At 38.7% G+C, this 144,179-nt stretch overlaps 3 protein-coding genes across 3 annotated transcripts; 2 read left to right on the forward strand and 1 right to left on the reverse strand.

Moving 5' to 3' along the window:
• The first annotated feature begins 30,385 nt into the window (after window positions 1–30,385).
• LOC142164805 (uncharacterized) lies at window positions 30,386–31,015 on the forward strand. Its single transcript, XM_075223495.1, has one exon. It carries the CDS (start codon window positions 30,386–30,388, stop codon window positions 31,013–31,015), a length of 630 nt encoding a protein of 209 aa, XP_075079596.1.
• Window positions 31,016–71,692: 40,677 nt separating this feature from the next.
• Window positions 71,693–74,255, forward strand: LOC107808709 (CBS domain-containing protein CBSX5). Its single transcript, XM_016633247.2, has 2 exons — window positions 71,693–72,125; window positions 73,152–74,255. Exons 1-2 carry the CDS (start codon window positions 71,794–71,796, stop codon window positions 74,008–74,010), a joined length of 1,191 nt encoding a protein of 396 aa, XP_016488733.1. The 5' UTR covers window positions 71,693–71,793; the 3' UTR covers window positions 74,011–74,255.
• A 4,295-nt stretch (window positions 74,256–78,550) lies between these two features.
• On the reverse strand, window positions 78,551–90,708 carry LOC107808710 (plant intracellular Ras-group-related LRR protein 6). Its single transcript, XM_016633248.2, has 21 exons — window positions 90,551–90,708; window positions 88,267–88,330; window positions 88,024–88,160; window positions 87,826–87,912; window positions 87,673–87,748; window positions 85,124–85,198; window positions 84,955–85,024; window positions 84,783–84,860; window positions 84,600–84,660; window positions 84,390–84,468; window positions 84,090–84,180; window positions 83,701–83,761; window positions 83,534–83,601; window positions 83,387–83,457; window positions 82,575–82,712; window positions 81,993–82,097; window positions 80,688–80,812; window positions 80,510–80,606; window positions 80,355–80,429; window positions 79,522–79,577; window positions 78,551–78,900 (listed from the first exon to the last, which is right to left on the reverse strand). Exons 1-21 carry the CDS (start codon window positions 90,613–90,615, stop codon window positions 78,825–78,827), a joined length of 1,755 nt encoding a protein of 584 aa, XP_016488734.1. The 5' UTR covers window positions 90,616–90,708; the 3' UTR covers window positions 78,551–78,824.
• Between the last annotated feature and the right edge of the window lie 53,471 nt (window positions 90,709–144,179).

Raw genomic sequence — 144,179 nt, forward strand, 5'->3', positions numbered from 1 at the left:
CGATCAAATCGCCAAAATAGCTTCATTAACATCAAATTAAACCTCAAAATCAAAGAATTATCTCAAACTTCTTAAAACATCCGTTTTAGCAATTTAGGTCCGAATCACGTCAAATGACATCCGTTTCTCAGCAAATTTCACAAAACATCTTAAATCATATATAAGACTTGTAACAAGCGCCAGACCCAAAATACGGGCCTGATACCATCATGTTCTAATCCAATTTCATTTCAAATTCCTTTAAACAATTTCAGAAAATAATTTTCTTTAAAAATTCATTTCTCGGGCTTGGGACCTCGGAATTCGATTCTGGGCTACGCCCAAGTCCCATATTTTTCTACGGACACTCCGGGACCGTCATATCATGGGTCCGGGTCCATTTACCCAAAATGTTGACCGAAGTCAAATTAATTCATTTTACAGTCAAAACTTATCATTTTCACAGATTTTCACAGATTTTCACATTTAAGCATTCCGGTCAAGCGCCCGGACTACGCACACAACTCGAGGTGACGCTAAATGAGGTTTTCAAGGCCTCAGAACACAGAATTCAAGTTAAAAGCAAGTTCACACCCAAAAACAAAATTATCCTAAAATCAAACCAAAACCATAGTCATTGTATAACTTTTTTTTGGGTATCAATATTGATGACCCATATAACTGTGCAACTAGTTTTATCTATTTAGAATGATTAGTTAGATTTAAACATTCATTGAAACGTCAAAATAGGGAGAAATTTAAAAATATCCAGATTTACAAGTGGTCATTTAAAAATAGCCATAGTTTTAAAAGTAATCGGAATTTAGCCATTTTTCATGTAAAGATAAATCTGAACAAAAATACTGTTCAAAATCTGGAAAATACTCCAGCATAATATGCTGGAACTCCAGTATATTATACTGGACTTCCAACATAATATACCGGAGTTCCAGTATAATATACCGGTCCAACATAATATGCTAGAAGTTCATACACAAGTGCTCCAATCTCCAATATATTATGCTGGAACTTTCTGTGTTAGAGTTCCAGCATAATATGTTGGAAGTTCATACACAAGTGCACCGATCTTCAGTATATTATGCTGGAACTCTCCGTGTTACAACAAAATAGTGGCTATTTTTCAATGACTTTACAAATACTGACTATTTTTGAATGACCAGTCTGAAAACTAGTTAGCCCTTGCTATTTTTACGTCAAAATAGGTATATCCCAAATCAACTCACCAGGGATGTTGCAATAACTTGGGCCATATTATTGGCCCAACTCAACCTGTAGGAGAATTAATTTTTTAAAAATAGTGAAATTTCAGGATTAGTCTGATTTATAATTGCTAATTAAAAATTATCTATAATTTTAAAATTAATCAAAATTTAGCCACTTTTTATGTAGTGATAAAATCTGGACAAAAATACCTTTAATTAAAATCCGAAAAAAATCTTCGAACTTTTTACATATAAAATTCCAGCATATGTGCTAGAATTCATAAAATACTGGAATTTCAATATAATATGCTGGAGTTTTATATGAAGGTGTTCCATAATTCAATATATGATGCTGGACTTTTTTGTGGTTCAGCTAACAATTTATTTGTCCAGATTTTAGCTTCGCATTAATAATGGCTTTTTTCAATTATTTTACAAACACCGACTAATTTTCAACTATTAGTTCAAAAAGCAACCAGCCCACACTATTTTGACCAAAAAAAAAAATAGTAAGGAAAAGATCTGCAAAAGCTCTTCAATTTAGGATTTATTTGAGTTGAACAGATTAGACAATGAACATTTCTCAACTCACCTTAAAACTCTCATAAAACTTTGAATTGTCAAATTGGGTCATAAAACTCTCATATTTCATTTTTAACACTTCCATGTTTGATCCAACTATTTGACTTCGTAGCCACTTTTTTGTTTTAAATAATTCATCCAATTCTCAAGAGTTAATCCGACGCATAATGTGATAAAAGAATTAGATAAAAATAACATGGTTTACACACTCCATTAAACGGCGTAGTTTTAGTATATACCATCACTACGTTATCCTAACTGAGTTATATATAAATAATAATTGGGTACACAGTCAAATATTTATAAATATTTAGTGAATTTATTGATACAAATATACAGTTTCGGCAAAAACAACTGGATTCACGGGAACTCATAAGGTTAAGGCTAGATCCGTCGATGACTATATGCGTTTTTTTTTTATTTCATATTTTTTCCTCGTAATTAAAAACTCTCCTTTATGAGCTTGCTCATATTGCATGTCTAGATAAATGAGGAGGATTCCAGTAGGCTGACAACTAGCGTAAACTGTTAATTCATGGTGAATCCTTATAAAAGTTACTATGATAGTGAATGTTGGCCGTCAGTGGCGAATCTAGAGTGTGATTACTGAGTTCTCGGGAACACAGTAACTTTTGTATAGATGCTGTATTTTTATTAAGAAATTCACAAATATATATAAAGATCTAATTGTGAACCCAATTATTATTGTATATTAATTTAAAATTACGATAGGAACCAAAAAAATTTAAATCTTGGATTTGCCTCTGTTGGCCGCTAAAGTTCAACGTATCCAAAATTTTTGATCTGCCTATTAGTATTTGCTGCTAGTTACACTACTAAAAAAAATAAAATTAGCTATGAACTTCGCCGTTAACCTGTCGCTAAATTGCTCGTAGCTTGTTTACCTTGAAAATGGTAATTGCAATTATATTTGATTTTGTGGTTCTAAAAATACGTGATTTATCTTAGTGCTAGTTGTTAAGCGAGAGTTAGGGGAATGAGATAAGAGCTCAAGAACAATATGTTGTGCAAACCGAATAGCCGTAAATCGGGGTCTCGAGCTGGCCTACGCTGGGCCTCGAGGTCAAGCTAAAGTGCCTAACTGGGAATGGTCGACGAAGAACCAACAATTCTGAGGGCCTTGATGATGGCTTTTTATGATCAATGATGTGTAATAAATGAAGAACAATCAATGAAACACAATAAATGTAAGCAATAAATCAAAGGAAAGACAATGAAGAATGTTTTAGTTAGAGAGAAGAGAATGTTTTTGTTCTTGTATTGAATATCATATGTGCAATAAATGATAATGGTCCCCTTTATATAAGAGGGGGAATCCCAACATGGTACATGTATAATTATTACAAAGAAACGTAGCTGGTACAACTACTTAATGGTCCGTTACAGCTTGTACTATTCTTGCAGGCGTTGTCAGCTTTGACCACGTGCCTTGAGAATTTTTCGCTTGTCCATGATAGCCACCGATTTGCGCTGCCCCGGGATCGAGCATAGGGAACTTCCGGGGTCGAATCTCGAGTTGTGCCTCGAGCCTCCTGGAGACATGCTATGGAATGTCATAATGATCATAAAGTCGGATTCTCCGATTTTAGCCGTATACATAGCTAATAGAATTTTTTGATAATTTATCGATAGTAAATTGCTAAGTAGGAATAATAATAGATTTTGCTATTTAGCTACAGAATTTATCCGTCGTTAATTTTTATTTTTTATTAGTATTTGCTTTATAGTAGAAGATTGAAAAGAGAGAGTAGATAAGCTTGTACGCATTTCTATGTACCTAATTCGACAATGGAAGTACACAAGATAGGTACGTACTTTAATCTTCTGCCATCATTCACTATATTGGCATCCCATACTGTCTGAAACTTTGCCCTGCTTATCTCTCTCACATGTGAAACGTACGGCATTTATTTTCTTGGACAGACATAAAGACAATGACAGCTTAACCACCATCACCAAAATAATTAAGGTAATTAACCACATGATTAGCCATCTTAATTAGCTGCAGCCGCCAACCTAGTTCACTTATCTCTTTTTTCTTCTTTAGTATAGCTTTTTGGCCAAGCTTCTTTTCAAACCCTGAAGCGCTTTTCTTTTTGTCAAAAATATTTTTTCGAAAATTAAGGTGTTGGGTTAAGTTTTTAGATGGAAAAGTATTTTTGAATAGAAACAGAAGAAATTTTTGAAAAGTAGATTTTTTTTTTACCAAAAGCACTTTTTCGAATAACATTTTTGAGAAAAATACACTTAAAAACACTTTTAAAAGCTTAGAGAATATTAATTACTGCTCAAAAATATTTTTTTAAAATTAATTAGTCAAACACAAACTAGTTCTCACCAATTAATTGAACGATTCACTCATCCTTCCTTTTCCCCTAAAAAAGTTGTTAACAAACTGGCTAGTTAAAATATAGCACGTAACGAACATGCATATGTACATAGAGGCGGAGCTAAGAATTGGAATTTATGGGTTTTAAACTTACCACCAAATCCATAGTCGTTTTAATTGTTGTGTTCGCAATTAAATGTGTATGTATGTATGTATAAATTGGGTTTTGTAATATAATTACTGGATCTATGCAAAATCTTTTGGATTCATCTGAACTCGTAATTAATACTCTCCATCCGCCCCCGTTCCTAATGTATAACATCTTTTCTAGATCGGTAAATTATGAAGTAAGAATTTCCTTGTGCAATATCTTGTATTTTTTTGCCTGCAACGCCGAGTAACATGGATTATACGAAAACTGAATGCCTCCCCCACCCAACCAAGAGGTTGTGAGTTCGAGTCTTCCCAAGAGCAAGGTGGAAAGTTCTTGGAGGGAAGAATGCCGGGGTCTATTTGGAAATAGCCTTTCTACCCTAGGGTAGGGGTAAGGTCTGCGTACACACTACCCTCCCCAGACCCCACTAAGTGGGATTATACTGAGTTGTTGTTGTTGTTGTTGTTGTTGTTATATACACACACACACTAGGGGAAAAGATACATGTCTTAAAAGGGACAACCCTTCGTCGAAAATTATACTGTATATTTAGGTAAAATATTAGGTTTAAAAATAGTGGTGAGTAAAATACACGAGCCTTGTCTACGAAGCAGAGCGTTAGAGTGAGCGAGCGGAGGCCTCAATTTAGTGGCTTCCCTCACCCTCCTCTCTCTTTTCCACTTAAGCTTTCCTGGTTTGTGGGATTAATTGGTTGGATACCCGAGACCCATAATCTTTCCTAGGAATAGCTTCTACGACGATAGGCATAAAGGCATGATTTGTTCTACAAATCTCGCTGCACTGACCATAGTAAACTCCTTCTCGTTGTACTAAATTAGTAGGGGGTGCACATGGACCGGGTCAGGGGCGGAGCTACGATGTTATTTGCGGGTTCAGCCGAATCCAGTATCTTTTGTTCAAACTCTGTATTTATATTAAAAATCCAATAAATTTGTACAAATTATTAATTTAGAACCCGGTAACTTGAAAGGATTATAATCCCGAACCCATAAGGTTCAAATCTCAGCTCCGCCTCTGGACCCCTGTTGGTTCGGTTTTTATCAAAACCAAACCAAACCAACTATATCGGTTTGGATATTTGGTGTTTTCAGGTTTTTTGTTATATGAATATTATTTCAATCTTACTTTGTTAAATATTTTTATAAGTAAATATATGTTTAGTAAAAATTAACAAATATATAATCTATTAAAATATTCTTATGGAAGAATTTTTTTAGTAATACATGATAGTTATTTTTTAGTCGTATCTGACAATAATTTTACGTTGATGTACACTTTCAAGGTTAACTAAATTTAATAATTAATCATAAAAATAAATATGAACCTATATAATGATATGTTCTATTTAATTTTAAATTATCGTAATACCATTTCAAATTCAAAAAAGATATAGGAATTTAATAGATCTTGACATATGAATATGGAAGAACGAAGGAGATTAACACATTTCACTAACACTTGATAAGAAATTGATCATACAACCCATTATTTATAGTTAATAAATATAGAGCACTTCATATTTAACTAAATATTACATCCCATAAGAGAATCGTAAATATTTTTTTAAAGAAAATTCTATAAAAAGTCTAAAAAGTATATATAAAACTTATAAATTTATCATATCGGTTTGGTACGGTTTTTTTTACGCAATACCAAACCTAATCAGGTTTTTTCATCGGTTTGGTTTGGCTTTTCAATTTGGTGCGGTTTTTCGGTTCTATTTTTATTATAACATCCTTAAGTCTAGATGTATATACTATATATTTATCGAGAATTTTTTTTACTTTTTTTAAATTTGAACACCCTTAAATAAATTCCTAAGCTTCTTGCCACTGATATTCAGTTCTTCTGTAACATATGTCTACGTAGTAAAAAAAAAAATGGCTTTTGTTTTATTCTTTGAACTGTCCCTACCCATTTTCAAATTCAGCTACATTTTTTAAAAAAAAAAAGAAGATAATATTGGAAACGTTGTTTTCTACCGTTTCTGCATTCGAAAAGACAAACTAAAAATGATGTTTTTCCATACTAAGAACAGTATGAACTGTACATATGCATGCATGTTGCTGCCCGCTAGATCCAATAAGAATCAAGACATGCAAATTGAGAATATATATAAAGTTGGGAATAAAAAAGATGATGTGATGACCCGAAAGGTGTTTAAAAATAAAATTTCACGTTCCGAGGTCTTAAAAGCCTCTCTTAGCATCACCTCGATTTGCGTGCGCAGTCCGGACGCGTAGCCGGAAAGCCTAAATGTGAAAATCTGTGAAAAATAATAAATTTTAACTATAAAATGAATTAATTTGACTCCGATCAACATTTTGGGTAAACGGACCCAAACCCGTGATTTGACGGTCCCGGAGGGTCCGTAGGAAAATATGAGACTTGGGCATATGCCCGGAATCGAATTCCGAGATCCCAAGCCCGAGAAATGATTTTTAAAGGAAATTGTTTTCTGAAATGGTTTAAAGGTTTTGGAAATGAATTTTGATTAGAACGTGTTGGTATTGGGCCCGTATTTTGATTCCGGCGTTCGGTACAGGTCTTATATGTGATTTAAGGCTCTGTGAAGTTTGGTAAGAAACGGAATCCGTTTGACATGATTCGGACCGTAAATGCAAAGTTTGATGCTTTAAGAATTTTTGAAATATTTCATCGATTTTGAGGTTTAATTCGTTGTTATTGAGGTTATTTTGGCGATTTGATCTCACGGATAAGTTCGTATGATGTTATTGAGTTAGTACGTATGTTTGGTTTTGAGCCCCGAGGGCTCGGGTGTGTTTCAGAAGGTTTTTGGAACTCAAAAAGTTGCAGGTTTTTGCTGTTCAGTGCCCAGGGATTTTACTCTTCGCGTTCGCGTGGTCCTTCTCGCGTAAGGCAAATCTCCCAGGTGCCAGATTTCTTCTTCGCGAACGCGAGGCTGAGGGGGGAATACCCTTCGCGAACGCATCCATGCACTCGCGAACGCGTAAGGTTAAAGGCCTGGGGAGGGGTCACCATTTTGTGCATCGCGAATACAGCCACTGGCCCGCGAACGCGTAGGCTTGAGGAGCCAAAGCTCCGCGAACGCGAGCCATCTTCCACGAACGCGAAGGTCTGTCAGAACTAACTCATTGCGAACGCGATGACCAATTTCACCCAATTATTTTAAGTTTCAAAAACAGAATGCCATACGGGATTTTCATTATTTTTCACAAACTTCATCTTCTCCACACCTCTTGGGCGATTTTTGAAGAACTTTACCATAGCTTCATAGGTATGTAATCCTAAGCTCGTTTTCTTTCATTTTTATCAACACCCACTAGATTTCTAGGCCTAAAACATGTGATTAAGGGTAGAAAATTAGGGATTTGGGTAGAGTTAAGGCTTTTTGATTATTTGGGAATTTGACCTCGTTTTGGGGTCGGATTTCAAAACAAATTATATATTTAGGCTCGTGGGTGAATGGGTGATCGGGTTTTGGTCCGAACCTCGTATTTTGACCAAGCGGACCCTAGGTCGATTTTTGGATTTTTGAGAAGAATGATTAGAAAGCTATAATTAAGTATTAGAATTGGATTGTTTAGCATTTATTGATGTTATTAAGTCGATTATGTCTAGATACAATTGATTTGGAGCTGAATTCGAATGGAAAGGCGGTGTTTGAGGATTAAGTTGGCCGTGGAAGTTCTAGGTAAGTGTTTGGTATAACCTTAGCTTGAGGGATTAGGAGTTGAGTCCTATTTGCTATGTTGTAATTGTTGAGTACGACGTATAGGCACGGTGACGAGTATCTATACGTTGGTGTCTAGCATGCCCGTTAATCTTTATATTGTGATTATCATGACTTCGTTGTATCTTTCATGCCTTAGTGGTGGTTTCTATTTGCGGTATAAAGTTTGTAGAAGGAATTGTGATCTATGAACCTTGAGGAGCGTTCTCTCGAGTTGTATAACAAATTGTGAAAGTATAAGTGATAATTGAACCTCCAGAGCATTGGCTCGAGTTGTGAAGTGAATAGTGAAGCAGAAGTGAGAAAGAGAAGAGAATTGTGTTGTCACCCTTGCCGGGATATTGTTGATTTATTTGTTATCTCCCTTGCCGGGATGTTGATGTTATTGATGTTGTTCCCTTGTCAGGATTAAATTGTTGAATTGTTGTTCCTTTGCTAGAATTTTTATTGCAACTTCATTTGTTCCCTTGCTCTATTATTTGTGATTGTTGTTTGGGTGAGGAAGAGAGTTAAAACACGAAGGGTGATGCCGTGCATTGTTTGTTTTGTGAGGAAAGAGTGTAAAGCACGAATGATGATACCGTGTATGATTGTGAGGAAAGAGTGTAAAGCACGAAGGGTGATGCCGTGTCGCACAATGTACCATTCCGTGCCGATTATATTGATTATATAGTGAGAAAAAAGAGTAAAAACATGAAGGGTGATGCCGTGTATATTTTATTATATGATTGCTTTGGTGAGGACGAGAGTAAAAGCACGAAGGGTGATGCCGTACATTTGTTGAGTTCTGATTCTTTGTTGATATCCGGGTTATATTGTTCCTTTCATTACTTGATGTCTTTCTATTCGAAATTGTTATCTCCCCCATAGCATGCTTCCCCTCCCATATTGACTGGTTATTTTTGTATTTCTTTCCGCTGTATATGTATTTGAACTGCACATGTTTATTTGGTAGTCTGGTCCTAGCCTCGTCACTACTTCGCCGAAGTTAGGCTAGACACTTACCAGCACATGGGGTCGGTTGTGCTGATACTACACTCTGCACTATGTGTAGATCCCCGAGCATTTTTTGGACCGTAGGGTGGAAGCTACCTTTAGTCCACCCGGAGATCCAAGGTAGACCTGCAGGCGTCCGCAGGCCCTGGCGTCTCCCTCTATCCCTATTTCCTGTTTCATCTTTCTTCTATTCAGAAACAGTATACTGTTATTTCTTCAGACTATGTATGTAGCAATCTTAGACAGTCTGTGACACTGTGACACCAGGTTTTAGTTGGTTAAGGCTTAAGTATTTGTAACAAATACAATTTTCATATATTTTATTTTTGTTGTTTTCCGCTTAAATTTGAATTTTCGCTGTTATCACGTTATCGCCTTATATTTGTTATAAAGAAATAATCGGTTAATGAAGTAATTAGATCAAAGGTTTGGCTTGCCTAGCTCACATTAATAGGCGCCATCACGATTCCTAAAAGTGGGAATTCTGGGTCGTGACAGATGATGTGACACATCTCATAAGCCATGAAAGTACCGTATCTTTTTTCTCCTTTTTTTTTTTTTTTTTTGATTTTTTCCCCTCATTTGATGTCTACAAAATGAGAAAATTCAACACAACCTATTTATGTCATTCGTTATTATCATTTATTTCTTTACACCCGTGTTTCCACCTTTATCAAGTCCTTTTCCCACTACTTTTTTCGCTTCTTTTTATTCTTCTTTGTTTTTTTAATCTTTTTCGTTACACGTTTAGATCTCCTTAATGACTTTTAGTATTCAATCATGTTTCTAATTATACAAACGTTACAATTCTTAATTTCTGTTTTCAATTATGTATTGAATCTCTCTCTATATATAAAGTATAAAGTAGTGAACGAGAAAACTGATGTGGTAGCTCTCCTAATCTAGGATATGATTTATCTTTTTTCTCGATTTTTTAAGAGTTTTCTCTCATTTTAGTACTATATTTAATTATTTAAACCAAAAAATTAATGTTTTAATTGTAGTTCCATGATAATGATAAATAGAGGAATAGAAAAAATGACAGTTACAAAACTAAGATCATCCGTTTCAAAGTCAGCCTTTTATTCTTTTAATTACACCATACTCTTTTCTTTAACCGTTACAAAAATAATTGCTCACCTTTATAGCTAATTTCAATGGAGATTCAATATGCATAATAATTCAAGAATGTTTTGGCTTATAAAAAGGTCCAACTCTTATGTTAGATCTTACGTTTGTTTACTAATTTTATACGATGAGAAGCATGATATTAGCCAACTCAATTGTTTATGAGTTTTAGCATTTTAATATGCTTTCCTAATTTTTTTTTTTTTATTTTTTATGTTATTGTATTACTCAGTTATTAATTTGGTTTATTCATATGCATTGAACTTCAGGGTGGTAACATGGTACTTAACTGGTTGGATTATTTTTTTTGGGTATGTAAATGTGTGAGTTCTTACTAATAAGAAAAAATGTATTTAGGTTCATAAGTAATGTCTTTTAGGATTTCTTTATTATTGTTTCTTCTTCTATTACGTCTGATTCTTGTAGGTTGGCTAGCAACAGAGATTAAAAGATCACGAGACACGGAGTTCAAAATGTAAGATTATCAGATTATGCAAAAAATAAGATTGTTTAGAGAGTACTATTTCCCTGATAATTCATTGAATGCTCTTGAGATGCAGATATGTTATTATTTGAATAAAAATATGTGGATGTCAATAAAATTATAATGAAATCAATCTTGAGGACCGCGCTTCGCGCGGTCAAATTAACTAGTGAATGAATAACTAGATGAAGAGCCGTGTAAATTTGGGCGACTTTAAATTGTAAAAAGGAAAAAAAATAGGATTATAGTTATATATGTAGACACGGGCGGACCCAGGATTCCACATCGTGGGGCACCATGACATTCAATATAAATTTATTATTGCTCATAAAGATTAATACGATGGCCTATACTAATACCAACTATCTTTTGAAGTTATTTGCAAGTATACGTAAAATCTTTGACGTAATTTTCAGGTGCCAATAACCCTGGGCTATCACACTGCAGTGTAAACATTTATACATTAGTAGTGAATTTTAACTTATAATATATATATCTTATGATATTTATTAGGTTAGTTTTTATTTTTATCAAGTTAATTAACGGTTAATATCATAAAGATTTACTTGTTATCAACTTATAATGATGTGATCGTATAAATATTTTTTTTTCGTCGCACTATAAAATTTAAACTCACTAAAGTATCATGATAATAATCCTTGTAGTTAAGAATGGTACTTTCACCCTGAGCTGTCATCACAATCTGCTTCAACAGCGTATAGTCATATACAGGCTTAATTACCAATGGAATCTTTTCTTTGTTTAATTGGTATAACATCTATTTTAACTTAAGACATTGAGTTAGTTTGGCACGATGGAGTCAATTTAAAAATATTTTTTTATTTGATTTGTAAATGAAAAATATTTTCTACACACACACACACACACACACATATATATATATATATATATATATATATATATATATATATATATATATATATATATATTATATATTCACATGCTAAACACTGATGAAATACTTTGAGTACTAAATATAAATAATTAATTATATAAAAAAACAGAAAGATGAAAGCAAAACAAGCAATGTCAATAATGTCGTGTGAGACGCATGTAGCCTATATCTTGGGTTGGATGCAGAATGTACAAACACAAATTTGTAAAGCTTAAAAAAAGAAGGGAATTATCACAGATATATAATAAAAGGATTTAAATTATATCTACCGTCAGGCGTCAGTATTATAAATTTTTATACGAGATGTGTATATTTAATCTATTGATTTTAGTAGGTAATCGTATTATTTATTATAAGTTACCAATGAATGTTTAATAAACAGAGTTATGCACAATTAACTTTTAAAATGACTTAATTGTATAATTTTTTTACACCATTAATGTATAAAACTTAAATTCATTGTTTAGTTTTCCTAGCTGATCTACATAAATTATATATATACTAGTGACTATTTAAGTTAATTCTTCTAACAAAATAAAATATGAAGCTTCCAAGATTAAAATATATCGTATATGCTTACGTCTTCAGAGCAAAAGCATGTTCGCAGATGCCTCATATTTGTTTGTACATAGAGAGAAAAAGAGAGATGCTCTGTGCATGGATCGGATCGGATCGGATTTCGTACATTTTGGATTCGGATTTAGGATTTCGGATTCTAGAAAATGCAATCCGAATCCGATCCGAATTATATCGGATTGGATTGGATTTTAAAGATTGGATCGGATCGGATTTCGAATATTATTATGCCTCAAGGTTACAAACTAATATGTATATTTTCTTTGTAAAAGAGGCGAGATATTAAGAAAAATTCATGTTTATGCGATTATGAGAGTACTACGGTACCAATATAGCTAAATCTAGCAATTGTAAAGATAATAACTTGGAAGAAGATGTAAAGGAAGTACTGACTATCCGAAATTAAAGTGTAGTATTTACACATTACCTAATAATTTCGGATTTCGGATCGGATCGGATTAAAATAAACCAATCCGAATCCGATCCGAAATCCGAAATTTTAATAAACACAATCCGAAATTTTAATAAACACAATCCGAAATCCGAAATCCAAAATTGAATGGATCGGTTCGGATTTCGGATATCCGATCCGAATGAACAGCCCTACTGTGCATGCCTAATATGTTGCCAGTATAGAGATGGATTCATAATTTAAAGTTTATGAGTTTTTATATCGACAAGTAAAATTTAATGATAATTGAATTCACAATCAAATATATATATATATATATATATATATATATATATATATATATATATATATATATATATATATATATATATTATACATTTAATATATATATATATATGCCATAATTTTTTTTTTTTACATTGTCCGTGAAATTTGACCTCTTATACCATGTTACTTGCTAGGAGTATTTATTTTAAGTTACAATCATTGTTGTTGGATAAAGTTAATTGTAGTTACTTTTAAATAATCTGATTGTGTGAATAATCGATAATGTATATAGAAGTTAAACTCATAATCATAAAGCACAAAAGTCAAATTAAATTAAGCAAACTGCTGATTTTTTGGATTATAAAAGCTTTAAAATTCTTTCTCATGTTAACTATCATCACGAAAGTAAATGTTTATGAGTTCGGAATTGTAATTTTTTTAAGTTATTGGGTTCTAAATTGATAATTTGTATATATTCCACACATTTTTTAAGACTAATACAAGATTTGAACAAAATCTACTGGTTTCGGCCGAATTCACATTCCACACTCTACCTCCGCCCGTGAATGTTGGTTAATTCCAGTATATGAATAAATTTCCTAGTATAAAAAGTTACTGTTATAAATTTGTTGTACGTACTCTTTTGAAAATGCCTCTTTAACACATGATTTCTTATCAACTTGTAGTAGATATGAGACAATATTGTTTAAAATATTAAGTAATCATTGTTTGAGTGCATTTTCAATAATTGATATGAAGAAAATAAACTAATTATAAGTGGTCCTCCTGATCTATATGAATAAACTACGTCTAACGAGGAGACCTAATTAAGCAGATCTAACAGCTAACTAATTCATACTCATTAATTAATGTAATAACTTAAACAACATAAGTGCTTTACTAATAATATATATAGCTCTGACTTCTTGACCTATCATATCAACATGAGCTATTGCAAGTATGTACAAACTTTGGAATTTCATCTAATCACGCCTCAATGTTTTTTCCAAAATTGCAAGTAGTTCTTGCAAACGTGATCGCTTTTGTTGAAGGATTGAATCAACAAGCTGATACTTAACTATAGTTAACTGTTATAGTAATAACTAACTAGGTTGGTTAGTTTATTAATAAAGGTAGTTAGTTGTTAGTTAGAGGTACACACTTGGATTAAAAGTCAATTATGTGTTCTGAGGCCTTAAAAATCTCCTTTTATCTCACATCGATAGCGCAGTCCGGGCATAAATTCGTAAAGCTTTTATGTAAAATTTGAGGGAAATGCTAATTTTGCCAAAAAAATTAAATTTAAGTTGACTTCGGTCAATATTTTGGGTAAACAAACCCGGACCCGTGATTCGACGGTCCAGTAGGGTCTGTAGAAAAATATGGGACTTGGGCGTATGCCCGGAATTGAATTCCGAGGTCCCAAGCCCGAGAAATGAATTTTTGAAGAAAATTGTTTCATTGAAATTATAAGAGTTTTTGAAAATTTAAAGATGTTTGAATTTGATGGTATTCGGCCCGTATTTTGGTTCCAGAGCACGGTACAGGTCTTATATGGTATTTAAGTTGTGCCTGTAAAATTTGGTAAGAAACGGAATTCATATAACGTGAATCGGACCCTCGGTTGTGAAATTTGAAACTTAAGAGTTCTTGAGATTTTTCTTTGATTTTGATGCTAAACTTATAGTTTTAGGTGTTATTTTGGTGATTTGATCACACGAACATGTCTGTATGATGTTTTTAGGTTAGTATGCATGTTTGGTTTGGAGCCTCGAGGGTTCGGGTGAGTTTCGGATGGGGTTCGGGATGTTTGAGACTTAGAATTTTTGTTGTCATAGCTGCTACTGGTGCTCAGATTAATTGTGCATCGCGTTCGCGTTACCCCAGTCACGAACTATTGATACCCAATTTTTCCCTATATATTTTTAATATGCATAGATACTTTCAAAAAAGCATATATATGCATATATAAGCATGCACAAGTTTTTTTTTATAATTTTCCTATAATTTTAAAGATTTTAAATTGATTTATTTCCTTCCCTTTTACTCATAAAATCCCCAATAATTATCCCTCAAATTATTTCTGTGGTGATTTAGTCATATAAATTCTATATTTATGCCAAAATATTATTGAAATATTTTTAGTGCATTTTTATAATTGCATTTTGCATTTTTAAAGCTAAATTGCATATAATTACGATATTAGCCTCATTAATGTATCATTACATTTATATGCATAAAATTGATCTTATATATTTTTAAAATGTTAAATATCTATTTTAAATTATTTTAGTACACAAAACTATTTTTCAGAAATTATCTGTTATTTATTATAAATTATATAGGAATAAATTAGCTATTTAAAATATAGCCAGATTATATTTCAATCATAGCCTCAATTAAACCCAATACCCAGCCCAATTCCTAATCAAATTACCCGACCCAGGCCCTAAATGAAATTACCCGACCCAAGACCCGTCAAATCCTGGGCGTTGATCTTCTCGTTCGTTCCTTCCTTTTTTTAATTGTAAACGACCCCTAACCTTAACCATTTTTCATAGACCGACGCCTCTGTATTCTCTCATCTCCTCTCCTCTCTAAGTAACGCAACCGAACCCTAGCCTTTCAAACCCCCAACCTCTCTTCTCCGGTCTTCTCCGGTGATCTCTTATTGACTCCTAAGCCTCCAATGGCTTCTCCAATACCATGCTTGCCTTCTCTAAGGTCTTCAAGGGCCCTGGGCCATGTCGACTTGCATCTAGGGTTCATCACTCATCTGTTCTTGGCTACTCCAGTGTGTTTTCGAGCAAAATCATGTTGTATTTGTTACGATTCTTGGGATTCTAGACAGGTTCTTTCATCTCTATATGGATTTCTTCTGAACCCCTATTTTCTTCCTATATCTCTTAGATCTGTACAGATCTAGGACGATTCGAGTTTGTTTCATTAATGTTTTACACTGTCCTCGGAACTCTTTTACCAGAATCGTTGATTTCAAGTGTTTTTGCCTTCTTCTAAAAATTAGGGTTTCAGAACTTCTTTTAAAATTTTGTTTAAACTGATTCTTTATGTCTAAACTTCTATCTCTAACATATTTCGACTGATTCTTTGATTTTACTACCTCTTCAACTCTACTATGTTAAAATCCCTAATTTTCTAGATTTTCTTCGTTTGGTTCTGTGTGTTAGCATGACTGATCGTTGCTTGTTTGAGTTTCTGTGACTAACTTGCTTCGAATATGTTCCTACTGAGTTTTTAGCCTAACTCTTATATCACCTCTATGTGTTTTGTTCATCTTGACTAGTCAATACTGGCCTTTTTGCTTGCTATGTTTGGTTACTTCTACCTCACTCTATTTATATGCTAAAACTCTCTCTTTGATTGACTCTCAGCTCCCTGTTTCTTGGCTTGATTTGAAAACTTCCCTTTAGACCTTCGATTCTCCTGTTTAAACTTGGTTTATTTGCTTATTCATGGGAACCCCTGTTACTCTCCTTAAATCAGTAATTTCGAGTCCTTGATTCACTGATTTACTATATGCTGATTTTTGATTATTTCCGTATTCTACAACTTTATTTTATTTTCTTACCTTATTTGGTTAACCGAGTATTTTACTGATTCTTTACTAGTTGTTTCCTTAATTGAACCCTTATTTACTTACCCCTAATTGTATATTTTGTACCTGATGCCCTACTTGATTTCTTTCCTTAAACATTTTCTGCCTATTACCGTTGGTTGATTACTCCTTAATTAAATGAGTACTTTCATTGATTTGATTCTGATTAGTATTTGGTTCCATAATTACTATACTACTGTGATTCTTGCCTTATTTTACCTAATTTTCGAACTACTATATATACACACACACTCTCATTAACAAAAAAAAAAGAAAACTGATTGGTTCAAAACTCTCTCTCACACAAAAACTCTCTTCTGCTCTCTTTTCTCTGGTTACTTGCTATTGTTCTAAGTCAGCCGGCTGCAAGCGAAGGCTGATTACTCTACTCTCTTGCTCCTCACTTTGTGTTTACTACCTTCTTTACTGGTATGTTCTAATTTCAATTCAAGTTCCAAAAAAACAATATGGTCCTTTTATTACTTCAACTCATCCTATTTCTAGTTTGCTTTTACTTATGATTTTGCTGTGAAACTTGTAGTTAATATGTTTACATGATTAGCATGTTATGTACTCCCCTTCCTTAGGATCAGTATGAGCATGTTACCCCTTCTATGTAGTCTGTCTCCATGTAATCTTGCTCTATCTGGATTCTGATATGAATCTCCTTGTAAAGTAGTCTGCACTCCTAAACTTGTATGATCATGGGATTGATTTTAAATCATGTTGATCCTATACTAAACCCCTTAAGTATTGTTGATTCTGTGACGATGTCTAGTCAGTGTTTCTAAGCATATATGTACCAATTCCAAAGACTTCTGTCTGCTTTGTGTTTACTATTATGTGCTTCACCTGTCCCCAATTCCCATTTACCCCTGTGCGAAGGCTTGTGGTGCTAAACCTGTCTTGGTTCTTTGTTCTATGTGTGATAGTGAACCTGTTTTGGTTTTGAGGTTGGTCTATCGCTTGTTGATTGCCCTACTCTTTTCAAAACTGTCTCATTGAATAACTCCTCTATTGCTTTACTAATTATTTCAAGCAAATCTCTTTTTAAACACTGTTTTCCCACTAAAACCTTTCCAACCGTGTCAAGCACTCTCATTCTACTCCTAAGTCATTAGGTTCTGCCCCCTCCAGTGTGTGTACTGCCTTGGGATCCTCTTGAGAACCCTCTGAACTCTGGCACACTGAGGTTGTCCCTTCCACACTGCTCTTACTCAATTTGGGTACCAAGTCTAGGTGTGAGCACTGCCCAGGATTCTTGAGATGCTTAGGGAACTCTGACGCACCTAGACAATGACATTGTCTATGGAATTTGGGCATTTGAGGCTATCAGAGGCTTTGGAAATCTGGGCCTATTTGTAGGCTCCCTATAGGATAACTTCTTATTTTTCTTATCTACTTATGTAATTCATTCAAATGGTCTGTAATAATTTGTAAACGAATATTGGGGTAACTAGTGAAAAAGGGTGGGTAATTACATATTTGTGGGGCCATATGGGTAGAAATCATGCCTATAGGACTTTATATTGTTGATATGTTTGCCTTACCATGTTAGAAATCATGTCTATAGGTCTCAAGTGGTTCCATAATAGAAATCATATTTATAGGTCTTAAAATCAACTTCATAATTAAGCATTGGGTATGAATTCTTTAGCATTTATTGATATTGATAAGTTAATATTGACTAGATACAATTGAATTGGAAGTGGAATCAAAAGGAAAAGCAGTGTTTGAGGCTTGATTTTGGACGTGGAAGTTCGAGGTAAGTGTTTGGTCTAACCTTAGCTTGAGGGAATAAGTGTTGTGCCTTATATGCTATGTGCTAGTGTAATATACGATGTATAGGTGTGGTGACGAGTATCTATACGTTGGTGTCAAGCATGCTCGTGAGTCTTAAATTGTGATCGTTATGTTTCTTAATAATTACTACAAATGCCTAAATTGTTGATTATCCATGTTGAGCAAGACTTATGATTATCTTCTTGGTATTTGTTTATTGTTGAACATTGGCTCCAGTTGAGGTTCATTTGTGAAGTTAATTGTTGGTACAAGTTTGGTTATAGCTGATTCCCTTGTCGGGACGTATTTAACTCTTATTGTTGACTCCCTTGCCGGGATGTATTTATTCTTATTGTTGATTCCCTTGCCGGGATGTTGTTGTTGCTATTGCTTGGGTGAGGAAAGAGTGATAAAGCACGAAGGGTGATGTCATGTACATTCATACTTATGCATATGGTGAGGAAAGAGTGATAAAAAACGAAGGGTGATGTCGTGTACATTTACATTGATACTAATGCATATGGTGAGGAAGACAGATAAAGCACGAATGGTGATGCCGTGTACATTTCTAATATTTATATGGTGAGGAAGAGAGATAAAGCACGAAGGGTGATGTCGTACGCATTTTCATTATTGATTGCATTGATGAGGATTGAGAGTAAAAGCACGAAGGGTGATGTCGTGCACTTACTACCTGTTTATTATGATTTCTTGTTGTTATCGGTTCAACTGCCTTAATTGTTTTTTTTGTTATTACTGTGATTCTTTATGTTGGTATTTCCCCTATAGCATGTTACCCTTCCCCTGTTACTTTTGAATTGCTTATATTACTGTTATTATGCTAGATATTGTTTAACTGCATGTTATGTTGTTTGTTGTGTCCTAGCCTCATCACTACTTCGCCGAGGTTAGTCTCGACACTTACTCAGTACATGGGGTCGGTTGTACTGATACTATACTCTACACTCTTTTGTGCAGATCTCGGTACTGGAGCATACGGACCTTAGTTAGGGGTTGCTGCCTTCAGTCCATCGGAGACCCTAGGTAGTCCTACAGGCGTCTGCATGCCTTGACGTCCCCTTCCTATCTTGTTTCTTTATGTTCTTTTCTATTTCAGAGACAGACATGTATTTTCTTTGTTCAGACCCTATGTGTAGTTTTCTTAGATAGTCCGTGAGATTGTGACACAAGTTCTGGGTAGTTTATTGTTATGGATTCGTATTGGTATTAGCTTAATTGTTAAATTTCGTTCTTCTACATTATTATTCCACTGTTTATAATATGTTAACTTGAAATTGTTAATAGATTAAAAATAAAAAGGGTAAATTAATCGGAATAGTTGACTTGCCTAGCTTTCACTAGTAGGCGCCATCACAATCCCGACGGTGGAAAATCCGGGTAGTGACAAGTTGGTACCAGAGCTCTAGGTTGCTTAGGTCTCACAATTCACGAACAAGCTTGATAGAGTCTAATGGATCAGTACGGAGACGTCTATGCTTATCCCAGAGGCTACAAAGTTAGGAACAATTTCACTTCTATTCATCTTTGTCGTGCGATTTGGTTTCTCAATGCTAATTGAACTTCAACTCTGTTCTTTCGCAGATGGCGAGAACACGCGTAGTGGCAGCTTCTACGAGGGGCAGAGGACGAGGCCGAGGTCGTGCTAGGGGTAGAGGCAGGGGCAGAGCTCAGCCTAGGGTAGCAGCACTAGTGGCGGAGCCTCAGGTAGAGTTTGATGATGATGTTCCGTCTCAGACAGTTCCGGTGGGCCCAGCTCAGGCCCTAGAGGGGTTCATTGCTACCCCAATACTCCAGGATACTCTGGTCCGTATAGTGGGCCTTATGGAGAGTGTCACCCAGCCATGCTTACTTCCTGTAGCACCAGCCATCTCTTAGGTTGGGGGAGGAGCACAGACTCCTGCTACCCGCACTCCAGAGCAGATGGCTCCCCAGTTTCAGACTCTAGCAGCTCAGCCAGTTGAAGCAGTTCAGCCAGTTGTAGTAGCTCAGATCGGTGATGGAGCAGCTATGTCTACCGATGTTTATGGAGATTGGATAGGTTCACCAAGCTGTTCACTACTACTTATGGTGTTACATCTTCAGAGGAACCCCAGGATTATTTAGACAGCTGTCATGAGGTTCTTCGGAACATGGGGATAGTGGAGACAAATGGGGTCGACTTTGCTGCTTTCCGTGTGTCAGGTTCCGCCAAGATATGGTGGAGAGATTATTGTTTGGCTAGATCAGCTGGATCACCAGCTCTCATTTGGGACCAGTTCTCACAGCTATTTCTCGAGAAGTTTCTTCCCATCAATCAGAGAAAGGGGTACCGCAGGCAGTTCGAGCGTCTCCAGCAGTGTTTTATGACTGTTACCCAATACGAGACGAGGTTTATTGATTTAGCTCATCATGCTCTTCTGATACTCCCCACCGAGAGAGAGAGGTTGATGAGGTTTATTGAGGGACTCGCTCAGCCTATTAGATTGCATATGGCTAAGGAGACAGTAGCGAGATTTCTTTCTAGGATGCGGCCAATGTGGCCGGGCGGGTTGAGATGGTTTTAGCTTAGGGGAGCGGTCAGGGGTCTGATAAGAGACCTCGTCATTCTGGTAGATTCAGTGGTGCCTCGTCTGGAGGCAGAGATTCTTTTGGTAGAGGCCATTCTCCTAGGCCATTTCAGTCAGCACTTCAGGCTTCTCACGGTGCTCCAAGTGGCCATGGTTCTCATATGCAGTATTCTGATCAGTTGCCCTACAATGCACCACCAGCTCCTATCAGTGCACCTCCACTCCAGAGTTTTAGGGTGGTTATCCAGGCCGTCAGGATCAGTTTTAGGGTTACCAGTCTCAGCAGTCGAAGTCTTGCTATACTTGCGGCGATACGAGGCACATTTCTAGATTTTGCCCTCAAGCCTCGAGCAGTTCTCAGCACCAGGATTCTCGTGCAATGGTTCCAGAACCGGGTGTTCCACCACCCGCTCAGCCAGCTAAAGGTATGGGTAGAGGTGCTAGAGGTGGAGGTCAGGTAGACAGAGGTGGAGGCCAGCCAATAGGAGGCTGTCCTAGGGATGCAGTTTAGATTGGTGGGGCCTAGCCCCGATGTTATACTATTTCAGCCAGACCTGAGGCTGAGTACTCTGATGTAGTTATCACAGGTACGGTTTCAGTGTGCAGTAGAGATGCCTCAGTTCTATTTGATCCAGGGTCCACATATTCTTATGTATCATCTTATTTTATCCCTTATCTGGTTGTGCCTCGTGATTTTTTGAGAGCTCTTGTATATATGTCTACACTAGTAGGTGATTCTATTATGGTAAATCATGTTTATCGCACTTGCGTGGTCGTTATTGGGGGTCTTGAGACCTATGTAGATCTCCTATTTTTCGATATGGTGGATTTCGATGTCATTCTGGGGATGGATTGATTATTCCCTTATCATGATATATTGGACTGTCATGCCAAGACCGTGACCTTAGCATTATCGGGGTTGCCTCGTTTGGAGGGGAGAGGGACTCCTAGTTATTCTACCAGCAGGGTTATCTCATATATGAAGGCTTGACGTATAGTTGATAAGGGATGTTTGGCCTATTTGGCGTATGTTCGTGATTCTAGTATTGAGGTTCCTTCTATGGATTATGTGCCTATTGTTCGTGAGTTTCCAGAGGTATTTCCTTCAAACCTGTCGGGGATGCCATTCGACAGGGACATTGACTTTTGCATTGATTTGGATCCAGGCACTCAGTCCATTTCTATTCTGCCATATTGCATGGCCCTGCCAGAGTTGAAAGAATTGAAAGAACAATTGCAGGATTTGTTGGATAAAGGCTTTATTAGACCGAGTGTCTCACCTTGGGGTGCGCTGGTGTTGTTTGTTAAGAAGAAGGATGGGTTGATGAGGATGTGTATAGATTATTAGCAGTTGAACAAAGTCACCGTCAAGAACAAGTATCCATTGTCAAGGATTGATGATTTGTTTTATCGGCTTCAGGGTGCCAAGGTATTTTTGAAGATTGATTTGAGATCTGGCTATCATCAGTTGAGGATTAGGGCATCCGATGTCCCTAATACAACTTTTTGCACTCGGTATGGGCATTATGAGACATTATTGATGTCATTCGGGTTGACAAATGCCCTAGTAACTTTCATGGATTTGATGAACCAAGTGTTTAAGACTTATTTGGATTCCTTCGTAATTATCTTCATTGATGATATTTTGATCTATTCCTGCAGCCGGGAGGAGCATGAGCAACATCTTCGAGTCGTTTTTTCGACTCTGAGGGATAGTCAGTTGTATGCAAAGTTTTCGAAGTGTGAGTTTTGGTTGAGTTAAGTAGCATTTTTGGGTCACGTTGTATCAGCAGAGGGTATTCAGATATATCCTAAAAAGATTACGGTAGTCAAGGACTGGCCTAAACCTATATCAGCCACAAAAATCCGGAGTTTCTTGGGTTGACGGGCTATTACCATCGATTTGTGGAGGGGGTTTTGTCCATTGCAGCCCCGATGACCAAGTTGACCCAGAAGGGTTCCCAGTTCAGGTGGTCGGACGAGTGTGAGGCGAGCTTTCAGAAGCTCAAGACGGCTTTGACTACGGCGCCAATGTTGGTTTTGCCCACAGGTTCAAGGCTATATACAGTATATTGTGATGCATCTCGTATTGGATTTAGTGCGGTGTTCATGCAGAATGGCAAGGTTATTGCATATGTTTCGCAGCAGTTGAAGATTTACGAGAAGAATTATCCAGTTCATGATTTAGAGCTACAAACTATTGTTCACACGCTGAAGATTTGGAGGCATTATTTATATGGAGTGTCATGTGAGGTGTTCACAGATCACAAGAGTTTGTAATACTTGTTCAAGCAGAAGGAGCTAAATTTGAGGCAGAGGAGGTGGTTAGAGCTGTTGAAAGACTATGATATCACCATCTTGTATCATCCAAGCAAGACCAATGTTGTGGCCGATGCTTTGAGTAGGAAGTCAGCCAATATGGGCAGTCTTGCGTATATTCCGGTCGGTGAGAGGCCGCTTGCTTTGGAGGTTTAGGCTTTAGCCAATCAGGTCGTGAGGTTGGATATTTCTAAGCCTAGCCGTGTTCTAGCTTGCACAGTCACTCGTTCTTCATTATTTGAGCGTATCCGAAATCGATAATGACGATCCTTATTTGCTTGTCCTTAGAGACACAGTGCGACACGGAGGTGCCAAACAAGTTACAGTTGGAGATGATGGAGTTTTGAGGATGCAGGGTCGTATTTGTGTGCCTAATGTGGATGGACTTTATGAGTTGATTCTAGATGAGGCTAGAGTTCCTGGTACTCTATTCATCTGGGCACCACTAAGATGTATCAGGACTTGCGGCAACATTATAGGTGGAGAAGAATGAAGAAGGACATGGTTGCCTATGTAGCTCGATGTTTGAATTGTCAGCAGGTAAAGTACGAGCATCAGAGACCAGGTGGTTCCAGAAGATTGAGATTCCTGAGTGGAGGTGGGAGTGTATCACTATGGACTTCGTTGTTGGATGCCCACTAACTCAGAGGAAGTTCGATACAGTGTGGGTTATTGTGGATAGGCTGACCAAGTTAGCGCATTTCATTCTTATGGCGGTTTCCTATTCTTCCGAGAGGTTAGCTAAGATCTATATCCGGGAGATTGTTCGTCTCCATGGTGTGCCTGTGTCTATCATTTCTGATCGAGGTACGCAGTTTACCTCGCACTTCTGAAGAGCAGTTCAGCATGAGTTGGGCACATGGGTCGAGTTGAGCACAACATTTCATACTCAGATGGACATGCAACCTGAGCGTACTATTCAGATTTTGGATGATATGCTCCGAGCTTATGTTATTGACTTTGGAGGCTCGTGGGATCAGTTTTTGCCTTTAGCGGAGTTTGCCTACAACAACAGCTACCAGTCGAGCATCCATATGGCTCCTTATGAGGCTTTATATGGTAAGTGGTGTCGGTCGTTGGTTGGGTGGTTTGAACCGGGAGAGGCTCGGTTGTTGGGTACGGATCTAGTGTAGGATGCCTTGGACAAGGTCAGGATAATTTAGAATAGACTTCGTACAGCTCAGTCTATGCAAAAGAGTTACACCGACCGTAAGGTTCGTGATGTGGCATTCATGGTTGGCAAACGAGTGTTGCTTTTGGTGTCACCTATAAAGGGCGTGATGAAATTTGGAAAGAAGGTCAAGCTTAGCCCTAGGTTCATTGGCCCGTTTGAGATTCTTGATCGAGTGGGATAGGTGGCCTACAGACTTACATTGTCGCCGAGTTTATCAGTCGTGCATCCAGTGTTTCATGTGTCCATACTTCGAAATATCACGACGATCCATCCCATGTGTTAGACTTCAGCACTGTCCAGTTGGACAATGACTTTTCATATGAGGAGGAGCCGGTAGCAATTCTAGATCGGCAGGTTTGTCAGTTGAGATCGAAGAGTTTCCCTTCTGTTCGTGTTCAGTGGAGAGGTCAGCCTACTGAGGCATCGACCTGGGAGTCTGAGTCCGATATGTGGAGACGTTATCCCCATTTTTTCTCCGACTTAGGTACTTCCTTCTTATGTCCGTTCAAGGATGAACAGTTGTTTTAGAGGTGGAGAATGTGATGACCCGAAAGATCATCACTTATTTTAGAAATAAAATCTGTGTTCTGAGGCCTTAAAACCTCCTTTTTTGTCTCCTCTCAATTTGCATGCGCAGTCCGGGCGTGTATCCGAAAAGCCATTATGTGAAAATCTGTGAAAAATGATAAAATTTGATTTTAAAATAAATTTAGGTTGACTTCGATCAATATTTTGGGTAAACGGACCCGGACCCATATTTTGATGGTCTCGAAGGGTCCGTAGGAAAATATGAGACTTGAGGGTATGCCCGGAATCGAATTCCGAGGTCCTAAGCCTGAGAAATGAATTTTTAAAGAAAATTATTTTCTGGAATATATATGAGTTTTTGGAAATTTGAATGGTTTTGAAATTGATGGTATCAGGCTCATATCTTGGTTCCGGAGCGCAGTACAGGTCTTATATGGCGTTTAGATTGAGCCTGTAAAATTTGGTAAAAAACGGACTTGAAATGACATGAATCGGACCTTTGGTTGTGAAATTTGAAACTTAAGTGTTCTTGAGATTTTTCTTTGATTTTGATGATAAGTTTGTTGTTAAAGGTGTTAATGAGGCCCAGAGTTCTCGGTACTCTATTCATCCGGGCACCGCTAAGATGTATCAGGACTTGCGGCAGCATTATAGGTGGAGAAGAATGAAGAAGGACATGGTTGCCTATGTAGCTCGATGTTTGAATTGTCAGCAGGTAAAGTACGAGCATCAGAGACCGGTTTGTTTCAAAAGATTGAGATTCCTGAGTGGAAGTGGGAGCGTATCACTATGGACTTCGTTGTTGGACACCTGCGGACTCAGAGGAAGTTCGATACAGTGTGGGATATTGTGGATAGGCTGACCAAGTCAGCGCATTTCATTCCTGTGGCGGTTTCCTATTCTTCTGATAGGTTGGCAGAGATTTATATTCGGGAGATCGTTCTTCTTCATGGTGTGCCCGTGTCTATCATTTCTAATCGGGGTACGCAGTTTACCTCGCATTTTTGGAGGGCATTATAGTGTGAGTTGGGCGCGGGTCGAGTTGAGCGCAACATTTCATCCTCAGACGGACGAACAGTTCGAGGGTACTATTCAGATTTTGGAGGATATGCTTCGAGCATGTGTCATTGACTTTGGAGGTTCTTGGGATCAGTTCTTGCTATTAGCTGAGTTTGCCTACAACAACAGCTACCAGTCGAGCATTCAGATGGCTCCCTATGAGGCACTATATGGTAGGCGGTGTCGGTCCTCGGGTGGGTAGTTTGAGCAGGGAGAGGTTCGGTTGTTGGGTACATATTTAGTTCAGAATGCCTTGGATAAGGTTAAGATTATTCAGGATAGGCTTCATACAGCTCAGTCCAGGCAGAAGAGTTATGTCGACCTCAAGGTTCGTGATGTGGCATTTATGGTCGGAGAGCGAGTGTTGTTTCGAGTGTCACCAATGAAGCGCGTGATGAGATTTTGGAAACAGCGCAAGCTAAGCCCTAGATTCATTGGCCCTTTTGAGATTCTTGATCGAGTGGGAGGGGTAGCTTACAGACTTGCGTTGCCGCCGAGTTTATCAGCCGTGCACCCGGTTATCATGTGTCCATACTTTGGACGTATCACGACGATCCATTCCACGTGTTAGACTTCAGCACTGTCCAGTTGGACAAGGAATTGACCTGTGAGGAGGAGCCGATAGTTATTCTAAACCAGCAGGTTCATTAGTTGAGATCAAAGAATTTCTCTTCAGTTCGTGTGCAGTGGAGAGGTCAGCCTGCCGAGGCAACTACCTAGGAGTTCGAGTTCGATATACGGAGCCGATATCCCCATCATTTTCCCGACTCAAGTACTTCTTTTCTATGTCCGTTCGAGGATGAACGATTGTTTTAGAGGTGGAGGATGTGTTCTGAGACCTTAAAACCTCCTTTTATTTCACATCAATTTGTGTGCGCAGTTCGGGCATAAATTCGTAAAGCTTTTATGTAAAATTTGAGGGAAATGCTAATTTTGCCAAAAAAAATTAAATTTAAGTTGACTTTGGTCAATATTTTGGGTAAACAAACCCGAACCCGTGATTCGATGGTCCCATAGGGTCCGTAGAAAAATATGGGATTTGGGCGTATGCCCGAAATTGAATTTTGAGGTCCCAAGCCCGAGAAATGAATATTTGAAGAAAATTGTTTAACTGGAATTATAAGAGTTTTTGAAAATTTGAAGATGTTTGAATTTGATGGTAACGGACCCATATTTTGGTTTTGGAGCCCGGTACAGGTCTTATATGGTATTTATGTTGTGCCTGTAAAATTTGGTAAGAAACGGAATTCATATGACGTGAATCGGACCTTCGGTTGTGAAATTTGAAACTTAAGAGTTTTTGAGATTTTTCTTTGATTTTGAAGCTAAACTTGTAGTTCTAGGTGTTATTTTGGTGATTTGATCACACGAGCAAGTCTGTATGATGTTTTTAGGTTAGTATGCATGTTTGATTTGGAGCCCCTAGGGCTCGGGTGAGTTTCAGATGGGGTTCGAGATATTTGAGACTTAGAATTTCTGTTGTCATAGCTGTTAATGGTGCTCAGATTAATTGTGCATCGCATTCGCGTTACCCCAGTCGCATAGTTGAGGGGTCATTTTGTTCTTCGCGAACGCGGAGCTTAGGATGAGAACGCGAAGCTCTGGTCGGTTACCCTTCGCGAACACGTTCTAGCCCACCCGAACGCATAAGGTTAGTGGACTTGGGGAGGGGAGATCGATTTGTTCTATGTGAACGCGGACCATCCAGTGCGTACGCAAAGGCCATTTAGGCCTGACCCATCGCGAACGCGGCAGGCCCATCGCGAACGCGATGAAGGCCTGCCCAATCTTTTTAAAACAGTAGCAAAATGGGAATTTAGCCTACAACTTCCAATTTTCAAAACTAGAGAGCATTGAGGCGATTTTTAAGAGGCAAGTTCTTCCCCAAACTATTGGTATATGATTCTAAACCTTCTTCTTTCGATTTCTCTTTGCATTTCATCAATCTTCATCCAAAAATCTAGGGGTTTTATGGTAGAAATTGGGAATTTGGGTAGAGTTAGGGCTTTTTGAATAATTGTAATTTAGACCTCATTTTGGGGTCAAATTTCAAAACTAATTGAATATTCGGGCTTGTGGGTGAACGGGTGATCGAGTTTTGGTCCGAACCTCGAGTTTTGACCAAGCGGGCCCGGGGTCTATTTTTGACTTTTGGGGGAAAATAATAGAAAACCTACAATTAAGCATTGGATATGAATTCTTTAGCATTTATTGATGTTGCTAAGTTAATATTGACTAGATACAATTGAATTGGAAGTGGAATCAAAAGGAAAAACAGTGTTTGAGGCTTCAGTTTGGCTGTGAAAGTTCGAGGTAAGTGTTTGGTTTAACCTTAGCTTTAGGGAATAGGTGTTGTGCCTTATTTGATATGTGCTAGTGTAGTGTACGACATATAGGTTTGGTGATGAGTATTTATACGTTGGTGTCAAGCATGCGCGTGAGTCCTAAATTGTGATCGTTGTATTTCTTAATAATTACTACAAATTCCTAAATTGTTGATTGTCCATGTTGATCAAGACTTATGATTATCTTCTTGGTATTTGTTTATTCTTGAGCATTAGCTCCAGTTGAGGTTCATTTGTGAAGTTAATTGTTGGTACAAGTTTGGTTATAGCTGATTCCCTTGCCGGGACGTATTTAATTTTTATTGTTGATTCCCTTACCGGGATGTATTTATTCTTATTGTTGATTCCCTTGCCGAGATGTTGTTGTTGTTATTGCTTGGATGAGGAAAGAGTGATAAAGCATGAAGGGTGATGTCGTGCACATTCATACTTATGCATATGGTAAGGAAAGAGAGATAAAGCACGAAAGGTGATTTGTACATTTACATTGATACTGATGCATATGGTGAGGAAGACAGATAATGCACGAAGAGGGATGCACATTTCTAATATTTATATGGTGAGGAAGAGAGATAAAGCACAACGGGTGATGCCGTGCAAATTTTCATTATTGATTGCATTGGTGAGGATTGAGAGTAAAAGCACGAAGGGTGATGTCGTGCACTTACTACCTGTTTATTATGATTTCTTGTTATTATCGGTTCAAGTGCCTTAATTGTTTTATTCCGTTATTACTGTGATTCTTTATATTGTCATTTCCCTCATAGCATGTTACCCTTCCCCCGCTACTTTTGAATTGCTTTTATTACTGTTATTCTGCTAGATACTGTTTAACTGCAGGTTATGTCGTTTCCTGTGTCCTAGCCTCGTCACTACTTTGCCGAGGTTAGGCTTGACACTTTCTTAGTACATGAGGTCGGTTGTACTGATACTACACTCTACACTCTTTTGTGCAAATTCCGATACTGGAACATATGGACCTTAGCTAGGGGTTGCTTCCTTCAGTTCATCGGAGACCCGAGGTAGTCCTGCAGGCATCCGCAGGCCTTGGCGTCCCCTTCCTATCTTTTTTCTTTCTGTTCTTTTCTATTTCAGAGGTAGACATGTATTTTCTTTGTTCAGACCCTATGTGTAGTTCTCTTAGATAGTCCGTGAGATTGTGACACTAGTTCTGGGTGGTTTATTATTATGGATTCGTATTGGTATTAGCTTAATTGTTAAATTTCGTTCTTCCGCATTATTATTCCGTTGTTTATAATATGTTAACTTGTAATTGTTAAGAGATTAAAAATAAAAAGTGTAAATTAATCGGAATAGTTGGCTTGCCTAGCTTTCACTAGTAGACGTCATCACGATCCCGATGGCGGAAAATCCGAGTCTTGACAATAACTGTAATTAGTTTCTAGTTAGAAGTATATATAAATATCTGTACTCTTAGTTTGTTAAGAGACGGTTTTCATTTTGCTTCTTGAGTTGCAATTCAATGAAACAATACTTGTTTCTCTTCTCTCTTGCTGAGCCTATCTTCTCTCTGCTCAAGCTTTAGATCAGTTGTCCATGGTAGCTAACATGGTATCAAAGCCACCAACAATGATCTAGGTTGTCGTCGTCCTTCGATTCTCTTCTCTGCTTCTAGGTTACTTCAATTCTGCAGAATTAGGTGCAGAATTATCTTAGAGTAATCACAAATCGAAGCTAGGGTCTGCAATTTTCTCCAAAGCTGCAATCAATAATGGCAATTGGTACTGAAGACAACAATACAGTAGCTAGTACACCAGCTAATGACACTTTTGGCAACTCTGCTCCAACTGGTTCGTCATTTCCCTCTATCGATCATAATCACCCACTATACCTATAACCAACTGACACACCAGGTAGTTCTCTAGTCTCTATTCAATTGACTGTGTCTGATAATTATGCCTTGTGAAGTCGTGCTATGAGAATTGGTTTGTTAGGCAAAAGTAAGTTAGGTTTTGTTGATGGAAGGTTTCCAAAATCAAAGTTCGAACCAGAGCTTCATGATTTGTGGGAAAAGGTTAATGCTATTATTTTGTCATGGATAATGAATGTTGTTAGGCCTGGTTTGCTGAGTAGTGTATTATATGCATCTAGTGCTCACAAGGTGTGGGAAGATCTAAAAGAAAGATTTTGACAAAGCGAATGGCTCTGGAGTGTTGTTTCTTCATAGAGAAATGCATAATTTGACTCAAGGAACCATGATTATAGCAGACTACTTCTCAAAACTGAGAGATTTATGGAATGTTTTTGATGCTCTAATGCCTTGCCCAGGTTGTCTATGTCTTGAGTCAAAACAATATTCTCAGCACTTTGAGGCTCAAAGACTATTGCAGTTTCTTACTGGTTTGAATGACTCCTATGCACAGTCAAAAAGTCAAATTATGACGATGACTCCAGTGCCTACCATTAACAAGGCCTATTCACTACTTGTTGATCAAGAGAATCAAAGAAATCTGGTAAGCATGGCTCAGGTTACACAGCTTGCAGAAGATCTAGAGAGCACTGCTCTGTATGGCAATAAAGGTACAAATGCCACAAGTGGAGGTTATAGACAGAAAAAGAATAATGTTCAGTGTGAATATTGTCATTACAAAGGGAATACAAAAGAAAATTGTTTCAAGCTGATAGACTATCCACCAGATTTCAAGTCTAAGAAGAAAGGAAGTGCACCTGGACTATATGCTAATTTTGCAAGTAATCCAAAATTTGCAGTAGAGGAAGAGTACATCAGTTGTGCAAATCAGTTGAACCTTGGGTCTCATCATCAAAAGGGATTCATTTTAGCCAATCCTGTGACACCATAAATGATACATACACAACCATTTTTCATTCAGGAGCAATACCAGCAGATTGTTCAAATGCTCTCCAAAAGAAATGCAGAAGGTTCTAGCTCATCTATCAAAATAGCTGATGTAGGTATTCTAAATCATGTGAATGCATTTGTGTCTAAGTGTGTCAATAGTGACTGGATAATTGACACTGGAGTCTCAAATCACATGACATCTAGACTTGAGTTACTACAAACACATAAGTCACTTCCTATAATAGAGAAAAACATAGTTCATCTCCCTAATGGTAATGCAATGTTAATTTCACAGAAGGGAGTGCATATGTGTTGGATAATCAAAAGATTTCTAATGTATTATACATTCCAAACTTTAAGTTCAATTTACTCTCAGTCTCATAACTCACCAAGGAACTAAAATGTATGGTAGGCTTCTTTCCTGACTTTTGTATTTTTTTTAGGATCTTTACAGTGGTTAGGTGAAGGGGATTGGTAGAGAGTAACATGGCATTTTTGTGCTTAAATGAGGTATCTCAGAATAGTTTTTAGCTCAAATATCAAATAAAAGTGCATCTATAGCTACTGCTCCTCCTCTTGCAGGCTCAAGCTGTTTGTGGTATAAGATATTGGGACATGCTCCCTTAGATGTAATAAGAAGAGTAGACAAGTTAAATAAGTTGACTGCTAGTGACAGTCACCACTGTACTGTATGCCCGCTAGTCAAGCAAACCAAACTTCCTTTTCAGCTTGGTAATACTGCAGCTAAGTCCATTTTTCAATTAGTTCACTGTGACATTTGGGGGCCATACAGATGTCCTACTCATGATGAAAGAAGGTTCTTTGTCACTATAGAAGATGACTATCGTAAATATACTTGGATTTTTCTGTTAACCACTAAGTCTGAAGCTTATGTTGTGTTAAAGAATTTTTTTGTTCAAGTTCAACATGTTTTTTGCATAATAGTTAAGACTTTGAGAACTGATAATAGAAGTGAGTTTTTTCGTATTGATTTCAAAAGTTTGTTGTCTAGTCTTGGCATTATGCATGAAAGTTCATGTTTATATACACCCCAACGGAATGGAGTTGTAAAAAGGAAACATAGAACTATTTTAAATATGGCAAGGGCACTCATGTTTCAAGCTTCTGCTCCCTTAAAGTTTTGGGGTGAGTGTGTTACTATTGTTGTGTATATACTGAACAGACTTCCTTCTAAAGTGGTTGACTACAAATCACCCTTTGAGATGCTTTATTTGCATTCTCCTTCTCTATCTCACTTGAGAGTCTTTGGTTTCCTGTGTTATGCCGCCACTTCTAGAGTATTAGACAGTTCTCACCTAAGGCTGAGTTGTTCCTGCTGTGCTTATGGGATACTCTTCAACACAAAAGGTCTATCTTCTGTATGAATTACACTTATAAACATTTCTAGTGAACAGAAATGTAATATTCAAGGAAGATGTTTTTCCTTTCAAATATGTCAAGTCATATGTCAATCATGTGTTTCCTGTTTTGGATTTACTCTCCCTAGTGGTTCATGAGAATACTACAGCACCAATTACTCCAATATCATCATCCTTGAATTCAGAGATTGACAACTTCTCAGACATTGAGTTACAGCAGACATATGATGCCATTCCTTCACTAGAAGAACATATACAGAAGACAACTTTGAGCCTACTACTGTTGACGTTCCTGCTTCTAATGCAATCAGTGATGAACCTCCCACAGGTTGTAGGAGATTTTCCAGACCAAGCAAGCCTCCTATTTGGATACAGGACTATGTCCTAAAGACTAAAGGTATCAAGTGCAAACTCCCTATCTCTGCACATGTGGACTATAATCATCTCTCCCCTACTTATAGATAAACAATCTCAGCTTACTCACTTCAAAACTATCTTTGTTCAAGGAAGCTGCATTTAATCCTAGGTGGATAGAAGCCATGGAGCTTGAATTACATGCCTTGAAGGATAACAATACATGGTCTGTTGTAGACCTACCTCCTAGGAAGATACCTATTGGTTGTATGTGGGTGTTCAGGATCAAATACAAGGCTACAAGTGAAGTTGAGAGGTTCAAGAATCACCTAGTAGCTATATAAAGCAGTTCATGCATTGTCCTAGAATCTCTCATATTGAGGCAGCATCAAGAGTAGTGAGATATATAAAGCAGGCACCTGGTTTGGGATTGCTTATGCCTATAGAAGACTCAAAGAATCTGACTGCCTACTGTGATTCTGATTGGGGAGCTTGTGTGCAAATAAGAAGATCAATAACTGGTTATCTGGTGAAGTTTGGAAATGCCCCGGTATCCTGAAAATATAAGAAGCAAAGCATTGTCTCCAGAAGCTCAGCTGAAGTAGAATTAAGGAGCATGGCTTCCTATGCAGCAGAGATCACTTAGTTGATATGTTTATGTGCAGAACTAGGAATCAAAGTTAGTCTACCTGTAAAGTTAGTGTGTGACAATAAGGAAGCAATTCAAATTGCTGCAAATCCAATCTTTCATGAAGGAACAAAATATATTAACATGAATTGTCACTTTGTAAGGGAAAAACTATGTGAAGGAATGTTGAAAACTGAATATGTACATATTGAAGATCAACTGGCAGACCTACTAACTAAGAGTCTTGGAAAAGCTCAACATGAGCATCTGTTGAATCAATTAGGATTGAAGAATGTGTACTAGTCATCCGCTTGAGGGGGAGTGTTGAAGGATTGAATCAACAAGATAATACTTAACTATAGTTAACTGCTATTGTAATCACTTGTTACATCTTGCATTTCTCGTACATTAAAGTTTCGTATTCAGTTAATTGACGTAACAGGGATGAGATTTTCTTCAGATTATAAGTATTATGCTATTTCAAATACAAGATGAGTAAATTCGTGAAAGAGAGAAGGTAAGCAAATAGCAGAAAACGAGTTTCGTTGAAGATTGTCGATTTGGGATAAAATACGGGCCGAGCGATAATACTCGATATTTTTGGACTAGTACCATACAAGGTACCATATGACCGTGATAGTATGATGTATATAATGTATTAAAAATAAGTAAATTTTAAGTAATTCGAGACAATTCTTAATTATGCGGGCAATTGGTTAATTACCAGGTAATGAAATATTACCTAATTAATTTATTGGTTATGGGATAAGATTAAAGCCCCTCCCCACCCCCACGTGGCAGCAAGACACCAACCAAGCAACGTAAAATTTTGCAATTCTAAAGGGGTATGGTGCAACCTTTTCTAAGGATATCATACGGATGTTTTCCCACTTCAGGTATGTTAAGGCTAAGCCCTTCTTTCATTTTGGCATGATCTCGTAATTACACGAGTTTGATAACGAGGCATAAAGAAAAATTCATATCCTGGAATTTACGTATATTTTCCTAGTTTTGTAAGTTATAATATTCTCCTTATCGGGACTTCATATTCAATTGAGTATTTCGTTCTTCCAGTCAAGAGAGCGGAGAGTATATATATATATAGTATTATGGTATTTTCATTACCATCGAGCTATAATCGATAGGCATGCACCTATTGGGTAACCTCTAATTAGATGGTAAGTTATATACTGAGCCTACTATAGCCGAGCGCCTATGAGCGAGCCTAGAATGGCCGAGATACAGAGCCTAGTATGGCCGAGCGCGTATGAGCGAGCCTATTACGACAGAGCAGATATATACATATACTGAGCCTTATAAGGCCGGACAACTATTTTACTTACTATATTGAGAGAGTTGAGTCAGTATCAGCAGGTGAGTATATCTTCAGATTATCTTTGACTCCCAGTTACTTCCAGCTCTTATATTATTAGTTCAGTTTCAGCTTTCAATTATATTATTGCCTTGCATACTCTACATTATTTCGTACTGATATCCCTTTTTTGGGGACGCTATATTTCATGCGTGCAGGTTCAGACAAACAGGTGGATAGACCTCCTCAGTTGGTATTGCCCGAGTTCAGCTTTATCAGTAAACTCCACGTCATTCGGAGTTGCCAGGTCTAGAATTTTTGTGTACATCTTGTGTATATATACATATAGGTTATGGGTAGTTTGGGGCATTGTTCCGATCACGGTACATCCATCAATAGAGGCTTGTAGACATATCTTGTCAGTTAGTGCAGTATGTTAGGCTTGTAGGCCATGTATGTATATTTTGTTGGCTTGTCAGCTGTAGTAGTTATGATGGCCTTGTCGTCCCAGCTTTATATTGACATTAGTTAGCGTAAGCTTCCATTCAGTTTTATATTTTGCTTCGCAAATTGTCTTGCATTGTGGCCCATGACCAAAGTATGACATTATATGTTTAGAGTCCTTTAGTCGCAAGTTGGTATCCAAGGATAGATAAGGCACCGGGTGTCGGTCTCACCCCCCAGGTTCGAGGCGTGACAAAAGTGGTATCAGAGCATTTTTTTCGTAGAGAGTCTACAAGCCGTGTCTTATAGAGTCTTGTTTATGGGTGCGTTGCGCACCACACTTATAAATAGGAGGCTACAGGTTATTTAGGATGATTACTTTTCTTTCTAATCCAGATTGTGCAATAGAACTGAGTCATAAGTATCCACTCATAATCTTTACCTTATTTATGTTTTAGTGATGCCTATTACCACTAGATGACAGGCGCAAGCCACTAGCACGGGTCAGAAGGCTATGAAAGTGTTAGAAAGAGATATAAGTTACACTATGGAGTCAGACCCATCGGAGATCATGGGTTCTATTGAGGAAGATCCATCCGAGGATCTATATGAGTCATATGTTCAAGCTGTTTCAACCACTCCGGCAGCAGATGGGGTGAGAGGAGTTCCTACCTTACCAAGACCCTTAGTGTCATTATCACAACCGTTGATCAGGGTATGAGGGGAGCGGTGCACGAATTGGCATAGCCGGGTTCCCCTTAGGCTTAAAACTATGTCAGGGTATTTGTGGATACCAGCTCTTCTGAGGTTCTAGATAGTCCACAGTCTTGAGAGTACGTCAATCAAGGTTCATCTGTGTATGTTATGGGATATGCGAAGGAAGAGGATAGTAGTCGAGCCAAGAGGAGGAAGGTAACTGATAAGGATATGAAGATTCTGCTTCGAAGTATGTTTGATCGAGGCTCTCATATAGGACGAGGCAAGGACCCTCTACTGTAGACTTCTTCCAGATGTCAGCTTTTGGTTGGTGAGTTCCACCTCTTCTTGGAGTATTACCAAGTTACGATTCTGAATATGTTAGGTTGTTTTATGAGGATGTAGGGAGCCCCGTCCCCACTTGTATATATTATGGTTATGTCTTCTTAGAGGTTTTGCGGACAGTATCCTGTATTTAGTTTTGGGTATGACATGTCTACGGCCTTGTCGGCCCTTATGTATCCATATAAGCCTTTTTAATGAATTCTGCGAGTTAAGTCCTAATATTGTTACGTATATACATATATAGATGTGCCTGTAATGGCCCGTGATAAGTTTGATAACAAATAAGGATGAGGTACGTGATTCTTGGTTGGGTAGAATTTGATGTTATAATGAGTATGGACTGGTTGGCTTCTTGATATGCTAAAATTGATTGAAGATCAAAGTGGTTCGATTCTAATTTCCATGAGAGCTTGTTTTTGAAGTAGAAAGGTAATACTGAATCATCAAGAGGTAATATGGCATCGCCGAGAGGTAAAGAGGATGATCAGAAAAGGTTATGATTATCACTTAGTTCGGGTAAAGACTGTGAAAGTAGAGTCACCAACCGTTCAATCTATCCCTATGGTTAATGAGTTCCCGATGTTTTTCGATAAGCTTCCAGGTCTTCCACTAGAACGAGAAATTAAGTTTTCTATTGACCTACTACCAGCTACTCAACCAATATCTATTTCTCCCTACATAATGGCACTCGCAGAGCAACAAGCATTGAAGGAACAACTAAAGGACTTGCTTGAAAAAGACTTTATCAGACCTAGTACATCACTATGGGGAACACTTATGTTATTTGTGAGGAATAAAGATGGTTCCTTGCGGATGCGTATTAACTATAGACAGTCGAATAAGGTAACAATCAATAATAAGTACCCCCTCCCGAGGATTGATGATTTATTTGGTCAGTTGCAAGGTGCCAAGTATTTCTCGAAGATAGACTTGAGGTCCGGGTACCCTCAGGTAAGGGATAAGGAGAAATATATCCCGAAGATAGCATTCATGACCAAATATGGGCACTTCGAATTTCTTGTTATGTCATTCGGTTTGACTAGTACCCCAGCAGTATTCATGGACTTGATGAAACAAGTGTTCAGACCCTTTCTAGATCTATTCGTGATAGCATTATTTGATGATATATTGGTGTAATCTCATTCAGAGACTGAGTACGCGGATCATTTGCATACAATGCTCAAAGTTTTACAAAAAAAGAAAGAAAAGAAGTTGTATGCAAAATTCTCTAAATGTGATTTTGGTTGAATTCTGTAGCTTTCCTTGGGCATATTATTTCAGGTGAAGGTATTCGGGTTAATACACAAAAGATTGAGGTAGTAAAGACTTGACCTAGACCCACGACGGAGGTTCGTAACTTTCTCCGTTTGGCAGGTTATTACATGAAACTTGTAATGGAATTTTCTTTTCTTTTAGCACTTTTGACAAAAGTGGTATGTGATGTCTCGCTTGTTGTTCCAGAATAACATAAGAAAATCTATGGTGCAAACAAGTTGAAGGAAGGTTGTGAATAAGTATAAATAGATATGTGTAGGTCTTAAGCTAAAGTATGGTAGAGCGACAAGGTTTTAGGAAGACATGAGGAAGGATAAGAAAAGATGAGTGAAAAGGTGACGAGAATGGATAAGTCCTTGGGGTTAAGCTCATAAGAGAGCTGATGGTTTCTCTAAGTTATAGAAGGCTCAGTATAGCCTGAATGAACTCAAAGGAGTCTAAGACTAGTAACATTTAAAAGAGATGGAATGCTACCCTGGTAGTGGAATAAGGGCGTAATCGTGATAGATGAAGGATGGAGTTTGGGCCTTCAAAAGGGGGAATTTCATGAATTGTCAAAAATTAGAATACTCATGTAAGTTAACTTAGAAGGGAGCTAAGTTTTAGTGGACTGATGCTTGCAAGCAGAGTTTCCAGGAGCTTAAGAACAAATTGACTTCACGCCAGTTCTAGCACTTTCAGAGGGTCCAGATAGTTATGCCATGTATTGTGATGCCTCAGGTGTCAGGTTAGGATATGTCCTGATGCAACATAGGAAAGTAATTATGTATGTTTCAAGGTAATTAAGGAAGCACGAGCTGAATTATCTGACCCACGACAGCGAATTAGCTACGGTTGTCCATGCACTTAAGATATGGCAACATTATTTGTTGTGTGTTCATGTTGATGTATTTGCAGATCATAAAAGCCCGCAATATATCTTCAAGAAAAAAGAGTTGAATTTGCGACAGAGGCGATGGCTTGAGTTATTGAAAGATTACGATGTTAACATTCTCTATCATCCAGGGAAAGCTCTAATGTTGTAGCAGATGCCTTAAGTCGCCTATCTATGGGTAGCTTAGTACATGTAGAATTCGAGAAAAGACAATTAACTAGAGAGATTCATCAATTGGCTTGTTTGGGGATTCGGTTAGTAGACTCTGGCGATGGTGGAGTTGTACTCCAAAGTATTGCAAAATCATCTCTCATAGGTGAAGTAAAGGAGAGGCATTACGAGGACCTAGAGTTGGTCGAGTTGAGAGAGCGAGTCCCGCAGCAGAAGAAGCCGTTGTTAGAACTCAAGGGAGATAGGGTTCTCAAATATAGGGGTCGTTTGTGTGTTCCAGATGTAGCAGGGCTACGAGACAGGATTATGTCAGAGGCACATTATTCATGGTACTCCATTCACCCTGGGTAGACGAAGACGTATCATGACATTAAGGATGTGTATTGGTGGAACGATATGAAGAAGAACATTGCTGAGTATGTCGCTCAGTGTCCTAGTTGGCAGCTGGTGAAGATAGAGCACCAGAAGCCCGGAGGGCTAACGCAGACTATAGAGATCCCGATATGGAAATGGGAGGCGATAAACATGGACTTTATCATGGGTTTACCTCGTTCTCATCGTAAGTTCGATTCCATATGGGTAATATTTGATAAGCTCACGAAATCAGCTCATTTCCTACCGGTCAGATCTACTTATACAATAGAAGATTATGCAAACTTATATATTAAGGAGATAGTGCGACTACACGGAGTACCAGTATCTATTATATCTGACTGTAGGGCCCAATTTATAACACATTTTTGGAGGTCATTTCAGAGAGGTCTAGGAACTCAGGTGAATCTCAGCACAACTTTTCATCCACAAACTGATTGACAAGTCGAGCACACAATTCAGACACTCGAGGAAATGTTACGAGCATGTGTGTTGGATTTTAAAAGAAGTTGGTATGAACATCTACCTCTTATATAGTTTGCATATAATAATAGTTACCGTTCCAGTATCCAGATGGCTCCGTACGAGGCTTTGTATGGATGCAGGTGCAGATCTCCTAAAGGGTGGTTTGATGTTGGAGAATCTGGGTTACATAGGCCAGACCTGGTTCAGCAAGCCATAGAAAAAGTAAAGCTTATTCGAGAGCGACTGTTGATATCTCAGAGTCGTCAGAAGTCATATTCTGAAGTGCAACGACGAGATTTAGAGCTCGGGGTTAATTACAGGGTATTCTTAAAGGTGCCACCTATGAGGGGTGTGATGAGGTTTGGCAAGAAAGGCAAGCTTAGCCCACGGTATATTGGGCCTTATAGGATCATTCGGAGAGTGGACCAAGTAGCTTATGAGTTAGAATTACCCTAGGAATTGGAGTCTGTCCATCCGATTTTTCACGTATCTATGTTACGGAATGTAATCCTACCCAAGTGGTGCCCACGAATGATGTACAGATTACAGAGGACTTGTCATACGAGAAAATTCCAGTTGCCATCCTAGACCGACAAATCCGCAAGCTTCGAAATAAGGAGGTAGGTTATGTGAAGGTTTTATGGAGAAGCAAGAATATGGAAGAGATGACGTGGGAATCGGAGGAAGATATAAAGTCTAAATACCCCCACCTATTTCAAAATGAAGATATAGCTCGAGATGGGATACCTCAGTATAGCTCTATTCAGGCTAGTAGGTCACCAGGTAAGCTCTTATTTTTTTACTCTCATAATTTATAATGGACAGTTGCATAAAGCCAAATATTGCAATTTATAGGCAGCGGCCATGTGTGGCATGTATAGTATGTTTTTTGGCTGCGTACGAGTTAGTTTTAGTCTAGTGTATGGGGGAGACTCTAGAAATATTCTCCCAAAGTTTCTTAGAGTAAACATTCGAGGACGAATGTTTCTAAGAAGGGAAGGATGTTACATATCGTGTTTCTCATATGTTAAAGTTTCGTCTTCAGTTAATTGACGTAGACTCGGAGATGAGATTTTCTTGAGATTATAAGCATTATGCTATTTCAAACACATGATGAGTAAATTCGTGAAGGAGAGAAGGTAAAGCAAATAGACGAAAATGAGTTTCATTGAAGGTTGTCGATTTGGGATAAAATACAGGCCGAGCGATAATACCTCATATTTATGGATTAGTACCATACAAGGTACCATATGACCGTGATAGTATGATATATAAAGTGTATTAAAAATAAGTATAATTTTAAATAATTTGAGACAATTCTTAATTATGTGGGTAATTGGTTAATTACCGGGTAACAGAATATTACCTAATTAATTAATTAGTTATGGGATAAGATTAAAGCCCTTCCTCATCCCCATGTGGCAGCAAGACACCAACCAAACAAATGACTCTTGGTCATTTATGGTCAGGTGGCAAACTAATGCATTAATTTCAAGACACATTTCATTCTAGGATATTAATTTCAACCTAATATATTCATTTCTAGGATTTTGAATAACAAAACAACATTTCATTCTCAAAACAGTACAATCAGAAGTGAGAACGTTAGCAATTTTTATAAGTTTTCAACAAAGCATTCTTTTAACTAAACAAATCCAACGAGATTTATTAGAACCTTAGCAACGTAAAATTTTGCGGTTCTAAAGGAGTACGGTGCAACCTTTTCCAAAAATATCATACGGATTTTTTCCTATTCTAGGTATGTTAAGGCTAAGCCCTTCCTTCATTTTGGCATGTCTCGTAATTACACTAGTTTGATAACGAGGCATAAAGAAAAATTCATATCCTAGGATTTACGTATATTTTCCTAGTTTTGTAAGTTACAATATTCTTCTTATCGGGACTTCATATTCAATTGAGTATTTCCTTCTTCCAGTTAAGAGAGCAGAGAGTCTATATATATAGTATTACAATATTTTAATTATCATAGAGCTATAATCGATGGGCAGGCCTCTATCGGGCAACCTATGATTAGATGGTAAGTTATATACCGAGCCTATTGTGGCTGAGCGCCTATGAGCAAGCCGAGATACAGAGCCTAGTATGGCCGAGTGCCAATGAGCGAGCCTACTACGGCAGAGCAGATATATACATATACTGAGCCTTATAAGGCCAGACAGCTATTTTACTTACTATATTGAGAGAGTTGAGTCAGTATCAGTAGTTGAACATATCTTCAGATTATCTTTGACTCCCAGTTACTTCCAGCTCTTATATTATCAGTTTAATTTCAGCTTTCGGTTATATTATTGCCTTGCATACTCAGTACATTATTTCATACTGACGTTCCTTTTTCTGGGGACGCTGCATTTTATGCGTGCAGATTCAGATAGACAGACGGGCTTTATCAGTAATCTCCACGTCCTTCGGAGTTGTCGGGTCTAGAAGTTTTGTATACATCTTGTGTATATATGAATATAGGTTATGGGTAGGTCGGGGCCTTGTTCTGATCATGGTACATCCATCAGTAGAGGCTTGTAGACATATCGTCTCAGTTAGTGCAGTATGTTGGGCTTGTTGATGTTCTAAACGTCAATACCACACAAGAGGGGGGGTGATTTGTGTGGTACCCAACTTTTGCTCTAGAAGAACCTGGTTCTTCTAGGTGTTCTAACTACTACTATTTGCGGAATAAAAAGTACATAAAATAAAGAACACAAAGATTTTTATGTGGAAAACACCACGCTCAAAAGGTGAAAAAACCATGACCTACTACTCAGTAGGATTTTCCCAAACTTCCACTAAAATCACTAAGCCAAAACAACATTTACAAAACTTTTTGTAAACCTAAGGATTAACTCTAATCCTGTTGTGGCACACAGCCTCAACTGTTGCGACAACTTCAAGTTAGCCTATAACTTGAACTCTCAAAGTACCTAATACAATTATTTCTATGAAAGATGGAAAGGTACAACTTTAAACCACCTACTACAATTGAGCTAGAATAAGAAAAAATACAATCGAACTGGTTCTTCTATCTAGTTCAAGTAGCTTCAGGAGTGCACACTCAAATCTCACATAAATTGCTTGCAAAATCGCCTTGCTCTTTTGCTTTCAATTTAGTTTAACTTCTGCGTATGTGCAATACCTGTAAAAGAGAACAATCACTGTTATTTAATGAGTTAGTAATTAGAGTTTGATTGAGCCTCAATTGTTGATCTTTCATCGAAGTTGAGTCCTTGAACAACATAAACTCCAACATTATATTTTATCCGGATTGTGTTCTCTTCAGATAGGAGACTTTCTCCCCTTATCCAATATGCAACCTTTTCGATCAGATCAGGAGATATTGCTGCTTGATCAATGAAACTTATCTCTTTCATGGGCATCTCACATGTATAGGTTGATCATGATTGTGCTTCACATGATAGACCTGCTCCATGACTGAGTTCATTTGTCATTCTTCAAAACTTCACCTGTTCTTGGGCCAACAAATTCCCCCTTTTTGATGATGACAAACTCTGTGCTTTTTATTGATTAAAAGACCTGTAAGAACTCAGCATAACCATCAACACTAGACTTAGAAAATTTACTTCTCATCAAGGACCAGGTTAATTAGGTTATAAATATCACTTATTCAGAATAATGGGTAAAGCACAATATCTTCCCCTTTTGGCATCATCGAAAAGTTGCATACTTAATGTGAATCCCAGATTTTAAAAAGTACTCATGGCCACTGGGGCAACTGCAAGTGAAAACATGGTGCAATTATCAATAATCAGCAAACATATTTAAACTATTAAGATCAGAATCATCATAGAACAAGAGAAAATAGTTGTTGTCATTGATCATGATATTTTGCCATTAACAGTCCACAAAAAGAAAGAAAGACTTTCAAAACATGAGCAAAACAGAAAAATCCCTAATCGGGGTCACTGGGGTTCACTAGGGTTACTAGACAGGTTCAGAAGACAAGTACTAGGAGACCTAAGGCTTGGAGGAACTAGAGGGTTGAGTCTGGAGAAGGTTCAGCATATTCTGAAGGATTCCATCACTCTTCTCCTTTTCTTTTTCTAGCTCAGTTCTAAGGCCATCCCTCTCAGTTTCCAATTCAGCCACACGAGCTTTGAGCCTAGCAATTTCAGCATCCTTAGTTCCACATTCCTGAACCAAAGTTCTAACCTTGCTGTAGATGGGTGTCTTCAGAGATGAACCAGGTTCAACTGGGATGACATTGACTGGATAGTCACAATCCAGAAGAGTCTTAATGCCAAAATGTTCCTTGCTTGATGCCATTTCCCATTTCTTCAAAGGCACATTCAGCCTGTCCATAACTATGGTCAGTATGAAGCCATATGGTGTAGCATGAGCCTTGGAGCCATTGATGACCCTGTCTAGTAATTTGACAATGAGGGCAGGCCAGTTGATTTGATTTCCTCTCTCAAGGCACTCCATAAGAACCAGGTTCATGTAGTTTGCAATATGTCTTCTCTCTTGTCTAGGCAGTAGGCACTTGTTGACAAACTCAAACACAACCTTGTGCTCAGGCCTCATCTCACTTTTATGCACAGCCCTGGCTTCGTTCACATCCTTTGAATCACAAAACCTCTTGGTGATGTCAAGAGCAGTAGGTAGGTAGTCCAGACATGGCCACCTTTGCCTAGTGTAGTAATCAAACCCTTCAGAAGGTATATCCAGAATTTCGCCCAGTTTTTCAGCATCAAATTGCACTGGGACTCCCTTCACCAAGCTACTGACAACCCCATCCTTAACAACAGCATTAGCCATGAACTCAATTAGTTCATTTCTAGCTAGTCTCCCATCCATCTGAAGAACCATGTCCTTCCAACCTTGAGCAGCTAAAGAGTCAACCAACCTCATCATCCCTGGTTCCACCAGGTCCTTCAACAATCTACCTTTCAAAAAATTTCTCCTTCCAAAGATGGCAAACTTGTCTTGTTCCTTCTCAGATTCCTCTTCTTCTTCTTCTCTACGCCACTCTTCATCATCTGAAACTTTTGCTTGTTTAGCTTTCACTACAGATCTTGTCCTCTTGGCTAGTGAGGGTTCAGCAGACACAGGTACAGAAGAAGATTTCTTGGAAGAAGTCTTGGACTTTTTATGTTTGGGTATAGGAACCTCCACTGTTGTACCCCTTTCTTGATGGACCAGTTCCATCTCCTCTTCATCTACAACCTCAGAGGATTCTACAACCTTTCCTTTTCCCTTCTCTATTTTCCTTTTCTTGCTTTCTTCTAGAGCTTTTTGTAAGTCAGCTTCACTTTGTTTTACTCTGCTTCTTGTGGCTCTTCCCTTAGGCACTGAAGGGGCAGTAGGTTTTGGGGATGAAGTTTTTCTTTTCTTGGATGGTTTGGGGATATTTGGAGCTTTTGTGAGGTAGCTTTGCGTTTCTTTGGGTCATAACTTGCCCCAACCTTTCTCAGAAGATCAGCCAAGGTTTCCTCAGTAGATGAAACAAGTTCATTTCTTTGTTTGCTTAGATGAACCAACCCCTCAGCTGCTTCCCCAGAGCCACTTCCCCCTGACTTCATACCACTCTCCTCTACAACCCCGCATATATCAAGAACCCCTTCCTTGCCATTTCCTCTCTCTTCACCACTTGTAACCTCTCTCTTTTCCTTTCTTTTTACCTTCACTCCTACTCGATTCAGCCAATTTTACATTTCTAATAGGTCCAACTAGAACAAACCTAGTTTCAAAGTTCTCAACAATAGATGAACTTACCTCAGTATGGAATTCTTGAGTCTTCTCAGAGTCAGAAGACCCATGTCCTTCCCCCTCAGTCGCAGATTGAAAGGATTCAGACTCAGAACTGGAATCAGAATTTGAAGCTGGGCTTTCTTTCACTTTGCTAGCTTTCAACCTTTCATTTAAAACCTTTCTCAGAGCCACAGATGCTACAGTTTTTTGAGCCAATATTTTTTGCCTTCGAAACCTAGGTTTCGGGGATTCACTAGGTGAAGTAGATGAGGATGAATTTGAGGGTGATGGTGGTGGAGGAGAACCAGGATGATCTTGTGAGTTAGACATTTTTGTTCGTTTCTTGAGTTAATTTGGGAATTTTGGAGAAGAGAGCAATTAGAGTTGAAGAAACAATTAGAGTTGAAGAAGAGAATTTTTGACGGTTTTAGAATAATGAAGAAGATTAGGGATGTGGTGTGTATTTAAAGAGAATTAGACATTAATTCAGTAACGGCAGCTTTTCAGGGGTCAAATAGAAGTCTAATCAAACAGTAATTCCAGACTTTTAATGATTATTTGTCTTCCCTAGATATTAGCCTAAAATCATGGTTTTAGAGTTCTAAATGGACGACTGGTTCAATGCTTCAACAGATAGAATTTTCTAGGAATTTGGCAAGTATAGGACTTCTGCTCATGATTGAATTGTTAATCTTTCTAATTGTGCAAAGTATTGAAAACATACCTGAGCTTTCATATGAACTCATATTGATGAACCAGGTTCTTCATTTAGAATTCTCTTGAACTGCCTCAAATGCCATAATAGAAAAATCTTTGTAAGAGATTAGTGAGTCATATATACTGTTACATGGGCCCTTCCTGAGATTCCTTGGAAGGGCAACGTAAGGCTAAGCAACTGATGTCAGTGCAGTTGCTGTCCGCCAACTGAGGGTCCCCTCCGTACGCTAGACTAGATTGTCAATGCCATACGGGAAAACCAATGTCAAAAGCAATTGAGAGAACAGGAATGAGAATTGAGAATGAAAGAAAGCTTGATTGCATTAATGAAAGCTATTACAGAAAGGCAACGCGGTGTCGAGGGGGAGAGATACCAGTACAGAGAAATGTTTGCTTGCTAGAAAGTTTGATTGCTTGATCCCCCCAATAATGCTTAAAAAAAATAATCCAAAGCTATGAGACTAGACTTGATTAAGCTATAGAAACATAATGGAAGTACATGGAATAAAACTACTCTATATTTACAATGAAAAAGACTTAGTTTGCTATAAGGCAGAAAACAGGTCCGTTGTCAGCAGCATAGTCTTTGGCATCAGGGTCTGCGCGCGCGGCGCTGTTGGCATCTACCTGCATTTGGGTGCTAGCGAGGGATATCGGTAGGGCGACAGAGGCACATGCGCGCTTGTCACTTGGCACGGCCAAGACCACGGGGACGTCCGTGGCGCTAGGCATTGGAAGGCTTGCTAGGACGCCACGGGGCGCGCCCAAGGGGTCATGGGGCACGGCTGGAAAGCCGCCCATGACATTCTCCCCCACCTGAGTTGGCGACGTCCTCGGCGCCTTACTTGCAAGATAATCTTCAATTAGGCTCTTGTAGGCTTTGAGGTTTGTTCCCCTCTCCCAAGTGTTCTCCTCTGCATCACAGCCCTGCCATTTCACCAAGAACTCTTGGTGATCTTTCCTTGAGGCATGAATCACTCTATCATCAAGGATAACTTTAACACGCCTTTTCCCGATTGAATTGGGCCCTCGAATACTGGGTATTGTGAGATGGCTCCTTGAAGGATCCTCCGTGTCTTCCCGAAAAGGTTTCAGGAGGCTGACATGGAAGACAAGATGAATTTTCTACCAATCTGGGGTATCCACCCGGTATGCAACTTTCCCAATGCGCCTTTCAATGGACAAGGGTCCAATGTATTTTTGCAATAAGCGAGGGTCATGGACCCCCGCAAATAAGTAACGCTTTGGAATTTTGACCATCACTTTGTCTCCTACCTGGTATTCAACAAAGCGACGATTCTGATCAGCATGCCTCTTCATCCGCTTTTGAGCCTTGACAAGATAGCTCCGCACTATCTCCAAATTTTGCTTCCACTCTTTAGAGAAGCTAGCAGCTCGAGGAGATTTAGACATATTTGGTGCATTGACTATGTGTGGGAGTAGCGGTTGCTGTCCGGTAACAATTTCAAAAGCGTTTTTGTTTGTACTAGAGCTCTTTTGTGAATTGAAACACAGTTGAGCAGCATCCAGAAGCTTCACCCAATTCTTTTGCGATCCGATTACAAAATGACGGAGATATTCCTCCAACATACCATTGAACCACTCCGTCTGGCCATCAGATTGCGGATGAAAACTTGAGCTGTGACTCAGCTTCGACCCAAGGCACTTAAAGAGTTGGGTCCAAAAGTTACTAGTGAAGCGTGAGTCACGATCACTAACAATGTCTTTGGGTAGGCCCCAATATTTGACGACATGAGAGAAGAAGAGTCGAGATGTATCTTCTGCTGATATATATTGAGGGGCAGCAATAAAGGTAGCATATTTGTAAAACCGATCTACCACAACCAAGATAGTTGTTAGATCTTTGACCTTGGGCAATCCGGTGATGAAATCTAGGGAAACACTTTCCCAAGGTCTCTTTGGGATAGCTAGTGGTTCCAAGAGTCCCGCATGTGTTAAGCGGTCTGACTTGTCCTTCTGGCATACTCGACAAGTCTTCACATACTGAGCAACGTCATCGGCCATTTGAGGCCAATAATATGCACGACGAAGTAACGTCATGGTGCGTTCTTCACCGGGATGGCCGGCCCACAGAGTATCATGACATTCCGTTAGAAGAGTCCTTCGTAGATCTCCTCCTTTAGGAACATAAATTCAGTTCCCTTTCACTTTCAGAAAACCATCTTCCATATAGAACTGGCGAGTCTTGCCCTGTCCCACCAAATCAACCAAATACTGTGCAGCAGGGTCTTTGATGAGTAAATCATGTATCTGGTCCTTGATGGAGGTGGCTACTTCGCTCCCCCTTAGGGTGGCGAGTAGGCACACCGATGCTAGATCAGCTCTCCGACTAAGCGCATCCGCAACATGATTGGTCTTCCCACTTCGGTACTCCAGGTTGAAGTGGAATTCATCTAGGAGTTCCTGCCACCTGGCTTGTCGACCATTCAACTTCGGCTGGGTCATGAAATGGCTAACAGCTGTGTTGTCTGTCTTGACCACGAACGGGGTTCCCAGCAGATAGTGCCTCCAGAGGCACAAGCAGTGGACGACAGCCAATAATTCTTTCTCATGGGCGGCATAGCGCCGCTCTACATCTTTTAGCTTCAGACTCTCATACGCTACAAGATGCCCTTCTTGTAGCAGGACTCCACCGAGGGTATAGTCAGATGCATCTGTTTGTACTTCGAATGGCTTGGCCAAATCAGGAAGGGCCAAGACGGGGCTACTAGACATAGCCGCTTTCAATGCATTGAAGGCCTCTGCTCGCTTGGGTCCCCATTCCCAAGGCATGACCTTCTTGAGAAGTTCTGTCAATGGTACTGCAATGAGGTAGTAGTCTTTCACGAATCGCCGATAGAAATTGCATAGACCAAGGAACGCCCTCAAGGCGTGGATATCCTTAGGCGGCGGCCAATCTGTGATTGCTTGAATCTTCTGTTGGTCCATCTTGATCCGCCCTTCGTCGATGACATGTCCGAGGAAGTCAATTTGCTTTTGAGCAAAGGAGCACTTAGATAGCTTCACATATAGTTCATGCTCCCGCAATCGAGCTAGGACCTTCCGCAAGTGCATCAAGTGTTCCTCCAATGTTTGGCTATATACCACAATGTCATCCAAGTAGACCACCACGAATTCATCAATGTACTCTCGGAAGACTTGGTTCATCAAAGTGCAAAACGTAGTTGGGGCGTTAGTCAAGCCGAATGGCATAACCAGGAATCGTATGACCCATATCTTGTCACACAAGTCATCTTGTGCCCATCACCCTCTACAATACGAACTTGCCAATAACCTGTCTTCAGGTCTATTTTGGTGAACACCGTCGCACCACCCAGTCTATCGAACAAGTCTGCCATTAGCGGAATAGGGTACTTGTTCTTCACAGTAATTTTGTTTAGAGCCCGATAGTCCACACAGAGTCGTAGACTACCATCATGTTTCTTTTGGAATAGCACAGGGGACCCGTATGGGGATTTGGAGGGCACGATAATCCCTGTGTCTAGCATTTCCGTCAATTGTCTCCGAAGCTCGGTGAGTTCGGGTTGTGACATTCTGTAAGGCACCCGGGAAGGTGGCTTCGCGCCTGGCACCAGCTCAATTTCATGGTCCACAGTGCGCCTAGGCGGTAGTCGCTTTGGCATGTCTTGTGGCATGACATCTTCAAACTCTAGTAGTAGCTCCTACACGGGTTCAGGAATGGGACCCGAGGAGCGTTCTACATCTTCGATGCAGAGGGTTGCCAGGAACATGGGTTCATTTCTTTTGACCTCCTTCTTCAATTGCAAGGCCGAGATGTTTTCAGCGGCCATCTTCATGGGCATGCATGGGATAATGCAGGGCTTGGTCCCGTTTGCTCCCATCATCAGTAACATGTCAGCATACGGTACAGGCATGGTGTTGGTTTGCCTCAGGAATTCCAATCCAACTATCAACTCGAAGTCATCTATGATCACCACGCGCAGGTTGAATTTTCCTTCGTAAGGGCCAAGCTTCACCGGTACTTCTTTGGCTATTCCACCCACTGGCTGGGGAGGTGAGTTGATAGCCTTGACACGGCCTCTACCTTTCCCTACAACTAGACCAAGGCGCTCCACCTGAGTCGAGGCTAAGTAGTTGTGGGTAGCACCCGTGTCTACTATGGCCCGAATGGGCTTGCCATTCACTTTCATCTCAACGAACATTAAGGTCCTCTCGTGCTTAAGAGGAGTCTCATCATCTGCCTTTTTTTTCCCTTTCTTGGTGACTGGACATGGGTCCTTCTTCTTACGGATACCAGCACTAGTCTCTGCAAATGCCTCAGAAATGGAGCCAACAATTACATTGAAGGCACCTACTAGTTCAGTCTGATCCGCATCGTCTGAGTCGTCATCCATCTCATCATCAAAAGTCTGATGGGCGTTCATCTGTGCCTGTGGGCACTCATTGTTCCAATGTGGTCCGCCGCAATGACGGCATCCTGAAGGAGGCTTCCTCTCCCGATCATTGTTGTTAGACGCAACACTGTTGCTGCCTGTGGAGGTAGCCTTAGGTTTGGTTGAGCCCCGATCTCCCCCACTTCTGCTAGGGCCACCATTGCTAGACTGTCCCCCTTTGAATCCCGCTCGGGCAGGCGGCTGAGGCCTATCCTTCCGAGCTTCCATTTGATAGTCCCCAAGGCATTCAGCTGCTTGGATCGCCTTGGGCAGGGTATCTACCCGTTGTCTTTGTAGCTCTATACGGGCATAAGGTTTCAGCCCTTCTAGGAAAGTGAAGAGCTTGTCTTTGTCCCCCATGTCGCGTATGCTTAGCATGAGCGCGGAAAATTCCCGCACGTAGTCCCGCACGGATTTGGTCTGGCGGAGCTCCCGTAGCTTTCTCCTTGAATTGTATTCAACATTTTCGGGGAAGAACTGTAGGCGTATGGCTGCCTTCAGTTCTGCCCATGTTTCGAGAGCATCTTCACCGGCCTTGATGGCTTCGTATTTCACCCGCCACCAGAGTTTAGCATCACCCTGAAGATACATGGCAGCAGTTGCTACCTTCTTAGCTTCTTCTAGGCCCCCAACAACATCGAAATATTGTTCGACATCAAAGATGAAGTTCTCCACTTCCTTGGCATTCCTAGCTCCACTGTATGGCTTTGGCTCAGGAATTTTCAGTTTTTGTGTCGCAGACGTGGGGTTTGCAGCGCCCCCGATCTAGTTTCCACCGCCTCGCAGCAGGCCCTATAAAGCAGCATTGACAATATTGAGCTTATCTGTCAAGTCGTCAATAGTTTGTTGCATGGCAGTCACCCTGTCTGCCTCTTGTGCCCTGTAAGCTAAAACCTCGGCACGCTCCTGTTGGAGTCCCTCGAATTTTCCAAATATTTCGGCTGCCTCTGTGGCTGCCGTTTGCCGGTCTCCCTCGGAGTCACGACTGATGTTTTCTATGTCAACTTCGGCTTGGAGCACCCTGAGGTCCAGGTCGTCCAACCTTTTCCCTAGGCTGGTTCTTAGTTCATGCACCGTATCCATGATGGGCAGTAATCCGTCAACCGTCTGTTCAAGTGCCGCAATGCGGTCCCCATGATTCACCATGGTCAGAAATGGTGGTAATGACAATGCGTTCCCTCGTCCGATGTCGAGCCTAGGCTCTGATACCAACTGTTACGCGGCGCCTTCCTGAGATTCCTTGGAAGGGCGACGTAAGGCTAAGCAACCGATGTCAGTGCAGTTGTTGTCCGCCAACTGAGGTCCCTTCCGTACGCTAGACTAGATTGTCAGTGCCGTACAGGAAAACCAATGTCAAGAGCAATTGAGAGAACAGGAATGAGAATTGAGAATGAAAGAAAGCTTGATTGCATTAATGAAAGCTATTACAGAAAGGCAACGCGGTGTCGAGGGGGAGAGACACCAGTACAGAGAAATGTTTGCTTGCTAGAAAGTTTGATTGCTTGATCCCCCCTAATAATGCTTAAAAAAATAATCCAAAGCTACAAGACTTGACTTGATTAAGCTAGAGAAACATAATGGAAGTACATGGAATAAAACTACTCTATATTTACAATGAAAAAGACTTAGTTTGTTATAAGGCAGAAAACAGGTCCGTTGTCAGCAACATAGTCTTTAGCATCAGGGTCTGCGCACGCGGCGCTGTTGGCATCTGCCTGCGGTTGGGCACTGGCGAGGGATATCGGTGGGGCGACAGAGGTACATGCACGCTTGTCACTTGGCGGGGGCAAGACCACGGGGCCGTCCGTGGCGCTAGTCATTGGAAGGCTTGCTAGGACGCCACGGGGCGCGTCCAAGGGGTCATGGGGCACGGCTGGATAGCCGCCCATGACAATACACATGTCACAGGAGTATACTAATTAAAGTATGAGACTGAGTAAATTAATCTAGATATTTACACAAAGTTAGAATTCCTAACCAATTGTTTTTTGTATTCTGAGATGGACTTATTAGGTGATCTTAATCATCCCTAATTCCAATCTGTTCCTCTCAAAGTTTTCTCTACTCAGTGCTTTAGTGAAGATGTCAGCAATTTGCTTATCAGTAGCACAGAATTCTATTGAGATCAGACCTTTCTCATAGTTGTCTCTTAAGAAATGGTGCCTAACATCTATGTGCTTAGTCCTTTTATGATGAACAAGGTTCTTTGTCATACTTATAACACTAGTGTTATCACAGAATATAGGAATGCAACCTACTTCTATACCAAAATCTACCAGCTATTGTTTGATCCATTGAAATTGAGCACAACAAGAAGCAGCAGCAACATATTAAGCATCCTATCCACTAGAAAACCTACATAATCAGCATCAGCATATCCTACTAGATTGAAATTGCTACCTTTGGGATACCAAAGACATAGATCAGTGGTGCCTTTCAAGTATCTTAGTAATTTTTTGATAGCAGTCAGGTGAGACTCTTTAGGATTTGCCTAAAAGCAAACACAAAGCCCTACACTGAAAACAATGTTATGTCTGCTAGCAGTAAGATACAAGAGTGAACCAATCATACCCCCATACAACTTTTGATCAACTAATGAACCAGGTTCATCAACATCTAATTTAGTGACAGTTGTAATGGGTGTGTCTATTTCTTTAGATTCTTCCATTTTAAACTTTTTGATTAGCTCCTTTGCATACTTCTGCTGATGGATCATGGTTCCATTTGGACTTTGTTTGATCTCTAAGCCTAAGAAGAAGTTAAGTTCACCCATCATGCTCATTTCAAACTCACTCCCCGTTAATTTTGCAAAGTCCTTACTTAGCTTATCAGCAGTGGCCCCAAAGGTTATGTCATCAACATATATTTGTACAACAAGGAGATCCTTACCTTTTTCCCTTAAGAATAAGGTACTATCAATTTTACCTCTTTTGTAACTATATTCCAACAGGAATTTGGACAGTCGTTCATACCATGCTCTTGGAGCCTGCTTGAGTCCATAGAGAGCCTTGTCTAACTTGTACACATGCTCAGGACATTCTTTGCTCTCAAACCTAGAGGTTGTTTTACAAACACTTCTTATTTCAGGTAACCATTCAGAAGGCACTTCTGACATCCATCTGATGAAGAGTGAATTCCATGTGTGTTGCAAAGGCTATGAGGAGTCTTATTGCCTCTAATATTGCAACTGGAGCAAAAGTCTCATCATAATCTATGCCTTCCTCTTGGCTGTAACCTTGGTGGTCCTTGTTTCTTGTAACGGTTCCATCTTCATCAAGTTTGTTTCTGAAGACCCATTTTGTGCCAATAACTGATCTGTCCTTAGGTCTTGGAACTAGATGCCAAACTTGACTTCTCTCGAACTGATTGAGTTCATCTTGCATTGCATTAATCCAATCTGCATCCTGCAAAGCCTCAACAACATTTTTAGGCTAAATAAGAGATAAAAAGTCATCAAAAGCACACGGATTCTTTAATTGTGATCTAGTTTTGACTCCAGATGTTGGATCAGTGATAATGTTCTCAATAGGATGAGAACTTTGCTACTTGTGAGGTTTCACAACCAACTGGTTTCTGCTAGATATTTCTCCCATGTTCTGTTGTTGAGGAACAGGGTCATGAACAAGTTCTTTTAGGGGATTTATTTCAGTTTCTCCTTGATTAGTTCCCCCTGTCAGGTTGCCCTGGATGGAAGAACCTGTTCCATCACCTATTCCTTCGGTTGGTGCCACTTTGACTTGTGCTGAGGCTTGAGTCAGATCCTTTACCAATCCAATGGCTTCATCTTCATGTTCATGTCTCTCAAAAATAATGTTAGTTTCATCAAATACTGCATGTACACTTTCTTCTACACACAAAGTTCTTTTATTGAACACTTTATATGCTTTGCTGTGTGAAGAATATCCCAAGAATACTCCCTCATCACTTCTGGGATCAAACTTACCTAGGGAGTCTTTTCCATTATTGTGCACAAAACACTTGTAACCAAATGCCCTCATATGGGATATATTTGGTTTTCTCCCTTTAAGTAACTCACAGGGATTCTTCTCTACAAGAGGTCTAGTCATGCATTTATTGATAATGTAACATGCAGTGTTTACAGCCTCTGCCCAGAAGCTATGGGCAGTTTACTAGAAAGAAGCATAGTCCTAGCCATGTTTTCAAAAGTTCTATTCTTTCTTTCAACTACTCCATTTTGTTGAGGTGTCCTAAGGGCAGAGAAGTTATGATCTATACCATTTTCATCACAAAATTCAGCAAACTTAGCATTCTCAAATTCAGTTATGTGATCAGACCTAATTGATGCAAGTTGATTTCCTAATTGTTTCTGAGTTTTTCGAACAAAGGCAGTAAACATGTCAAATACTTCATCTTTAGATGTTAGAAACAGTACCCAGGTGAATCTAGAATAGTCATCAACAAGCACCATTACATACTTCTTTCCACCTCTACTCATGGTTCTTATTGGACCACATAGATCCATATGGACCAGTTCCAACGACTTGGTTGTGCTAACCATTTTCTTGCTTTTGAAAGATGATCTTACCTGCTTCCCCCTTGCACAAGCCTCACAAACTTTGTCTTCCTTGAACTTGATATTGGTAACCCTATCACCAAGTCCTTAGAGACCAATTTGTTTAGCTGACATGGACAAGTCTTTTGTGCCACAAGAGGGGATCATTATCCAACACACTTAGGCAGGTTAGTTCATTTTCGGAGAGAGTGGACAAATCTACAATGTAAATATTGTTAACTCTTTTTCCCTGCAAAACAATCTTGTCAGTGGTAAGATTAATCACAAAGCATTTAGTAGAGGTGAATGCTACAAGGTTATCTCTGTCACACAGTTGTGACACACTGATAAGGCTGTATTTCAAGCCATCTATCAAGTAGACATTCTCAATGGAGTGAGAGTCTGTCTTACCTACCTTTCCAACCCCAATAATCTCACCTTTCTTCCCATTTCCAAAGGAGACATTACCTCCATTTAAGTCCTTAAGGGAAAGGAACTGGTTCTTGCTTCCAGTCATATGTTTTGAGCAGCCACTATCCATGTACCATATTTGGCTTCTTCCCTTCACTTGGACCTGCAAAAAGAAATCAGGGGTTAGTCTTAGGAACCCAAACTAGTTTGGGTCCCTTTCTATGGGCAAAGGGATAAATCAGATTCCTTCTAGCCCACCCAGGCAGCCTATTTTTTTCTTGAACAAAAGTTTTGTTCTTTTGGATAGCCTTCTCTTTTACATTACATTCATTTTTGTAATGGCCAGTCTTGCCACAATGTGTGCAAATTTTGTTTTCAGGAAGAGTGAGGTACTTGCTTTTAGGATCCCACTTAGGTGCTTGAGTTCCATAACCAAGTCCTCTTTTGTTGCTATTGTGATATTCGTGTAGCCAAGAGAGTGCATCAGAAGCCTTGTTCCATTTGCAAGTTCTGTCTTGTTCATGTTTTACCTTCCCTAGATCTTCTTTTAGTACTCTTATCTGCTCATCTTTCCTGTATAGCTCATCCTTCATTTTTCCTAAGTTTTCTTCTAGGGTGAGATGAGTGTGATCAACTATCTTCTTTCATGTTCCTAGTTTCAGTTTTAAGTTCTCAGACCTAAGTTCTAGGATACTAGTGTCAAGTTCACGAACCTGGTTCTTCAACTCAGTATTTTTACTTTCACTCTCATTAGCCCTAGACTCTAAATTTCTACACTTGGCTTTTAGGATCATACATTCCCTAGACAGCTCTTTCTTTTCATTGTTAATTATCTCAAACTCATCAATGAAATCCTACAATAGCTCAGACAACCTTTCTTTAGACAGGAATTTAATCTTGTCTTTGAGATGAAGAATACTTACCTCTTGTTCATCATCTGATTCTCCTATGGCCATAAGAGCTTGTTCATCTCTAGTTTCATCTTCTGAGTCCTCATCTGATGTTTCTCCCCAAGCAGCAACCATGGCCTTTGTTGATCATTTGTTCTTTTTTGGTTGAACCTGTTCATTCTTCTTGCTCGTTCATTTAGCCCTTTCCTTCCTCCACTCAATTTTCCATTGAGGGCAGTTCTTGATCATGTGGTCAGTCTTCATTGGTCTGTTTCTCGAGAGCCCTTGGTTTGTTGAAGGTTGTACCTCTTGAAGAACCTTTTCCTCTCATCAAGTAATTTTTGAAATTTCTAGTGATCATAGCCATTTCATCATCCTCCAGATCTGAACCTTCAGCTATTCTGAGAGCCAGACTTCTTTCCTTCTTAGGTGCATCCATTTTCATGGTCTGCCTTCTCAGTTCATAGGCAGTAAGGTTTCTTATTAGTTCATCCAGCTTAAGGGTAGCAATATTCTTTGATTCCTGAATAGCAGTGATTTTGCTTTCCCAAGAGACTGGCAGAACCTTGGTTAATCCACATTGCCTTCTTCGAGAATAATCCTTCCAAGAGATTTAAGTTCATTTGTCAGTGTGGTGAACCTTGTATACATCTCTTGGATGGTTTCTCCATCCTTCATGGTGAAGTTCTCATACTAGGAATACAATAGTGTTCCTCTGGACCTCTTTACTTGAGGTGTTCCTTCATGAGCCACTTGCAGAGTGTCCCAGATTTCCTTAGCAGTAGTACAACTTTGAATTCTGATGTACTCGTCTGGACCTAGTCCACACACAAGCCATTTCTTGGCCTTGGCATTTTTCTCCCACTTCTTCAGGTCTTCAGCAGTGCAGTCAGCCCTTGTCTTAGGCACATCCACTCCTTCAACATTCTTCTTTGTAGTTGCTAGAGGACCATCGGTGACTATGTCCCAGAGCTCATAGTCTTCTCCTATGATGTGATCACTTATTTTGTTCTTCCACCAAGAATAGTACTGACCATTGAAAAGTGGAGGCCCAACAGTGGATTGCCCTTCCCAGTTCCTAGGTGGTGCACTCATGTTGATCTTTTCCTAAGGTGTTAGCCTTTTCAAGGATAACCCGCTCTGATACCAATTGATGTTCTAAACGTCAATACCACACAAGAGGGGAGTGATTTGTGTGGTACCCAAATTTCGCTCTAGAAAAACCTAGTTCTTCTATGTGTTTTAACTACTACTGTTTGTGGAAAAAAAGTACATAAAATAAAGAACACAGAGATTTTATGTGAAAAATACCTGGCTCAAAAGGTAAAAAAATCGCGACCTACTACTCAGTAAAATTTTCCCAAACTTCCACTAAAATCACTTAGTCAAAATATCATTTACAAAACTCTTTGTAAACCTAAGGATTAACTCTAATTCCGTTGTAGCACACAGCCTCAACTGTTGCGACAACTTCAAGTTAGCCTATAACTTGAACTCTCAAAGTACCTAATACAATTGCTTCTATGAAAGCTGGAAAGCTACAATTTTAAACCACCTACTACAATTGAACTAGAATAAGAAAAAATACAATCGAACTAGTTCTTCTATCTCGTTCAAGTAGCTTCAGTAGTGTACACTCAAATCTCACATAAATTGCTTGCAAAATCGCCTTGCTCTTTTGCTTTCAATTTAGTTTAACTTCTGCGTATGTGCAATACCTGTAAAAGAGAACAATCACTGTTATTTAATGAGTTAGTAATTAGAGTTTGATTGAGACTCAATTGCTGATCTTTCATCGAAGTTGAGTCCTTGAACAACACAAACTCCAACACTATCTTTTATCCGAATTGTGTTCTCTTCAGATAAGGAGACTTTCTCCCCTTATCCAATATGCAACCTTTTCAATCAGATCAGGAGATATTGCTGCTTGATCAATGGGACTTATCTCCTTCACGTGCATCTCACATGTATAGGTTGATCGTGATTGTGCTTCATATGATGGACCTGGTCCATGACTGAGTTCATTTGTCATTCTTCAAAACTTCACTTGTTCTTGGGCCAACACATATGCTCAGCATCTTCGCCCCTCAACTTATAGTGGTTATGACGGTCTAGCCGACCCAGCTTTATATTGACATCAGTCAGGGTTAGCTTCCATTCAGTTTTATATTTTGCTTCGTAAATTGTCATGCATTGTGGCCCATGGCTAAATTATGATATTATATATTCAGAGTCCCTTAGTCGCAAGTTGGTATCCAAGGATAGATAAGGCACCGGGTGCCGGTCTCGCCCCCCAGGTTCGGGGCGTGACATCACTAACTAGGTTGGTTAGTTAGTTAATATAAGTAGTTAGTTGTTAGTTAGAAATATATATAAATATATTTACTTTTAGTTTGTTAAGAGATGGTTTTCATTTTGCTTCTTGAGCTGCTATTCAATGAAACAGTACTTGTTTCTCTTCTCTCTTGCTGAGCCAATCTTCTCTCTGCTCAAGCTTTAGATCAGTTGTCCATGGCAGCTAACAGTTCCTCATTTTCATATCAGTATTATTATTATTATTATTATTATTATTATTATTATTATTATTATTATTATTATTATTATTATTATTATTATTATTATTATTATTATTATCTTATTCTTTGATTTTTAGTACTACATATTATTTTCTTTGGTTTGATTATCTTACAGTTTTATTATTTTGTTGTTGTTACTATTCTTGTCTTTATTACTTTCAATATGGTTTCTTTCTTACGCGTATGTTGTCCTGATTTTCTTATCATATTTAGTTCTTTTATTTTTTGAAGGAAGTGTAGTATATTTACCATAATTAATTTTTCCTTTTACAAAAAGGAAAATGTAATTTTTCTATGTTTGGCTACTCCTTTTTCTTGGAGGAAAAATTTTAGACTTCTATAAATTGAGGATCCTTCCTGCTCATTCAACAGCATCCACAATGTAGCCATATGCGGTAGAGAGTCTTGCTTAGGGGGAGAACTTTTCGTGACAGGTGTTAGTGTGTGTTTGCCTCTGTGTGGAGTTATTCTCCCGATATTTTGTACTCTTTTATATAGTAGATTGTTCATCTCTACCTGTGGACGTAGGTAAAAATCTGTTTTACTATCTTCCGCATGACACTTGATTATTTCGATCCTAACATTCTTCACTATTTTTTTTCAACATGGTTTCTTTTTCAATCCTGCTTAAAATGATTTTCTTAATCCGATGGTCTATCGGAAACAACCTTTCTACTTTCACAAAGTATGGATAAAGTTTGCATACACACTACCCTACTCTGACTCCACTTATGAAAATACATTGCGTATGTTATTGTTATTGCTTTGGATCATGGACGTGAAATCATAAATTTCGTTAAAAATGTTCGAGATTTAAAATAAATGCATAAAAAGTAAATTTTAACTGAAATGTATAATAGGTTCCATTGTTGGAACTAGAGTTCTAAACCTATAAAATTAAATCTAAATCTTAAATTCGCCTCTCAATATTAGAAATTGTTGTCTATGGCTGTACGTAGACAAGATAGGTACGTACTTAATTTATCTTCTGCCAGCATTCATAATTGGTATCCCATGCTCTCTGAAACTTTAGCCTGCTTATCTCTCACATGTGAAACGTACGTCATTTTTTGGACCGACACCGACACACACAACTCACCCACCATCACAAATGATTGAAGGAAATTCACTACATGAATGGAAACACGTTGGGTCGTTTGTAGCGTGCATAAGAATAATGCTGAATAAAATGTATTAGTAATGCTGGTATTAGTTATGCTTGCATTAGTTATGTTGATATTAGTTATACTGACATATTTCTTATTTATTGTTTGGTTTGATATATTAAAGTATTGCACAATTTCTAAAAGAAATATATGTTTACAAAAATGCCTTCAAAACTAGTCTACACTCTAACTTTTTAAAAGAAATATATGTTGAGAAATATTTTTATATGAAAAAGTTTTAAAAAAATTATTTTATCTGTCTACCTATATTGTAAAATAAAATTAAATATTTATTTATAAAAAAGGAAATATGCTAAGTATTTATTTATTTACTAGGGATATAATTTTATTTCTCACTATTTGGATTATTTTGAACTTGCATTAATATACTAACTAGCATATTTTAATCAAGCATAAATTTTGAAGGACAATTTTGTCTTTAACTAAGCTAATGCAGGCATTAAAACCCGTTGCATTGCTAATACCATTGTTTTCTATGTATTAGTTATGCATAGGATAATACCAAATAGGATGTATAACTAATGTCTGCATAACTAATGCATAGGTTCAAAATATCTACCAAACAATGTATTATTAATACACAAAGCCAATGCATGCATTAGCTTATCTAATGCATCCTACCAAACGACAAGGATTTAAATTTGATAGATTTAATTTTATATTAAAATTATTATAATTTTAAATTTAATATTTATTAAAATTCACTAAATCTTTAAATAAATATTTATTATAAAAAAATAGTCCGATATACAAAGCATCTCGCTTGCGTTCGTGCGGGGTTCGAAGAAGAGTCGGTGTGATGTAGACTACCTATCCTAATAAAGTAATAGTGACTACTTCTACGGCTCAAACCGTGACATATAAATTATACGGAGACAACTTTATCATTGCTCCAAGACCTCTTCTAAATAAATATTTATTAAAACAAGTTAAAATACATTACAAACAACAACAATTCAGTAAAATTTCACAAGTGGGGTCTAGGGAGGGTAGTGTGTACACAGACCTTACCCATGTCTCGAGGGGTAGAGAGATTGTTTCCGATAGACCCTCAGTTCAAGGTGACGAAAAAAGACAATAGATAAGTAGCAGCAACAGAAAGCAGGCAATCGTAAGAACCAGAAAATAGATGGAAAAACAATAACAATAACTAGTAATAAAAGCCCGGTAAATAGTGTTACTAACCACTAGCAGTCTAAGACACAACACTATTAGACTAGCCTCACACCCGATACGAAGTAGAAAAACACTCAACTATCCTACCTTCAACCCTAATGCTGGACTTCCACACATTCATATATATATATATATATATATATCAATGGACTTTTGTCAAGTTCGGATTTAGTAATATAAAATTCATTACTTAAGAAGGGGTCGTTTGGTTGGAATAGGGCCTATGTCGGTATAAGTTATGCCGGTATAAGTTATGTTGGGATAAATTATGATGGGATTAGTTATGCTGGGATTGTTATTTATTTACTATTTGGTATATTGTATTAAGAATGATAATTGTATAATTATAAGAAGAAGATATAAGTTATACTGTTGCTAATTACTCCACCCTCTTTAAAGTATAAGTTATCCCGGTATTAAAATTAACACCTGGATAACTTATACCTGATTTGCTAACTAAACAGAATATTAAGGTGGTATTAAATTTTTATACCACTCGTATACCTTCTTATACCTCGTATCAAACGACCCGAAGAGTATGAACTGTACATGCTTGACGTTGCCCACTTGATTCGGTAAGTACATAAAACAAATTAAGGAAATGAAGAGGAGACGTCTAATTTCAGGTTACGTCCCTAATTAAATAAAATATCAATGGGGAATAGTTGTTGAGAATAGTACCTTCACCATGAGCTGTGATCACGAGTCTGCTTCAGCTAGTAGCCTAGATTTTTATATATATATAAAATTGTTTCACTTCATATATATATTTTTCTGTTTTATGATATATAAAAATTGATACGCTATCAGCAATTTCTTCTCATTTATCATATATATACTTTATAACTTACTATAGCAGAATAATCTATATATAGGGCTCCCTCCAAATTCGAAGGACATACTAATATGGCTCGTTTTGTACGAAGGATAAGAGATAATTAATTTCATGATTGAATTTGAGATAAGTTTATCCCACGTTTGGTTGGAATATAATTATAGTATAACTAATCCCAAGATTAGCTAACCCAAAATTGTAGTATTCTTTTATCCATGTTGAAGGGTGGAATGACAATCCGAAATAACTACTCCTGATATAATTAATCTTGAGATAACTTGTTTCCCACCAAACGATCCCTAAATATATAAAAGGTTTGGCGATAAATAGCAAGTAGACATTGACAAGGCTTTAACAATCAAAACCTCTAGTTTATTTATGTGTAAATACTATAGCAAATTAAGTTGACCTCTAATACAAGTTGCAAAAGTAGTTGCTTAATATATTGAAAGAATAACCACAAAGGTTGTGGTCGGTTACGAGTTTAAGTCATGAAATAAAAAAAATTAGTAATGAATACTTTCTCTTTTAATGGGCTTTATGCGGTGCCGATCCAGATTAATTGAGCAAAAAATGATGCTTATGGACATTTTTTACTATTGTTTATATTTTAATCTTGTTTAAATTTTTTTTGGAAAAATAGTCCCGCGTCAGAATTTTAAAGCACGATGGTCAAAATTTTGAAGCACCAAAATTTTTGACAATCTTCATAATTTTCAGCCACAGTGCGAAAAATTCTAGTGATCGACTAGAATTTGCCCAGTTGCACAAAACTACAGCAACCATCAGAATTTTGTGACACTACCATAACTTTGCAAAATTTTGGTACTCATTAGAATTTTGATGAATCGCCGTAAGATTTGCCCAAGAATTTTTGACCAACGTGCTTTAAAATTCTTATCAGATATCTAGTACTTTTTTCATCGGCGATAAAATTTAAACGGTGGCATTAAATAATCCTAATTATGTTATTCTTCTTTAATCGGGCCTCAAAGTTGGTATCGGACGTTTGAGTGAAAAAGAAAAAAAAAAAAAAAAAAACACAAGTTGCTATATTCAAGAGCATTAAAAATGTCACGTTCTTGGCCTCTTCCTCTCTGTACACTAATCTGTCAATGCTACGTTTAGATCTTGATGTCACAGTACAAAACAACTATAATCGATCACACCTTCACTCCCTTTTGCTGACCAAAAAGAAAAAACAAATATATTAAATAAAATTTTAAAAATCAGAGATGAAAGAGAAACAGACAATACCATGTATTTGACGTGGCCTTTTGTAATATTTTGGATGAATAAAGTTCAGCAGAAATAATTAATGTGTAAAGCTCAAAAAAGAAGGGAATCAAAATAAATAAATAAAAAATAAAAATAAAAAGCGCAATGAAAGACAGAGGCGGAGCTGGAGTATTAACTACAGATTAAATAAATTTACTAGTTTTTGTTTAGATCGTGTATTTATATTAAAAAATTATAAAAATATATATAAATATTTAACTACAAAACCAAAAGTGGAGCTTTGATATAACTAGTAAAGTTGTCGTCATGTGACTAGGAGGTCACAGGTTCAATCAGTGAAAAAATTTCTCTTGTAGAAATGCAGGGCTAGACTGCGTACGATAGACCTTTGTGGTTAAATTCTTTCCCGGATTTCACGCATAGTGGGAGCTTAGTACACCGTGCTGACTTTTTATTTAACTACGAATCCAATAATTAAGAGTTCAGTAACACGTTCAAACATAAACTTCAAATCATAGTTCCACGATATTGAAATATAGAATGAGTTTATGCCCTTGTTGCTGACTAACCCATTACCTACTCTCTAAATTATAATAAGCAGAATATATGAAGCTTCTAAGATTAATATATATGTTTACATTATTCTGAGGAAAAAGAATATTTATTTTAAAATTGATATTTAGTGGTTCTCTTTCACCGATTTACTAATGATAATAATGATATTAATAATATATGCATGTGTAGGAATGCTTCATGCAGTATTTCAATTTAACGTATATAGAGAGATATGCCTTGAATATCCTTCAGGTCGAATACGACCAGGGGCGGATTCAGTTCAATAGTTACGGGTTCCCATGAATCTAGTAGCTTTTGTCTAGAAGCTGTATTTGTATTGAAAAATCTATTAAATGTATAAGAAAGTTTGGAACCCAGTCCTTCATCGAGTTAGTATTGTTTATTAACTCAGATTTTTGTAAGAACCCAAAAACCTAAAATCCTGGATCCGCCTCTAAATACGACTTAAAAAAATGTTAGATTTCAGAGTTTGGTTACAATAATGTTAATGAGTAATTGTGGGAAAGTTTATATTAAGTTTGTTAGATTTGTTTATTTTTTTAATAAATTCATCTTTAATTGGAACAAGCAGCAGCATAAAAAATACAAAGAATATTAAAACATTTAACTGAATCATTAAAGTTACACATCCCAAACTAGTAGTACTATTAGTCTGTTTGGCTGGTGTTAGTCAAGTTTTTTTTTAAGGAAAAAAAGTATTTTTGAGTAAAAATTGAAGCAATTTTTGAGAAGCAGAAAAAATTAGCTTTTTCCCAAAAATACTTTTTTTAAAAATTAGTTTTGAGGAAAATACACTTAGAGACACTTTTTAAAAGTTTCATCAAACATTAATTGTTGCTCACCAAAAATATTTTTAAAAGTATTTTTCAAACTAATTAACTAAACACAAATTACTTCTCACCAAAAATAATTTTTTAGAAAGTACTTTTGAGAAAAATACTTTTCAAAATAAATTGATTTTAGAAGTTTGGCCAAACAGGGTAATAATATGCCAGCTGATATACATTACCCGTCCTTCTCTAAAGTGAGAATAGGTTAACTATTCAGGGAGGGATGGACGAGATTCATTTACCCTTAACCAGAGGTCTGTGATTCGAATCTTGAGAATGAAAAAAAAAACTCATAATATGTGGTGCTTCCCTTTAATGCATCCTCCGTAGCGCGAATTTAAATCAGTTGGACCGGTAAATTTTGAATATCAAATAATTATTTAAAAAGAAAAAAAAAGGACATAAAATGTGTATGCAATGAGAGAGATGAAAATTAAATCAATGAGTTCTTTGGAAAGGTTGTCTGCCTGTCTGGTCATTCGCAATATTAATATGCAATTTAATAGTATTTTTATATTTTATACCCGATCAAACAATATTATGTAATTAAAATGAAAACTGTGGGAGTAATTGTTTTGAATTACACTAACTGCTAAGGATATCAACTCAAAGTTAAGCTTTACAAACTTTTTTACTATAGTCTGCTAATTGTTCATGGTAGTCTAGGATTTTGTATTCATGTTTATGTATATTCAAACAAATAATTTATTTTTCTTCATATCAACATTACAATCCTAATCTTAGTCGTTCATGACTTGTACTTTCAGTTCTTGCGATAGTATGTATTAATCTTTGCATTTTTATATTATTATTTATTTGATGATGTTCAGTTCGAGCTGTGTTTATGTTAGTTAACTTGACTAACGATTTTAGTTAGGTATCATCACGATCTCGATTAAATTTGAATCGTGACAAGTTGCACGGATCTTAAAAAGGAAATTAACGTGGTATATTCCCTTTAAGTTAAAAGATGGCCCATTTGTGATTGTCCACTCGTAATTATGTTGCATTTGGACGGTACTTCTCTGGAAAAAAAAAAGTTATAGTGTGGATGCGCTATAATTAATCATGTTAATTTATTATAGTTAAACGATAAACTAAAGTAAATCATAGGTAAAAAAACACATACTCCCTCCTGTCCAAAATAAGTGATTTTTTGGATATTTTCACACAGATTAAGAAATTCACCTTTTAGCATTAATTAGCAATGAAATTTACCATATTAACCTTTATTATTTCACATAAACACTCCTAACACATATTCCAACACTATTTACTCTAAGGACAATGTAGGAAAAAAATAATTAATTCATTCTTGAAATCTGAAAAAATCACTTATTTTAGACCATAAAAAAAAGGACAAAAAATCACTTATTTTGGACCGGAGGGAGTATTACGTAATTATCGCTCTAGTAGACTACCACTAGTGAAATTTTTGTATTCGATTAACATGTTAAACGTGATTAACTTTGGTACAGTCAAATCTCAGTCCTTAAACCTTTAAAGTATTTTTTTAATTTATTGCTCTTCCAGTGTCTCCGTCATTAAAATAAACTAGAGAGATGAGCCTACTAAAGAATGAATCTTTACCCAAACAATAGGAAAATGACATAATCAAGTAACACAGTAATTTAACCAGAGTTAATTACATGTAAATTTTTATGATAAATATTAATTGTCCAGTAAAAATAATAATTAACATGTTAATTTTGATATTAATATAAAAAGATTTTTACACTATTATGTATATAACTTAAATTCAACTCAAAATATATTTAAGCCAAAAATAAGGAGGTTTATGGGATATTTACATGGACCCGATTTTTCTAAGTTAAGGCTCTAAAATATAAATTAAACTTTGCTTATTGGTACTTGTAGTACATTAGTGTTGAAAAAAGGATGGAACAATCAGAGGCGAAGCCAGAATTTGAACTTTTTAGGTTCATAATTTTAGCTATTTTAAGTTACTAGGTTCTAAATTAATAATTTGAACATATTAAATAAATTTCTTAAGACAAATATAAAGTTTGGACCAAAGTTACTGGATTCGGCTGAATCTGTCACGATCCGGATTTTCCACCCTCGGAAGTCGTGATGGCGCCTACTCGTAGAAGCTAGGCAAGCCATGAACTTAGAAATCATTAACTCCTTTATTTTAAAACTTCTTACCAATTATAATAACAAGGAAATAAACCGTTAAATAACAGCGGAATATAAAATTTAGCGGAAGTCTTAAATAAATAGAAAACGAAAATGTCTCAAAGACCATCACGTGCCTCTAACCAGAACCTGGTTTCACAACATCCACGGACTACTAAGAGTACTAAATACAACCGTTTGAAAGAAATATAGCATTGTTTGTCTCGAATACATGAGATAACGGAATATGAAATAAGATAGAGGAGACGTCGGGCCTGCGGACGCCTGCAAGGCTACCTCGGTGTCTCGGTGGACTGAAGGCTGGCTCCCGAGCTATTGCTGCTGACCAAAAGCTACTCCGGTATCTACACATAGTACAGAGTGTAGTATCAGCACAACCGACCCCATGTGCTAATAAGTGTCTGGCCTAACCCCGGCGAGGTAGTGACGAGGCTAGGACAAGACTCCAGATAACTTGTGCAGTTATATAATATATGGCGGAAAAAAATAAACAGGTAATAAGCAATCAAAGCCAGGGAAAGGGAATATGCTTCGGGGGTAGCAGATAAAACAGAATATCAAAGAATAATAAGGAAACTACAATTTAACTTCTAACACGGATAAAAAGAAATAATGCAACTTTCACTTTCAGTTTCATCTTGTTGCAGGCGTGCAACCCGATCCCATTTCTCATATCTTGTGGTAGGCATACCACCCGCTCCCATTTCATTATATCTCGTGGTAGGCGTACCACCCGCTCTCATTTCATTATATCTCGTGGTAGGCGTACCACCCGCTCCCATTTCATTATATCTCGTGGTAGGCGTACCACCCGCTCCCATTTCATCGATCTTGTGGTAGGAGTACCACCCGCTCCCATTTCATCATATCTTGTGGTAGGCGTACCACCCGCTCCCATTTCATCGATCTTGTGGTAGGCGTACCACCCGCTCCCTTTTCATCATATCTTGTGGTAGGCGTATCACCCGCTCCCATTTACAAGTCATCACAAAATTACAAGAAATTCCGGGAAGGGAACAAAAATAATTTAATAACTTTCCGGTAAGGGAACAACAATATCAAAACAGTCATCCTGGCAAGGAGAATCAGCTGTAACCAAATCCTAACTCATTTTGTACTCAGCTCAATTAATGACAATACTCAATCATAACTAAGATCTACGAGGATAAAATCAATCTTTACTCAATATAGGAGGTCATTAATTAAAGCATCCGAAGTGCCATCTAAGAGCACAACAACGTTCAAATTTAAGATTCACGGTCATGCTCGATAACAACGTATAGATATTCGTCACCATGCCTATACATCGCACTCAACAAGAAGCTAGTAGCAAATATGACTCAACTCCTAATCCCTCAAGTTGAGGTTAGACCGAATACTTACCTCGAACTTTCACGGCCAACTCAAGCCTCGAACACCGCTTTTCCTCTCAAATTCGGCTCCAACCCAATCGAATCTATACATAATTGACTCAATATCATCAATAAGTGCTAAACAATTCGAATCCAATGCCTAATTGTAGCTTCCCAAGTATTCTTCCCAAAAACCCAAAAATCGACCCCGGGCCCGCTTGGTCAAAACATGAGGTTCGGACCAAAAATCAAATCACCCATTCATCCACGAGCCCGAATATATAATTTATTTTCAAATTCGACCCCAAAACGAGGTCTAAATCAAGAAAAATCAAAAAGCCCTAACTCTACCCAAATCCCTAATTTTCTACCCTTAATCATATGTTTTAGGCCTAGAAATTCATTAGATGTTGAGGAAAATGGAAGAAAACGAGTTGGAGATTACTTACCCAAGAAGTTTTGGTGAAAAAGTGCTTCAAGGATCGTCTATGAGCTTTGGAGAAGAAGAAGTTTTGCAAAATTTTGAGAAATCCCGTTTGCATTCTGTTTTTGAAACTTAAAATAACTGGGCGATTTAAAGCTACGCGTTCGCGATGGGTCAGGCCTTTTGGCCTTCGCGTTCGCGTCAAGGGGCTCGCGATCGCGAAGCTACAGCTTCTCGAGCCCTCGCGTTCGCAATGAACAAATTGGGTGGCCCTCCCGTGAACCCTACGCATTCGCGAATGTAGGGCCGCGTTCGCGAAGGGTTTCCCCCCAGCTTCGCGTTCGCGTCCCAAAGCTCGCGTTCGCGATGAAGAAACTGGGCACCTAGGATCTTTGCCTTATGCGTTCGCGAGTGGGACCACGCGAACACGAAGAACAAATTGCATGTGCACTGACTGCAGAAAATCTGCAACTTTTACAAGGCTAAAACCATTCCGAAACACTCCCGAGCCCTCGGGGCTCCTAACCAAACACATGTGCTAACTCAACAACATCATACGAACTTATCTGTGTGATCAAATCGCCTAAATAACCTCAAAACAATGAATCAAACCTCAAAATCAAGAATTTTTTCAAAAACTTCATCAACTTTCAAATCTAGGATTTCAAGTCCGAAACACGTCAAACGACGTCCGATTTCAACCAAATTTTACAGGAAGAGCTTAAAACATATATAAGACCTGTACCGGGCGCCAGAACCAAAATACGGGCCCGATACCATCGCTTTCTAATCAGATTTTATTTCCAATTTCCTTAAATATTTTCAAAAAATAATTTTACTTAAAAATGCATTTCTCGGGCTTGGGACCTCGGAATTCGATTTCGGACATATGCCCACATCCCATATTTTCCTACGGACCCTCCGGGACCATCAAATCACGAGTTTGGGTCAGTTTGCCCAAAATGTTGACCAAAGTCAAACTTATTCATTTTAACCTCAAAACTTAATATTTTTCACAAAATTTCATATTTAAGCTTTTCGGCTACGCGCCCGAACTGTGCACACAAATCGAGACGACTCTAAATGAGATTTTCAAGGCCTCGAAAACACAGAATAAATAAGAAAACAGGTGATGACCCCTTTGGATCGTCACAGAACCGTTCCTCGGTATCTAGCTCCGCCCCGGGAACAATTACAAAATGGGACTTTGTGGTACACATTCAAAGGCAAGCATGTTAAAATTAACGAGTTCATTAATTGTAAATATATGGAAGTCCTTTATTATAGATAATCTAAGAGTAATAGATAATCTTGAGAAAACTTTTTGTCCAATTTATATAAAGACAAAATTTCTTCACCTTTTTTGTCCAATTTATTTACAATCTCGATCTCTGTGTCTATGTTTGGACCAAATTAATTTCGATAACTTTTTTATACTGAGGAAGATGTCAAAGTTTAGAATTCAACATCCATGAGAAAAAAGAAACAAAATGAGAATGAGTTGAGGTGATTTTTGTATTTACATGATTCTTCAATGAACATGAAGAAAAGAGTAAGTTTTATCAACTCAAGGTATTGAATATACTTTCACAATTAGATTTTTTTGGTTTCCCACCCGATGTCCGATACTCATATTAGAGTCCGACTATATTCGGATTCGCGCCGCATAGGGTCCCATTCAGGGGAAGCGCTGTACCAAGGATTTTTCCATACCCAGGGCTCGAACCCGAGACCTCTGGTTAAGGAAAGAGCAGTCTCATCTATTGCACCACATCCTTTGGTGGTACTTTCACAATTAGATGACTTAAAAACTAACTACTCCCTCTGTTCCGGTTTATGTGAACCTATTTCTTTTTTGGTCCGTTCTAAAAAGAATGACCCATTTCTAAATTTGGTAACAATTTAGCTTAAATTTATAATTTTACCCTTAACAAGAAGATTTTATAACTGCACAAATACTCTGGACCCTTTTTTGATTTGTTTAGGACCTCAAATTCCAAAAGTCTTCATTTTTTCTTAAACTTCATATCTAGTCAAATAGGTTCACGTAAATTGGAACAGAGGGAGTACAAATAAATATTTACACTACACATAAGTTCACAACTAGACCCAAAAAAAAACGAATAACTTGTTAAAGTAGATCAAATTAAATGAAATGTGTTAAAGTATGCTGATGGTGAAAAATAATGTTTACATTTTCTATAAAATAATTACGATTAACTTTCTATAATACATCTTAATTTATAAAATCATAAAATTATAATTAACTTACTATCACATTATTAAATTACAAAAATGCCGCAAAAAAATTCCTTTTTTCTATTCTCACTAGGTTCCCGTGCCCGTATTATCTAAATTCCATCTAATCTAGATACGCGCAGGATAAGATTTATTTAAGGAGAAAATATTTCGTATGAGAATTTTCGCATTTTCAACTCGAACCTCAGACATCTAAAATTAGAAAATTTTTATACATCGCACTACAATATTAGATCATTAACTTAAAATAGTTAATTTAAAGCAATTAAATACTAAAAGTCTTTAGGGATACTACTTGAATACTCCCTCTGTTCACTTTATTTTATTTGATATGTATACAAAAATAGATTTTCATTTTTATTTGTCACTTTACGCATATTAAGAGAAGAGTTATGGTACTAATATATCGGCCCTTGTTGCTTTTTTGAGCTGAGTGTCTCCTGGAAACAGCCTTTCTATCCTTTGGGATAGGGGTAAGGTCTGCGTACATATTACACTCCCCAGACCCCACTTGTGGGATTTATACTGGGTCGTTGTTGTTGTTGTTGTTATTACATATTAAGAGAAGATTAAAAAAAATTTCTATTATACCCATTGTATTTATTCTTATTTCAAATTATTTTCTTATATCCAATAAAATATGCATCAATTAATATGACTATTATGGTAAATTATATATTTTATTTATTATTTTTTAAGGGACGTTGGAAGTCAAAACGTTATCAAATAAAAGTGTTTATCAACTGGATATAATACTGTACCCCGTCCCATAAGAATTCTAGGTGGCCTCTGCCTAAATATACTCCTTAAATCCATAAAACTTTTAAAATACATAAAACAACAAAAATGTCCTTCCCCAACAAACCAACAGAAAAGGACTCAGCAACATGTTTACTCTACTTCTACTGTCACCCCCCACCCCCCACCCCCCACCCCCACACACCCCCCAAAAAAGAAAAAAGAAAAACCAAATCCCCCACCTACCCCCCCACCCCCCAGAACTCCCCCACCCTCGGGGTTAACGTGTCATCCCCTGCTTTATAAATCAGCACACTTCCACTCTCTCAAATGACACACTCATTTCTCAATTCTCAGAACTCTTTAAAAAATCTCTCTGGTTTTTCCCCTTTCAATCTCTGATTTCACTGTATTTAATTCATCAAAAATTAGTGTCTTTTCTTGCATGGCAGCTCGTCTTTTAGCTCATGAGGTAGCTGACCTTTGCCTGGGCAAGCCACCGCTTAGGTCTCTCTCTCTTTCTTCCTCAATCGCTGAAGCTTTAGCTTCTCTCAAATCTTGTGAAGATTATTGCATTAGTATTTGGGATTGTCACCATTTCAAGAATCTTGAAAATCAAGATTGTCTTTGTGTTGGGAAAATTTGTATGGTTGATATAATCTGTTTTCTTTGTAAACAAGAAAATCTTGCCTCTCCCTCTTTGGCTCTCAAATCTCCTCTCACTGCTCTATTGCCTAAAGATTCTTCTCTTGTTAGGCATGTGCAACCCTCTACAAGGTAAAAAAAAAATTAAGTTTTTTTTTTTTAATTGTTATGTCAAATTCTTGACTTTTTTTTTTTTTTTTCTTATGTGGGGTTCTTTTAATTGTTCTTGTTTTGCTCTTAGCTTTATATACTCTCTTTAATTTGCTTTTTTTCTTATGTGGGGTTCTTTTAATTGTTCTTGTTTTGCTCTTGGTTCATTTACTCTCTTGAATTTACTTTTTTCTTATGTGGGGTTCTTTTAATTGTTCTTGTTTTGCTCTTACTTCATTTACTCTCTTGAATTTACTTTTTTTCTTATGTGGGGTTCTTACTCTCTTTAATTTGTTTTTTTTTTCTTATGTGGGGTTCTTTTAGTTGATCTTGTTTGGCTCTTAGTTCATTTGCTCTCTTATATTTTGCCACCTCAAATATCAATCTGATGATTCTTGGTGTAGATAGGAATTCAAAGATTCAAGAATTTGTACTTAATTTTAGAATTGAACCATCAAAATTTGCCCTTTTTCTATTTTCCAATATCTACTTTTCTTGATTTTTTTATTGGTTTAGTAACTCTTGGCATTTTTAGTGGGTGTTCTTTAAATAAGAATTGTAAAATTCAAAAAAAAAATGAAAAAAAAATTTCAAGTGAAAATGCAATTTGAAAATTAGAGTTGTGTTTGGATATGAATATAATTTTGTATTGTTTTTGAACGTTTGTGAGTGAAGTGAGTGAAAATTTTGAAAAATAGCTTATTGGAGTTTTTCAAATTTTTGAATAATTTCAAAATTCATCTTCAAGTGAAAATTGAAAATTTTATGGCCAAACACTAATCTCGGAAAAAAGTAAAAAAAAAAAAAATTCATGGCCAAACGGGCTCTTACTTATGTTTCACATTTCCAAGATTCTTGATTGACTGTAGTTTTTAGGGATATTTGTCTCAGAAATCATATTTTAATTTAGCATTGATGTAGCCCAACTAGTGAAAGTATTTTTTCACATTCACTTAGTTATTCTATGCCTCAAAAATTGATTTATGTATTTGTTTTTCTCCTTTGTAGCTTAATAGAAGCCATTGATCTAATACTTCAAGGAGCTCAAAATCTAGTGGTTCCTATAGAGAGTAGATTTAGTGGCAGCTCAAGAAGGAAATTGTTGCAAAAATCTTCACCAACAAAGAGTTGTACGCTCCACAATGGGCGCGAATTTTGTTGGCTAACTCAAGAAGATATCATTAGATATTTCCTAAGCTCAATTGGGTTTTTCTCACCCCTTCCAACACTCTCCATTGAGGCCCTTGGCATTATTAGCACGGAGTTTATATCGATAGGGTATCACTCGCCAGCGTCATCGGCCATTGAGGCGATCTCTCGATCCCTCGTGGACCAAACGTCCGTGGCAATTGTGGATGATGATGGTCTACTAATCGGAGAAATCTCTCCGTCCACCCTAGCTTGTTGTGGTGAGACTGTGGCCGCAGCAATCATGACCCTCTCGGCTGGTGAACTCATGGCCTACATTGATTGTGGAGGGCCACCGGAGGACATCGTGAGGGTAGTGAAGGCGAGGTTGAAGGAAAGAAATCTTGAAGGAATGCTTGAGGAATTCGAGATTGATCCCTCCGACATTTCCTCCAACTCATCGTTATCCGATGAGGAGTTACCTTCCCCGACCACGAGTTTCTCATCCTCGAGGTCGGGGAGGTACAATAAGTCGAGTAGCTATTCCGCAAGGATGGTGAGACGGGCTGAGGCGATCGTGTGTTATCCGGGCAGTTCTCTGGTCGCTGTAATGGTTCAGGCGATCGCGCATCGCGTCAACTACGTGTGGGTGATTGAAGATGATTGCAGTGTTGTAGGTATTGTGACATTTGCTAACATGTTAGAAGTTTTTCGTGACCAATTAGAGTCAATAATGTGATGAAATTTTGATTAGTATTTCAAAGTGCAGTTCTAAAATCTGTTGTTCACAGATCATGGTGAGGCTATAAGTTCTTGTGAATATGAGAATGTACTTCTCTTACTTTTTCTTCCACTTCTATTTTGAGCTTTGTATTCCCATGTGACTTTGTAATATTATGGTACTATTTTGTTGGTTTCAAGACTGGTGGATGGAATAAAGTGTATCAATCTTCTATTTAAGGAATATAAAAGTATTGCTTTTGAGCTTTTTTGTAGTACTATCTATTAGGTATAAGTATAAAAGAGCAAGAAAAGTTGATAGGGATGCAATAAAAATAAGGGTCTTTTTCAAGGGATCCACACTTTTCTTAGGAGGAGTAAGAAATAAGTACCACTCCCCTTTTTTAGCGGCCCGGTGCACAAAGGATTTCGCGCTTTTTTAGTAGTGTTTGCGCATAATCCGGAAAAGGGTTGCGAGCTCGGTGCACGAAGTATTTCGTGTTCACGTAGGATCCGGGGAAGAGTCGCATCTAATCGATGTGATGTAGGCAACCTACCCTGATGCAAGCATTTGACTGATTCCACAAGCTCGAACCGACTTCTAGGTCACATAGAGACAATTTTAACGTTGCCCCAAGGTTTTCTTTTTTTTTTGGTTTTTCACCCGGTGTTCGGTACCCATATTGGGATCCGATTAAATCCGGATTCGCGACGAAAAGTCCCACATTGGGGTAATGCGCTCCTTAACAAAGGTAATTCCATACCCAGAGACTCGAACCCGAAACCTCTGGTTAAGGATAAAGGAATACTTACCGCTCCACCACAATTCTCCAAGGCTTTCCTTCTACTACAACCTCACAGCAAACTTCTTATTTTAACCGTAAATTCAAATAAATAATCAATTTATAGGAAAATAAGCATTTCTTAATTACGCTGTTTCTGCTTTGAAAAGGATAGCATTGATATAATCAATTCTTATAAAGAGATCTAAAAGCGAAAAAGTACATGTTTTAGTTTTCTTTCGTTTTCATTAGTCACTAGTATTAGATATGAGTTGCATAGCAGTATGGAAGAAAGCAACTTCCTTGACTGAATCAACATTGCCTATTTAATAATTATGGCGAGATAGCACGTAAAGGCGGGCTCAGAATTTGAAGGTATCGAGAGATATGAGCGGATTGCTCGACCAGTGTCCTCATCTGACTTTTGATCTTAAGAGTTCCATATAAAATATATGACCGTTATTAATATATATATATTCATATGTATCTAGAATTTTTGTCGAAGTTAACGGAGTTTTGTAGCTCCTCTTCTCCAAATATAGGTGTAGCAAGCTTGCACGGAAATTCCTATTTTTAATGCTTTTTCACCCATCAATGTTATTAAAGAATTGATAAAGTGTACTTTGTGAAGTACTGACACAAAAAATGTTAATCGCACTAGACATTATAAGCCATTTTAAAGAGTGTATTGAAACTTTTAAACACATTTAATAGAAATCGAATATAGTACTCCTTCCGGTCCATAATAAGTAATTTTTGCCTTTTTTTTATGCTCCAAAATATCTGATTTTCCAGATTTTAAGAATGAATTAATTATTTTTTTCTATATTGTCCTTGGAATAAATAGTGTTGGAGTATGTGTTATGAGTGTTTATGTGAAGAGATAGTAAAAGTTAATATGGTCAATTTCCTTACTAATTAATATTAAAAGGTGAATTTTTTTTAATTTGTGTGAAAACAGCCAAAAGGGAAAAGGCCGAAAAACAGCCAAAAATTACTTATTGTGGATCGGAAGGAGTAATGTTTAACCGCTTACTAATATTCTCTCTGTTCACTTTTACTTGACATGTATACTAAAAATAAATTTTCATTTTTACTTAACACTTTACGCATATTAAGTGAATATAAATCTTAAACTCTTAAAACTACTTTTTCCTGCAAAAAGGGAAACTTTTCAGTTCTCTTCTCACGCCTTACACGTTTGGAGCAATAAGTTAAATCTCTTGTGCGTGTGTAATCATGTCTTTACTTTTACTTGATTTTAAATATAAATTATATATATAAAAATCAATTAATATTTCAACTAATAATATATTTGAACTCGTAATTTTTAAAATATAACGAATTCAGTACTAACAACTTTGAATATGGTTGAGAGAAATGTGTTTAACTCACTGACTTGGCTGAAAGGGGCTATAAGAAGATGGAATCGAGATCATATTCTTTTGATCTCTTCAAATTTAAATCTTGAATTCGCTTCGGACGGGTGAACAACAAAAAAAAAAGGAAAAAGGACAGGAAAGCTTTTAAAGCCAAGCTTGTTAATAATAGTAAACAGTTAGGTACATAACTTGAACAGAGAAACTTGGAATAGGGATTAGTGAGTGTTTTATAATAATAGTAAAAATATAGTAATGATTTGATATGTGAAGCAAATCAAGAATCTCACGTAATGAAGCAGATTTGACATTCTGTCTTCTCGAGTTTTGTATGAGAGATACCCATAGAATCAAATTAAAGATTAATAAATGATCTTCCAATCAGGGCGGAGGGAAAGTAGAAGTTAGAGATTCGGTCGAATTTTATAGCTTTGATCTAAATTATGTATTTATCTTAAAAAATTATTGGATATGTACAAATTATTAATTTAAAACGTAACAAATTCAAAAATTTATAATCCCAAACTCATAAACTTCGAGTCTTGACTCCGACTATGCTTCCAATAGAGTTGGGTTTTTCAGCTCCCATTCCCTATGCTTTTTTTTTTTTTTTTTTTTTTTTAGTAATAGCTATTTTCCTATGCTCATCTTATGTGGGAACAAGGCTTTAACTGAGATAGGTAAGATTTGACTCTGGTAAGGGTTTAAGAGGATTTGGCTATTTATTTATTTATTTATTTATTTATTTATAGCAATCTTCAAATGAGGGTAACAACTCTTGGATGGGTAAGATACTGGTGCTGAATTCTTTGGGATCTTATTATTAATCTTAGATGAGTTTTTGGGTTTAACTTTGGTTTAGTTTTCTAAAGGATTGATTTGGAAAATGTAGTAGAAAATACTTTTGGGAAATAGTTGAGTGTTTACATGAGATTGTTGGATTAGTTTTGCATTACAATACAAATAGTTGAGTTAAATTGCTTCTAGAATCAAAATAATTTGCTACTAGGAAATTGAATTTGAGTTGATTTTTTGTTTCCAAAAGTAGGCTGATAAGAATTGGTCTAGCTTTCCATACATAACAAAGTTAATTAATATTTCCTGAAATGATTCCAATAAACTTCTGAAACCAAATGCCCACTGGCTGTGCAATTTTCATGTGGTCTTCCTTGATGTTTTCTTCTTCTTTGTGCTTAGAATTTCTTCTTCGTCTTTTTACTTACAAAATGAGTTAGTTAATTTATTGTTGTTTTTGACAATTTGAACGTGAGATTTATTCTTTATGATATTTGAAATTATATTTCAAATTTGAGCTCATTTGGAGTAGATTTGGGCGTTGAATCGTGTGTTAGATTGTTAAAATTTGAAGAACAAATTTATGTTCAAAACTTAAGATTCAAAATCTGAAGTTACATTGAAGAGATTGAACTACTTAAGATTCGAATTTTTGAAGTTATATTTAAAAGATAGAAGAACTTCAAATTTGATTTTTGAAGTTGCATTGTAGAGATTGAACTAATTAAAATTCAAATTTCTAAAGTTGCATTTAAAAGATAGAGAAACTTCAGATTTAATTTCTGAGCTTGCATTGAAGAAATTGAACTACTTCAGATCCGAGAGGAATACTTAGCAAAATTTTGAACTACTTCAGATCCGAGGGGAATACTTAGCAAAATTTTGTACGATACATGTATAACTTCAATGGTGAACCCAAAAGTGGGTATATTTAAATGGTACAAAATGTCCCACACTAGTACAAGCTTTATAGCACGTTTGGCCAAGCTGCAAAAATCAGCTTATTTTGAGAAGTGCTTTTCTCAAAAGTACTTTTGGTGAGAAGCAGTTTGTGTTTGGCTAATTAGTTTGAAAAGTACTTCTGAGTAGCAATTAGTGTTTGACCAAGCTTTAAAAAACTGCTTCTAAGTATATTTTTCTCAAAAGTGCTTCTCAAAAAAGTGCTTTTGGAGAGAAACTACTTTTTTCTGCTTCTCCAAAACTGTTTCTGCTTTTCCTCAAAAGCACTTTTTTTCCTCCCAGAAGCTTGGCCAAACACCTCAAATTAAGGCCAAAAGTGCTTTTGGCAAAAAAAAAGCGCTTTTGGCCAAAAATAAGCTTGGCCAAACAGGCTATTAGATTCTTTTGAATTGTAACGAATCTATTTTAAACCCATAGCATGTATCTCCAAAAACTATAAAGACTTTCTTAAAATTAATGTTAAATTTGGCTAATTAATATAGTGCCGTAGTAATTCATACTTAATATCCGAGAGTGATATAAAAAGAAAAAGTTCACATACAGCTATTTAAAGAAATTGTGACATATGAAAGTTCATGTACTTTAAATGTTGATTGAAGTAGTGATATGAAAGATAGTTGCCAACGGCAAAAAACGAGTGAACTTCTGGTGAAAAATGTCCTTAAAAATATCTTTTGACAACCAAACACCAAAAACCAAACAGGTTTGTCAATTGTCTGAGTTTGTCGATTCAGTCATTCTCAGTATCACAATAAACTATGGGATACAATAATGTTACATTCCAAGTTCCCTTAAGTTGGGGAATACATATCAAAGAAGTGGTAAGATACAATTTTCACACACTGGACGCAGAAATAAGTGCTCTGATTTAATACTCACGCCCACAGGCCTGATACAGGAATCAAATTTCAAACAGGCTAATGCTCCACAATTCTCTCCTTCAAGTACTTCAAAACAGCTTTTGTTCCTCGATCCAAAATGGGCCTTCGGATGCTGGGGGTTTAAAAGGAGGGAAGAAAAAAAAGGAAATATGGTCAGAATTGAGAGAATAAATAATTCAACCAAATGCCGTTTCTTACAATAATTTTACTGCAGGATTGCTATATGAGCGATTAAGGAATCTTATGGTACTTTGCGAGAAAAGTTGGTGCAATTCTAAGGTGTTAGTGTTTAGGTGCTACAAGCAGAAAGTGGAAGCAATCCCAGCAGCATCTAATTTACTAGTTTTTTCAAGTAATACTGATTAGTTGGCATATCGGAAAATTCACTATTGAATAAATGGTTAAACGTGAGCTGGATAGGCATAGTGGACGATGAGAGAAACAGATTGAAGCTAACATCGAAAGAAAGATACTTCCATACTGATTTCAGGCTCCACTGAAACGGTTGATTGGGAATATGCAGAACAGAGCATTTTTTAGTGCTTGCTTTCGTCTCTCTATTAACTGTCATCCTAGGCCGACTTATTTTATGTTCATGTTTTTGGTGAAGTGTTTCTGTTCTTGTTTTCAGCCTTTGCACCAATTCCATTTATTAGCAGATAAAATCAAACAGAAGAGAGAATAACCAAAAAAAGTAATAAAAAAAAGAAGTAGAGGAAGTCATTAAATTCACCTTCGAAGTGGGTTACCGTCCAGTCTTAGCACCTGCAGACTAGGTTCAAGCAAACCCTACAGGATCATGTTTATAAAAAAGCATTTAGTAAATGTAAAAACCTGCAGACAAATCTCTAAGAATAAGGACACACATGTCCAGAAAAGAGATAATCCTGTTGTTAACAAGATCCTTTCTTCACTGGTTACCAACAACAGTAGAATTCAGCCTATGGGAAGAATACTAGGATGTTTATTTTTATTTTTTCCTTTTTTCTTTTTTCAGCCCTAAGGAAGCTATAAACTCTCTGATGGCAATATAGGGAGATTGTATCAACATTCAAGAAAAGAACCACCTCGGAAGTGCATGTACAGAGCAGCAAAAGATGGAAGAGTACACAGAAGATATATCACTCACAAAAACGAAGATTCAATGGCACAAATTCGGAAGATACAGAAATATACTACTACTTCAAGATTCTGATCAAACAAAAGCAAAATTATTTTCGACACAGGAGGCAAAATTCAATATATATAATGTTGTTGAAAAAAGAAGCAAAATTGTTATTGCCTCTGGCTAGGATTTGAAACCCGGTCTCCCATGGTTCATCTAAGCTTCACTGACCGCTAGGCAACACCTTTGGTGCTAAATATACTATTACTTCACGAATTTGATTGATAAATGCTTGCAAATCAGGAAGTTTATAATGTATCTTCAGGTAAATAAGGCTTACAGGAAATGAATACTGTGCCAAACCTTGATCTCAGTATGCAGGTAGCAAGACATACTCCAAAAACTCACGTTGTCTATTGACTCAAATTATAACTTCTTGAGATGTAAATGCTTAGACTTACCAATTCTGGTGGAAGAGAAGAAATGTTATTGTCTGACAGGTCAAGTTCCGCAAGAGAACCCAAGTTTACTATACCCTATAGACAAATGATACCATATTAAACCAAGATTTCAGTAGGATAAAGAACTCTGTTTGCTAATAAGAATATAACTTTACCTGTGGAATTGATTGAAGGGAATTTTGGCTCAAATCAAGAAGTCGTAACTGCTTTAAGTTAATTATATCACTTGGGAAAATAGATATTTGCATCCTTCTGTTAAACCAAGTACCAAACATATTTCAAGTCTAAAGTTTAAAAAGTTATATCAATTACGTATGAGGATTGTTAAAAGACCTCAAATAAAGCTCTTGCAACTCTGGTAGGCAAGAAAATGCGGGATGCTCTGGTAAAGAACCTATGTTTCCACTCAGATCCAAAATCTGAAGCTTGGATACAGCTTGAAAGGCAGAGGATGGTATCTATGATTAGGAGAAAAAAATAGGATTAGAAATAAATTGGCATAGAAATATGATTAAGAAAATAATACAAAAAGAAAAGAAAACACTAGAACTTTCTCCATGTACTTGGAGTTGGGTGCTAACAAATTTGATGGCAGTTTTCTCCACTGTCATCCATGAAATTTATTCCTTTGGCCCTTGACAAAAGACAGCATTTTTAGTGACTTGGGCCTAGAGAGTTCTATGCCCAATCAACTGGCTACTTCTTCCCTATTTAATGAGACACTTCTCATTATGAGACATCTTAAAATATTACACAACTATAAATCATTCAAAATGCAAGAATTCAAGTTCTTTAAATGCTTTTAGCTTAAACTAGGAGAAAATTTGTCCTTCACAAATCAACTAGAAACACAAATTTCACCTATCAAATCAATGCCTTTCTCTACCAGAAACAATCAAACAAACTTCTTAATCCCCATATGCAATTAATAAGTTCTTTCCCACAAATAGGATGTTAGAAATCATCCTACCACCATTCTTCGGGGGCTGTGAGAGATCATACAGCTTTGAACAATTAATACATTCAAGATATCCAGAGCTAATCCTCTACTTTCTGCCTTATAGTTGTTTCCTGCTTCCCCCTTTCTCATAAAGTTAACCAACAATGACATGGATAGCAGAATATAGACTAGTCTGCTAGTCATAGTATTAACCATAAAATTGCCATGGTATATTGATCTATTCTGTAGACCAGTGGCAAGTAATGTAAATAAGAACAACCCCCCCCCCCCCCACAAAAGAAAAAAGAAAAAGAGGATAGAAGTTCCTTATCCCTCTCTCATAGGGCTGCCTTTCTGAGAAGGCTATCAATACTCAAGTTCATTGAAGAACTTTCAAGGATAGTAACTGAACTGCTCCTTCTATCGTGCAAAATATATTTTCACGCTACATTTTTCTTTTCTATTTCAATAATATTTTACAAGGTAGAATTTACCACACAATCATTTATGCATCTCATAAGATAAAAGACGGGAAGCTGTATTGAACAGCTGCCAGATTGATTATATTTTCTCATTATCCCTCTTTAGTCCATATCTTAAGTATGTGATTCAATTGTTAGCCTTTCTCTGGTAGATCTAACTCGGGAACATCAAAAGATCTTCTGTTAGTAGCGCAGGACCAACCTAAAACCATTTACCTGTCTGAGGGGGTTATTGTCTAGCTTCAAACATGTAAGTGCAGGAAGAGATGTTAAGACTGAACCGGGCCAATCTTTTATCTTGTTTTTGGATAAAATGAGAGCCTGCACAGATAAAATAAAGTGATAAGCAACAGACAAGTAAATCCAACCAACCAACCCTAAATTTTTCATTCATAATTTTCAAGACATTATGACTAACTAAATAAACATGTCCTAGCAAGTGAGAGTTCCCAAAAGTTCGATTTATTCGTTTTATCTTATCATGGACCAAACGACTATAACCTGCCAAAAACAAGAATAAATGACGTAGAAATCCAGAAAATATGTGGTTAAAGAGTGACAGAATGAATCAGATACCCCACAAGTAAGTTGACCGCATGCAGAGGCAATTGAGTTACAATTCAACTACTGCATAATGACAACTATCACTCTACTAACTAAAATCAAAGATATATGAAAAGGTTCTTCTTTCAGTTATATCTTTCACAACAATAATGATTGGCCTTCATTTTTTTTGTCAATCAGGCTTGATCACCTTTTCCATGCAAACATAGGGAAACAGCAAAATACATAGTTTACCTCCAAGGAAATACAAGAGCAAAGTTCAAGAGGAAGTTCTTCGATTGAGTTCCCTGAAAGATCACATTTTGAGATGTCTCGTGACTTCCAGACATCTGAAGGGACAGCAGTCAAACCAAGCCCTCCTAAAGAAAGCTCCTGCAAATACAACTACTCATGATGATACGATCACCAGACAGGGAGAAGAATCAAATGGATTTTCCCATAGAATGTAGCACTACATGCAGTCACTTAGCATTCATTGTAGGACCACATTAAATCATATTTAGACTATAGAGAAACACTAAACATATTCGACTATCAAGTTCTGGCTTCAGTGTACAACAGATGCTTTTTGCACACATTTGTCTCTATCAGCTCTCTGAAAACAAAAATTCTTATCAGTTGTCCCTTGAATTAACAGAAGAATTGTGATAGAAACTATATTACAAAGCTAGACAGTAGAGACCATAATATGGAATTTATCAGAAATGAAAATTTTACAAATTTGAACTGCCCCTCTGCTCAAATATTTTGAAGCTTAAGAGAAAAGAAGGTTGCAGTAGTAACTAAACTGTTGTAAATCTCATAGTCATGCCTATATCGTGCTTCCACTGCCTCCAGTCCATTAAAGAATATTAAAAACAAGTGGACTGGACAACTTGGCTATGTAGACTACAAGAATCACGAATTGACGACATTTATGGAAACTAATTTTTATAGTGAGATTTAACTTTACTCATCTCCACTGGTGGCCAAACATTCAGCAGAATAAATACATTATTACTGACATGAGCATGGGAGATTTTAGAACTATAAAGTTAGTGAATAACCTTTGAAGACAGGGACAGCCTAGCTGCCATGGCAATAACATCCTCCTTTCCGGGCGTAGCAGCTGCAGACTCTACATTCAGAGTAGTTGCATCAAGAAAACAAGAAATAGAAAGAACGCCCTTATTGAGCATATAGCACCATCTTACCTTCATCAGTTGGAATTCTACTTCGAAGAAATTTTAATAGAGCAGGTGTAGGTCCGTTTACCAACGAGCTGGAGAAATTTTTCAAGTTAAAAGAAATTTTGAATAATTTCAAGTACTGAGAAAACAATTAAAAACAAATAATAAAAGCACTAAGATCTAATTTCAACCTCCGAAGTGTTCTAATAGGGTTGCCAATAAGCAGAAGCTTCCGCAAAGTTGTCATTAAGCCTAAGTTATGAAGTTGTAGCCAAGATTAGCCCGTATAAACACAATATAGTAACAAAATAATGTTATATGCTCTTGCACTCTCAAGAAAATGCACCAAGAAAGAAAAGGACAGAAAGCAATAAGTTTCCGTTATGCTGGTATTATAATAAAAGTTACATTTACCTATATAAAAAGAAAAGGACAGAACAGAAATGATAGTGAGAACCAGAATAAAACGACACAAAGTCAAACAACATAGCTACACCCAAATACACTACTATTGATAAATTTATATAAAATACAGTAAGTAAGCCTCTAATACAGCCTACCAAAAACAAATACAACCTACCAATCTCTGGAGGCAATCCAGACAATGAGTTGTTAGATAAGTCCAGCATTGAAAGTTGCAATTTACATGCCTCCACTGGGTACTCCTTTAACTGCAGATGACAATAAACAACTTATTCCAACTGTATAGCCAGTTGACAAAATGATTTCACCAATATGAAACTGGTTACACTAGAGACCAAATTGCAACATCTGATTTTCAGGGCACTGCTAATATCTTCAGATTTTTTTTTTCACTGAAATACTTTGGCATAATTATGAGAATCACCTTGTGAATTGAAGATGAAGAATAAGTAATCACCTGGTTTGAGTGGAGATCAAATATCCCCAATCTATTAAGTGCACCTATCTCCACAGGTAATGAAGCAAGCGCATTATTCCTGTCGAGGTGGACAAAACCAAAGGATGGGGCAGCAGATGGGGCGGTGGAGAGGACAAATGAGAATGCAATGACATAGAATAATTATGCCTCTAAAAAAAATGAAATACAAGCATCAATGACATGAAATACCCGATATAAAACTCCAAAAGAGATGAGCAATCCTTTATTGAGGATGGAATTGATGAAATTCCTACAGAGTTCAAATAAAGAGAGCAAACCAGGTCATGTTAACTGATAAAAGCTACACAATGCAAAAAATTCAGCATTATTTAGAGTGCTGTCACAACCACGATAAAAGCTTGATGTACTCACTGTTCTGATGAAGGTCTAGGCGAATCAAGCGTGAAAGGCTTCCTATATTCTCTGGAATGTTATTGAGCAAGTTTTTCGCTGTAAAAGTTAGATGTACAGTAAATCCAATTCCTTAATATGAGTTACTAAGAGTCAATTGGTAGTACAGTGAATAGAATACTCCGAGTTTTACATGCATTGAGTTCAGTAAGCATTCTGCATGATGCAATCAAACTCTCAGGTAGCAGAGTTAACTTGTTTCCCTGCCATGAAGATAGTAAGATGCTAACTGTCAAGCACGACTTTCCGAGTGCAAGACTATAAGAAATCATCAAGCAGTAAAGTCAATAAGGTTTTAGTACCTCAACATCCAACTTTGTTAATTTTGAACACTTTGCTAGATCTCCTGGCAAACTGGAAATGCTATTGTTTGATGCCTGATTGAAGGAACAGACAGAAGGAAAAAACAAACTGGTATGAACAAATGGAGGAGAGGAGTGGAGAATGTCTGATAGTTTATGTTTGATCCACATGCTAAAAAATTGCTTCTTCAAGTCACAGCAAGTCTCCATGCTAATAAGACTTTTAAATGTGCTGAACTCCCTCAAATAAATCATTCTCCACCAGTGTTATAAATAGCGCTCGCTACAGCGCTAAAAACGTGTAGCGACGCGAGGCGAGCGTGTGTCGCTACAGAGAGCATGTTGAGTTGCGATTGAAAATAGCGGTCGCCTCTTCTTGAGTAGCGAGAGGCGACAGTGAGGTGAGAAGCGAGCATAGCATCGCTATTTAAAAAAAGAAAAGAAAAAAGGCACTTAACAGCGATAAGGGCTTGAGATTGACACAGAGCTTCTTTGAACAAGCTTCTTCTGCCATCGTCTTTGTCAGCCATCAGCGACCCATGTATGTTTCTTTTTTCTTCTACTGGTCGGCGTCAACCCCTTCTTCTCTAGTTCTTCTTTTTTCTTTTTCTTCTTCTTTTCTTCTTCTTCTCCTTTCTTCTTATTCTGGTCGACGTCGACCCTTATTCTCCAGTTCTTTTTTCTTTTTCTTCTTTTCTTTTTTTTTTGATTTGCACCGGGTGTCCGAGTCTCTAAGAGCCCCGACTAATCCCGGGGGTGCACATGCCCTCGGCAAGGAGTTTCCCGCAAGTGCACCACGGTAAATTCAGGTTTTACCTAGTCCAATGACCCTCAGAAATTGTTTGCACGCAGTGGGTTTCGAACTTGAGACCTTGAAAGGGAGCAAACCCCAAGGCTCAAGTCAATTGCCACCAGGCCAACCCCTGAGGGTTTCTTTTTCTTCTTCTCCTTTCTTCTTCTTCTGGTCAACCCCTTCTCCGGTTCTTCTTTTTTCTTTTTCTTTCTTCTTTCTTCTTTTTTCTTTCTCTTTCAGCCCAGCTTTGTTTATCTTTTGTTCAGTAGCTTTATTTTTTTTTTGTTGCAGCCTTTTTTTTTGTTGTTGCTCTGTTTTTCAAAATCGAGCAGAGGCAGCAGTAGCTTTATTTTTTTTGTTGCTCTGTTTTTCAAAATCGAGCAGAGGCAATAGCTTTATTTACTTTGTTGCTCTGTTTTTTCAATTATTTATAGAGTAGAATTAATTGCATTTTGAACTCAAATGAATTTTTTTTTCTCAAATCTACTATGAGTTATTACTATCTATTGAGTCTTTAATTTTTGAATGATATATTTATTAATATATTATTATTATTGAGTTTTTAGTTATATGTATATAATATTTTATGTTTTTGTATAAATTGTCGCTTCACATCAAAAAAGAGAGCGCTTTGCTGCGCGCCTCTCGCCTCAGTGAAGTGGGCCCTCGTCGCTATTTGTCGTCGCACGCTATCCAAAATAATGTTCTCCACTAATCAGAGTAATTAATATTTTCTAGAACTCCGTCTACGTGAGCTTCATAAAGTATAGTTGGTCTCAAGTCCAACAAAAGCATGACGGTTGCAATAAGATAACTGCTAGGGTAAATTTAGTCTATATACAAGTATTCCTCTAAAACAAACCTGAATAGAACAAAATGGATACAGAGGATTGCTCCAGCCGACCCCCAACTAATTTTGGATTAAGACCTAGTTGATTGATTGATGTTGGGCAAAATGTTATTCAACTTATAGGAGCTACATCTTGGACAAACAGATGCGGCACAATTGGATATGGATCAACAAGTGTTTCGAGTGCACTCGAACTTATTGTTCATGTGACATTCTCCCACGCCGTAAGCAAATCTTCAATTTCTTGCACTCTTTATCGAATATCTTCGGGTAAAATACTCAAATATCTGGCTATTACATGAAGAGATGGTTTGGCCAATAAATGCAGAATGAGATGATCTCTTATGATCTCAATAAAATGTGTCCTCCCTTCCAAGGACAAAGAAGAATGACCTTCAAAATTGTTCGTCATCTCATAATTTCCAATATCATGTTACAAAATCCCACTTATGACTTAAAAAGTGAACTTAAAATCATTTATCCTAGAATGGCTAATTATTTATGAAACACCAAGTATTTCCACAACTTACAACTTTCACAGAAGTGGTCATCAGATAGACCCTTTAGGAACTTGCATATTGACATAAAGTCCAAGCTAAACTTTTCTTGCATCGTGATTTTGCTAAAGTTCAAGATCGTGGTTAAAAAGTCAAAAAAATTCTTTTTCCTCTGGCAATTTTCATGTTAACATTAGAAAAGAACTTCCTTATAAGAATGACATCGACGGTGCCATTCTCACAGATGCCCTTCTAGAAGTAGACATTCAAAATTTAAGGTGGCGAATAATTCACTAAGATGTGCAAAAATGACTGCTGTCTCTAAAAAGCAAGATAAACAGTTCAGCATTTTAATCAGAACCATCTTTTCTTAACATAATAACATATCATCAGAAAGATGAGGTGCTACCTTGAGATCTGATAACTCCACACATCCTCCAAGGGAGTTAGGGAGATCATTTAGTTTGTTGTTTGAACAATCAAACCTGGAGTCAGTAGATATTTAATAAGAAAGTAGTATATCAAATGTTATTTAATACATTGGTGAAATGCTCAAACATACTTGACTAGAGAAGCTGCTGTTCCGATCTCTTCTGGAATGTTCACGATCAAGTTAAATGATACATCTAAGGACTTTAGCATGTGAAGCCTAGCAGAACAAAAAGAGAAGTCGTTTAAACCTCTGTGATCAGCTTTCATGCAAGATGCTAAAAAGACCAGTCCAAAGTATTTCAAGATTGAAGAGGTTAAAAAGTCATACTCTCCAATAGCAGCTGGAAGACAGGTTAGCTTGTTGTGACTAACATTAAGCACTGACAGTAGAGGTAAATTTCGAAGATCTTCCTTCAATGTTTCTATGTCATTATGAGCCAAAATCAGCTTCTGTAGTTCCACGGCCTGAAAAAAGTAAAAGGCAAAAATTTGCATCAGAGTTAGAAATTTCCAAGGAGATAAACCAGGTGCCTATGAACTAAGACATATAACTAACGAGAGATTCATATACCTCCCACCACTTCTCGTCCTCGCTGGCTGCATCCAAACTTTTGTATACATCATTGGGCACCTCACTGCACATGAAGAAGCAAGTCATTCTCCTACTTTCTATAATTGATGCAAATCGACCATTTACAATGTCTCTGCTTAAAAACATTACGACATTATATCTTGAACTTATTATCTGCATAACAAGTACAGTGGTCATTCAATCACCTTGCTGACACCTATATATTACTGGAGAAGAGCAATATGAAATTTCTTGGCATAATGTAAATATCAATATACCAATAGTTAACCAGTCAGATGCATAAGATACTGCTCCCTTTGTCCCATAATTTATTTTCCCACATTGCTTATTAGACATTCCAAAACATTGTCCAAATTCAATAATGAATATATTATAGTTCTAACTTTTTAACTTTCCGACGTTACCCTAAACATAAAACACGGTAGCACCAATGTCTTGAGCTTCTCTTATTATGCATCATATCTCGATAGACAGCCACTATGTTAAGATTGTTTCTCATAGAAGGGAGTATAAAACTACTTCCTCTTTGAGAAGTAACGAGAAAAAAATAAACAGGGGTAAAATTGCAAATTAATGATCTTTAATTTTCAGACATACATCACATGCATCAGTCAATGTTCCCTTTTCTTGACTTGTCAAGGAAGAACAAAATTATGGTATGGAGAATACAGAATTAAATAATGGCATGGATAACACTGAATTTTTAATCCCATATCCAACTGTATTTCTTTAGCCAATTAGTCCCCCCTGAATTTTTCCATTTCACCGAACAACGGTTAGCCTTTTGAAAGTTAAGGCAAACCTTGGTATCTGGATCCATGCATAGTTGTATTTAGTTTCATGTGTAATTCAAAGTTGATGAGTTGATGTTTGAAACCACCGCAAGCCAGTATTTGTGCATTTTGATCAACAGGTGATTTCAGGCTTATCACTAGCTCATATGGACTTGAACAAACCACATTGATTTAAGGAAATCGAAAAGATCATTATCCTTATGGCAAGTCATCGGAATAGAATGCATGATTGTAAGACCATCAAAGCCATCTCTTTATCCAAAAAGAAGAAAAAAAAGGATGATTAATCTCAATGTCCATTCCAATCCCCTCCACCCTTAATAATGTATCTACAAGTAATAACGTGCTTACAGAAGAAAAGTGACGTCCTTTCTCCTATCCAAAGACCATTCAATGCAGCAGCTGTTGTTTTTTGTCTTAAGAGTCATTAGACATAAATCATTTCTGGCACAATGGCGTATAAACGAAAATTTTATATCTTGAATCGAAAAAATAACCATCAGTTGTTCGTCTTCATTCATGAATGAAGAATTGTTGAAAACAAGCCACTGCCTTTATTTTCTTCACTTTAGCCTCAGATTCTCTTCAAAAGCAAACAACTTTGTACCAAAAGATAGATCATTTCCATCTACCACGATATATATACCAAGTCGATCCACTTCTTTCAAACCGTAATTTCCACGAGAACAAAGCTCAATATCAATTTTTGTGAAACTTTAAATCTAGAGTTGCACCCAAAATTGTGGCCTAGTGGTCAATGAAGTGGGGGCAGAACCATGATGCCTTAGGTTCAAATCCCAGCTGAGGCAAAAACCACTAGGTGATGTCTTCCTCTCTGGCCTCTACCTAAGCTTTGGTGGTCGGAGTGATCCGGTACTTGTGCAAGTGGATGTAGGAGATACCTAGTAGAATAGTTGAGGTGCTAAAAAGCTAGCTCGGACCCGTCATAAAAAAATCTAGACTTTTAAGTTCTATACACCGACAGTATAAAAGATATTTGCATAATCAGGTCACTTAAAGGTAATCGCAGGTAACTCTATCTAATAGAACGAATTAGTAACCTAGAATAAATTATAAGTGACTTGCTAAAACAGGTTAGAATTACTTTGGTATAAAAATTTATATACACTGTCAATGTACATAAATTATATCCTTAAATCTATATTGAATTCATAGCTTTTTTTCAAAAGTTCTGACAAACTGTTCATCGGAGTACAAATAGGTCCAGAATCGTTAATGATCTTTCATATCCTAGGTCCTCACACAGCATTATTACAAAATAAAATCGATTTCAGCTTCTAGAATGTTCTACATTCATCGTTTTAAGCACAATGCGAACAGTAAATTAAATCCTCAGTGGCGAAATAGAAGCACAATGCGAACAGTAAATTAAATCTTCAGTGGCGAAATAGGAAATGTATAAATCAGTCAATAACAATAAAAAATGCGAGAAGAATTAGGGAATTCACCTGAGAGAGCGATTTGATAAGTTGAGAGAACCGGAAGTTCTCGCAGCTTTCAGGACTCGATCCATGGCGATTGATTCAGATTTGTGTGGAGAGAAAGAAAGAATGTTTAATAAGATCTCTCTTGCGCCCGTTTGGTAAAGTGTAATACCATTTGGTACTTAGGTACTTTAAACTTGGAAATGAAAGCAACAACAACAACAATCCAGTATATTTCCACAAGTCACGTTTGGGAGCGTAATATGTACCCAGACATTATCTCTACCCGAGAAACAGAGAGGTTATTTCCAGGAGACCCTCGGTTCAAGAAAGTGAAGACTTTGGCAAAAGTTCATTGGATTTAGAGGATACTTATAAGTACTTTTCGGTTTATCTAGAGGTTTGATAAAGTTAAAAAGGTTATAAGCTAAGTGCTTATAAGTCAAAAATAATCCAAAAACCATAAGTTGGTCCCCTGGCTTATGAATTTTTAGCTTATAAGCACTTTAAGTTGGACCAAAATTTTTATTATTTTATCTTTAAAATATTTATTTTTAGAACAAAACTCCTACATCGATACTCACTGCCTCAAGTATTCAACCTAACCCCTCCCCCTCCTCAAGTCTGCAATTCTCATTGGCTATTTAAGATAAGAAAATTCTATATTCCTTTGCATACTTATATCTATGTGATTATGTATTAATCTTTGAACTGTATATAATAAATAAGGACATATCAAATTTTTTGGTGTATTGCTTTCTGAGTGTTGTGGTGATGAAGACAATGTTTGTTTCTCTTCAAATAATTTATCCTATTTAGGTTTATTTTTTACTGAGAAACTTTTGTCAATTTATTAATTATTATAACTTAAGATTATATGCTTAGCATAAAATAAATTATATTTATCATAAAAATTATCTTATCTAAGCACAATTATATTTAAAATAAAATGACAAATAGAATATTTTGTATTTGAATTAATCTGGAATCTAAAATTTTGAAGAAATTACGCCCTTATAAGTGTAAACAGTTCTAAGGTTAATTAAGTCATTTTAACAGAAAAAGAGCTTATCAGCACTTTTTTATCAAATACTGCAGCAACTTATTATCAATTTCAGCACTTGTACCGAAAGACGTAACTGCTTAGAGCCTATTTGGCTTAGCTGATTTAGAGTAGTTGATAAGCATTAGGTGCTGAAAAGCACTTTTAAGTGCTGAAACTGATTTAAAAATAAACAGTTACGTGTTTGGATAAAAGTGCTGAAATTAATAATAAGCAACTGAAGAACTGGGTATACAAAGAGTTTTGTTTTAAAAATAAGTATTTTAGGGATAGAATAGTAAATATTTTGGTCAAACCTAAAGTGCTTATAAGCTGAAATTTGATAAGTTGGGGGAGACCAACTTATGACTTTTGGCTTATTTTTGGCTTATAAGCACTTAACTTATAAGCACTTTTAATTTTACCAAATGCGTAGATAAGCCAAAAAATGTTTATAAGCCAGTTTATCCAGCTTATAAGCTTAGCCAAACACCCTCTTATTTATTAAATCAGTTTCAACACTTAAAAGTATTTTTCAGCACCTAATGCTTGTCAGCTACTTCAAATTAACTAATCCAAACGGGCTCTTAAGTTGTTGTCGTTGACAATAGATATATTTTTAAATTATCAATGAATTTTAATTTGTGATAGCAACTTAGAATATTATTTTTATCATATTACGAATTTATAATAAGAAATGTTGTCCTATAATTATATATTACTCATATGATTTAATTGTATATATCGTTACTGCATATAGTAACCGTACATATTCAGAATGCGTCATACAACTCCCTTTTTTTTCTCATAAGTATTTTGAACTAATCTCTATCTCAAGATGTAATACATACGATTAATATACGACAGTTGAACTGGAATACCACGGAATTATTACATGATAGAAGAATACTTGTAAAAGTGAAATATATAAGTTTTATAAAATGATTGTAAGATTAGTAATGGTGTGAACCAAGATGATGGAGAGTTTATCGACCACGTAAACCTAAAATCACCATGAAAGTAGTTCTCTCAAAAGACGTAAACTCTCAAAATCCATGCCAAATTAGAGATATTTTTGTTAATAGAAAATTGCTAAAAATCTCTAGATATCTATATATTGTTACATATATCTATATATCATCTGTGATAGTTAGTGTATTGGAAAAAAACTGAATTTATATTAAAAATGATGTGGCATGACACGTGGATTAGCTGAATGGTCAAAGAACAGCAATTGACTAAGAGACACGGTGAAGACAGCCACGGGAAGAAGAATTTAAATAGGCACGAGACGACGTATAGATACGAGTCTCGTACCAATTTAAATTATTTACAGCCAATGGATTAGAAGGCATTGAAAGCAAGGATCAGATGACAGAAAGGAGTCCAAATTCATTATTCAACGTTTGATACGTTATAAAGTTGGTATTTAATAGGAATGATTGTATAACGGCTTATTTAATGTCATTTATTGCTCATGATTATATCATTAAAGCTGAAACTTTATTCCTTTACCTAGAATGATCTATAAAAGGAAGAAATATCATCATTTGTAAGGACAGGGAATACTATTGAGAATTCATTGAAATACTTATCTATTTACCTTCTACCATTGTTCTCAAAAGTATTTTATTTTTTGTCTCCTGATTATCAGTAACCCGAATTTCTTTTTTAGCTTTGACCAAGGACTCAGATTTTTGGTTAAACAGGTAGACCGTTCCATCTATTTGATGTGATGGCTTTAACTAAGTAAGGAGTTTAAAATGTTAATTTGACTTATATATTATATTGGAAAATATGAAGAAAAAAATACTAAAGTAACGATTGGAAAATTAATTTGATGGCGAGAATATCACATTAAAGTTTAAAATGTGAATAACTTAATGAATTTAAATTCATGAAAGTTAAGAAAATTATAAAAAGTAATATGTTGGACCTTGACACACAAGGTGAAGCAAGGAGAAAAACAAAAGCCACAAATGAAAGAACGTAAATACAACTTAAGTAAAAGTAAACCATATCCAATTATTAGTATCTCATTCATATAGACTTTAACTATACACCACTGTGCCTTGACACACAAGCACCTTTTTTTTATTAACTCATATTTATTCTTTTATTCATCCTACCTAGCTAAAGACACCATGCATGTGATTCTTAATTCATTGGTCTGACTAATCATATATCTGAAATTCGAGCCATGGATCCTCAGTCCTCAACATTAGTGTCCTGATTTTCCTTCTCCACAAGATTGGTCTCCCCATCTTGCTTTTCCTTATCTCCATCAGCATTTTTGCTTATCTTTTTCTCGGACCTAATTGGTTTCCATCTTGCTTTTATCTTATCTCCATCACCATTTTTGCTTATCTTTTCCTCGGACCTAATTGGCTCTCCATCTTGCTTTACCTTATCTCCATCACCATTTTTCCTCACCTTTTCCTCGGACCTAATTGGCTCTCCATCTTGCTTTACCTTATCTCCGTCACTATTTTATTGGCTCTCCATCTTGCTTCACTTGCTTTTAAATTGAATTCTGTGTTTTCAAGGCCTTAAAAACCTCTTTTAGCATCACCTTGATTTGTGTGCGCAGTCCGGACGCGTAGTCGAAAAGCCTAAATGTGAAAATCTTTGAAAAATGATAAATTTTGACTATAAAATGAATTAATTTGACTTCGGTCAATGTTTTGGGTAAACGGACCCGGACCCGTGATTTGACGGTCCCGGAGGGTCCGTAGGAAAATATGAGACTTGGGCGTATGCCCGGAATCGAATTCCGAGGTCCCAAGCCCGAATAAATTTTTGAAAGAAATTGTTTTCTGAAAAATATAAAGGTTTTTGAAAGTGAAATGTTATGTGAAACCTGTGGTATCGGGATCGTATTATGGTTTCGAAGCCCGGTACAGGTTTGATATGATTTATATATGTTATCTGTAAAGATTAGTGAACAACGGAGTTTATTTGACGTGAGTTGGACTTCCGGTTGGAGAGTTATGAACTTTGAGAGTTCTTGATGAAAATGTTGAGTTTTGAGGTTTAATTCATGATTTTTCATGTTATTTTGATGATGTGATCGCACGAGTAGGTCCATATGATATTTTTGAGGTTGTTTGTATATTTGGTTTGGAGCCCCGAGGGCTCGGGTGAGTTTCGGGTAGGTTCTGGGGTGTCTTAGGCTTAAACATGGCTATTGGAGGTTCAGAAAAACTGCAGCTCTCTGAACCTGCTAGTGCGGTCCGCACTGGTTTTGTGTTGCCCGCACTGGTGGCTGCGCGGCCGCAGTGGATCTTGTGAAGCAGTGATGCGAACGCTGGAAGCTACCTTGCTAAATTTCGCTAACTCTGCCTGCGATCAGCCAAAACCCGCTACCGGATGTATAACAATATGAATCTGCACACAAGGTGCATGGAGTAAAGTGAGTACTCCAACTCAATGAGTAATAATTATAACTAAAGTCTGAATGGTAAGAAATCACGTAAAGCATATCAAATTGTTGTAGAGAAGCAGTTCAAAAACCAGTAAGAAAGCACTGAAGCTGTAAAAAAAATCTCTTAAACATTTTAGCTTAGTTTAAACTTCTTTGAAAATGACTTTTTCAACAGTTACGCAAATGAATGCAAAACATTTAGTGCAGATAAGCACAAAAATTCGCCCCTCGGGCACAAATCCCATAGTTTAACAGGTAAATGACAAGTAAATATGAAAGATAAATACATAAAGGCTCACCCCTCGGGCTCAATGTCAACAACTCCGCCCCTCAGGCAATATCTCAGCACAATAATAGCCCATCGGGCAATCACATAGAACGGTACCAGCCCCTCGGGCAAATCACATAGAACAATACCAACCCTCGGGCTATCATATAGAACAATATCAGCCAATCGGGCTATCACATAGTACAACATCAGCCCCTCGGGTTATATCTCACATCACAATGGGTACCCGCACTCACTGGGGGTGTACAAACTCCAGGAGGGGCCCCTTACGGCCCAAGCGCAATATCAAGCCATCTCGTGGCATCAAATCTAGGCCTTCGGCCTCATAAACGATATCAACAAGCCACCTCGTGGCGTACATATCTCAGGCCCTCGGCCTCAAATCAGTATCAGTGTTTCCTCACAACTAGGTTCTCGACCTTACTTAGTCAAAAATACTCACAAGCCCCTCGAGCTTTAGTAAAACAGTATTTCTCAGCCCAAAACATCATTTAAAATATTATTTAAGTCTCAAAACTGAGTAAAAATGGCTGAGTAGCAAAACAGTGGAAAATAACATGATTAAGTTCAATTAATAAGTCAAAACAGTGAAGAAATAGTAATAAAAATCCCCGAAGAGTACAAATAGTTGGCATAAAGCCCATATATGGCAATCAGCCCAAATCATGATGATAACAAATAAGTTTCAGTCAATACGCGGTAAAATCATCAATCGGGACGGACCAAGTCACAATCCCCAATAGTACACGACCCCACGCTCGTCATCAACTGTGTGCCTCACCTCAATATAGCACTACGATGTGCAATCCGGGATTTCAAACCCTTAGAACATCATTTACAATCACTACTCACCTCGAACCGGCTAAATCTCTAGCTCGCGAAGCCTTTGCCCCTCAAATCGGCCTCTACACGCGTCGAATCTATCCAAAATCAGAACGAATACGTCACGATATGCCAAGGGAACAAAGCCCAAGCGAAAACAATCGAAAAATACCAAAAATCCCGAGATTAGCAGAACCCGAGCCTGGGCCCACTTCTCAAAATTCAAAAATTTTCACATCAATAGATTCCTTATCTCCCCACGAGTTCATACATATCCAAAGTTCTCAAATCCGACCCCAAATGGTCCTTCAAATCCCAAATCAAAAGTCCAATTTCTCAAGCCCTAATTCTTCAATTTTAGGCTTAGTTTTGATGATTTTCTAGGTGGAATTCACAATATAATCGAGTTTTTAGTCCGAAATACTTACCTCTAATCGTTTCCCCTTGAATCCCTCTTCAATCTCCTTCAAAAATCTCTCAAAATGAGCAGTTATGGGTGAAATAGACCCACATTCGCGAACAAGACGACTTAAAAACATTCTGCCCAGCTCTCATTTTTACTTAATCGTGATCGCGAAGCACAGCCCATAATTCACTCTACGCGATCACGTGTATCCTCACGCGAACGTGATGCCCAAAATCTTCCAACTACGCGATCACGAATGCAACCATGCGACCACGATACACAGAAACATAAAGCTATGTGATCACAACCCTATATACGCGAACGCGAAGAGCAACCTGGATGCCCCCCTTAGATACTCTACGCATTCGCGATCCTCCTCACGCGATCGCGAAGGGCAAAATCCTGCAACAACTGAACCTGCAAATTTACTGCAATTTTTCCAACTTCAAACGATCCGATTAACCACTCGAAACTCACCCGAGGCCCCCGGGACCTCAACCAAAGGCACCAACATATCCTAAAACCTTATTCAAACTTGTTCCAATCATCAAAAAACCTCAACCAACATCAAATCACTCAAAACACATCGGATTCAAGCCTTAGTTTCTAAAATCTTCCGAAATACGCTTTTGATCAAAAACCTAACCAAACCACGTCCGAATGACCTGAAATTTTGCATACACATCCCAAGTGACCTGACAGAACTACTGCAACTTCCGGAATTTCATTCCGACCTCTATATCAAAATCTCACTTATCAATCGGAAAACACCAAAATCTAAATTTCGCCAATTCAAGCCTAAACCTTTCCCGGACTTCCAAAATGCATTCCGATCACGCTCCCAAGTCCCAAATCACCTAATGGAGCTAACCAAATCATAAAAATCCTGATCCGGGATCATATACAAACAAGTCAAATCTTGGTCAACCCTTTCAAATTTTAAGCTTTAAACTGAGAACTGTTCTTCCAAATTCATTCCGATTATCCTGAAAACCAAAACCAACGATTTACACAAGTCATAATACATCACACGGGGCTAGTCCTGCCCGAAATCTAGCGATTAAAGTGCAAAAGCTCAAAACGACCAGTTGGGTCGTTACATCCTCCCCCACTTAAACATACGTTTATCCTCGAACGTGCCCAGAGTTGTTCTAAAAGCCAACCATTTGCTGAATAACCTCACCATGCACATACCCGGGGGTGATCCCATGTCACCCTATCTCACATAGGTCCGATAACACCTTGTAACTGAAATTACACAATCCAGTCTAGCCCATAAATCATAGAACCACATTTCCACTTCTGAAACCATCAATACGATCAAAACCTCACGTCTATACTCTGAATAGGACCGAACCAGCTGTAATAACCTATGCCTGCAACCTCAGGTGCAGTTATATGATATACCACGTAACGCAAACACATGTAGCAATAACTTCCATTTCCAACAGCTGCACACAACACCCGAATACTGGTAGACAACCTCTTATCAACTAAAGTCTCATTCCAACACTTTCATATACTACCAATGATAAATGAAACACACAATAACCATAACCGTTTCTCAGATCAACCATTCATGAAGCTACTTCTCCTTCGCAATTACCATAGCAAATTTCGGGAGCCGACCCTCGATATTATCCTTCCAACATGCTGAAATTGAATCCGTTCGTATTCATTAATGATCCCAACGATCTCCTCTGATCCAACACACTACTCTGGTGACATGACACATCAATACAGGCCTAAGCCATGACTTGCATAATACACGCACCAATAAGCAACGGTCCGAACATACTCAAATCATGAAAATGACTCTAACGAAAGAGCTGTCCCTCAAGCTCACCAGTGCCATCACAACACAAGGTTGAGAACCTGTCTCACATCATAGAAATAGAACACACGAATCTAACCCACAAGGTCACATCTCCACATCATTTTGCCGCGATGCGCGATCCTATCCAACACTGTTCCATATGAACCACCTCAAGTCACTATGCTCGAAATCAACAATCACGCACAATTTTATGTCTAGAGCCAAATCAAATCATCATACCCACGGTAAAGCAAATAACCTACACCATACCAACCTGAAAGGACATAACCAATACACCATTTACCGAGCAACACCCAATACTCTTCCGGCTTGACTTCCACTATGAAACCCTAATAGAATTGCACCATATGTGCCCATAACCAACAAATCATACATCTCACAACACAGAAAAGGTAACTCATAGACCTCCCTAGATTACTAATAAGCTCAATAACAACCGAATCAACACATCCATCAACAAAACAATTTGGTGCCAACCAAGCCGACTCAAGTTAGAACACGCATCTACATTGGCCTGCCAACGAACTCCTTATCAAGGAAGTCCTGAAGCTGCTCCTTCTACCCTTATAACTTTGTCGGTGTTATATGATACACAATGTCCGACATCAAATCAATACCGAAATCAACAACCTTGCCCGGTGGCATGCTCGGCCACAAGGAACACATCCGAAAAGTCCCCCACCACTGGAATTGAATCAATGGTAGAAGCCTCTGCCCTGACATCTATCACAAAAGCCCACACAAGAAAGACAATCCTTCCCAGCCGTCCGCTGGCTTTTCGAAATATAAAACCACTCTACTAGAACATAATCCGTCGAACCTCGCCACTCAATCTGTGGCATTTCCGGCAGAGCCAACAGCGCCACCTTAGCGCAATAGTCCATATGGCACATGAATCAACATACCTGGTCCTAATTCTGCCATCCGAATGCATACCACACCTCAAATACCCAATCATCCCATGAGAGATACTCTAAAATTCCTCTATGCCACCAAGAAAACTCGAATACCCGCAGTCGATCTAACAAGAAAGTGCCGCAATACTACCAAAGTACCATCAACTTAACCACATTGAATTTCCTGAAACATATGCCCTCGTCAAATCACTCCAATTAGCAATACCATTTCCTTAATCATCAGAAGATTGCTCGTGCTGCCTAAGCATTTTATGATCTTCCTTTCAGAACCGAACCTCAACCTCACACGCGCAATTCTCAATCATTTACAACAAACCGCATAACCCATACCATTCTAGGATAACCATGAGAATTTCATATCCCTTCCGAACCACAAGCAACTATGCATTCCACTAGCCAAGAATCTCCCCATTGATCCCATCTAGAAAAGAACCACTATACATCCCATGCTCTTCATGCCAATAGGAAAAATATACCTCTCTAATTGTGGTGGAAACCATCTAGAACTCCCCGAATTCCATTTGCACAACACTACCTCATCAGAACTGAATCCTTCTAACTCAACCGAGTTACGGATGCCATCAAAACCTAAGAGCATTACCGCAAAATACCTGTAGGAACTCATTACCCCATAAGCATCCAAGGAGTTAATCATATCCTTACCATATCAATCCGACCCACTACCAAGCTATACCATCTATCCGAGTTTCCTTCTAATTTACCTTCAACTTGATACTCCTTCTTGCTATAACATCACAATTCCTCAACCTAAACTTACCACATGGGACCCAAGCATAAAGCCACACCGTCTGAGACCCATAAGCCGTTGAATACTCTCTTAACTATTCCCAAAGGCACCACATTCTTTACTCTAAGGAAACTTCCTGCGAATCTGAATCCGTTACCTTTACCTTCCGGATACCGATACATAGAATTCCATAATTAGTATAGAAAATACCATAAGTCTTGACATCTTCCAATGAAAACTCAGTCTCTAGCCATATATACAACTTTAAAATACCTCATGGTTACATGTAGAATCTTGAACACATTGGAACCATTCTCGCAAGTCATCCACTCTACTCAAACCGCAATTAGCGCGATCAAAAGAATCGAACAACCTGTGCCTCATTAGCACTTCAGACACTGTAGAATGCAACCTCATCCCAATACAACCAAGCCACTTCCTGCTCTATGCACCGATCATCCTTTACTAACAACGACTCTAGACATTCCAGGATTCCCATACACTATGAAGCATAATATAACCTTTGTCAAAATTTTCCTTTACTCGAGCCATCCTCGGTCTCAATTCCCGCAAGCCAAAACTGATTCACTTGCACGCCTCAAACTGGAACCAACGTAGCACCTAACCGTGCAATCAACTATTCAATAGCGGACTCCCCCACTTGGCTCGAAGCCATAGATCAACACATACTCAATAACTCATAACGTATATACTCTATTGATGCCATAATACCACATCGAGATTAAACTCCAATCCTTTGTAAGCTTATGAAAACACAGATCATCTAGTACTTTAAACCTTCTGCAATCTCGCATTCATCCTCGCAATAGCCAAGCCCGCTCTCTTAAGCGGCCCAAATTCAAATCTTCAACACTTATATTTCACTTTGTAAATGATATCTCCTAGCCGACAACATGAGGATCACATAACCTCAGAACACTCCGCAGGAGATAATCCACCTGCTTGCCTTCTTTTAACATTCTTGTATACCTTCCACCGTCACAAACATTATGCAGTCACTTAGTCTTCCTGAGTCTAAACTCATACCGCAACATGAAATTTACTTCACTCACAACTGGGAAACATGAAAAGGTTCTTCACACGCCCATAACTGGGGGTCATACCTCGAATCAAGATAGAATCCAAGCACCTAATAGTTCTTCTACCCTCCAGCAGACCCTTCTCATCGCTTCCAATTCATACGGATACATCTCGCAGTCATAACATACTCATCACGGAGCCATCCAGCCATCACTCCCATAAATAGGGACACTACCGAACATATAAGTTCAAAAACATATGCCCACACAATCAGCACCTTAGTGCTCAAGCCATAGGCAAAACAATCCGGCCTCAAGTTGTCCAGACTGACCCAATATCAACACACAGAGATCACATCTCGCCTCTCAATTGAGGAATCACAAGCCATCGATGCACATCTGATAGTGAGCACTCATACGCGCATTCGAACGCGTGGAAGGAATTCAAAGAGTCACATTTCAAGCTGAATCAAGGACGCACAATAAGAATTCAAGAACGTGAAGTTTTCCTAAAGGTTCTGCAGCCTCTCAAGGATAAATACAGACATCTCCGTACCGATCCGCGAGACTCTACTAAACCTGCTCATAACTCGTGAGACCTATGTAACCTAGGCTCTGATACCAACTTGTCACGACCCTAACCCCGAACCCGGTCGTGATGGCGCCTCTTGTGAAGACAAGGCCAGCCAATCAAACCCAATTCGCTTTTTAAAACAGTTAAACAATATAAAAGCAGTCTAAACATGATTTAATGATAATAAGTAGCGGAAATACAACCCGACACAGCCCTAACCGGGGTGTCACAAGTCACGAGCATCTACTAGGGTATAAATACAACTGAAAGCCTGAAGTGTACAAATACATACTAATGAATGAAGAGAGAGAGAAGCAGTGCTGTGAACATTGGCAGCTACCTTGCTAAATTCCGCTGACTCTACCTCCGATCAGCAAAAACCCGCTACCGAGTGTATAACTACCTGAATCTGCACACAAGGTGCAAGGAGTAAAGTGAGTACTTCAACTCAATAAGTAATAATTATAACTAAAGTCTGAATGGTAAGAAATCACGTAAAGCATATCAAAGTGTTGTAGAGAAGCAGTTCAAAAACTAATAAAAAAGCACTGAAGCTGTAAAAAAAATCTCTTAAACATTTTAGCTCAGTTTAAACTTATTTGAAAATGACTTTTTCAACAGTTACGCAAATGAATGCAAAACATTTAGTGCAGATAAGCAAAAAATCTGCCCCTCGGGCACAAATCCCATAGTTTAATAGGTAAATGGCAAGTAAATATGAAAGATAAATACATAAAGGCTCGCCCCTCGGGCTCAATATCAACAACTCCGCCCCTCTAGCAATATCTCAGCACAATAACAGCCCATCGGTCAATCACATAGAACGGTACCAGCCCCTCAGGCAAATCACATAGAACAATACCAGCCCCTCGGGCTATCACATAGAACAATATCAGCCCCTCGGGCTATCACATAGTACAACATCAGCCCCTCGGGCTATATCTCACATCACAATGGGTACCCATACTCACTGGGGGTGTACAAACTCCGGGAGGGGCCCCTTACGGCCCAAGTGCAATATCAAGCCATCTTGTGGCATCAAATCTAGGCCCTCGACCTCATATCAGAAAAGCCACCTCGTGGGGTATATATCTCAGGCCCTCAGCCTCATAAACGATATCAACAAGCCACCTTATAGCGTACATATCTCAGGACCTCGGCCTCAAATCAGTATCAATGTTTCCTCACAACTAGGCCCTCGGCTTTACTCAGTCAAAAATACTCACAAGCCCCTCGGGCTTTAGTAAAACAGTATTTCTCAGCCCAAAACATCATTTAAAATATTATTTAAGTCTCAAAACTAAGTAAAAATGGCTGAGTAGAAAAACAGTGAAAAATAACATAACTGAGTTCAATTAATAAGTCAAAATAGTGAGGAAATAGTAATAATAATCCCCGAAGAGTACAAATAGTTGGCACGAAGTCCAAATATGGCAATCAGCCCAAATCTGATGATAACAAATAAGTTTCAGTCAAATACGCGGTAAAATCATCAATCGGGATGGACCAAGTCACAATCCCCAATAGTACACGACCCCACGCTCGTCATCAAGCGTGTGCTTCACCTCAATATAGCACTACGATGTGCAAGTTTCAAACCCTCAGAACATCATTTACAATCATTACTCACCTCGAACCTGCAAAATCTCTAGCTCGCAACGCCTTTTCCCCTCAAATAGGCCTCCACACGCATCGACTCTATCCAAAATCAGAACGAATACGTCACAATATGCCAAGGAAACAAAGCCCAAGCGAATACAATCGAAAAATACCAAAAATCCCGAAATTAGCAAAACCCGAGCCTCGGGCCCACTTCTCAAAACTCAATTTTTTTTACATTAATAGATTCCTTATCTCCCCATGAGTTCATACATATCCAAAGTTCTCAAATCCGACCCCAAATGGTCCTTCAAATCCCAAATCAAAAGTCCAATTTCTCAAGCCCTAATTCTTCAATTTTAGGCTTAGTTTTGATGATTTTCTAGTTGGAATTCACAATATAATCGAGTTTTTAGTCCGAAATTCTTACCTCCAATCGTTTCCCCTAGAATTCCTCTTCAATCCCCTTCAAAAATCTCTCAAAATGAGCAGCTATGGGTGAAATAGACCCACATTCGCGAACAAGACGACTTAAAAATATTCTGCCCAGCTCTCATTTTTACTTAATCGCGATCGCGAAGCACAACCCATAATTCACTCTACGCGATCGCGTGTATCCTCACGCGAACGTGATGCCCAAAATCTTCCAACTACATGATCACTATTGCGACCACACGACCACGATACACAGAAACATAAAGCTATGCGATCGCAACCCTATCTACGCGATCGCGAAGGGCAAAATCCTGCAACAACTGAACCTGCAAATTTACTGCAATTTTTCCAACTTCATACGATCCGATTAACCACCTGAAACTCACTCGAGGCTCCCGGGACCTCAACCAAAGGCACCAACATATCCTAAAACATTATTCAAACTTGTTCCAATCATCAAAACACGTCAACCAACATCAAATCACTCAAAACACATCAGATTCAAGCCTCAGTTTCTAAAATCTTCCGAAATACGCTTTTGATCAAAAACCCAACCAAACCACGTCCGAATGACATGAAATTTTGCACACACATCCCAAATGACCTGACGGAACTATTGCAACTTTCGTAATTTCATTCCGACATCTATATCAAAATCTCACCTATCAACCGGAAAACACCGAAATCTAAATTTTGCCAATTCATGCCTAAACCTTCCACGGACTTCCAAAATGCATTCCGATCACGTTCCCAAGTCCCACATCACCTAATGGAGCTAACCAAATCATAAAAATCCCGATCTGATCATATACAAACAAGTCAATTCTTGGTCAACTCTTTCAAATTTTAAGCTTTAAACTGAGAACTGTTCTTCCAAATTCATTCTGATTACCCTGAAAACCAAAACCAATGATTTACACAAGTCATAATACATCACACGGGGCTAGTCCTACCTAAAATCTGGCGATCAAAGTGCAAAAGCTCAAAATGACCAGTCTGGTCGTTACAAGTCTAAGAGGCTATGTGGCCGTTGTTGATTTTGTGTGGTCCGCACTAGAGGTCTGAGAGGAGTATGTTAAGACGGGATTTTCAGTTATTTTTCATTTTTTCAAAACCCCAAAAACATAAGAGGCGATTTTTCAAATAACCTCTCTTCTCTAAAACATTGGTAAGTGATTTCTAACTCGTTTTCTTCAATTATTAACATCTTTTCACATGATTTCAACTCAAAATCAATGATTTTCATGGGGAAATTAGGTGTTTTGGGTAGAACCTAGATTTTTCAAAATTTGGGGATTTGGACCTCGATTTGAGGTCCGATTTCAAAACAAATCATATAATTGGGTTCGTGGGGGAATAGGTAATCGGGTTTTGGTTCGAACCTCGAGTTTTGACCATGTGGGCCCGAGGCAATTTTTGACTCTTGGGTAAAACCTTAGAAAACTCATTTTCATGCATTCCAATTGATTCATTTAGTGTTTATTGATTTAATTAAGTAACTTGGAATCAAGGGGTAAAACTATAGTTGAATCGTGAATTGTGTTCGTGGCATCGAGGTAAGTGTTCAGTCTAACCTTAGCTTGAGGGATTAGGAGTTGTGTCCTATTTGCTATTTGCTTCTTGTTGAGTACGACGTATAGACATGGTGACGAGTATCTATACGTTGGTGTCAAGCATGACCGTAAGTCTTATATTGTGATTTTCATGATTTCGTTGTATTATTCATGCCTTGGTGAAGATTTCTATTTGTTGTGTAAAGTTGTGGAAAGAATTGTGACTTATGAACATTGAAGGGCGTTGGCTCCAGTTGTATAATGAATTGTGAAAGTATAAGTAATAAATGAAACTCTAGAGGATTGGCTCGAGTTGTGAAGTGAATTGTAAAGTAAAAGTGAGAAAGAGAAGAGATCATTATGTTGCCCCCTTGTCGGGCTATTGTTGAGTCGTGGTTCCCTTACATTGTGTTCTTAATTGATATTACGGATGCTTAGGTTGATGATTCTTTATGTCGGGTAGGGATTATGGTAATAGCTGAGGTAGTTAGATATTGTAACAAGTTTGGTTGCAGCTGAGGTAGTTAGGTGTGGTAACGAGTTTGGTTATAGCTGAGGTAGTTAGGTGTTGTAACAAGTTTGGTTATATCTGAGTTAGTTAGGTGTTGTAACAAGTTTGGTTGTAGCTGAGGTAGTTAGGTGTGGTAACGAGTTTGGTTATAGCTGAGGTAGTTTGATGTTGTAGCAAGTTTGGTTATAGTTATTCCTCCCTTGCCGGGACGTGATTACTCATGCTGTCGAATCCCTTGCCGGGGTAGTGTAGACCTTATTGATCTATATGTAGATCGGGTTGCACACCGCAACAATATTATATGTGGATCGGGTTGCACGCCGCAACAATATTATATGTGAATCGGGTTGCACGCCGCAACAATATTATATGTGGATCGGGTTGCAGGCCGCAACAATGATATATTGGGATCGGGTTGCACACCGCAACAATGTTGATACATATTGGGACCGAGTTGCACATCGCAACAATTATTGATACAAGTGTGTTTATTTTGGATATTAGTTTCTTTTGTTCACTGTGAATTCTAAGTTGCCCTTAGACTGTTACTCTGGATTTATTGTTAATACTGGTATACCCCCGCAACATGTTTCCCTCTCCCATTTTTACTTGCTTATTCCTGTTTTACTTTCCGCTGTATATTATATAACTGCACAGGTTTATTTGATAGTCTGGTCCTAGCCTCGTCACTACTTCTCTGAGGTTAGGCTGAGCACTTACCATCACATGGGGTCGGTTGTGTTGATACTACACTCTGCACTCTTTTGTGCAGACTCTAGTGTTGTAGACTTTGAACCGTAGTAAGATTGCTGACTTTTACTCATCAGGCGACCTGAGGACCCTGCAGACGTCCTAGGCCTTGACGTCTCCTTTCTATTTACCTTCCTGTTTCTTACATGTATTTCCAGAGACAGTGTTGTATTAAATTCTTTTAGACCCTTATTTGTAGAATTCTTAGACCGTCTGTGAAACTGTGACACCAGTTTTGGGTAGTCGAGACTCAAACAGTTGTAATAGATATTCATGTTCAGATGGCTTATTGTTTTCTTCCGCTTATGTTATATTCCGTCATTTAAATGTTATTTCTTCATAATTGTTAAAGAGAATAAAATTGGTAAAAAGGTAGATGGTTCAATAATTGGCTTGCCTAGCTCACATTAGTAGGCGCCATCATGACTCCCAAGGGTGGGAAATTTGGGTCGTGACAAGTTGGTATCAGAGCTCTAGGTTACATGAGTCTCACAGTTCATAGAAAAGCTTAGTAGAGTTTGAGGGATCAGTACGGAGACGCCTGTATTTATCTCCTAGAGGCTACAGGGTTAGGAAAAACTTCGCATTTATTCCTTCCCGTCGTGCGATTTTGATCTCTCAATGTTAAATTGAAACCTTTACTCTTGTCCTTTCGCGAATGGAAATGTCATGTACGGCTTCTTCAGCCGAGCAGCAGCATAGACCGGTGATAGATCAGCTACGTCTTCGGAGGCTTTGTGGAGGTTGGATAAGTTTCACCAAGCTCTTTACTACTACTTTCAGCAGTGCATCTTCTGAGGATCCCCAAGATTATCTAGGCCGCTATCATGAGGCTCTCAGGAACATGTGGATCGTGGAGAGCAATGGGGTCGAATTTTGATACTTTTTGCTTGTTTAGATCCGCCAAAACCTGTTGGAGGGATTATTGATTGGCTATACCAATTAGTTCATCAGCTTTGACTTGAGAACAGTTCACGCAACTATTCTAGAGGAGTTTCTCTGCATCACTCAGAGAGAGGTCTATCAGAGGCAGTTTGAGCATCTCCAGCAGGGTTCTATGACTGTTACTCAGTGCGAGATCAGATTCAATGACTTGGCTTGTCATGCTCTTATCATGCTTCCCATTGTGAGAGAGAGTGAGGAGTTTCATTGAGGGACTCGTCCAGCCTAATTAGTTAGCTGGAGGTGGAGGTAGAGGTAGAGGTATTAGAGGTAGAAGTTGATCATGACCAACTCGACGCTACACTAAGGTAGGTAGAGCGGGTTACAATAGCTGTTACTAGATATGAGGGTCGGGATCGAATTCCTCAAGGAGCTAGTAGTGGAGTTGGATTGTCTGTCTATCCTAGAGATATGTTTGTACTCCTAATGTCACTTTAAACATTTTTGGGTTTTCAAATTATGAACTATTTTTGTAAAACTATTGATTAATACTAAATTATGCTACGAGAATATTGCTAAGTTGTATCTAATGGGAAGATGAGCACTAGGGTCGTGACACTACCTAGGTGGCTAATTACCGGGTAGATGTTACTAAGGTTCGATTGACATAATTGGGGCTTATGCTACAACCGTTGCACAATTTTACCCACTCTCACACCTCTTGGTAGAGAGAGTGATTTTGCCCAATTGACTCTCTCGAGACCAAATGGGTAGGCAAATTAGACCAAACAACTAGGGTTCAAGTAGGGTAATTACTCTCTCAAGGTTTAACTCGTTAACTGAGACTATCATTTCTCATGAGTCCATCCCAATTCCTTGTTGGGTCAATTTTTGGGGTCATAGGCTCTCTTTCTCAAGAAGAGTTAAACCTACAAAGCTTGAATCAGTGTTTGCAGCCACCAATTCTAGATTAAAACATAAAATCAACCCAAATAACAAACACCCATAGTCAATCTAACACTAGATGGCAACACCCATCAATTACCCACACTAGGGTTGAGCCACAACCCTAGCTAATGAGTTTAGCTACTCATTCTAGATAAAGAAATTGAAGAAATAGATGAAGAACTAATCATATTAATTAATTGCTAAAATTAAATTACAAGAATCTATCGGAAATGTAAAGCAAAAGTGCCAAAAATGGCTACAAAATACGCTTTCACGAGCGCAGCTCTCCACTGATGTATCTGATAACCTAAAAAATTGGCAAAATGTTCTATTTATACTAGGCTGGAAAATCTGGACAAAATACCCCTGCGGGGTCAGTGCGGGCCATATTAAATGGACCGCGGTCGCACTGGGCTCACTTCTGCTTCTCTGAACTTGGACTCCGCGGACCGCGTAGAATGGACCGCGGCCGCGGAGGGAGCTGGCGCGGTACGCGCAACCACGACCGCGGACCGCATGGCACTGGCTTTGAAAACTTCATCGCTCTGAACCTCATGACCGCGGACCGAACAAAAGAGTAGTGTGGCCGCGGAGCCTTCACCGCGGACCCCGAGATGTGTACCGTGACCGCGCTTTTTCTAGCCTGATTCACAACTCTCTGAACCACCTAGTATGGCTGCATTCCACTTTGCGCGGTCCGCGCTAGGCCTTCTTTTCTTAAATTTCTTGGTCTTTGATACTTGAGCAGGTTTCACTCCTTTTTGAGCCGATCTTTGACATTTCGTCACTTTGTCGATCAAACCTGCGATCAAGCACAACTTGTGAGCCTTTTAGGACAATTTTGTAACAATATATGATCAAAGCATAGGCAAGTAGGGGCATAAAACATGTTAAAATCCTAACTTATCAACTCCCCCAAACTTAAACCTTTGCTTGTCCTCAAGCAAACAAAATAAGACTCACCCTTAAAGGAAAATCCAAGTAATTCCAGCTATCCTAAAGTAACCTCAACAAGCACCAATTGGGACTAACAATTGCCCTCAATACAAATGGATCATTAACAAAATTTAAACTTTTAAAAACTATGGATCAAGTGTGACACAAGAGCATCAAGAATTGACTCATTACATCAACGAAATCTCTTAATTACTTTGGTCGTTGTGGTCCCCAAACTCACACATCCTCAACTCTCCCTAAGCAAACCTCACCTTTTAGAGTATAAGCACGCAAACCAAGGTTAATGGGAAGTCACTCGTCTCTCTCTCAAGGAAAGGTCACAAGTCCGGCTCTAAGTACCATATGTTTGACCCTCATGTAAGTATCCACTAATGCAAGCGTCATCCAACTCACGATCATATAGGGCTTTTGTGGAGTCAATATGAAGGCTTTTGGTTCAGGGTAGGAAAAGTTGTTTCCATCTTCCCTTAAGCACTTCTTTTGATTCATTCTGGCACAATTCTCTTTGAGTATTTCACTTCTTTTCAAGGGGTTAGAGAGACACATTGTCACTCTTTCATATACAATTCAAAGCATTTCTCACTTTTCTACTTTTTTCCACACCTTTTTCACTTCTGTTTTTCTTGAATCCCGTTTTATTCTTTGCACATTGGGCTTTCTTTTTGTCTTTTTCTTTTCTTTCTTTTTCATCTTCTTCCTTTCCTTTTGCTTTTGTTCCTTTTATCACTTTGTTTCCTTTCTCGTCTCTCCCTCCCAAACTTAGAATTTTGCCATTACTTAAGGAACGATTTGGGTGCCAAGAGAGGGTATAATTTAGAACGGGTATATGCTTGTCGCATTGGTTCTTGAAAGAAAAAGGGTTAAGGCTCAAAAGGGTTAGCTAAGGATTATATCATTGGTAGGCTATGAAATTGTTCGACTATTGTTTGGATCAAGGAGAGCCTATAATCACTTCTCAAATCGAATTTCACTCAAAATTTCGCCTCAACAAACATTTAGGGCAAGTTCTATACCATTGGCTCGGGACTTGGACTCACAATTTGATTTCTCACCGCACACACTCAAGGATTGCTAAAGACATAGAGTCGGGGGCCCACAACAACCTTAGACACGATTGAGTACACAATAGTCCCAAAAGACCACATGATGTTTGTTTGGTCAAAACAAGAGTCTCAAAGTCACTACTTTCACCATCCTAAACACAACCCCTTGTCTTTGACCATGGGATCAAAGGCAAATGTGTTAGGCCCAAGTGAAGCTTTGCTTGAGGTACCATTAACTATAAACTACTAAAATCAATAGAAAATAAAAAACGGACTCAAACCCTTAAGAAGGTTGTCACACCATCTATCATCGGGAAGAGCCACCCGGTTCGCACAATACTCCACCCTTGGAAAGAACCGTGACATTAATAAAACCAAGGGTTTATTGAAAGCGCCAAAACCGAAACAAAAAGGCTGCGAGCCTATCTACTAAGCTAAGAATGAAAAAATTATACGAAAATAGAAAATAGAATGAATATTTATAATAGGGGATTAGAATATACAACGAGGGATGAATATATATACAAAAATTTAACTTTATATACAGACCAAAGAGAAGATAAAGAGTGTGATAAAAGTAACTAAATGTAAAGTTATATACAGACCAAATAAAAAAAACAACAGAAACATAAACTAAGTCAACTAATATATATAATCATCCGAATAAAAACCCCCACAAATAAAAGCTGGCATTGTCCTCAATGCCAACTAAACAAATAAGCATCAAGAAATCAAAAGGAAAGGATATTGGAGCTCCCTAAGTCTCGTCTGTCTGCATGTGAACATGAGTGGTCCCCTGGTCCTCTGTATGTACGGGAACCTCAAAATGGTTCCCGGTCTCCTGCTGCTCAGCTACTGGGACTGGGGCCTGGACCTGTATGGGCTGAATATCTGGAACATCCTGTGGCTGACTGGGGGAAACCTCCGGGGGTTCTGCCAACTGGATGATCACCTCATCTGCACTAGGGAGCTTCCTCTTCTTCTTTGGAAGCCTCTGTGTCTGCTCCTGTTGTGGCTCTGCTACTGGGGCTGGATCCTCAAGTAGCAAGTCTAAAGGCAGTTGGTCTGCCTTCAATTTGTCAACATCCTCCCTCAGTGCCTTCACAGACTCCTTAGAAGCTCGTGTTTTGCGCAGCTTCTTGTGCTCCCTAGCAAGCTCCTTTAGGGCCTTGCCATGTGAATCCACTGCCTTAGCCAAGGAAGCCTGAAAATCGAGGATCTTTTGCTGGTTGGCAAGAATCTCCTTAAGTGAATCCTCGATAGACTGGGCCTACACTGGTTGTGGTGCCGACTGAACCGCAATGGTAGAAGTCAAGGTGGACAACTTGGATGAAGCAGTCACCATCCAGTTGTTCAAACTATGAAGTGTTTGGCTCAGCTGGTCTGCGGTGATAGGATGGGCCCGAGAAGATGGAATCCTCGGGCCAGCTGAAGTCGAGGGACCAACAGAAGTGGAAGGTCCGGGAGGCATATCAGCAATGGTGGAAGTAGGCTCAGTGGAGGGCTCTAGCGCAACCGGCTCTTCAGATTGGCCGGTTGGGGCAGAAGCAAGCGACTTGTAATTTTTGTCCTTGGGGTTGTCTGACCCCTTCAAACTGTACCATGAAAACGGAGCCACAGGTTTGACCTTTACGTCAAAAGGTCTCTTCTCCACCTCCAGGTCCCGGAAATACATAGTGAGGGTGCTGGGAAAGGGTAGTTCCGGTCATGCTCAACCCCCACTGCAGAAATGATGCGGGACATCACATTGCCCACGTTGATCGGATACCCTGCCATAATAGAAGCAACAAAAATAGCCCGGGCAAGTGGAATAGTCTGATCATGGGTAATGGGGTCGAGCCGACTGCACACAAAAGTCAACCACCCTCTAGCCTCAAAGTTGAAAGTTCTCCGAAGTATTTTGGCCCCTACTTGCAACCACTCTGGAACCGTACCCGGGATTGCCAGGTATGAAGCTAACCACGGACGAACCTCCTCGCCCATTGCCAACCTTTTATTGTAAAGGGACTCATCTTCATCATTGAACCCCATGTATTCATTTAGTGCCTTCCTGGTAAATACCACATTTTTGTTTCTCACTTTGGTCACCTTAGTGCCCTTCAAAATGTGGGCCACATTGCTATAGATCTCCTTGACCATATGCTCATTCGCCTTCACACAATTATCTTTAAAGAACTCCCAACCCACCCGGCCTGAAACTGTCTATGTACAGTAGAAGGTCTCTGTCAATGAAACTCCTCTCAAGAATCAATTTCCTTGTCGGCCACCATTCCCTAAACTTGTGGAACGCCACCTGGCTGACAAATCTATCTTCCCACACATCGGGATTCCTAGTCCGATCAACACCCCCAACCTGAGGCACACCACCCCCAGGTAACTCCCTATCTCCGTCATTACACTAAACACCCTCTCCTGATAGAGACGCTCTGGGAGAGGTAGAGTATTCATCCCCACTACCTGTCGCTGAGCCCTCAGACAACCCAGAAGAAATGTTGATTGAAGCTCGAGCATCGGGGGAAGATGGAGGAGTGTCTCTATGTATGACGTTCTCCGGATACGGGATGTAGAGAGGGACTGAATCTGAAGAGATCTCCCGGGAGGGCTCGTACTCACTCCCCGAGTTGTCAATGGCTCTATCAGCCGCTTTGATTGCTTTCCTCATTTCTTTTATGTTTTTTCTAGCCTGGGGAGTGAGTTTTACCATTCTTTGTTTCTCTCTCCAGGAGGAACTACCTCGCCCGGGTTGTTTGGTACCTCTACCTCATTGTTTGACCATTATCTGCAAGCATACACATCTAACATGGTTAGTATCAGCACATGTAGTGAAACAAGGGTTGAAAATGAATTGCAGACAACAGATTACAGGTTGCAGAAATAGTACAAAACAGAACACCGCGGCCTGCACAAACAGGAGTGCGGCCGCACTGGGGGCACCGCGGACCGCGCAAAGGCAACCGCGGTTTGCATTGGGACAAGGACCTGGAAAACATCTCTCTGAATCTCCCCACCGCGGTCCGCATAAAAAGTACTGCGGCCGCATTGGGGACACCGCAGATCGCATAAAAGCAATCGCGGTCCGCACTAAGGTGAGGTCTGTAACACTACCTCTCTGAATCCAACCACCGCGGCCTGCACAAAGAAGCACTGCGGCCGTGGTGGGCCAGCACGGACCGCATAAAGTGCAATGCGGCCGCGCTAGGCATAGGTTCAATTTCAGTCACTTAGGCACCGTGGTCCACACAAAATGGTAATGCGGACCGCGTCATGGCACCGCGGACCGCACAAAGGCGACCGCGAGCCGCGGAGAGTAATTTGCACAGGCACTAAGTTAGGATTTCATTATTTTTTTGCACAATTGTTCAAATTTGTTCACCTACTTCGTCCCTACTCACTTGCCCAACCATTATGCATATTTAGCACACAAATCCAGCATTTAAAACTACCCTAAGCTAACAACTAAATAAAGAAGAAAAAACTAATGAGAAGAAAAAGAAGTTATGAGCTAATGATAATAAAATAAAATAAAATTAATCAAGTAAATGTATAAGGACTGAGTGAAACATTACCAGATGAGAAAATAAAATGTAATTAGTCAATCTTAAGCAAGAATCACGGTCAAGAGAGGTTATGAATAGTACTTTTATTTCTCTGAGTGTAAAAAGTTAGAAAAAGGTAAATAGTGACCCATAAGTTCTATTTATAGAAAACAGTGGGACCCAGCCTTACCTACCAGCGCGGCCACACAAAACCGATCGCGGACCGCGCTGGGTTTGTTCAAAATAAAGCTTCAGTAGGCAATCTCCGCGGTCCGCACAAAACAGACCGCGGTCGTGGAGGTCCACTGTGGACCGCACTAAATGGAATGCAGCTGCGATGACAAACTTCAGAGAGCACCACTTTTGACCATCACCAGTGCGGACCGCACAAAAGTAACCGTGATCACACTGGCAATCTTCAGAGACTATTTAACTCTTTTTTCAAATTATTTTGCACTACATCAACTCAATCCCTGCAACATCTCACAATCAGTTAGCTCAAAAATCAAACCTACACTACCAAAAAAACACAGAAAAAAACAAAAACAAAGAAAAAAACATGGGTTGCCTCCTAAATAGCGCCTGATTTAACGTCGCGGCACGACGCATGTTTCCATCACATCACTTTAGATGGAGAAGTTCCACCACGTGGATATCATCAAATTTCCCAAGATAATGCTTGACCCGATGTCTATTGACTCTGAATACTTCACCATTCTTGTTCCTTATATCAAGAGCACCAAATGGGGTCACGAACACAATTCAAACGGCCCACTCCACTTTGACTTGAGCTTACCCGGAAACAGACGTAACCGGGAATTGAACAAGAGAAACCATATCTCCAACCTTGAACTCCTTGCCCCGAGCATATTTGTCGTGAAGGTATTTCATTTTGTCCTTGTACAAGGACGAGCTGGAGTAGGCATGGAATCTAAACTCATCAAGCTCATTAAGTTGTTCAACCCGCAGATTTGCCGCAATATCCCATTCTAAGTTCAACTTCCTCAAAGCCCACATGGCCTTGTGCTCTAATTCCACCGAAAGATGACAAGTTTTCCCAAACACAAACCGGTACGGTGACATACCAATCGGAGTTTTGTAGGCCGTCCAATAAGCCCAAAGAGTGTCATCCAACTTTTTCGACCAATCGGTCCTATTAGCATTGACAATTTTAGACAAGATATTCTTAATTTCTCTATTGGAGACTTCCACTTGGCCACTATCTTGAGGATGATAGGGGGTCGAAACCTTATGATTGACACCGTACTTAGAAAGCAACATGTCGAAAGCCTTGTTGAAAAAGTGGGACCCCATCACTAATGATAGCACGAGGAGTGTCAAACCATGTGAAGATACTCTTTTTCAAAAATGCCACAACACTCTGGGCTTCATTGTTGGGCAAAGCCATGACTTCAACCCATTTTGAGACATAGTCTACCGCCACGAGAATGTAAGTGTTCCCACAAGAGCTCACAAAAGGACCCATGAAATCGATGCCCCAAACATCAAAAATATCCACTTCGAGAATTGTATTGAGGGGCATCTCATCCCTTTTAGAAATTCCGCGGGCTCTTTGGCACTCATCACATATCTTCACCAAATCGCCCGCATCTTTAAATAAGGTAGGCCAGTAAAATACGCAACTAAGCACTTTAGAAGCTGTTCTCGCCCCGCCATGATGGCTAGCATAGGGAGAGGAATGGCAAGCCTCCAAAATACCTAATTGTTCCTCCTCCGGGACACATCGTCGAATCACACCATCCGTGCAAATTTGAACAAGTATGGCTCATCCCAATAGAAATCCAAACTATCCCGCTTGAGCTTCTTCCTTTGGTTAGAAGAGAGCTCACACGGGATTATTCCGGTCACAAGGTAATTGGCAACATCAGCAAACCATGGCATATCCTTCATTGACACCACAAGGAGTTGTTTGTTGGGAAATGAATCATTGATCTCAAGACCGTCACAAGGCCTCCCCTCCTCCTCCAAACGGTACAAGTGGTCCGCCACTTGATTCTCACTACCCTTCCGGTCAACAATTTCTAGATCAAACTCTTGAAGAAGTAACACCCATCTCATCAATCTCGCCTTGGAGTCTTTCTTGGTCATCTAATACCTAAGGGCGGCATGATCGGTGTGCACTATAACTTTGGCCCCCATAAGGTAAGGTCGAAACTTTTCCATAGCAAACACAATAGCCAACAATTCTTTCTCGGTGACTGTATAGTTTCTTTGACCCTCATTCATGGTCTTGCTTGCGTAGTATACCGGATGAAACATCTTGTTGATTCTTTGGCCCAAAACAGCCCCAATCGCAGCCTCACTAGCATCGCACATGAGCTCAAAAGGCAAGCTCCAATTTTGTGCAGTAATGATGGGGGTAGAAGTCAACTTGAGCTTAAGAAGCTCGAATGCGTGCATACAACTCTCATCGAACAAGAACTTTGCATCTTTCTCTAGCAACTTGCATAACGGATGTACCACTTTAGAAAAATCTTTTATGAGCCCCAAGTAGAAACCCGCGTGCCCAAGGAAACTCCTCACCCCTTTGACAGAAGTAGGGGGAGGGAGCCTCGAAATAACCTCAATTTTGGCCTTATCAACTTCAATTCCTCGTTTCGAGATTTGTGACCCAACACTATACTTTCTTCTACCATAAAATGGCATTTTTCCCAATTGAGAACGAGGTTTGTGTCTTCACATCGGGCCAACACTCTATCCAAGTTTACCAAGCACTCATCAAAAGAATCCCCAACCATGCTGAAATCATCCATGAAGACCTCCAAGATATCCTCCACAATGTCGGTGAAAATAGCCATCATGCAACGTTGGAAGGTCGCCGGAGCATTACACAATCCAAATGGCATTCTAGAGAAAGCGAATGTGCCATAAGGACATGTAAAGGTGGTCTTATCTTGGTCCTTCGGGGCAATTATAATTTGATTGTACCCCGAGTAACCATCCAGAAAACAATAGAAAGCCCGGCCCGCAAGACGATCAAGCATTTGGTCAAGGAATGACAATGGGAAATGATCTTTTCTAGTCACCTTGTTCAGCTTCCGGTAATCCATACAAACTCTCCACCTGGTGACCGTTCTAGTGGGAATGAGCTCATTATTGTCATTGGTCACCACAGTCATACCACCATTTTTCGGCACACATTGCACCGGAGAAGTTCACGAACTGTCAAAAATAGGATAAACCACCCCAGCATCTAACCACTTGATAACCTCTTTCTTCACCACCTCTTGCATCGCCTCATTTAGTCTTCTTTGATGCTCCAAGGAAGGCTTTGCATCCTTCTCCAAGATGATTTTGTGCATGCAAAATGCGGGGCTTATTCCCCGAATATCAGCTAGAGTCCATCCGATTGCCCTTTTCCGCTTTTGAAGAACTGTCAAGGTGGCCTCAACCTGTTAGTAAGGCAAGAAGAAAGAATAACAGGTAAAGTAGAATTTGAACCCAAGAATTCACACCTAAGGTGTGGAGGAAGTGGCTTCAACTCCAACACCGGTGGCTCCTCAATCGATGGCTTTGTTGGTGGAGTTTTGCAGTTTTCAAGATCCAAAAATAGCCTCCTAGGCTCATATGAATATAAACCCATACCATGCAATGCATTCACGCACTTCACTCTACTAGAGTCATCATTGACATCCATATTAAGAAGCACGACCTCAAGGGGATCTTCAATATGGATCATGAAACTTGTGTCATCCACTATCACAGATGTGACAATGTATACAAATGAACACACCTCCGTGCTATTAGGTTGTCTCATTGATTTGCAAACATGGAATACCACCTTCTCATCCCCCACTCGAAAAGTCAACTCACCCGCTTCAATATCAACCAATGCCTTCCCCATAGCTAGGAAAGGCATACCAAGACTAATCGACACTTCAAAGTCCACCTCACAATACAATATGACAAAGTCGGCCAGCAGTATAAACTTATCCACCCGGACAAGTACATTATCGATTATGCCCAAAGGTCATTTCATCGATCGATCCGCCATTTGAAGTCTCATTGAAGTGGGTCGAGGTTGTCCAATTTCCAAAGTCTTGAAGACCGAGTACGACATCAAATTTATGCTAGCCCCCAAGTCACAAAGGGCCTTGGCAAAATCCGCACTTCCGATAGTACAAGGGATAGTAAAAGCTCCGGGGTCCTCAAGCTTGGGTGCCATTGAATGCACTATGGCACTCACTTGATGAGTCATTTTAATTGTTTCACACTCCATAGACCTCTTTCTTTCATGAACTTAGCGTACCCCGACATTTGCTCAAGTGCCTCCACCAAAGGCACATTGATTGTGAGGCTCTTCATCATGTCAATGAACTTTTTGAATTGATTGTCACTCTTTTGCTTTGCTAACTGTTGAGGATAAGGTGGAGGTGGCCTAGGCAAAGGTGCCTTGGACTTTGGTACAACTGGCTCGGGCATGTCAATCACGTGTTCCCTAGACGGGTTCACGACATCTTGAGTCTCTACCTCAGCTTCATCATCAATATCAATCCGCACATCATTGTTCACATTTTGATTAACCATATCATTAACAATCAAAGGTACATCATTATCCCGCAACTCAACATCTTCATCCATAACTTGCTTTTGCTTTGAGGCATTCACATCACCACCTCTCCCACTTCTTGTTGTAACCGCCATCACATGATTTTTATTTCCACCCTTCGGATTCACTACCGTATCACTTGGTAGAACACCCTTGGGACGAGTATTCAACGCTTGAGAGATTTGTCCTAATTGTACCTCCAAGTTCTGGATAGATGTATTATGAGAAGCTAATTAGGCATCAGAATCTTGGTTCTTTTTCATCATTTGCTCGAACATGCTTTCAATTCTCCCCATATCACTCCCGGAAGAACTAGGACCTTGAGAAGGAAAGGGGGGTGGATTGTTCGGTTGTTGGTACATGGGGGGCCTTTGAAAGCCTTGTCCCCGGTTGCCTTGGTTTCCGCTATTGTTCCACCTTTCTTGATTGTTGTTGTTGCCCCAATTATTGTTATTACCATTCCAATTCCCTTGGTTTCTTTGATTACCCCAATTGTTGTTTTGGTTGTTATTATTCCAATTGCCACCACCTTGTTGTTGATTGTTGTTATTCCAATTACCTCCACCTTGTTGTTGATTGCCCCAATTTCCTTGAGGACGCCATTGTTGATTCGAAGAGTTGCCTCTATTCCCTTGGTAGTTATTGACATATTGGACCTCTTCGCTTTGGTAATCATAGCATTCATTTGAATAACCACCACCATCATTGTTGTTGTCATATTGTTCACAATTACCTTGAGGATGTTGCCCTCTTTGCCTCCTTTTCAACATAGAAACACCTTCCATTGCATTGACTTGGCGCGGGTTTTGGACTTGTTGCAATTGCGCCTTTGCCAATTGATTCATAGTTGTTGTAAGCTCGGCAATAGCTTGGCCATGATCGTGCAATTCCTTGTGCAAATGGATGACCATAGGGTCACCTTGGGACATATTTGCTTGGCTTTGCCATGCTGAAGAGGTGTCGGCCATTTCATCAAGTACATCACATGCCTCTTGGTAAGAAAGTTTCATAAAGTTCCCTCCAGCCAATTGGTTCACAATGCATTGATTCGTAGTGTTGATGCCCCGATAAAAGGTTTGTTGAATCATAGCGTCGGTTATGTCATTATTAGGGAACTCTTTCACCATTGTTCTATATCTTACCCATATCTCGTGCAAAGGTTCCGTTGGCTCTTGCTTGAAGGCTAGAATTTCATCCCGAAGAGCCGCCATATGACTTGGAGAAAAGAACTTGGCAATAAATTTGTCCGCCAATTCATCCTATGTTGTAATAGAATGATTGGGGAGCCTTTCTAACCAATCCAATGTTTTACCCCGAAGAGAGAACGGGAAAAGCCTCAATCTCAATGCATCCTCGGACACATTTGTTTGCTTACTACCCCAGCATGTATCCACGAACCCCTTCAAGTGCTTGTATGCATTTTGATCGGAGGCGCCCGTGAAATACCCTCTTTGCTCGAGCAAGGTCAACATAACATTTGTGATTTGAAAGTTCCCCGCTCGGATTTGGGGAGGAACAATAGAACTGGTGTATCCTTGATTTGGTAAAACTCTGGGAGCCACTCTCGATGGTGCCAGAAGAGGGTCTGGAATATTGTTGTTCTCATTTGCATTTACATTGGCATTTTGGCCTCTCCGTGGAAATTGAGGTAAGACCTCATCTTGTTCTAGATCCTCTACCTCCTCCCCTGCTATCACGTTGCCGAGAGGGTCATTTGCATTAAGAGCCATTTGTACCTAATTGATCGACACAAACAAAATTAGTAAACAAGAAGGAAGGAGAAGCAAAACACAAAACTAAATAAATAGATAGTCAACACTGTAAGCTCCCCGACAACGACGCCAAAAAGTGATCACGGCCAACTCGACGCTACACTAAGGTAGGTAGAGCGGGTAGTAATAGCTTTTACCCAATATGAGGGTCAGGATCGAATTCCTCAGGGAGCTAGTAGTGGAGTTGGATTGTCTGTCTATCCTAGAGATGTGTTTGTACTCCTAATGTCACTTCAAATATTTTTGGGTTTTCAAATTATAACTATTTTTGTAAAACTATTGATTAACACTAAATTATGCTATGAGAATATTGCAAAATTGTATCTAATGGGAATAGGGGCACTAGGGTCGTGACACTACCTAGGTGGCTAATTGACGGGTAGATGTTACTAAGGTCCGATTGACATAATTGAGGCTTATGCTACAACCGTTGCACAATTTTACCCACTCTCACACCTCTAGGTAGAGGGAGTGATTTTACCCAATTGACTCTCTTGAGACCAAATGGGTAGGCAAATTAGACCAAGCAACTAGGGTTCAAGTAGGGTAATTACTCTCTCGAGGTTTAACCCGTTAATTGGGACTATCATTTCTCATGAGTCCATCCCAATTCCTTGTTGAGTCAATTTTTGGGGTCATAGGCTCTCTTTCTCAAGAAGAGTTAAACCCACAAAGTTTGAATCAGTATTTGCAACCACCAATTCTAGATTAAAACATAAAATCAACCCAAATAGCAAGCACCCATAGTCAATCTAACACTAGATGGCAACACCCATCAATTACCCACACTAGGGTTGAGCCACAACCCTAGCTAATGGGTTTAGCTACTCATGCTAGATAAAGAAATTGAAGAAATAGATGAAGAACTAAGCATATTAATTAATTGCTAAAATTAAATTACAAGAATCTATCGTAAATGTAAAGCAAAAGTGCCAAAAATGGCTACAAAATATGCTCTCGCGAGCGCAACTCTCCACTGATGTATCTGATAACTTAAAAAATGGCAAAATATTATATTTATACTAGGCTGGAAAAATTGGACAAAAATACCATTGTGGGGTCGGTGCGGGCCACATTAAATGGATCGCGGCCGCACTGGGCTCACTTCTGCTTCTCTGAACTTGGACTCCGCGAACCGTGTAGAATGGACCACGGCTGTGGAGGGAGTTGGCGCGGTTTGCGCAACAACGACCGTGGACCGCATGGCACTAGCTTTGCAAACTTCATCTCTCTGAACCTCATGACCGTGGATCGCACAAAAGAGTAGTGCGGCCATGGAGCCTTCACCGTGGACCGCAAGATGTGTACCGCGACTGCGCTTCTTCTAGCCTGATTCACCAATCTCTGAACCACCTAGTGTTACCGCATTCCACTTTGCACAGTCCGCACTAGGCCTTCTTTTCTTGAATTTCTTGGTCTTTGATACTTGAGCAAGTTTCAATCCTTTTTGAGCCAATCTTTGACATTTCATCACTTTGTCGATCAAACCTACGATCAAGCACAACTTGTGAGCTTTTTAAGACTATTTTGTAACAATATATGATCAAAGCATAGGCAAGTAGGGGCATAAAACATGTTAAAATCCTAACTTATTAGATGTAGAGATGCTAGAGGTGGAGGTAAAGCTATTAGAGGTGGAGGTGCAGGTACTGTTCTAGTTTGTGGTAGAGTAGCTTCAGTTTTATTTTGCGTCGTATCTGATCATGCCTAGTGATTCATTGAGTGCTCCTGTTTATGTGTCTACACCGGTGGGTGGTTCTATTGTGGTAGATCGAGTCCATCGCTCTTGTATAGTTGTGATTGGGGGTCTTGAGACTCGTGTAGACTTGTCACTTCTGGACATGGTCGATTTCGATGTTGTGTTGGGGATGGACTGGTTATCACCTTACCACGCGATCTTGGACTGTCATGCCAAGACTGTGACCTTAGCTTTACCGGGTTTTCCTCGTTTAGAGTGGAGAGGGACTCCTGGTCATTCTACTCGTAGTGTTATCTCTTATGTGAAGGCTCGGCGTATGGTCGAGAAGGGGTGTTTGGCCTATTTGGCATATGTTTGTGATATAGCGCTGAGGTTTTTTCTATTGATTCGGTGCCCGTTGTTTGCGAGTTTCCTGAGGTATTCCCTTCAGACTTGCCAGGTATACCACTTGATAGGGATATTGACTTTTGCATTGATTTGGCTCCAGCACGCAGCCCATTTTTATCCCGCCGTATCGTATGGCCCCGCCTGAATTGAAAGAGTTGAAGGAGTAGTTGCAAGGCTTGCTTGAAAAAGGTTTTATTAGGGCTAGTGTTTCGCCTTGGGGTGCGCTGGTGTTGTTTGTTAAGAAGAAGGATGGGTCGATGAGGATGTGTATTGATTATCGGTAGTTGAACAATGTTACTATCAAGAATAAGTATCCATTGCCGAGGATTGATGATTTGTTTGATCAGCTTCAAGGGGGCCAAGGTATTTTCGAATATTGACTTGAGATCTGGCTACCATCAGTTGAGGATTAGGGCATCCGATGTCCCTTGGACAACTTTTCGCACTCGGTACGAGCATTATGAATTCTTGGTTATATCATTTGGGTTGACAAATGCCTCCGCAACTTTTATGGATTTGATGAACCGAGTGTTCAGGCCTTATTTGGATTAGTTTGTGATAGTCTTCATTGATGATATTTTGATTTATTCCCACAGCCGGGAGGAGCACGAGCAATATCTCAGAGTGGTTCTTCAGACCTTGAGGGATAGTCAGTTATATGCTAAGTTCTCAAAGTGTGAGTTTTGGTTGAGTTCAGTTGCATTCTTGGGTAATGTTGTATTAGTTGAGGGTATTCAGGTTGATCCGAAGAAGATTGAGGCAGTCAAGAATTGGCCTAGACCAGCATCAGCTACAGAGATCCGGAGTTTCTTGGGATTGGCAGGCTACTATCGTCAGTTCGTGGAGGGGGTTCTCATATATCGCAGCCCTAATGGCCAGGTTGACCCAGAAGGGTGCCCAGTTTAGATGGTCAGACGAGTGTGAGGCGAGCTTTCAGAAGCTCAAGATAGCTTTGACTACGGCACCGGTGTTGGTTTTGCCCACAGGTTCAGGGCCTTATACAGTTTATTGTGATGCATCTCGTATTGGGCTTGGTGCGGTGTTGATGCAGGATGACAAGGTCATTGCCTAAGCTTCGCGGTAGTTGAAGATTCATGAGAAGAACTATCTGGTTCATGATTTAAAGTTGGCAGTCATTGTTCACGCATTGAAGATTTGGAGGCATTATATGTATGGCATGGCATGTGAGGTGTTAACGGATCACAAGAGCCTTCAGTATTTGTTCAAGCAAAAGGAGTTGAATTTGAGGCAGAGGAGGTGGTTGGGTTGTTGAAAGATTATGATATCACTATCATATATTATCCGAAAAAGGTCACCGTGGTAGCCGATGTTTTGAGTAGGAAGTCAGCCAGTATAGGCAGTCTTGCTTATATTCTGGTCGGTGAGAGACCACTTGCATTGGATGTTCAGGCTTTGGCCAATCAGTTTGTAAGGTTGGATATTTTTGAGCTCAGTCGTGTGTTGGCTTGCACAGTAGCTCGTTCTTCTTTATTGGAGCGTAACTGTGATCGACAATATGATGATCCCCATTTGTGTGTCCTTAGAGACATGGTGCAACACAGAGGTGTTAAGAAGGTTACCTTAGGTGATGATGGAGTTTTGAGATTGCAGGGTCGAGTTTGTGTGCCTAATGTGGATGGGTTTCAAGAGTTGATTTTGGAGGAAGCCCACAACTCCAGGTACTCTATTCATCTGGGCGCCGCGAAGATGTATCAGGATTTGCGGCAGCATTATTGGTGGCGGAGAATGAAGATGGATATCCTGGCATATGTGGCTTGGTGTTTGAATTATCAATAGGTTAAGTATGAGCATCAGAGACCTGGTGGTTCATTTCAAAAGATTGAGATTCCTAAGTGGAAATGGGAGCGTATCACTATGGACTTTGTTGTTGGTCTCCCATGGACTCAGAGGAAGTTCGACGCAATGTGGGTCATTGTTGATAGGCTGACCAAGTCGGCACATTTTATTCCTGTGGCAGTCTCCTATTCTTCTGGGAAGTTGGCTGAGATTTATATCCGGGAGATTGTTCGCCTTCATAGTATGCCCGTGTCTATCATTTTGGACCGAGGTACGCAGTTTACCTCACGCTTCTGAAGGGCAGTTCAGCGAGAGTTAGGCACACAGGTAGAGTTGAGCATATCATTTCACCCTCAGACGGACGAGCAGTCCGAGCAGACTATTCAGATTTTGGAGGATATGCTCCGAGCTTGTGTCATTGACTTTGGAGGCTTGTGGGATCAGTTTTTGCCTGTAGTAGAGTTTCCCTACAACAACAGCTACCAGTCGAGTGTCCAGATGGCTCCTTATGAGGCTTTATATGGTAGGCGGTGTCGGTCTCCGGTTGGATGGTTTGAGCCGGGAGAGGCTCGGTTTTTGGGTACGGATCTGGTTCAAGATGCCTTGGACAAGGTCAGGATTATTCAGGATAGGCTTCGTATAGCTCAGTCTAGGCAAAAGAGTTATGCCGACCGCAGGGTTCGAGATTTGGTTTTATGGTCGGTGAGCGGGTATTGCTTCGAGTGTCGCCTATGAAGGGCGTGATGAGATTCGGGAAGAAGGGCAAGCTTAGCCCTAGGTTCATTGGCCCGTTTGAGATTCTTGATTGAGTGGAAAAGGTGGCTTATAGACTTGAATTGCCTCTGAGCTTATCAGTCGTGCATCCAGTGTTTCATGTGTCCATGCTTTGGAAATATCACGACAATCCATCCCACGTGTTAGATTTCAGCACTGTCTAGTTGGACAAGGACTTGTCTTATGAGGAGGAGCCGGTAGCTATTCTAGACTGGCAGGTTCGTCAGTTGAGATCAAAGAGTTTTCCTTCTGTTCGTGTTCAGTGGAGAGGTCAGCCTCCTGAGGCATCGACTTGGGAGTTTGAGTCCGATATGTGGAGCCGTTATCCCCATCTTTTTCCTGACTCAGGTACTTCCTTCTTATGTCCGTTCGAGGACGAATAATTGTTCTAGAGGTGGAGAATGTGATGAGGGTCATCACTTGATTTTAAATTGAATTCTGTTCTTCTGAGGCCTTAAAAATCTCTTTTAGCATCACCTCGATTTGCGGGCGCAGTCCGGGCGCGTAGTCGAAAAGCCTAAATGTAAAAATCTGTGAAAAATGATAAATTTTGACTATAAAATGAATTAATTTGACTTCGGTCAATGTTTTGGGTAAACAGACTTGGACCCATGATTTGACGGTCCCGGAAGGTCCGTAGGAAAATATGGGACTTTGGCGTATGCTCGGAATCGAATTCCAAGGTCCCAAGCCCGAGAAATGAATTTTTGAAAGAAATTGTTTTCTGAAAAATATAAATGTTTTTGAAAGTGAAATGTTATGTGAAACCTGTGGTATCAGGCCGTGTTATAGTTCCGGATACCAGTACAGGTTCGATATGATTTATATATGTGTCTGCAAAGTTTGGTGAACAACGGAGTTTATTTGACGTGAGTTGGACTTCCGGTTGGAGAGTTATGAACTTTGAGAGTTCTTGATGAAAATGTTGAGTTTTGAGGTTTAATTCATGATTTTACATGTTATTTTGATGATGTGATCACACGAGTACGTCCATATTATGTTTTTGAGGTTGTGTGTATATTTGGTTTGGAGCCCCGAGGGCTCGGGTGAGTTTCGAGTAGGTTCCGGGGTGTCTTAGGCTTAAACATGGCTTTTGGAGGTTCAGAAAAAGCTGCAGCTCTTTGAACCTGCTAGTGTTGTCCGCACTGGTTTTGTGTTGTCTGCACTGGTGGTTGTGCGGCCGCAGCGGATCTTGTGCGGTTCGCACAGGTTCACTGGTGACTGTGCGGCCACAGTTGATTTTGTGCGGTCCGCACAGGGAGTCTGAGAGGCTGTGCGACCGCAGTTGATTTTGTGTGGTCCGCACAGGGGGTCTGAGAGGAGTATATTAAGACGGGATTTTCAGTTATTTTTCGTTTTTTCAAAACCCCAAAAACATAAGAGGCGATTTTTCAAATACCTTTCTTCTTCAAAACATTGGTAAGTGATTTCTAACTCATTTTCTTCAATCACTAACATCTTTTCACATGATTTCAACTCAAAATCAATGATTTTCATGGGGAAATGGGGTGTTTTGGGTAGAACCTAGGTTTTTCAAAAATTGGGAATTTGGACCTCGATTTGAGGTCCGATTTCAAAATAAATTATATAATTGGGTTCGTGGAGGAATGGGTAATCGGGTTTTAGTTCGAACCTCGAGTTTTGACTATGTGGGTCGGGGGGCGATTTTTGACTTCTTGGATAAAACTTTAGAAAACTCATTTTCATGTATTCCAATTGATTCATTTAGTGTTTATTGATGTAATTAAGTAACTTGTGACTAGATACGAGCGAATTGGTGGTAGAATCAAGGGGTAAAGCTATAGTTGAATCGTGAATTGTGTTCTTTGGCATCGAGGTAAGTGTTCGGTCTAACCTTAGCTTGAGGGATTATGAGTTGTGTCCTATTTGCTATTTGTTTCTTGTTGAGTACGATGTATAGGCATGATGACGAGTATCTATACGTTGGTGTCAAGCATGACCGTGAGTCTTATATTGTGATTTTCATGATTTCGTTGTATTATTCATGCCTTGGTGAAGATTTCTATTTGTTGTGTAAAGTTGTGGAAAGAATTGTGACTTATAAACATTGAAGGGCGTTGGCTCCAGTTGTATAATGAATTGTGAAAGTATAAGTGATAAATGAAACTCTAGAGGATTGGCTCGAGTTGTGAAGTGAATTGTGAAGTAAAAGTGAGAAAGAGAAGAGATCATTATGTTGCCCCCTTGCCGGGCTATTGTTGAGTCGTGGTTCCCTTGCATTGTGTTCTTAATTGATATTACGGATGCTTAGGTTGATGATTATTTGTGTCGGGTAGGGATTGTGGTTATAGCTGAGGTAGTTAGGTGTTGTAACAAGTTTGGTTGTATCTGAGTTAGTTAGGTGTTGTAACAAGTTTGGTTGTAGCTGAGGTAGTTAGGTGTGGTAACGAGTTTAGTTATAGCTGAGGTAGTTGGATGTTGTAACAAGTTTGGTTATAGCTGTTCCTCCCTTGTCGGGATGTGATTACTCATGCTATCGAATCCCTTGCCAGGGTAGTGTCAACATTATTGATCCCTTGTCGGGACTCTTGTTATGATTGTTGTTAATGTTATATATGGATCGGGTTGCACGCCGCAACAATATTATATGTGGATCGGGTTTCACGCCGCAACAATATTATATGTGGATCGGGTTGCACGCCGCAACAATATTATATGTGGATCGGGTTGCACGCCGCAACAATATTATATGTGGATCGAGTTGCACGTCGCAATAACATTATATGTGTATCGGGTTGCTCGCCGCAACAATATTATATGTGGATCGGGCTGCCCTTAGACTGTTACTCTGGATTTACTGTTAATACTGGTATACCCCTGCAACATGTTTCCCTCTCCCATGTTTACTTGCTTATTCATGTTTTACTTTCCGCTGTATATTATATAACTGCACAGGTTTATTTGATAATCTGGTCCTAGCCTTGTCACTACTTCGCCGAGGTCGGTTGTGCTGATATTATACTCTGCACTCTTTTGTGCAGACCCCAGTGTTGTAGACTTTGGACCGCAGTAAGATTGCTGACTCTTGTTCATCAGGCGACCCGAGGTAGCCCTGCAAACGTCCGTAGGCCTTGGCGTCTCCTTTCTATTTACCTTCCTGTTTCTTACATGTATTTCTAGAGACAGTGTTGTATTAAATTCTTTCAAACCTTTATTTGTAGAATTCTTAGACTGTCTGTGAAACTGTGACACTAGTTCTGGGTAGTCGAGACTCAAACAGTTGTAATAGATATTTATGTTCAGATGGCTTATTATTTTCTTCCGCTTATGTTATATTCCGTCGTTTAAATGTTATTTCTTCGTAATTGTTAAAGAGAATAAAATTGGTAAAAAGGTAGATGGTTTAATAATTGGCTTGCCTAACTCACATTAGTAGGCTTCATCACGACTCCCAAGGTGGAAAATTTGGGTCGTGACACTTATCTCCATCACCATTTTTCCTCACCTTTTCCTCGGACCTAATTGGCTCTCCATCTTGCTTTAACTTATCTCCGTCACCATTTTTGTTTATCTTTTCCTCGGACCTAATTGGCTCTCCATTTTGCTTTACCTTATCTTCGTCACCATTTTTGTTTATCTTTCCCTCGGACCTAATTGGCTCTCCATCTTGCTTTTCGTTTTCAGTAGTCTTGGGCTGATAATTCTATTTTTCCTTGTCATGAGTCAGTTTAGAATTTCCACTTGGGCAGCCATAACTAGGTGGTGGCTGACATCCATATGGATAAGGAAATGGGAATGTTGGTTGAGTTATTGGACAATTGCATATAGGCCCAATTATTTGTGGGGGTCCAGGTATAACGGGTGGGTAATTACAATTTCCATTTCCACCACATCCACTACCATATCCTCCACCTCTGCCTCCACCGCCACTGCCGCCTCCACCACCACTGCCACCGTTATTGATGCCTACGCTACCACTGCAACAACCACTGCAACCACAACCAGGCATGCAATAAGGGTTTTCGCATGTTTGTGGAGGTCCAGGTATAACGAGTGGGTAATTACAATTTCCATTTCCATCACAACCACTACCATATCCTCCACCTCCACTTCCGCCGCCACCACCGCCTCCTCCACCGCCACTTCCGCCATTACTTCCGCCTACCCCACCATCACAACCACCACCTATGCTACAACCAGGCATGCAATAAGGGTTTTTGCCTGTTTGTGGAGGTCCAGGTATAACGGGCGGGTAATTACAGCCATTTTTACCACACCCGCTACCATAGGCTCCACCTCCGCCACTGCCACCGCCACCACCACTGACACTGCCACCGCCACCACTGCTACCGCCACCACCTCTGCCACCGCTGGTGTCACCATTATCGCTGTCTACCCCACCACTGCAACCGCCGCCTACGCCACCAACACTAGGCATGCAAGAAGGTTTCGTAACTCCATTTGGACATGCATTTCTTTTGATTTTTGGACTTTCATAGGGTCCAAATCTTTATTACGAGCAGAGCCAAGGGTTAAACACATTTAATGTAATAAGCCCAACATGACAAATTTTGGAGAAGCCATTCTTGCAGGTAATTAAAGACTTATGATGCTTTGAATTACCAAGGGAATACTCATCATCTCTATATGTAGCTTGAAAAAAGAAGCCTAGTTAGCAGTTGATTCTTGTAAATTAAAAAAGCACTCTTTACATTGCTCGCTTTTTTTTTTGTCTACCATTACGGAATCATCAACCTTGCATGGGACATTAAACGAACATGAGTTCTATATGTACGTCAATATAACGCCTATATATATGCCGCTATCTTTTTGAACGAATTCGAACGAATTCAGTAATTTTGCTTAGATTTTGTATTTTTATTAAATATGTAAAAATATTTAATTATGAGCATGATAATTAAGACAAGTTATGAGTTTGATGACGAATTCAGAATACATATACATTAAATTCTAGCTCTACCTCTGCCTCCCTTCCTCCCACCCAGCCACCAAGGAAGATTTACTTCCCAAAATATAGGGCATGTGAGCACATGGTCTATCCGTCAAATTAGGTATTTTATATACATATTTTTTTAAATTGATGATCTAATATTATCTGCGGTTCCCATGCTACAAAGAATGAATAATGTACTTGGTTGAATCTGTTGGAAAAATAATTTGATAACTCAAAAAGAAATATTCAAATAATTATGTCTAGGTTCATTCTCTTAATATAATATTAATGATCTTTATTGTACTAATCAATTTGATTGATTCTCTTTATATTTATTTAGTGCAAATATGATTTTAAAAAATTGTTCAAAACGGCTAAGACAATTAAATAACCTTAATGACATTTACTAATATTCAATATTGAGATGTTTTCTTTTGTAACAGAATGTTAGCCTTATATCCATTATTTTCATCATTTAAGGTTATTTGAATAACAATCATAAAGTGACAATAACACATACACACACACACACACACACACATATATATATATATATATTATCTAGTCCTTTCATTAGAAGATAGATTTGAATACAAATTATTCTTCTCTTTTCTTGTAGTGTGCTGGGTTATCTTTGTTAATTTTTGTTGTTTCTGCTCCTAGTTTATACTAAAAGAGCTTGTTGAATCCAAGGGGATACGCCTAATTTTATTTATCACGATGTGGGCAAAATATCCTTAAGGACAGTATCTTTGACAAGCCTCAAGCTAAATCTTATTCTCCATAATACAATATCTACCAAATTTTTCCAACAATCTTATGGATATTTCCACATTTTTTTAATTATAGAGAATCAAATTTGACATTGTCCAAGTTATTATTCTAATTCTGAAAATGGAACCTACACTTCAAGTTTGTACAAGGTCTTATAAAGAATACCACTCTTTATTAAAATTGTTTTTGTGAGCAACGAAATGTTAATCAAGTTGCTATTTCGATTTTGTGCATTATCGCATTATGGAGGGTAAATTGCACCACAAAATTAAGGTACGTTTTTATAGTATTTAAATGCACCTAAGCCTACAAAAATGTAGACTTTTATTGTTATCTATTTTTTTAAATCTTGAAAGCTCTAAGATAGTGGGTTTAAATTTAAATCTCCTCCGTATTAGTATGATAGAAATAATAGATAAGATAAGATCTCCATGTTTTTGTGACTTATTGGGTGAAGCTATATCATTAGCTTGTTATTTATAAATTGGTGGAACTCTTTATGAGTTGTGAAAATGTTATCTCCTTAACTTGAAATTTTCGAAAATGTGAGGGACCATGGTGTCCTGAGTTATCTAGCTTGATCCTAAGAAGAAGGGGAAAAAAATAAAAAAACTGTTTATTAAAATTATAACATTGAAGCCTTACAAAAATGAGATTTTTTGTGGAAAAAAAAATATTGGAGGATCAAAAGTATGTTGTATTTTTGGCTCTGAAAAGTTATTTCATTACGGATCTCTTAGTCATTTGGGTGATGAAAAAATCATTGAATTATGATCCGCTTCCTATTGATTTGAGATATTTCTGTAGAAGTTAAAGTTGCTCCTATATTTTAGAAAATTTATTTTGGTGCTTGACTATGGAAGATACATAAAGAAAATAAATTCTCATGTGTTGAAAGATGTTTCAAAAGGCACTGATAAAGAAGTCAAGTTTTGTTTCATTTGAGATGATTTTATGCCTTATTTGAGAAATACTATGAGTTAGTATTTTGTATGTGAATCTTCCACTGTATTAGAAGGATACATTGATGATATTGAATCTCTGATTCAGATGAGAAAAAACTAGCTAGTTGTTGTATGATCACCTTTTGGTGGTGGTTACGATATTGGAATTATCTGACAATGAGGTTGATTAAGCAACCTCTTGGTGAGTTAAACCGACAATAATTATGTCGATGAATTGTGATTACCAAGGCGCAATAGCCGTTGTAAGAAAATAAATCTTTCAATGGGAAGAGTAGATACATTCTCTTGAGACATAATGTGATAAAGCAATTGCTTAGAAAGAAATTTTTATACATATTATGTGTAGTCAAACGAGGATTTGGCCGATCCTTTGACTTATAAGTAAAACATCGAGGGGTTGAGACTTTTTCCAATTTGAGATGTATCAACAATGATGGTAACCCAACTTATGTGATTGGAGATCCCATGAAGTAGGTTCATATGGGTAATAATAAGTCATTAGTTGATCAAATGTGCACTATTAAAATTATGTCTCTTCCTATGGCGTGCGTGTATATAGTGCAAGGCTGCAAGGAATGTGAGGTTGAGTTATTAAACTCTTAATCCAATAATTCATAGTCTTTTATAGGTGGTGTATTGCGTTGCAGAATACACTTGATGGATGGACCTATATGAGTGTGGAGTAGGGCCGCTCCTATGATTGTGATGACCCAAAAGGTCATCACTTGTTTAAAATAAAATTCTGCGTTTCGAGGCCTTAAAAACCTCTTTTAGCATCACTTCGATTTGCGTGCGCAGTCCGGGCGCGTAGTCGAAAAGCCCAAATGTAAAAATCTGTGAAAATGATAAATTTTGACTATAAAATGAATTAATTTGACTTCGGTCAATATTTTGGGTAAACGGACCCGGTCCCATGATCCGGGACCGTAGGAAAATATGGGACTTGGGCATATGCCCGGAATCGAATTCCGAGGTCCCACGCCCGAGAAATGAATTTTTGAAAGAAATTATTTTCTGAAAAATATAAAGGTTTTTGAAAGTGAAATGTTATGTTGAAACCTGTGGTATCGGTCCCTTATTATGGTTCTGCAGCCCGGTACAGGTTCGATATGATTTATATATGTTGTCTATAAAGTTTGGTGAACAACGGAGTTTATTTGACGTGAGTTGGACTTCCGGTTGAAGAGTTATGAACTTTGAGAGTTCTTGATGAAAATGTTGAGTTTTGAGGTTTAATTCATGATTTTATATGTTATTTTTGATGATGTGATCACACGAGTAGGTCCATATGATGTTTTTGAGTTAGTATGCACACTTGGTTTGGAGTTCCGAGGGCTCGGGTGAGTTTCGGGTAGGTTCCGGGATGTCTTAGGCTTAAAAATATAGTTGTTGCAGGTTCAGAGAAGTCGAAGGCCTCTGAACAGACCAGTGTGGTCCGCACAAAAAGGAATGCTGCCGCGGAGGGGCTTGTGCGGCTGCACTAGATTTTGTGTGGACTGCGGTGAGGGCTTTGCGGCCGCACTAGATTCTGTGCGGTCCGCGGTGAAGAACATTTCACTGGTCCGACTTCGGAAGCCTATATCTTTTGATTTACAAGGAATTTTGAGATGATTCAAAAATGAAAGTTGTAGCCCTTCGTGTCTAGTTTCTATAAGGGTAAAGAAATTACAATTTGGACATTTTTAAAGAAAGTTATGGCCAAAATACTAAAACATATCACTGCAGTCCACATGGGAGCTGTGCGGCCGCAGTTCCATTTTGTGCGGACTGTACAGGGGGTCTGAGAAGGGTATATTAAAATAGAATTTTCAGTTATTTTTCATTTTTTAAAACCCCAAAAACATAAGAGGCAATTTTTCAAATAACCTTTCTTCTCCAAAATATTGGTAAGTGATTTCTAACTCGTTTTCTTCAATCATTATCACCCTTTCACATGATTTTAACTCAAAATCAATGATTTTCATGAGGGAAATTGGCTGTTTTGGGTAGAACCTGGGTTTTTCAAAATAATTGGGGATTTGGACCTCGATTTGAGGTCCGATTTCAAAATAAATCATATATTTGGGTTCGTGGGGGAATGGGTAATCGGGTTTTGGTTCGAACCTCGAGTTTTGACCATGTGGGCCCAGGGGCCATTTTTGACTTCTTGGGTAAAACTTTAGAAAACTCATTTTCATGCATTCTAATTGATTCATTTATTGTTTATTGATGTAATTAAGTAACTTGTGACTAGATACGAGCGAATTGGTGGTGGAATCAAGGGGTAAAGCTATAATTGAATCGTGAATTGTGTTTGTGGCATCGAGGTAAGTGTTCGGTCTAACCTTAGCTTGAGGGATTAAGAGTTGTGTCCTATTTGCTACTTGCTTCTTGTTGAGTACGACGTATAGGCATGGTGATAAGTATCTATACGTTGGTGTCGAGCATGACCATGAATCTTAAATTGCAACTTGTTGTGTTCTTAAATGATACTACAGATGCTTTAATTGATGACTCTCGATATTGAGCAAGGATTAAGTTTGTTTTCGTTGAAATTACTAAGTTTGAGTGTTGGTTATAGCTGTTTCTCCCTTGCCGGGACGTATTTATTTATGTTGTCGATTCCCTTGCCGGGATAGTGTAGTTTGTCATTGATCCCTTGCCGGGACTATTGTTATGATTATTGTTGACTGTATATATGGATCGGGTTGCACGCTGCAACATTAATATATATGGATCGGGTTACACGCTGCAACAAATATTATATTGGATCGGGTTGCACACCGCAACAAATATTATATTGGATCGGGTTGCACGCGTAACAATGATATAAATGGATCGGCTTGCACGCCGCAACATTGTAAAATGATAAGGGATCGGGTTGCGCGCCGCAACAGTATTATTATTGTTTTATTGTAGATTTTGAATCGTTCCCTCATATTTCTCTTAAGTTTCTACTTGATTTGATATTTTTCCCCGTAGCATGTACCCCTCTCCCATTTAAATTGTTTATTCCTGTTTATTTTCCGCTGTATATTATATAACTGTATAGGTTTATCTAGAGTCTGGTCCTAGCCTCATCACTACCTCGTCGGGGTTAGGCCAGGCACTTACCAGCACATGGGGTCGGTTATGCTGATGCTACACTCTGCACTCTATGCAGATATCAGAGCAGCACCGGTATAGTAGTACTTAGGGAGCCAGCCTTCTGTCCACATGGATCCCGAGGTAGTCCTGTAGGCATCTGTAGGCCTGGCGTTCTCTTCTATCTATTTATATGTTCTGTTTTCCCTTGTTTCTGAGACAGACTGTATTTCCTTTTTCAGACACTTGTATGTAGTACTCATAGACAGTCCGTGATATTGTGATACTGGTTTCTAGGTAGAGATGTATGTTGACATTTTCGTACTGATTTTGGTATTATATTATACTAAGTCTTCCGCTTGATTTCATGTTTCGCTATTAATAAAATATTGATCACCTGCTAATTCAATTCGTTAAAAAAATTTAAAAATGAAAGAGATTGAATTTTCTATATTTCGTGGCTTGCATAGCTTCTACGAGTAGGCGCCATCACTACTATCGAGGGTGGCAAATCCGGGTTATGACAAGTTGGTATCAGAGCTCTAGATTACATAGGTATCACAATACACGGACAAGCTTAGTAGAGTCCGAGGGATCGGTATGGAGACGTCTGCATTTATCCCCCAAAGGCTACAGAGTTAGGAAAACTTCACATTTGTTCTTTCTTGTCGTGCGGTGTCGTTTCTCAATGCTAATTGAATTTTTACTCTTTTCTTTCGCAAATGGCGAGAACACACGCTTCCTCATCCACGGCTCAGCAGCCCGAGCCCCTAGCAGTAGCTCCCACAAGGGGCAGAGGGCGAGGCCGTGCTAGAGGCCGAGGTAGGGGCGGAGCTCAGTCCCGAGCAGCAACACCAGTGGCGGAGCCTCAGGTTGATTTTGACGAGGAGGTTCTAACCCGAGCAGTTCCGGTGGGCCCAGCTCAGGTCTCAGAGGGGTTTATTGCTACTCCAGTTCTTCAGGATGCTCTGGTCCGACTAGTGGGCCTCACGGAGAGTGTCACCCTGGCAGGTTTACTTCCCGTAGCACCAGCCGTCTCTCAGGCTGGAGGAGGAGCCTAGACTCCTGCTACTCGCACTCTGGAGCAGGTAGCTCCTCAGATTCAGATTCCAGTGGTTCAGCTAGTTGGAGCAGTTCAGCTGGGTATGGTAGCTCAGACCGGTGATGAAGCGGCTATGTCTGCCGATGCTTTGTGAAGGCTGGACAGGTTCACCAAGCTCTTCACTACTACTTTTAGTGGTGCATCTACTAAGGATCCCCAGTATTATCTAGACAGTTGTTATGTGGTTCTAAAAAACATGGGGATTGTTGAGACCAATGGGGTCGATTTTGCTATATTTCGCTTGTCTGGATCCGCCAAGACTTGGTGGAGAGATTATTGCTTGGCTAGACCTGCCGGATCGCCAGCCTTGACTTAGGAGCAGTTTGCACAGCTATTTCTGGAGAATTTTCTCCCCATTACTCAGAGAGAGGCCTATCAGAGGTAGTTTGAGTGTCTCCAGCAGGGTTCCATGACTGTAACCCAGTATGAGACCAGATTCATTGACTTGGCTCGCCATGCTCTTGTCATACTTCCTACCGAGAGAGAGAGGGTGAGGAGGTTTATTGACGGTCTTATTCAGTTGATTCGTCTTCAGATGGCTAGGGAGGCTGGGAGTGAGATTACTTTTCAGGAGGCGGCCAATGTGGCTCGTAGAGTTGAGATGGTCCTGTCACAGGGAGGTGGTCATGGGTCGGACAAGAGGCCCTGTCATTCAGGTAGATTTAGTGGTGCCTCGTCTGGAGGCAGAGATTCGTATGGTAGAGCCATCCTCCTAGGCCCTTTCAGTTAGCACTTCAGGTTTCTCACGGTGCTTTAGGTAGCCGTGGTCCACAGATGCAGTATTCTGATCAGCAGTCCTGTGGTGCACCACCAACTCCTATCAGTGCACCGCCGCTTTAGAGTTTTTGGGGTGGTCATTTAGGTCGCCAGGGTCAGTCTCAGTTTCCTCAGCCGCAGCACCCAGGTAGATGCTATGAGTGTGGTGAGTATGGTCATATCAGGAGGGCTTGTTCGAGATTGGTAGGTACTCAGTCGTAGCAGGGTCCCCGTACTATAGTTCAGGCACCAGGTGTTCCACAGCTCGTCCAGCCAGCTAGAGGTGGGGGTAGAGTTGCTAGAGGTGGAGGTAGAAGATTTAGAGGTAAAGCTTAGACCGCTAGAGGTGGAGGCCAACCAGTTGCAGGCTATCCCAAAGATATAGTCCAGGGTGGTTGGGCCCAGCCCCGATGTTATGCTCTTCCAGCCAGGCCTGAGGCTGAGGCTTCAGATGTGGTTATCACAGGTATTGTTCTGGTTTGTGATAGAGATGCTTCAATGTTATTTGATCCAGGGTCTACATACTCATATGTGTCATCTTATTTTGCACCGTACTTGGTCATGCTTAGTGATTCATTGAGTGTTCCTATTTATGTGTCCACACCGATGGCTGATTCTATTATTGTAACGTCCCGACCGATCGTTTTGAGCTTTTTCACTTTGATTGCCAGTTCTCGGGCATGACTTGCCCCGTGTGATGTATTATGACTTATGTTAATCATTGGTTTTCGTTTTCAGGGTAATCGGAATGAATTTGGAAGAAACAGTTCTCAGTTGAAGCTTGAAATTTGAAAGGGTTAACCAAGATTTGACTTGTTTGTATATGATCTCGGATCGGATTGATTTAGTTAGGTCCGTTCGGTGATTTTGGACTTAGAAGAGTGATCAAAATACTTTTTGGAAGTCCGTGGAAGGTTTAGGGTTAAATTGACGAAATTGAGATTTCGGCATTTTCCGGTTGATCAGTGAGATTTTGATATAGAGGTCGGAATGAAATTCTGGAAGCTGCAGTAGTTCCATTGTGTCATTTGGGATGTGTGTGCAAAATTTCAGGTCATTCAGACGTGGTTTGGTTGGGTTTTTGATCAAAAGTATATTTCGGAAGATTTTAGAAACTTAGGCTTGAATCCGATATGTTTTGAGTGATTTGATGTTGTTTGAGGTGTTTTGATGATTGGAACAAGTTTGAATAAGGTTTTAGGATGTGTTGGTGCTTTTGGTTGAGGTCCTGGGGCCTCGGGTGAGTTTCGGGTGGTCAATCGGACCATTTTGTGCCTTAAAAGATTGCAGATTTTGGGTTTCAGCTGTTGCAGAAAATTATCCCTTCGCGATCGCGTAGAAGGATTTTAGGAGACTGTCCAGGTTGTTCTTCGCGTTCGCGTAGATAGGGCTGTGATCGCGTATGTGTATATTGCTGTGAATCGCGGTAGCGTGGTGTCATTCACGATCTCGTAGTTGGAAGATTCTGAACATCGCGTTCGCGTGAAGGTATACGCGATCGCGTAGCGTAAATTATGGGTTGTGCTTCGTGATCGCGATGGGTTTTCCGCGATCACAATTAAGTAAAAGTCAGAGCTGAGCAGAATGTTTTAAAAGCTCATTTTCGCGAATTTGAGGCTAAGTTCCTCTATTGTTGGTCAATTTTGAAGTTTTTTGAAGAGGATTGAAGAGGGATTCAAGGGGAATCACGTGGAGGTAAGATTTTTGAACTCAATACTCGATTATATTGTGAATTCCACCTAGAAAATCATCAAAACTAAGCCTAAAATTGAAGAATTAGGGCTTGAGAAATTGGACTTTTGATTTGGGATTTGAAGGACCATTTGGGGTCGGATTTGAGAACTTTTGATATGTATGAACTCGTGGGGAGATAAGGAATCTATTAATGTGAAAATTTTTGAGTTTCGAAAAGTGGGCCTGGGGCTCGGGTTTTACTATTTTCGGGATTTTTTGTATTTTTCAATTGTTTTCGCTTGGGTTTTGTTTCCTTGGCATATTGTGACGTATTCGTTCTGATTTTGGATAGATTTGACGCGCGTGGAGGCCGATTTGAGGGGCAAAGGCATCGCGAGCTAGAGATTTAACCGGTTTGAGGTGAGTAATGATTGTAAATGATGCTTCGAGGGTTTGAAACCTCGGATTGCACATCGTTGTGCTATATTGAGGTGAGACACACGGTGGATGACGGGCGTGGGGTCGTGTACTATTGGGGATTGTGACTTGGTCCGTCCCGATTGATGATTTTACCGCGTATTTGACTAAAAACTATTTGCTATCATCGTTATTTGGGCTGAATGCCACATTTGGGCCTAGTGCCAGCTATTTGAACCCTTCGGGGATTTTTGTTGATATTTCCTCACTGTTTTGATTTTATACTTGAACTCAGCCATATTATTTTCCATTGTTTTCAAAACTCAACAAAGTTTATTTTGCTTTAACACTTGAAATGATATTTCAAAAAAAATATTTTGGGCTGAGCATCATGTTTTACTATCGCCCGAGTGGCTTACGTGATTTTTGACCAAGTAAGGCCGAGGGCATGTATTGTGAGGATACTTTTGAGTCGGGCTACACGCCGCAGCAGTGAGATACTGATACTGATTTGAGGCCGAGGGCCTGAGATATGTACGCCACGAGGTGGCTTGTTGATATTGTTTATGAGGCTGAGGGCCTAAGATTTATACGCCACGAGGTGGCTTGATTAATATGAGGCCGAGGACCTAGATTTGATGCCACGAGATGACTTGATGTTGCGCTTGGGCCGTAAGGGGCCCCTCCCGGAGTCTGTACACCCCTAGTGAGCGCGAGTACCCATTGTAATGTGAGATATAGCCCGAGGGGCTGATGTTTTACTATGTGATAGCCCATGGGGCTGGTATTGTTCTATGTGATTGCCCGAGGGGCTGGTACCGTTCTATATGATTGCCCGAGGGGCTGGTATTGTTCTGAGATATTGCCCGAGGGGCGGAGTTTTTGACATTGTGCCCGAGGGTGAACCTTTATGTGTTTATCTTTCATTCTTACTTGTCATTTTACCTGTTAAATTATGGTATTTGTGCCCGAGGGGCGGATTTCGGTGCTTATATGCACTAACTGTTTTGCATTCATTTGCGTAACTGTTGGAAAGCCATTTTCAAAGAAGTTTAAACTGAGCTAAGAGGTTTTTAAGAGATTTTACAGCTTCACTGCTTTCTTACTGGTTTTTGAACTGCTTCTATACAACATCTTGATATGCTTTATGTGATTTCTTACCATTTAGACTTTAGTTATGATTATACTCACTGAGTTGGAGTACTCACTTTACTCCCTGCACCTTGTGTGCAAATTCAGGTATTTCTACACCCGGTAGCAGGTTTTGGCTGATTAGAGGCAGAGTCATCGGAGCTTAGCAAGGAAGCCGCCAGCGTTCGCAGCATTGCTTTTCTCCCTCTTTACTTCATTAGTTTGTGTTTTGAACACTCTAGATCTTCAATTGTATTTAGACCTTAGTAGATGCTCATGACTTGTGACACCCCGGTTTGGGATATGTCGGGTATATTTCCGCATTGTTATCGATATTTTTCGCTGTTTAGAATTATTAATCATGTTTAGACTGTCTTTTTGTTGAATAACTGTTTTGAAAAGTGAATTGGGTAAAACTAGCTAGCCTTGTCTGTGAGCACGTGATTTTTGCCTCACGAAAACTACTCCAAAATAAAAAATAAAAAAAAAGAAATAAAACGATTTTGCTTAGTATGTAGTTTTTTAGAATTTTGTGTGGCATTTATTAATTATTTGTGTTTTGTCCGTAAATGTTTACTTTGTCATAGTAAAATGAAAAAATAAAATAAAAATACATGTTGCATGCATATATAGGATTTAATTATGCATTTAAGAATTAAAAGGGAAAATCACAAAAATATGAATTTATTCTATTTTTGTTATTTAAATTATGTCATTGTGGGATTAATGTTTTGTTTATGTGTTAATAGTTGTTAAAAAAGTAATTAATTTTTTATAAGAGTAATTTTGTTTTTATAATTAAAATTAGGATTTTTTTAATTAGAAATAAAATTAGGAAATGGAAAATAATTTATAAAAGGTAAAAAATCGGACCTGGATTGAAATCCAGAACCAAACAAAATCACTTCCCCACAACCCAGTCCAAACAACCCCAGGTCCGGTCCAATTCTAAACCAATACCAAATGACGACGTTTGGTCATATTTCATCAAGGGCCGTTGGATCAAATCCATCCAACGGCTAAGATCCCACACCCTTTACTCGGAACCCTCTACCCGACCCATTGCCCCGATCCAACCCTTTCCCTCAACTTAAACCAAACGACGTCGTTTGGTTAAGTGAACTGATCCTGACCGTGTATCTTACTTGATCGGATGGTCAATATCCATCCACCCCATCCCTATATAAGTCCAAATCCCTACCCCGGCCCCCTAACTAAACACCCCCCTCTCTACTGTTCATCGTCATCTCCGAAATCACACCCCTAACCCTAGCCGCCTTAACTCTCCATCACCTGAAACCCGGTGGCAACAACGCCGCCGGTCACCACCTGAACACCCTCGACTCCTCACAACCCCCTCTTTACGGATCTGGTGTCAGTTTCCTTCGAATCAGGCCCCAACTCTTCGAATCTTAAATCGAAGGTTGGCCTGAAAACCTTATCTTCTCCAATGGCCTCCAAATTAACACCACAGCTTCCCCTAACTACCCTCACTACGGATCTGTTAGTAGCATGGTTCGAATCCTCCTGGAATTGCTCTAATCTTCATTTGAAGATTCGAGTGAAACCTGACCCTATCCCAACCTGCCTCAAACTCACACCAGTTATCCACCTGACCCCCCTCGTGCCTAGAACACCATTGGTTTGATTCGAATATACCTAGAAATGTTCGGATTTGAAATCAAAAAATCTGAAACCCTAAAAATTTCCAGTCATGGAATTTTTCCAATTCAAGTGAGGGATTGAGGTCTAAGAGACTTTAATCGAGGTATTCTCAATTGAGAATACTTCGAATAAAGTCTGTTCAGCCTCAAAAAGGTCCGAATCCAAGTTGAGTCTGAGTCCGTGTAAATTTAAAGATTCAGAGGTATTTTTCCTATTTCTTTTGTTTCCTACATGTATTGTTGTTTGTTTCAGTAACCTGTGTAATTTTTCATATTTTTGTTTATTTAATTCTGTGATTCTGTCTCATACCCATCTATTTGATCAAATAAGTGAATTGTTTCTGTTGGTTATGTTTGTTTACAATGTGTGTAATCGACTCGATTAAGTTCGTCGATTAGTTATATTATAAAATCCTGTTTCTGAAAATGCTGATTGAAATGATCTATTTATCTGTTTATAAATTGATTGTTGGCAAATGTTATAGATAGTCAGTTCACTAATCCTCGTCAATTAAATCATCTTTGTTTGTAATTCAATAAGATGCTGTGTGTATGTTGATTTCTGAGCATTAAGTTTCAGGGCATTGTCAGTATATTGACAATGCTCCTATGTTTGTTTGATCTTAATTCAATGTTGAAGTTCTGTTTAAATTGTTATGTTGAATTCAGTGTGATTTTACAAGTGTTGATTAGACGTAATTGTATTAGAAGGTTACATTCACAGCTAAGATTCAGTCCAAAACTTAAGAAAAGTGGTTATAAGCTGTTTAAATCAGAAACCAGGTTGATAATTAAGTTTGAACAGATTTTTAAATCTGTTTTGTACTAGATTCTGATTTTTGTATTAAGGGCAGTAATAACAGTAGGATTTCAGGGGTATTTTGGGAATGAAACAGTGAAAGTAATATGATAATGTTAGTGTGCTAATAGTGGATTGTTAATGGCTATAATCTAATAGGATAATAGGAAACCAAGGGAAGTGGAGGGGCTGAAAATAAGGGAAAGGTATCCTTAGTGCTGTTTGAATACGAAAAAACAGTTCAGTGGCATATTTTAAGGGAAAATCTGCCTTAGATAACAAAAGGGGGTCCGGGCAGCATTAGGGGAGTAACTTATATAAGAGGGGAGTTGGGACTGATTGAAAGAAAAAAGAAGAAATTAAGAGAGGGAGATATACATATACACAGAGAGAGACAGAGAGAAAATCGGGACAGAAATTAAGAGAGGAATAGAGACACGGATAGAGAGAAGGACATTAAGAGAGAGAGGAAGAAAACAGAAAAGAAATAGAAAAGAAAGCACACACACACACACAAAATAAAAAAAATAGAAAAGAAAGAAGGAAAATCTGAAACAGTGTTTCTTGAATCTGTCCGGGTTTGTTTGTCGATATTGTTTGGTTTAAATCTGAAATTCTTCTTAATTTTCTGTTACTGATTGGTCTGGTTTCACGGGACTTGTTATTTTTTGCTCAAAATCTGCTGTGTTATTGGTGTATTCTGCTGATTTTGTTGCTGCTGTCACTGCTGAAATTTACTTCTTCTACCCTCATTTCCAGGTACATATCTGTAAACTCATGTCATGAAAAGCTTTCAACATGACAAATAAATGAAGTTTGGAATTATAATTCTGTCTTCTATTCATTTAAGTTCATTAGTTTAAACTTCAGCTTTGTTTCATGTTGGTTAATTAGTAGTGAGTTCGACACGATGGCTATAAGTTAATCATCTTCTTTTGAAATTAGTATAAAGCTTTGTAATAATGTTGTCCATTTCGAAATCTCATTAGTATAGTTATATTTGAATTGTCAAAATAGGGAACATGGCAGAAAGTTGGCCATTATTTAAATTTTATGGTATTGTTAGTTAGGTACAGAATAGTATGGAAATATCAAGGAAAAATACATTATTAGTCTATTTTGTTAATTAGTTAGTTGTTGTTTAAAGCTAGATGATGTTGGTTGCATTTTGTTATATATGGCGTAATAATGGTATGTATAATCAATAGTTAAAAGATGCATTGATACAATCCGTTACGTTCACAATGTTGGAATATGACGAAGGGTGTAGATGTATGTTTACGTTATAGGTAATATTATTTTATTAAATCGATTTGTATATTAGTTCTCTTTCTTAATAACAAATGGACTACTTATCTAGGATTATAATTAGATCATTTTCTATAAATAATACATAAAAATTATGATAACAATTTGCAAAAATTATAGATTTAGTATTTGTAGATGGCTTGTATAAGCAAGAGAGAATTGATTTAATTTTTATCTATCCAAAATTCAATCGTTGTAAGCAAATTAATCGGATAATTCGACCGTTGGACTAAAATTAGTAGCTAAGAAGGTCAAGTTTAGAATATAAAAAATGTAATAAAAATTGGATATACAAATAGTGATCGCTCCAAATAGAATAATGAGTTTTTCTTCGAAAATATTACTTTTGTTTATCCAATTAATTCTTTTCGAATCTTGCATATAATTCACCCTTTTCTAGGCTAATACCGTATTAACTAATAAAAAAAATGGTAAATTTAGTTGCGTGATACTTCGTTTTCCACACCATTATTTTTAAATAATTTTGAGGTATATATAATTAGCACATTAAAACATGCGATCAACGTCCAAAAGTTTCGAATTCTTTTCAAGAAATTTAGAGGCGTACAAATCAGAGATTTTCCATGACTTTCATATTTAAAATAATTGTTGAAATAAATGATTTGTGGGAAATTTATACTACCATCAAGAATGTTTGTGTGATTAGGGATACGTTCGCGTAACCTGATTATATTTCTGAAAGCAATTCGGATTATGCGTTCGCGCAACTTCGAGCGAATTTTAATAAAAAGAGATTCGTCGGAGTATCTTAA

This window comes from Nicotiana tabacum, chromosome 1 (assembly GCF_000715075.1).
Source record: "Nicotiana tabacum cultivar K326 chromosome 1, ASM71507v2, whole genome shotgun sequence".
In the NCBI taxonomy this organism is placed as follows: Eukaryota; Viridiplantae; Streptophyta; class Magnoliopsida; order Solanales; family Solanaceae; genus Nicotiana; species Nicotiana tabacum.

Excerpts from the sequence above, each read along its gene's own strand:
- LOC142164805 (XM_075223495.1), top strand. The coding sequence starts at position 30,386 with ATGCATAATTTGACTCAAGGAACCATGATTATAGCAGACTACTTCTCA.
- LOC107808709 (XM_016633247.2), top strand. The coding sequence starts at position 71,794 with ATGGCAGCTCGTCTTTTAGCTCATGAGGTAGCTGACCTTTGCCTGGGC. Across the intron at positions 72,126-73,151 it reads CATGTGCAACCCTCTACAAG|CTTAATAGAAGCCATTGATC; the intron begins GTAAAAAAAAAA and ends TCTCCTTTGTAG.
- LOC107808710 (XM_016633248.2), bottom strand. The coding sequence starts at position 90,615 with ATGGATCGAGTCCTGAAAGCTGCGAGAACTTCCGGTTCTCTCAACTTA. Across the intron at positions 88,161-88,266 it reads AGGACGAGAAGTGGTGGGAG|GCCGTGGAACTACAGAAGCT; the intron begins GTATATGAATCT and ends TACTTTTTTCAG. Across the intron at positions 84,469-84,599 it reads CTTTTGGAGTTTTATATCGG|GAATAATGCGCTTGCTTCAT; the intron begins GTATTTCATGTC and ends CCACCTCGACAG.